The sequence below is a fragment of the Parasteatoda tepidariorum genome, chromosome 1, assembly GCF_982258835.1.
Source record: "Parasteatoda tepidariorum strain Cologne lab strain chromosome 1, Ptep-v5.0, whole genome shotgun sequence".
Lineage (NCBI taxonomy): Eukaryota > Metazoa > Arthropoda > Arachnida > Araneae > Theridiidae > Parasteatoda > Parasteatoda tepidariorum.
Genome location: NC_141755.1, coordinates 121,994,074 through 122,138,252, shown reverse-complemented (window position 1 = coordinate 122,138,252; position 144,179 = coordinate 121,994,074). Strand labels below are relative to the sequence as shown.

The window sequence follows — 144,179 nt, the reverse complement described above, 5'->3', positions numbered from 1 at the left end:
ATATTAAGGGGAGATTTAAGGCAATATATATATACAGGGCCGGGATAGCCTGGTCGGTAGGGCGCTGGGCCCATATCCAAGAGTTCGTGCGTTCGATCCCCGTCGACCGAAGACTCCCCGTGTAGTAAATGATGACTGATGCACGTTAAATCTGTCGAGTCTCAAAGTCCTCCATGTTCCCTCAACAAATCAATACCTCTGGGGGTACTGATCCAGGAGTTTCCTTGTCTTCTGGATTGGTTCAAAATTACAAGGCTACGGAGTTGAACGTAAGTAGTCGTAAACCCATGAAATTGGGTCGGTTGTTCAACGACGGTTATAAAATAAAATATATAATACAATATATGAGCAACAATTTTTCCATTTGATGCATTAAGAAATGTACACATACATTCTTACATATTACCCCATATTCTGCCCCCCCCCCAATTGGTTTGTAATTATTTCCTTTGGTATGCTATATTATAATTTAACACTTGACCTTGCAAAATAATCATAAGGGAAGATATAGAACCATTTATATATATATATATATATATATATATATATATATATATATATATATATATATATATATATATATATATATATATATATATATATATATATATATATATATATATATATATATATACTTTTAGGTATACGTTTCAATTCATAAAAATAAATACACAATTTTTTTTTTACTAAATATAGTTTTTTAATTGTGAACTCAGGACCTACGGAGTTTGTGGCTTCGCACCACTTAACCCTACCAGTCGTATCTGACAGTCTGATTTAGAACAAGTTGTGTATGTGGTATGTTATAACATAACTCTTGACCGAGGAAAAGCTATGGGTTAATAGAAATTATTATGGGCCATATACATTAACCCTAACAAAATAAAAGAGACGCTTTCCGGCATTTCTTTTAATTCCTCAAGAAATACTTAATAGAATATTTAGTTATTGTTTAGTTCATGCGATTTTTCATACTTAGCAATAAGATTTAAAGTATTCAAAAGTTAGGGAGACCCTGAAGCATTAAAAGTGTGAAGTTCCAACACATGCCATTTTAAATTTATGAATTTAGAATTACAAAAAACACTTAAAGATTAAATTTATAATGTGGCAATTTTAAAAATATATTAGTTTTAAAATTTATTTAATATCATTAAATTTTAAAGTGAAGGTTAAACTAAGGATATCTAGACTATCAACGGATGAACCAAACTTAGTTTGGCAATCTGACTGGTGTAGCATAAGGGGGAAGGGATAGGAAAATTATTTTGTCTTTTAGGACTGTCAAAATACTGATGGGTAATGGAATAACAATGCCCAATTTCTATTAAAATTATTTTGCATGGTAAGCTAAAACTTTAAATGCAAGTACGCTACATTAGAAACATGCATTCTGTTGAATTTCATGAATTTATCAATAAATCGTTTTTGAAAACTTATTTCATGTTCAATCAACCCCTTAACTTGTGCGCTCGTGTTAATTCGAGTGCGCTAAACAGGCCAAACTGTGCACACTCGCGATAATTCGAGCGGCTTTGTATTTTATGCTGCTATAATTTTTCACACTCGAATATAATCGAAAATTGAAAATAACAATGTGAAAGCTAAGAAAAATAATCCTTTAATTGATATTTAAAAAAAAATCTGTACGTTAACTACCATAAAAATAACTATATAGTAAGGTTTTTCCCCCTCCCGATTTTATAATGGTAACTCCCTAATTACCTGTATTGTTACGTAATTTATCCTCAGTGGTAGATGGATCATGGCTTAGAGTCCTCTTACCGTCAGGCTAACTATGGGAAGGTTTCCTCTGCATACAACGCAAATGCGGTTAGTTGCATCAAAAAGTCCTCCTCGAAACCAAATTTCTCCCAATGCTAGATCCAGGAGTTTCCTTGTCTTCTAGGTTGAGCTCTAAATTTCAAATTACGAAATTGAAGATTGGTAGCTGTAAACGGCTACCAATCTTCAGATCGGCTGTTCACCAACGGCTATAAAGTAAAATAACATGCAATGAGCCGTGGTGGCTCAGGGAATAGAGCGTTCACCTTCCAATGAAGTGAACCGGGAGCAAATTCCGCACCCTGTTCGCACCGACCATAGTGCTGACAATAGACAGTGGTAGGCGGATAAGAGGTTAGATTCCCCTTACTATCAGGCTAACCGTGGGAGGTTTTTCTCACCATGTAACGCAAATGCGGGTTGGTTTCGTCAAAAAGTCCTCCACGAAGGCAAATTTCTACCAAAGAAGATCGAAGAGTTCCCTTGTCTTCCGGATTGGAATCAAAATTTCAAGGCTGCGAAGTTGAACATTAGTAGTCGTAAACCCAAAAATTGGCTGTTCAACGACGGTTATAAAATAAAAATAATCTGTAGTTAGAGCAATGGTAGCAAAGGGAATAGAACACTCGCCTCCCAAAGAGATGCTCGGGATAAAAGGCTACGGAGTTGAACACGGTAGTCGTAAAGACAAAAATTGGGTCGGCAGTTCAACAATGGGCTATAATATAAAATAACCTATAATTGTCTTCGTTACTATTAATTCATTTTCGTGTCTGTGAGGATAGAATTTTGCATTCAAACTATTTAGGACTAGCTAAGAGACATAAATCTTTACAAGAAATCCTTTCCTGTTGATAATGCTATCAAGCAGAATTTATCATTGTTTTGCCTTTAAAACAACGATTTATTGCAGACCGAGTTGTTTTTTAAAAAAAAGCGGGTGTCTATTCCTTCTTATGAAACCAAATGAATCATGCGGTGACAAAAAATATACAATTTGTCCAGCAGATCATAAAAATTGAACAACCTCGGTGTTTTGTCTCTCGATAGCTCTCAATCTTTAAATACATCTCAAATTGTGAAACCACAGATGGACTGAATTTCTTTCACATTTTTATTTTACTCTCTCCTCCACAATTAACACTCTCGGTCTCCAACTCCCTTACTTTCTTTCTTGCGATTACAGCGCCGCTTTTACAGTGGTTAGACACAACATGCCACCCGCCTTGACAATTTCACAAAAATAAACAATTTTCAACAGATACAAACGCCAGACATAAACTACAGTACAATGTATAATACAAAAATCACTTAAAGTTGGTTAGAATTAAATGTATAATTTCACAATTTACAGGTCTTTTATCGATACCTTCATTTGTTTTTGATGTCACCACTCTAATTATATTATCATCGCCTGGGTGAACCTTAATTATTTTAGCAAGATTTCAATACCCTTGAATTCAGTACCCAATTCAGTACCCTTGAATTATCCTCACCTTTCACTAAAACCACTTCATTTTCTTTAAACTCTTCGCTTCCCTTATTCCATTTAGGTCTAGTCTGCAGACGATTTAAATGATCTGTTGAAATGAGCTGAATGTTCGACTCTTTTCTGATAATAGCTATCAAACTTTACTCTGCTAACAAATTATTTCTGTTCACTAAAATATAGTATTCATACATTTTCTGGGTATTCCTTACAGTTTTTTTTTTTAAATATTTTAAAGTTATAAAAATATCTCAATGGTTGCCGTTATCATTTTCAAATTTTAGTTTCCAACTTTTACTGTTAAATAAAAGAAAGCATATAAGAAAACTTTTATACTATCCTTTTGTCCGACATTAATCTGAACTATAAAAGTGTCCTTCTATTTTATTAATTGGAATGCCTAATTTTAATATAGTTTCTTATTGATAATTGCAATAGTAATTTTTTTTTGTATATATTATCACTAGGAAATAAAAATCTTCAATGCTAATTACTAAAATTAATCTTCGAGCATATAATAATGGAAATATTACACTCAATCATAAATACTTAAGGTTAGGGCGTTATAATTAAAACATAAATATTTTGAATAATGACATTAAAAAATATATTATTAAATTGGACAAATTTTTAAGCATTAATAACTTTTATTTTTAAAGTTCAGAATTTCATTTCTTTTTTTTCGGCCTTGTACATTTCTTTTCTTTTCTGTTTAAAGTTACAAGGCGGTATCGATTTCAATGGCAAAATTAAAAGTTCTTAAGCGTCTCAACAAAAAACACGAAACACAATGCTTTAATTCACCGCATTATAAATTCTTCCAGCACATTTTATTATTCTTTTGACGTCAACTTTATATTTTCGAAAATAAGACATGGAAAATCGCGTTTTCTCATTTTGTGTTTTATAAAAAATTCTTGCCGGTTGCTATCGCGCATATTTGACTACTACTGTAAAGTTTTTGCAATCAGATGAGAAGAAAATCACCTCAAATTAAACAAAAACTATAGAAAACAATGAATGCATTGAAATAAGTTTTTCAAAAAATGCTAAATACATGCGAAGCAATTTATTTTTAATGTTATAATATGACTCCAGAAATCAAGACATGATAGGTCGGGTGACCGAGGAGGCCATATAATTTTCTCAATGTATTATTATAGCGATTTTTCAATTAACGGACTCTTTTCTTTATGGTGCTTCTATGTACGTCACCGTTTCAGGAAAGCATTTCCGACCCCACATTGCTATATGATTTCGAGTCGTCAGGATGCCCCCTACCCTTCTTAGAAGTTCTGAAACGCTTAACTGAGACACCCTGTATATATAAAAATAATTATTTTTCTTCAGGAAAGAGGGAATAATAGCTGAAAAACGGATAAATTTCGACTCCGGAGCTACGCACACGACTCACTCCGTAACTCCCTTTAATATAAACTTATAATTTTAAATCTCGGCCAGATATTAGAGTTTTATATACCAAACAATCGTACCAAAGGGTATTTTTATACACTAATTAGGGGGCGTATAAAGGGCCAAAATAGATTTTGTTAATTAACCGGAAGGAAGTTCTTTAAGCTATATATTCGTGAAAGCAACGTGTGAGTCGTGGTGTGGTTGTTAGCGCCATGGCTAAAGAAGTTAGTTGCCTCGGTGGTCAGGGGTTCGGTGCTGGTCGCGGATTAATTTTTAATTTTTTTTTCTATTTACTGTATTTTATTTTTTTAAATTTATTTTTCGATATTTCACCGTGATTAAAGGGTTATATGTATTAAAATAATTATTTTTCTTTGGGAAAGAGGGAATAATGGCTGAAAAACGGATAAATTTCGACTCCGGAGCTACGCACACGACTCACTCCGTAACTCCCTTCAATATTAACTTATAATTTTCAAACTCTGCCAGAAATTAGAGTTTTATATACCAAACAATCGTACCAAAGAGAATTTTTATACGCTAATTAGGGGGCACATAATGAGCCAAAATAGATTTCGTTAATTAACCGGAAAGAAGCTCTTTTAGCTATATATTCGTGGAAGCAACGTGCGAGTCGTGGTGTGGTTGTTAACGCAAAGGGTAAAGAAGTTTGTAGACTGGGTGGTCAGGGGTTCGGTCCTGGTCATGGAGTATTTTTTAATTTTCTTTTCTATTTACGTAGTTTTATTTTTTAAAATTTATTTTTCGTTATTTCAACGTGATTAAAGCGCTGCATATATCAGAAAAATTATTTTTCTTCGGGAAAGAGGGAATAATAGCTGAAAAAGGGATAAATTTCGACTCCGGAGCTAAGCACACGACTCACTCCGTAACTCCCTTTAATACTAATTTATAATTTTCAAACTCTGAAAGAAATTAGAGATTTATATGCCAAACAATCGTACCAAAGGGAATATTTATACACTAATTAGGGGGCACATAAAGAGCCAAAATAGATTTTGTTAATTAACCGGAAAGAAGCTCTTTTAGCTATATATTCGTGGAAGCAACGTGCGAGTCGTGGTGTGGTTGTTAACGCAAAGGGTAAAGAAGTTTGTAGACTGGGTGGTCAGGGGTTCGGTCCTGGTCACGGAGTATTTTTTAATTTTTTTTCTGTTTTCTTCGTTTTATTTTTAAAAATTTATTTTTCTATATTTCAACGTGATTAAAGCGCTGTATATATCAGAAAAATTATTTTTCTTCGGGAAAGAGGGAAAAATAGCTGAAAAACGGATAAATTTCGACTCCGGAGCTAAGCACACGACTCACTCCGTAACTCCCTTTAATATTAACTTATAATTTTCAAACTCTGCCGGAAATTAGAGTTTTATATACCAAACAATCGTACCAAAAGGAATATTTATACACTAATTAGGGGGCACTTAAAGAGCCAAAATAGATTTTGTTAATTACCCGGAAATTAGCTCTTTTAGCTATATATTCGTGGAAGCAACGTGCGAGTCGTGGTGTGGTTGTTAACGCAAAGGGTAAAGAAGTTTGTAGACTGGGTGGTCAGGGGTTCGGTCCTGGTCACGGAGTATTTTTTAATCTTTTTTTCTATTTACGTCGTTTTACTTTTTAAAATTTATTTTTCGATATTTTAACGTGATTAAAGCTCTGTATATATCAGAAAAATTATTTTTCTTCGGGAAAGAGGGAATAATAGCTGAAAAACGGATAAATTTCGAATCCGGAGCTAAGCACACGACTCACTCCGTAACTCCCTTTAATATTAACTTATAGTTTTCAAACTCTGTCAAAAATTAGAGATTTATATACCAAACAATCGTACCAAAAGGAATATTTATACACTAATTAGGGGGCACTTAAAGAGCCAAAATAGATTTTGTTAATTACCCGGAAATTAGCTCTTTTAGCTATATATTCGTGGAAGCAACGTGCGAGTCGTGGTGTGGTTGTTAACGCAAAGGGTAAAGAAGTTTGTAGACTGGGCGGTCAGGGGTTCGGTCCTGGTCACGGAGTATTTTTTAATTTTTTTTCTATTTACTTCGTTTTATTTTTAAAAGTTTATTTTTCTATATTTCAACGTGATTAAAGCGCTGTATATATCAGAAAAATTATTTTTCTTCGGGAAAGAGGGAATAATAGCTGAAAAACGGATAAATTTCGAATCCGGAGCTAAGCACACGACTCACTCCGTAACTCCCTTTAATATTAACTTATAGTTTTCAAACTCTGTCAAAAATTAGAGATTTATATACCAAACAATCGTACCAAAAGGAATATTTATACACTAATTAGGGGGCACTTAAAGAGCCAAAATAGATTTTGTTAATTACCCGGAAATTAGCTCTTTTAGCTATATATTCGTGGAAGCAACGTGCGAGTCGTGGTGTGGTTGTTAACGCAAAGGGTAAAGAAGTTTGTAGACTGGGCGGTCAGGGGTTCGGTCCTGGTCACGGAGTATTTTTAAATTTTTTTTTTCTATTTACTTCGTTTTATTTTTAAAAATTTATTTTTCTATATTTCAACGTGATTAAAGCGCTGTATATATCAGAAAAATTATTTTTCTTCGGGAAAGAGGGAATAATAGCTGAAAAACGGATAAATTTCGAATCCGGAGCTAAGCACACGACTCACTCCGTAACTCCCTTTAATATTAACTTATAGTTTTCAAACTCTGTCAAAAATTAGAGATTTATATACCAAACAATCGTACCAAAAGGAATATTTATACACTAATTAGGGGGCACTTAAAGAGCCAAAATAGATTTTGTTAATTACCCGGAAATTAGCTCTTTTAGCTATATATTCGTGGAAGCAACGTGCGAGTCGTGGTGTGGTTGTTAACGCAAAGGGTAAAGAAGTTTGTAGACTGGGCGGTCAGGGGTTCGGTCCTGGTCACGGAGTATTTTTAAATTTTTTTTTTCTATTTACTTCGTTTTATTTTTAAAAATTTATTTTTCTATATTTCAACGTGATTAAAGCGCTGTATATATCAGAAAAATTATTTTTCTTCGGGAAAGAGGGAATAATAGCTGAAAAACGGATAAATTTCGAATCCGGAGCTAAGCACACGACTCACTCCGTAACTCCCTTTAATATTAACTTATAGTTTTCAAACTCTGTCAAAAATTAGAGATTTATATACCAAACAATCGTACCAAAAGGAATATTTATACACTAATTAGGGGGCACTTAAAGAGCCAAAATAGATTTTGTTAATTACCCGGAAATTAGCTCTTTTAGCTATATATTCGTGGAAGCAACGTGCGAGTCGTGGTGTGGTTGTTAACGCAAAGGGTAAAGAAGTTTGTAGACTGGGCGGTCAGGGGTTCGGTCCTGGTCACGGAGTATTTTTTAATTTTTTTTCTATTTACTTCGTTTTATTTTTAAAAGTTTATTTTTCTATATTTCAACGTGATTAAAGCGCTGTATATATCAGAAAAATTATTTTTCTTCGGGAAAGAGGGAATAATAGCTGAAAAACGGATAAATTTCGAATCCGGAGCTAAGCACACGACTCACTCCGTAACTCCCTTTAATATTAACTTATAGTTTTCAAACTCTGTCAAAAATTAGAGATTTATATACCAAACAATCGTACCAAAAGGAATATTTATACACTAATTAGGGGGCACTTAAAGAGCCAAAATAGATTTTGTTAATTACCCGGAAATTAGCTCTTTTAGCTATATATTCGTGGAAGCAACGTGCGAGTCGTGGTGTGGTTGTTAACGCAAAGGGTAAAGAAGTTTGTAGACTGGGCGGTCAGGGGTTCGGTCCTGGTCACGGAGTATTTTTAAATTTTTTTTTTCTATTTACTTCGTTTTATTTTTAAAAATTTATTTTTCTATATTTCAACGTGATTAAAGCGCTGTATATATCAGAAAAATTATTTTTCTTCGGGAAAGAGGGAATAATAGCTGAAAAACGGATAAATTTCGACTCCGGAGCTAAGCACACGACTCACTCCGTAACTCCCTTTAATATTAATTTATAATTTTCAAACTCTGCCAGAAATTAGAGTTTTATAAACCAAACAATCGTACCATAGGGAATATTTATACACTTATTAGGGGGTTCATAAGGAGCCAAAATAGATTTTGTTAATTAACCGGAAAGAAGCTCTTTTAGCTATATATTCGTGGAAGCAACGCGCGAGTCGTGGTGTGGTTGTTAACTTAAAGGGTAAAGAAGTTTGTAGACTGGGTGGTCAGGGGTTCGGTCCTGGTCGCGGTGTATTTTTTAATTTTTTTTCTATTTACTTCGTTTTATTTTTAAAAATCTATTTTTCTATATTTCAACGTGATTAAAGCGCTGTATATATCAGAAAAATTATTTTTCTTCGGGAAAGAGGGAAAAATAGCTGAAAAACGGATAAATTTCGACTCCGGAGCTAAGCACACGACTCACTCCGTAACTCCCTTTAATATTAACTTATAATTTTCAAACTCTGCCAGAAATTAGAGTTTTATATACCAAACAATCGTACCAAAGGGAATATTTATACACTAATTAGGGGGCACATAAAGTGTCGAAATAGATTTTGTTAATTAACAGGAAAGAAGCTCTTTTAGCTATATATTCGTGGAAGCAACGTGCGAGTCGTGGTGTGGTTGTTAACGCAAAGGGTAAAGAAGTTTGTAGACTGGGTGGTCAGGGGTTCGGTCCTGGTCACGGAGTATTTTTTAATTTTTTTTCTATTCACATCGTTTTATTTTTAAAAATTTATTTTTCTATATTTCAACGTGATTAAAGCGCTGTATATATCAGAAAAATTATTTTTCTTCAGGAAAGAGGGAATAATAGCTGAAAAACGGATAAATTTCGACTCCGGAGCTAAGCACACGACTCACACCGTAACTCCCATTAATATTAACTTATAATTTTCAAACTCTGCCAGAAATTAGAGTTTTATATACCAAACAATCGTGCCAAAGGGAATATTTATACACTAATTAGAGGGCTCATAAAGAGCCAAAATAGATTTTGTTAATTAACCGGAAAGAAGCTCTTTTAGCTATATATTCGTGGAAGCAACGTGCGAGTCGTGGTGTGGTTGTTAACGCAAAGGGTAAAGAAGTTTGTAGACTGGGTGGTCAGGGGTTCGGTCCTGGTCGCGGAGTATTTTTAAATTTTTTTTCTATTTACTTCGTTTTATTTTTAAAAATTTATTTTTCTATATTTCAACGTGATTAAAGCGCTGTATATATCAGAAAAATAATTTTTCTTCGGGAAAGAGGGAATAATAGCTGAAAAACGGATAAATTTCGACTCCGGAGCTAAGCACACGACTCACTCCGTAACTCCCTTTAATATTAACTTATAATTTTCAAACTCTGCCAGAAATTAGAGATTTATATACCAAACAATCGTACCAAAGGGAATATTTATACACTAATTAGGGGACACATAAAGAGCCAAAATAGATTTTGTTAATTAACCGGAAAGAAGCTCTTTTAGCTATATATTCGTGGAAGCAACGTGCGAGTCGTGGTGTGGTTGTTAACGCAAAGGGTGAAGAAGTTTGTAGACTGGGTGGTCAGGGGTTCGGTCCTGGTCACGGGGTATTTTTTAATTTTTTTTTCTATTTACTTCGTTTTATTTTTAAAAATTTATTTTTCTATATTTCAACGTGATTAAAGCGCTGTATATATCAGAAAAATTATTTTTCTTCGGGAAAGAGGGAATAATAGCTGAAAAACGGATAAATTTCGACTCCGGAACTAAGCACACGACTCACTCCGTAACTCCCTTTAATATTAACTTATAATTTTCAAACTCTGCCAGAAATTAGAGTTTTATATACCAAACAATCGTACCAAAGGGAATATTTATACACTAATTAGGGGGCACATAAAGAGCCAAAATAGATTTTGTTAATTATCCGGAAAGAAGCTCTTTTAGCTATATATTCGTGGAAGCAACGTGCGAGTCGTGGTGTTGTTGCTAACGCAAAGGGGAAAGAAGTTTGTAGACTGGGTGGTCAGGGGTTCGGTCCTGGTCACGGAGTATTTTTTAATTTTTTTTTCTATTTACTTCGTTTTATTTTTTAAAATTTATTTTTCGATATTTCAACGTGATTAAAGCGCTGTATATATCAGAAAAATTATTTTTCTTCGGGAAAGAGGGAATAATAGCTGAAAAACGGAAAAATTTCTACTCCGGAGCTAAGCACACGACTCACTCCGTAACTCCCTTTAATATTAACTTATAATTTTCAAACTCTGCCAGAAATTAGAGTTTTATATACCAAACAATCGTACCAAAGGGAATATTTATACACTAATTAGGGGGCACATAAAGAGCCAAAATAGATTTTGTTAATTATCCGGAAAGAAGCTCTTTTAGCTATATATTCGTGGAAGCAACGTGCGAGTCGTGGTGTGGTTGCTAACGCAAAGGGTAAAGAAGTTTGTAGACTGGGTGGTCAGGGGTTCGGTCCTGGTCACGGAGTATTTTTTAATTTTTTTTTTTATTTACTTCGTTTTATTTTTTAAAATTTATTTTTCGATATTTCAACGTGATTAAAACGCTGTATATATCAGAAAAATTATTTTTCTTCGGGAAAGAGGGAATAATAGCTGAAAAACGGATAAATTTCGACTCCGGAGCTAAGCACACGACTCACTCCGTAACTCCCTTTAATATTAACTTATAATTTTCAAACTCTGCCAGAAATTAGAGATTTATATACCAAACAATCGTACCTAAGGGAATATTTATACACTAATTAGGGGGCACATAAAGAGCCAAAATAGATTTTGTTAATTAACCGGAAAGAAGCTCTTTTAGCTATATATTCGTGGAAACAACGTGCGAGTCGTGGTGTGGTTGTTAACGCAAAGGGTAAAGAAGTTTGTTGACTGGGTGGTCAGGGGTTCGGTCCTGGTCACGGAGTATTTTTTAATTTTTTTTCTATTTACTTCGTTTTATTTTTAAAAATTTATTTTTCTATATTTCAACGTGATTAAAGCGCTGTATATATCAGAAAAATTATTTTTCTTCGGGAAAGAGGGAATAATAGCTGAAAAACGGATAAATTTCGACTCCGGAGCTAAGCACACGACTCACTCCGTAACTCCCTTTAATATTAACTTATAATTTTCAAACTCTGCCGGAAATTAGAGTTTTATATACCAAACAATCTTACCAAAGGGAATATTTATACACTAATTAGGGGGCACATAAAGAGCCAAAATAGATTTTGTTAATTAACCGGAAGGAAGCTCTTTTAGCTATATATTCGTGGAAGCAACGTGCAAGTCGTGGTGTGGTTGTTAACGCAAAGGGTAAAGAAGTTTGTAGACTGGGTGGTCAGGGGTTCGGTCCTGGTCACGGAGTATTTTTAAATTTTTTTTTTCTATTTACTTCGTTTTATTTTTAAAAATTTATTTTTCTATATTTCAACGTGATTAAAGCGCTGTATATATCAGAAAAATTATTTTTCTTCGGGAAAGAGGGAATAATAGCTGAAAAACGGATAAATTTCGACTCCGGAGCTAAGCACACGACTCACTCCGTAACTCCCTTTAATATTAATTTATAATTTTCAAACTCTGCCAGAAATTAGAGTTTTATATACCAAACAATCGTACCATAGGGAATATTTATACACTTATTAGGGGGCTCATAAGGAGCCAAAATAGATTTTGTTAATTAACCGGAAAGAAGCTCTTTTAGCTATATATTCGTGGAAGCAACGCGCGAGTCGTGGTGTGGTTGTTAACGCAAAGGGTAAAGAAGTTTGTAGACTGGGTGGTCAGGGGTTCGGTCCTGGTCGCGGTGTATTTTTTAATTTTTTTTCTATTTACTTCGTTTTATTTTTAAAAATCTATTTTTCTATATTTCAACGTGATTAAAGCGCTGTATATATCAGAAAAATTATTTTTCTTCGGGAAAGAGGGAAAAATAGCTGAAAAATGGATAAATTTCGACTCCGGAGCTAAGCACACGACTCACTCCGTAACTCCCTTTAATATTAACTTATAATTTTCAAACTCTGCCAGAAATTAGAGTTTTATATACCAAACAATCGTACCAAAGGGAATATTTATACACTTATTAGGGGGCTCATAAGGAGCCAAAATAGATTTTGTTAATTAACCGGAAAGAAGCTCTTTTAGCTATATATTCGTGGAAGCAACGCGCGAGTCGTGGTGTGGTTGTTAACGCAAAGGGTAAAGAAGTTTGTAGACTGGGTGGTCAGGGGTTCGGTCCTGGTCGCGGTGTATTTTTTAATTTTTTTTCTATTTACTTCGTTTTATTTTTAAAAATCTATTTTTCTATATTTCAACGTGATTAAAGCGCTGTATATATCAGAAAAATTATTTTTCTTCGGGAAAGAGGGAAAAATAGCTGAAAAACGGATAAATTTCGACTCCGGAGCTAAGCACACGACTCACTCCGTAACTCCCTTTAATATTAACTTATAATTTTCAAACTCTGCCAGAAATTAGAGTTTTATATACCAAACAATCGTACCAAAGGGAATATTTATACACTAATTAGGGGGCACATAAAGTGTCGAAATAGATTTTGTTAATTAACAGGAAAGAAGCTCTTTTAGCTATATATTCGTGGAAGCAACGTGCGAGTCGTGGTGTGGTTGTTAACGCAAAGGGTAAAGAAGTTTGTAGACTGGGTGGTCAGGGGTTCGGTCCTGGTCACGGAGTATTTTTTAATTTTTTTTCTATTCACATCGTTTTATTTTTAAAAATTTATTTTTCTATATTTCAACGTGATTAAAGCGCTGTATATATCAGAAAAATTATTTTTCTTCGGGAAAGAGGGAATAATAGCTGAAAAACGGATAAATTTCGACTCCGGAGCTAAGCACACGACTCACTCCGTAACTCCCTTTAATATTAATTTATAATTTTCAAACTCTGCCAGAAATTAGAGTTTTATATACCAAACAATCGTACCATAGGGAATATTTATACACTTATTAGGGGGCTCATAAGGAGCCAAAATAGATTTTGTTAATTAACCGGAAAGAAGCTCTTTTAGCTATATATTCGTGGAAGCAACGCGCGAGTCGTGGTGTGGTTGTTAACGCAAAGGGTAAAGAAGTTTGTAGACTGGGTGGTCAGGGGTTCGGTCCTGGTCGCGGTGTATTTTTTAATTTTTTTTCTATTTACTTCGTTTTATTTTTAAAAATCTATTTTTCTATATTTCAACGTGATTAAAGCGCTGTATATATCAGAAAAATTATTTTTCTTCGGGAAAGAGGGAAAAATAGCTGAAAAACGGATAAATTTCGACTCCGGAGCTAAGCACACGACTCACTCCGTAACTCCCTTTAATATTAACTTATAATTTTCAAACTCTGCCAGAAATTAGAGTTTTATATACCAAACAATCGTACCAAAGGGAATATTTATACACTAATTAGGGGGCACATAAAGTGTCGAAATAGATTTTGTTAATTAACAGGAAAGAAGCTCTTTTAGCTATATATTCGTGGAAGCAACGTGCGAGTCGTGGTGTGGTTGTTAACGCAAAGGGTAAAGAAGTTTGTAGACTGGGTGGTCAGGGGTTCGGTCCTGGTCACGGAGTATTTTTTAATTTTTTTTCTATTCACATCGTTTTATTTTTAAAAATTTATTTTTCTATATTTCAACGTGATTAAAGCGCTGTATATATCAGAAAAATTATTTTTCTTCGGGAAAGAGGGAATAATAGCTGAAAAACGGATAAATTTCGAATCCGGAGCTAAGCACACGACTCACTCCGTAACTCCCTTTAATATTAACTTATAGTTTTCAAACTCTGTCAGAAATTAGAGATTTATATACCAAACAATCGTACCAAAAGGAATATTTATACACTAATTAGGGGGCACTTAAAGAGCCAAAATAGATTTTGTTAATTACCCGGAAATTAGCTCTTTTAGCTATATATTCGTGGAAGCAACGTGCGAGTCGTGGTGTGGTTGTTAACGCAAAGGGTAAAGAAGTTTGTAGACTGGGCGGTCAGGGGTTCGGTCCTGGTCACGGAGTATTTTTTAATTTTTTTTCTATTTACTTCGTTTTATTTTTAAAAGTTTATTTTTCTATATTTCAACGTGATTAAAGCGCTGTATATATCAGAAAAATTATTTTTCTTCGGGAAAGAGGGAATAATAGCTGAAAAACGGATAAATTTCGACTTCGGAGCTAAGCACACGACTCACTCCGTAACTCCCTTTAATATTAACTTATAATTTTCAAACTCTGCCGGAAATTAGAGTTTTATATACCAAACAATCTTACCAAAGGGAATATTTATACACTAATTAGGGGGCACATAAAGAGCCAAAATAGATTTTGTTAATTAACCGGAAGGAAGCTCTTTTAGCTATATATTCGTGGAAGCAACGTGCAAGTCGTGGTGTGGTTGTTAACGCAAAGGGTAAAGAAGTTTGTAGACTGGGTGGTCAGGGGTTCGGTCCTGGTCACGGAGTATTTTTAAATTTTTTTTTTCTATTTACTTCGTTTTATTTTTAAAAATTTATTTTTCTATATTTCAACGTGATTAAAGCGCTGTATGTATCAGAAAAATTATTTTTCTTCGGGAAAGAGGGAATAATAGCTGAAAAACGGATAAATTTCGACTCCGGAGCTAAGCACACGACTCACTCCGTAACTCCCTTTAATATTAATTTATAATTTTCAAACTCTGCCAGAAATTAGAGTTTTATATACCAAACAATCGTACCATAGGGAATATTTATACACTTATTAGGGGGCTCATAAGGAGCCAAAATAGATTTTGTTAATTAACCGGAAAGAAGCTCTTTTAGCTATATATTCGTGGAAGCAACGCGCGAGTCGTGGTGTGGTTGTTAACGCAAAGGGTAAAGAAGTTTGTAGACTGGGTGGTCAGGGGTTCGGTCCTGGTCACGGAGTATTTTTTAATTTTTTTTCTATTCACATCGTTTTATTTTTAAAAATTTATTTTTCTATATTTCAACGTGATTAAAGCGCTGTATATATCAGAAAAATTATTTTTCTTCAGGAAAGAGGGAATAATAGCTGAAAAACGGATAAATTTCGACTCCGGAGCAAAGCACACGAGTCACACCGTAACTCCCATTAATATTAACTTATAATTTTCAAACTCTGCCAGAAATTAGAGTTTTATATACCAAACAATCGTGCCAAAGGGAATATTTATACACTAATTAGAGGGCTCATAAAGAGCCAAAATAGATTTTGTTAATTAACCGGAAAGAAGCTCTTTTAGCTATATATTCGTGGAAGCAACGTGCGAGTCGTGGTGTGGTTGTTAACGCAAAGGGTAAAGAAGTTTGTAGACTGGGTGGTCAGGGGTTCGGTGCTGGTCGCGGAGTATTTTTAAATTTTTTTTCTATTTACTTCGTTTTATTTTTAAAAATTTATTTTTCTATATTTCAACGTGATTAAAGCGCTGTATATATCAGAAAAATTATTTTTCTTCGCGAAAGAGGGAATAATAGCTGAAAAACGGATAAATTTCGACTCCGGAGCTAAGCACACGACTCACTCCGTAACTCCCTTTAATATTAACTTATAATTTTCAAACTCTGTCAGAAATTAGAGATTTATATACCAAACAATCTTACCAAAGGGAATATTTATACACTAATTAGGGGGCACATAAAGAGCCAAAATAGATTTTGTTAATTAACCGGAAGGAAGCTCTTTTAGCTATATATTCGTGGAAGCAACGTGCAAGTCGTGGTGTTGTTGTTAACGCAAAGGGTAAAGAAGTTTGTAGACTGGGTGGTCAGGGGTTCGGTCCTGGTCACGGAGTATTTTTTAATTTTTTTTCTATTTACTTCGTTTTCTTTTTAAAAATTTATTTTTCTATATTTCAGCGTGATTAAAGCGCTGTATATATCAGAAAAATTATTTTTCTTCGGGAAAGAGGGAATAATAGCTGAAAAACGGATAAATTTCGACTCCGGAGCTAAGCACACGACTCACTCCGTAACTCCCTTTAATATTAATTTATAATTTTCAAACTCTGCCAGAAATTAGAGTTTTATATACCAAACAATCGTACCATAGGGAATATTTATACACTTATTAGGGGGCTCATAAGGAGCCAAAATAGATTTTGTTAATTAACCGGAAAGAAGCTCTTTTAGCTATATATTCGTGGAAGCAACGCGCGAGTCGTGGTGTGGTTGTTAACGCAAAGGGTAAAGAAGTTTGTAGACTGGGTGCTCAGGGGTTCGGTCCTGGTCGCGGTGTATTTTTTAATTTTTTTTCTATTTACTTCGTTTTATTTTTAAAAATCTATTTTTCTATATTTCAACGTGATTAAAGCGCTGTATATATCAGAAAAATTATTTTTCTTCGGGAAAGAGGGAAAAATAGCTGAAAAACGGATAAATTTCGACTCCGGAGCTAAGCACACGACTCACTCCGTAACTCCCTTTAATATTAACTTATAATTTTCAAACTCTGCCAGAAATTAGAGTTTTATATACCAAACAATCGTACCAAAGGGAATATTTATACACTAATTAGGGGGCACATAAAGTGTCAAAATAGATTTTGTTAATTAACCGGAAAGAAGCTCTTTTAGCTATATATTCGTGGAAGCAACGTGCGAGTCGTGGTGTGGTTGTTAACGCAAAGGGTAAAGAAGTTTGTAGACTGGGTGGCCAGGGGTTCGGTCCTGGTCACGGAGTTTTTTTTAATTTTTTTTCTATTTACATCGTTTTATTTTTAAAAATTTATTTTTCTATATTTCAACGTGATTAAAGCGCTGTATATATCAGAAAAATTATTTTTCTTCAGGAAAGAGGGAATAATAGCTGAAAAACGGATAAATTTCGACTCCGGAGCTAAGCACACGACTCACACCGTAACTCCCATTAATATTAACTTATAATTTTCAAACTCTGCCAGAAATTAGAGTTTTATATACCAAACAATCGTGCCAAAGGGAATATTTATACACTAATTAGAGGGCTCATAAAGAGCCAAAATAGATTTTGTTAATTAACCGGAAAGAAGCTCTTTTAGCTATATATTCGTGGAAGCAACGTGCGAGTCGTGGTGTGGTTGTTAACGCAAAGGGTAAAGAAGTTTGTAGACTGGGTGGTCAGGGGTTCGGTCCTGGTCGCGGAGTATTCTTAAATTTTTTTTCTATTTACTTCGTTTTATTTTTAAAAATTTATTTTTCTATATTTCAACGTGATTAAAGCGCTGTATATATCAGAAAAATTATTTTTCTTCGCGAAAGAGGGAATAATAGCTGAAAAACGGATAAATTTCGACTCCGGAGCTAAGCACACGACTCACACCGTAACTCCCATTAATATTAACTTATAATTTTCAAACTCTGCCAGAAATTAGAGTTTTATATACCAAACAATCGTGCCAAAGGGAATATTTATACACTAATTAGAGGGCTCATAAAGAGCCAAAATAGATTTTGTTAATTAACCGGAAAGAAGCTCTTTTAGCTATATATTCGTGGAAGCAACGTGCGAGTCGTGGTGTGGTTGTTAACGCAAAGGGTAAAGAAGTTTGTAGACTGGGTGGTCAGGGGTTCGGTCCTGGTCGCGGAGTATTTTTAAATTTTTTTTCTATTTACTTCGTTTTATTTTTAAAAATTTATTTTTCTATATTTCAACGTGATTAAAGCGCTGTATATATCAGAAAAATTATTTTTCTTCGCGAAAGAGGGAATAATAGCTGAAAAACGGATAAATTTCGACTCCGGAGCTAAGCACACGACTCACTCCGTAACTCCCTTTAATATTAACTTATAATTTTCAAACTCTGTCAGAAATTAGAGATTTATATACCAAACAATCGTACCAAAAGGAATATTTATACACTAATTAGGGGGCACTTAAAGAGCCAAAATAGATTTTGTTAATTACCCGGAAATTAGCTATTTTAGCTATATATTCGTGGAAGCAACGTGCGAGTCGTGGTGTGGTTGTTAACGCAAAGGGTAAAGAAGTTTGTAGACTGGGCGGTCAGGGGTTCGGTCCTGGTCACGGAGTATTTTTTAATTTTTTTTCTATTTACTTCGTTTTATTTTTAAAAATTTATTTTTCTATATTTCAGCGTGATTAAAGCGCTGTATATATCAGAAAAATTTATTTTCTTCGGGAAAGAGGGAATAATAGCTGAAAAACGGATAAATTTCGACTCCGGAGCTAAGCACACGACTCACTCCGTAACTCCCTTTAATATTAATTTATAATTTTCAAACTCTGCCAGAAATTAGAGTTTTATATACCAAACAATCGTACCATAGGGAATATTTATACACTTATTAGGGGGCTCATAAGGAGCCAAAATAGATTTTGTTAATTAACCGGAAAGAAGCTCTTTTAGCTATATATTCGTGGAAGCAACGCGCGAGTCGTGGTGTGGTTGTTAACGCAAAGGGTAAAGAAGTTTGTAGACTGGGTGGTCAGGGGTTCGGTCCTGGTCGCGGTGTATTTTTTAATTTTTTTTCTATTTACTTCGTTTTATTTTTAAAAATCTATTTTTCTATATTTCAACGTGATTAAAGCGCTGTATATATCAGAAAAATTATTTTTCTTCGGGAAAGAGGGAAAAATAGCTGAAAAACGGATAAATTTCGACTCCGGAGCTAAGCACACGACTCACTCCGTAACTCCCTTTAATATTAACTTATAATTTTCAAACTCTGCCAGAAATTAGAGTTTTATATACCAAACAATCGTACCAAAGGGAATATTTATACACTAATTAGGGGGCACATAAAGTGTCAAAATAGATTTTGTTAATTAACCGGAAAGAAGCTCTTTTAGCTATATATTCGTGGAAGCAACGTGCGAGTCGTGGTGTGGTTGTTAACGCAAAGGGTAAAGAAGTTTGTAGACTGGGTGGCCAGGGGTTCGGTCCTGGTCACGGAGTTTTTTTTAATTTTTTTTCTATTTACATCGTTTTATTTTTAAAAATTTATTTTTCTATATTTCAACGTGATTAAAGCGCTGTATATATCAGAAAAATTATTTTTCTTCAGGAAAGAGGGAATAATAGCTGAAAAACGGATAAATTTCGACTCCGGAGCTAAGCACACGACTCACACCGTAACTCCCATTAATATTAACTTATAATTTTCAATCTCTGCCAGAAATTAGAGTTTTATATACCAAACAATCGTGCCAAAGGGAATATTTATACACTTATTAGGGGGCTCATAAGGAGCCAAAATAGATTTTGTTAATTAACCGGAAAGAAGCTCTTTTAGCTATATATTCGTGGAAGCAACGTGCGAGTCGTGGTGTGGTTGTTAACGCAAAGGGTAAAGAAGTTTGTAGACTGGGTGGTCAGGGGTTCGGTCCTGGTCGCGGAGTATTTTTAAATTTTTTTTCTATTTACTTCGTTTTATTTTTAAAAATTTATTTTTCTATATTTCAACGTGATTAAAGCGCTGTATATATCAGAAAAATTATTTTTCTTCGCGAATAAGGGAATAATAGCTGAAAAACGGATAAATTTCGACTCCGGAGCTAAGCACACGACTCACACCGTAACTCCCATTAATATTAACTTATAATTTTCAAACTCTGCCAGAAATTAGAGTTTTATATACCAAATAATCGTGCGAAAGGGAATATTTATACACTAATTAGAGGGCTCATAAAGAGCCAAAATAGATTTTGTTAATTAACCGGAAAGAAGCTCTTTTAGCTATATATTCGTGGAAGCAACGTGCGAGTCGTGGTGTGGTTGTTAACGCAAAGGGTAAAGAAGTTTGTAGACTGGGTGGTCAGGGGTTCGGTCCTGGTCGCGGAGTATTTTTAAATTTTTTTTCTATTTACTTCGTTTTATTTTTAAAAATTTATTTTTCTATATTTCAACGTGATTAAAGCGCTGTATATATCAGAAAAATTATTTTTCTTCGCGAAAGAGGGAATAATAGCTGAAAAACGGATAAATTTCGACTCCGGAGCTAAGCACACGACTCACACCGTAACTCCCATTAATATTAACTTATAATTTTCAAACTCTGCCAGAAATTAGAGTTTTATATACCAAACAATCGTGCCAAAGGGAATATTTATACACTAATTAGAGGGCTCATAAAGAGTCAAAATAGATTTTGTTAATTAACCGGAAAGAAGCTCTTTTAGCTATATATTCGTGGAAGCAACGTGCGAGTCGTGGTGTGGTTGTTAACGCAAAGGGTAAAGAAGTTTGTAGACTGGGTGGTCAGGGGTTCGGTCCTGGTCGCGGAGTATTTTTAAATTTTTTTTCTATTTACTTCGTTTTATTTTTAAAAATTTATTTTTCTATATTTCAACGTGATTAAAGCGCTGTATATATCAGAAAAATTATTTTTCTTCGCGAAAGAGGGAATAATAGCTGAAAAACGGATAAATTTCGACTCCGGAGCTAAGCACACGACTCACTCCGTAACTCCCTTTAATATTAACTTATAATTTTCAAACTCTGTCAGAAATTAGAGATTTATATACCAAACAATCGTACCAAAAGGAATATTTATACACTAATTAGGGGGCACTTAAAGAGCCAAAATAGATTTTGTTAATTACCCGGAAATTAGCTATTTTAGCTATATATTCGTGGAAGCAACGTGCGAGTCGTGGTGTGGTTGTTAACGCAAAGGGTAAAGAAGTTTGTAGACTGGGCGGTCAGGGGTTCGGTCATGGTCACGGAGTATTTTTTAATTTTTTTTCTATTTACTTCGTTTTATTTTTAAAAATTTATTTTTCTATATTTCAGCGTGATTAAAGCGCTGTATATATCAGAAAAATTTATTTTCTTCGGGAAAGAGGGAATAATAGCTGAAAAACGGATAAATTTCGACTCCGGAGCTAAGCACACGACTCACTCCGTAACTCCCTTTAATATTAATTTATAATTTTCAAACTCTGCCAGAAATTAGAGTTTTATATACCAAACAATCGTACCATAGGGAATATTTATACACTTATTAGGGGGCTCATAAGGAGCCAAAATAGATTTTGTTAATTAACCGGAAAGAAGCTCTTTTAGCTATATATTCGTGGAAGCAACGCGCGAGTCGTGGTGTGGTTGTTAACGCAAAGGGTAAAGAAGTTTGTAGACTGGGTGGTCAGGGGTTCGGTCCTGGTCGCGGTGTATTTTTTAATTTTTTTTCTATTTACTTCGTTTTATTTTTAAAAATCTATTTTTCTATATTTCAACGTGATTAAAGCGCTGTATATATCAGAAAAATTATTTTTCTTCGGGAAAGAGGGAAAAATAGCTGAAAAACGGATAAATTTCGACTCCGGAGCTAAGCACACGACTCACTCCGTAACTCCCTTTAATATTAACTTATAATTTTCAAACTCTGCCAGAAATTAGAGTTTTATATACCAAACAATCGTACCAAAGGGAATATTTATACACTAATTAGGGGGCACATAAAGTGTCAAAATAGATTTTGTTAATTAACCGGAAAGAAGCTCTTTTAGCTATATATTCGTGGAAGCAACGTGCGAGTCGTGGTGTGGTTGTTAACGCAAAGGGTAAAGAAGTTTGTAGACTGGGTGGTCAGGGGTTCGGTCCTGGTCACGGAGTATTTTTTAATTTTTTTTCTATTTACATCGTTTTATTTTTAAAAATTTATTTTTCTATATTTCAACGTGATTAAAGCGCTGTATATATCAGAAAAATTATTTTTCTTCAGGAAAGAGGGAATAATAGCTGAAAAACGGATAAATTTCGACTCCGGAGCTAAGCACACGACTCACACCGTAATTCCCATTAATATTAACTTATAATTTTCAAACTCTGCCAGAAATTAGAGTTTTATATACCAAACAATCGTGCCAAAGGGAATATTTATACACTAATTAGAGGGCTCATAAAGAGCCAAAATAGATTTTGTTAATTAACCGGAAAGAAGCTCTTTTAGCTATATATTCGTGGAAGCAACGTGCGAGTCGTGGTGTGGTTGTTAACGCAAAGGGTAAAGAAGTTTGTAGACTGGGTGGTCAGGGGTTCGGTCCTGGTCGCGGTGTATTTTTTAATTTTTTTTCTATTTACTTCGTTTTATTTTTAAAAATCTATTTTTCTATATTTCAACGTGATTAAAGCGCTGTATATATCAGAAAAATTATTTTTCTTCGGGAAAGAGGGAAAAATAGCTGAAAAACGGATAAATTTCGACTCCGGAGCTAAGCACACGACTCACTCCGTAACTCCCTTTAATATTAACTTATAATTTTCAAACTCTGCCAGAAATTAGAGTTTTATATACCAAACAATCGTACCAAAGGGAATATTTATACACTAATTAGGGGGCACATAAAGTGTCAAAATAGATTTTGTTAATTAACCGGAAAGAAGCTCTTTTAGCTATATATTCGTGGAAGCAACGTGCGAGTCGTGGTGTGGTTGTTAACGCAAAGGGTAAAGAAGTTTGTAGACTGGGTGGTCAGGGGTTCGGTCCTGGTCACGGAGTATTTTTTAATTTTTTTTTCTATTTACATCGTTTTATTTTTAAAAATTTATTTTTCTATATTTCAACGTGATTAAAGCGCTGTATATATCAGAAAAATTATTTTTCTTCAGGAAAGAGGGAATAATAGCTGAAAAACGGATAAATTTCGACTCCGGAGCTAAGCACACGACTCACACCGTAACTCCCATTAATATTAACTTATAATTTTCAAACTCTGCCAGAAATTAGAGTTTTATATACCAAACAATCGTGCCAAAGGGAATATTTATACACTAATTAGAGGGCTCATAAAGAGCCAAAATAGATTTTGTTAATTAACCGGAAAGAAGCACTTTTAGCTATATATTCGTGGAAGCAACGTGCGAGTCGTGGTGTGGTTGTTAACGCAAAGGGTAAAGAAGTTTGTAGACTGGGTGGTCAGGGGTTCGGTCCTGGTCGCGGAGTATTTTTAAATTTTTATTCTATTTACTTCGTTTTATTTTTAAAAATTTATTTTTCTATATTTCAACGTGATTAAAGCGCTGTATATATCAGAAAAATTATTTTTCTTCGCGAAAGAGGGAATAATAGCTGAAAAACGGATAAATTTCGACTCCGGAGCTAAGCACACGACTCACTCCGTAACTCCCTTTAATATTAACTTATAATTTTCAAACTCTGTCAGAAATTAGAGTTTTATATACCAAACAATCGTACCAAAAGGAATATTTATACACTAATTAGGGGGCACATAAAGAGCCAAAATAGATTTTGTTAATTACCCGGAAATTAGCTATTTTAGCTATATATTCGTGGAAGCAACGTGCGAGTCGTGGTGTGGTTGTTAACGCAAAGGGTAAAGAAGTTTGTAGACTGGGCGGTCAGGGGTTCGGTCCTGGTCACGGAGTATTTTTTAATTTTTTTTCTATTTACATCGTTTTATTTTTAAAAATTTATTTTTCTATATTTCAACGTGATTAAAGCGCTGTATATATCAGAAAAATTATTTTTCTTCAGGAAAGAGGGAATAATAGCTGAAAAACGGATAAATTTCGACTCCGGAGCTAAGCACACGACTCACACCGTAACTCCCATTAATATTAACTTATAGTTTTCAAACTCTGCCAGAAATTAGAGTTTTATATACCAAACAATCGTGTCAAAGGGAATATTTATACACTAATTAGGGGACACATAAAGTGTCAAAATAGATTTTGTTAATTAACCGGAAAGAAGCTCTTTTAGCTATATATTCGTGGAAGCAACGTGCGAGTCGTGGTGTGGTTGATAACGCAAAGGGTAAAGAAGTTTGTAGACTGGGTGGTCAGGGGTTCGGTCCTGGTCACGGAGTATTTTTTAATTTTTTTTCTATTTACTTCGTTTTATTTTTAAAAAATTATTTTTCTATATTTCAACTTGATTAAAGCGCTGTATATATCAGAAAAATTATTTTTCTTCAGGAAAGAGGGAATAATAGCTGAAAAACGGATAAATTTCGACTCCGGAGCTAAGCACACGACTCACACCGTAACTCCCTTTAATATTAACTTATAGTTTTCAAACTCTGCCAGAAATTAGAGATTTATATACCCAACAATTTAGCAAAGGGAATATTTATACACTAATTAGGGGGCACATAAAGAGCCAAAATAGATTTTGGTAATTAACCGGAAAGAAGCTCTTTTAGCTATATATTCGCGGAAGCAACGTGCGACTCGTGGTGTGGTTGTTAACGCAAAGGGTAAAGAAGTTTGTAGACTGGGTGGTCAGAGGTTCGGTCCTGGTCACGGAGTATTTTTTAATTTTTTTTTCTATTTACTTCGTTTTATTTTTAAAAATTTATTTTTCTATATTTCAACGTGATTAAAGCGCTGTATATATCAGAAAAATTATTTTTCTTCAGGAAAGAGGGAATAATAGCTGAAAAACTGATAAATTTCGACTCCGGAGCTAAGCACACGACTCACACCGTAACTCCCATTAATATTAACTTATAATTTTCAAACTCTGCCAGAAATTAGAGTTTTATATACCAAACAATCGTGCCAAAGGGAATATTTATACACTAATTAGAGGGCTCATAAAGAGCCAAAATAAATTTTGTTAATTAACCGGAAAGAAGCTCTTTTAGCTATATATTCGTGGAAGCAACGTGCGAGTCGTGGTGTGGTTGTTAACGCAAAGGGTAAAGAAGTTTGTAGACTGGGTGGTCAGGGGTTCGGTCCTGGTCGCGGAGTATTTTTTAATTTTTTTTCTATTTACTTCGTTTTATTTTTAAAAATTTATTTTTCTATATTTCAACGTGATTAAAGCGCTGTATATATCAGAAAAATTATTTTTCTTCGCGAAAGAGGGAATAATAGCTGAAAAACGGATAAATTTCGACTCCGGAGCTAAGCACACGACTCACTCCGTAACTCCCTTTAATATTAACTTATAATTTTCAAACTTTGCCAGAAATTAGAGTTTTATATACCAAACAATCGTACCAAAGGGAATATTTATACACTAATTAGGGGACACATAAAGTGTCAAAATAGATTTTGTTAATTAACCGGAAAGAAGCTCTTTTAGCTATATATTCGCGGAAGCAACGTGCGACTCGTGGTGTGGTTGTTAACGCAAAGGGAAAAGAAGTTTGTAGACTGGGTGGTCAGAGGTTCGGTCCTGGTCACGGAGTATTTTTTAATTTTTTTTCTATTTACTTCGTTTTATTTTTAAAAATTTATTTTTCTATATTTCAACGTGATTAAAGCGCTGTATATATCAGAAAAATTATTTTTCTTCGGGAAAGAGGGAATGATAGCTGAAAAACGGATAAATTTCGACTCCGGAGCTAAGCACACGACTCACTCCGTAACTCCCTTTAATATTAACTTATAATTTTCAAACTCTGCCAGAAATTAGAGTTTTATATACCAAACAATCGTACCAAAGGGAATATTTATACACTAATTAGGGGGCACATAAAGAGCCAAAATAGATTTTGTTAATTAACCGGAAAGAAGCTCTTTTACCTATATATTCGTGGAAGCAACGTGCAAGTCGTGGTGTGGTTGTTAACGCAAAGGGTAAAGATGTTTGTAGACTGGGTGGTCAGGGGTTCGGTCCAGGTCACGGAGTATTTTTTAATTTTTTTTCTATTTACTTCGTTTTATTTTTAAAAATTTATTTTTCTATATTTCAACGTGATTAAAGCGCTGTATATATCAGAAAAATTATTTTTCTTCGGGAAAGAGGGAATGATAGCTGAAAAACGGATAAATTTCGACTCCGGAGCTAAGCACACGACTCACTCCGTAACTCCCTTTAATATTAACTTATAATTTTCAAACTCTGCCAGAAATTAGAGTTTTATATACCAAACAATCGTACCAAAGGGAATATTTATACACTAATTAGGGGACACATAAAGAGACAAAATAGATTTTGTTAATTAACCGGAAAGAAGCTCTTTTACCTATATATTCGTGGAAGCAACGTGCAAGTCGTGGTGTGGTTGTTAACGCAAAGGGTAAAGATGTTTGTAGACTGGGTGGTCAGGGGTTCGGTCCTGGTCACGGAGTATTTTTTAATTTTTTTTCTATTTACTTCGTTTTATTTTTTAAAATTTATTTTTCGATATTTCAACGTGATTAAAGCGCTGTATATATCAGAAAAATTATTTTTCTTCGGGAAAGAGGGAATGATAGCTGAAAAACGGATAAATTTCGACTCCGGAGCTAAGCACACGACTCACTCCGTAACTCCCTTTAATATTAACTTATAATTTTCAAACTCTGCCAGAAATTAGAGTTTTATATACCAAACAATCGTACCAAAGGGAATATTTATACACTAATTAGGGGGCACATAAAGAGCCAAAATAGATTTTGTTAATTAACCGGAAAGAAGCTCTTTTAGCTATATATTCGTGGAAGCAACGTGCGATTCGTGGTGTGGTTGTTAACGCAAAGGGTAAAGAAGTTTGTAGACTGAGTGGTCAGGGGTTCGGTCCTGGTCACGGAGTATTTTTTAATTTTTTTCTTCTATTTACTTCGTTTTATTTTTAAAAATTTATTTTTCTATATTTCAACGTGATTAAAGCGCTGTATATATCAGAAAAATAATTTTTCTTCGGGAAAGAGGGAATAATAGCTGAAAAACGGATAAATTTCGACTCCGGAGCTAAGCACACGACTCACTCCGTAACTCCCTTTAATATTAACTTATAATTTTCAAACTCTGTCAGAAATTAGAGATTTATATACCAAACAATCGTACCAAAAGGAATATTTATACACTAATTAGGGGGCACATAAAGTGTCAAAATAGATTTTGTTAATTACCCGGAAATTAGCTATTTTAGCTATATATTCGTGGAAGCAACGTGCGAGTCGTGGTGTGGTTGTTAACGCAAAGGGTAAAGAAGTTTGTAGACTGGGTGGTCAGAGGTTCGGTCCTGGTCACGGAGTATTTTTTAATTTTTTTTCTATTTACTTCGTTTTATTTTTAAAAATTTATTTTTCTATATTTCAACGTGATTAAAGCGCTGTATATATCAGAAAAATTATTTTTCTTCAGGAAAGAGGGAATAATAGCTGAAAAACGGATAAATTTCGACTCCGGAGCTAAGCACACGACTCACTCCGTAACTCCCTTTAATATTAACTTATAATTTTCAAACTCTGCCAGAAATTAGAGTTTTATATACCAAACAATCGTACCAAAGGGAATATTTATACACTAATAAGGGGGCACATAAAGAGACAAAATAGATTTTGTTAATTAACCGGAAAGAAGTTCTTTTACCTATATATTCGTGGAAGCAACGTGCAAGTCGTGGTGTGGTTGTTAACGCAAAGGGTAAAGATGTTTGTAGACTGGGTGGTCAGGGGTTCGGTCCTGGTCACGGAGTATTTTTTAATTTTTTTTCTATTTACTTCGTTTTATTTTTTAAAATTTATTTTTCGATATTTCAACGTGATTAAAGCGCTGTATATATCAGAAAAATTATTTTTCTTCGGGAAAGAGGGAATGATAGCTGAAAAACGGATAAATTTCGACTCCGGAGCTAAGCACACGACTCACTCCGTAACTCCCTTTAATATTAACTTATAATTTTCAAACTCTGCCAGAAATTAGAGTTTTATATACCAAACAATCGTACCAAAGGGAATATCTATACACTAATTAGGGGGCACATAAAGAGCCAAAATAGATTTTGTTAATTAACCGGAAAGAAGCTCTTTTAGCTATATATTCGTGGAAGCAACGTGCGATTCGTGGTGTGGTTGTTAACGCAAAGAGTAAAGAAGTTTGTAGACTGAGTGGTCAGGGGTTCGGTCCTGGTCACGGAGTATTTTTTAATTTTTTTCTTCTATTTACTTCGTTTTATTTTTAAAAATTTATTTTTCTATATTTCAACGTGATTAAAGCGCTGTATATATCAGAAAAATAATTTTTCTTCGGGAAAGAGGGAATAATAGCTGAAAAACGGATAAATTTCGACTCCGGAGCTAAGCACACGACTCACTCCGTAACTCCCTTTAATATTAACTTATAATTTTCAAACTCTGCCAGAATTAGAGATTTATATACCAAACAATCGTACCAAAGGGAATATTTATACACTAATTAGGGGGCACATAAAGAGCCAAAATAGATTTTGTTAATTAACCGGAAAGAAGCACTTTTAGCTATATATTCGTGGAAGCAACGTGCGAGTCGTGGTGTGGTTGTTAACGCAAAGGGTGAAGAAGTTTGTAGACTGGGTGGTCAGGGGTTCGGTCCAGGTCACGGAGTATTTTTTAATTTTTTTTCTATTTACTTCGTTTTATTTTTAAAAATTTATTTTTCTATATTTCAACGTGATTAAAGCGCTGTATATATCAGAAAAATTATTTTTCTTCGGGAAAGAGGGAATAATAGCTGAAAAACGGATAAATTTCGACTCCGGAGCTAAGCACACGACTCACTCCGTAACTCCCTTTAATATTAACTTATAATTTTCAAACTCTGCCTGAAATTAGAGATTTATATACCAAACAATCGTACCTAAGGGAATATTTATACACTAATTAGGGGGCACATAAAGAGCCAAAATAGATTTTGTTAATTAACAGGAAAGAAGCTCTTTTAGCTATATATTCGTGGAAGCAACGAGCGAATCTTGGTGTGGTTGTTAAGGCAAAGGGTAAAGAAGTTTGTAGACTGGGTGGTCAGGGGTTCGGTCCTGGTCACGGAGTATTTTTTAATTTTTTTTCTATTTACTTCGTTTTATTTTTTAAAATTTATTTTTCGATATTTCAACGTGATTAAAGCGCTGTATATATCAGAAAAATTATTTTTCTTCGGGAAAGAGGGAATAATAGCTGAAAAACGGATAAATTTCGACTCCGGAGCTAAGCACACGACTCACTCCGTAACTCCCTTTAATGTTATCTTATAATTTTCAAACTCTGCCAGAAATTAGAGTTTTATATACCAAGCAATCGTACCAAAGGGAATATTTATACACTAATTAGGGGGCACATAAAGAGCCAAAATAGATTTTGTTAATTAACAGGAAAGAAGCTCTTTTAGCTATATATTCGTGGAAGCAACGTGCGAGTCGTGGTGTGGATGTTAACGCAAAGGGTGAAGAAGTTTGTAGACTGGGTGGTCAGGGGTTCGGTCCTGGTCACGGGGTATTTTTTAATTTTTTTTTCTATTTACTTCGTTTTATTTTTAAAAATTTATTTTTCTATATTTCAACGTGATTAAAGCGCTGTATATATCAGAAAAATTATTTTTCTTCGGGAAAGAGGGAATAATAGCTGAAAAACGGATAAATTTCGACTCCGGAGCTAAGCACACGACTCTCTCCGAAACTCCCTTTAATATTAACTTATAATTTTCAAACTCTGCCAGAAATTAGAGTTTTATATACCAAACAATCGTACCATAGGGAATATTTATACACTAATTAGGGGGCACATAAAGAGACAAAATAGATATTGTTAATTAACCGGAAAGAAGCTCTTTTAGCTATATATTCGTGGAAGCAACGTGCAAGTCGTGGTGTGGTTGTTTAACGCAAAGGGTAAAGATGTTTGTAGACTGGGTGGTCAGGGGTTCGGTCCTGGTCACGGAGTATTTTTTTAATTTTTTTTCTATTTACTTCGTTTTATTTTTTAAAATTTATTTTTCGATATTTCAACGTGATTAAAGCGCTGTATATATCAGAAAAATTATTTTTCTTCGGGAAAGAGGGAATGATAGCTGAAAAACGGATAAATTTCGACTCCGGAGCTAAGCACACGACACACTCCGTAACTCCCTTTAATATTAACTTATAATTTTCAAACTCTGCCAGAAATTAGAGTTTTATATACCAAACAATCGTACCAAAGGGAATATTTATACACTAATTAGGGGGCACATGAAGAGCCAAAATAGATTTTGTTAATTAACCGGAAAGAAGCTCTTTTAGCTATATATTCGTGGAAGCAACGTGCGAGTCGTGGTGTGGTTGTTAACGCAAAGGGTGAGGAAGTTTGTAGACTGGGTGGTCAGGGGTTCGGTCCAGGTCACGGAGTATTTTTTAATTTTTTTTCTATTTACTTCGTTTTATTTTTAAAAATTTATTTTTCTATATTTCAACGTGATTAAAGCGCTGTATATATCAGAAAAATTATTTTTCTTCGGGAAAGAGGGAATAATAGCTGAAAAACGGATAAATTTCGACTCCGGAGCTAAGCACACGACTCACTCCGTAACTCCCTTTAATATTAACTTATAATTTTCAAACTCTGCCTGAAATTAGAGATTTATATACCAAACAATCGTACCTAAGGGAATATTTATACACTAATTAGGGGGCACATAAAGAGCCAAAATAGATTTTGTTAATTAACAGGAAAGAAGCTCTTTTAGCTATATATTCGTGGAAGCAACGAGCGAATCTTGGTGTGGTTGTTAAGGCAAAGGGTAAAGAAGTTTGTAGACTGGGTGGTCAGGGGTTCGGTCCTGGTCACGGAGTATTTTTTAATTTTTTTTCTATTTACTTCGTTTTATTTTTTAAAATTTATTTTTCGATATTTCAACGTGATTAAAGCGCTGTATATATCAGAAAAATTATTTTTCTTCGGGAAAGAGGGAATAATAGCTGAAAAACGGATAAATTTCGACTCCGGAGCTAAGCACACGACTCACTCCGTAACTCCCTTTAATGTTATCTTATAATTTTCAAACTCTGCCAGAAATTAGAGTTTTATATACCAAGCAATCGTACCAAAGGGAATATTTATACACTAATTAGGGGGCACATAAAGAGCCAAAATAGATTTTGTTAATTAACAGGAAAGAAGCTCTTTTAGCTATATATTCGTGGAAGCAACGTGCGAGTCGTGGTGTGGATGTTAACGCAAAGGGTGAAGAAGTTTGTAGACTGGGTGGTCAGGGGTTCGGTCCTGGTCACGGGGTATTTTTTAATTTTTTTTTCTATTTACTTCGTTTTATTTTTAAAAATTTATTTTTCTATATTTCAACGTGATTAAAGCGCTGTATATATGAGAAAAATTATTTTTCTTCGGGAAAGAGGGAATAATAGCTGAAAAACGGATAAATTTCGACTCCGGAGCTAAGCACACGACTCTCTCCGAAACTCCCTTTAATATTAACTTATAATTTTCAAACTCTGCCAGAAATTAGAGTTTTATATACCAAACAATCGTACCATAGGGAATATTTATACACTAATTAGGGGGCACATAAAGAGACAAAATAGATATTGTTAATTAACCGGAAAGAAGCTCTTTTAGCTATATATTCGTGGAAGCAACGTGCTAGTCGTGGTGTGGTTGTTTAACGCAAAGGGTAAAGATGTTTGTAGACTGGGTGGTCAGGGGTTCGGTCCTGGTCACGGAGTAATTTTTTAATTTTTTTTCTATTTACTTCGTTTTATTTTTTAAAATTTATTTTTCGATATTTCAACGTGATTAAAGCGCTGTATATATCAGAAAAATTATTTTTCTTCGGGAAAGAGGGAATGATAGCTGAAAAACGGATAAATTTCGACTCCGGAGCTAAGCACACGACGCACTCCGTAACTCCCTTTAATATTAACTTATAATTTTCAAACTCTGCCAGAAATTAGAGTTTTATATACCAAACAATCGTACCAAAGGGAATATTTATACACTAATTAGGGGGCACATGAAGAGCCAAAATAGATTTTGTTAATTAACCGGAAAGAAGCTCTTTTAGCTATATATTCGTGGAAGCAACGTGCGAGTCGTGGTGTGGTTGTTAACGCAAAGGGTGAAGAAGTTTGTAGACTGGGTGGTCAGGGGTTCGGTCCAGGTCACGGAGTATTTTTTAATTTTTTTTCTATTTACTTCGTTTTATTTTTAAAAATTTATTTTTCTATATTTCAACGTGATTAAAGCGCTGTATATATCAGAAAAATTATTTTTCTTCGGGAAAGAGGGAATAATAGCTGAAAAACGGATAAATTTCGACTCCGGAGCTAAGCACACGACTCACTCCGTAACTCCCTTTAATATTAACTTATAATTTTCAAACTCTGCCTGAAATTAGAGATTTATATACCAAACAATCGTACCTAAGGGAATATTTATACACTAATTAGGGGGCACATAAAGAGCCAAAATAGATTTTGTTAATTAACAGGAAAGAAGCTCTTTTAGCTATATATTCGTGGAAGCAACGTGCGAGTCGTGGTGTGGATGTTAACGCAAAGGGTGAAGAAGTTTGTAGACTGGGTGGTCAGGGGTTCGGTCTTGGTCACGGGGTATTTTTTAATTTTTTTTTCTATTTACTTCGTTTTATTTTTAAAAATTTATTTTTCTATATTTCAACGTGATTAAAGCGCTGTATATATCAGAAAAATTATTTTTCTTCGGGAAAGAGGGAATAATAGCTGAAAAACGGATAAATTTCGACTCCGGAGCTAAGCACACGACTCTCTCCGAAACTCCCTTTAATATTAACTTATAATTTTCAAACTCTGCCAGAAATTAGAGTTTTATATACCAAACAATCGTACCATAGGGAATATTTATACACTAATTAGGGGGCACATAAAGAGACAAAATAGATATTGTTAATTAACCGGAAAGAAGCTCTTTTAGCTATATATTCGTGGAAGCAACGTGCAAGTCGTGGTGTGGTTGTTTAACGCAAAGGGTAAAGATGTTTGTAGACTGGGTGGTCAGGGGTTCGGTCCTGGTCACGGAGTATTTTTTTAATTTTTTTTCTATTTACTTCGTTTTATTTTTTAAAATTTATTTTTCGATATTTCAACGTGATTAAAGCGCTGTATATATCAGAAAAATTATTTTTCTTCGGGAAAGAGGGAATAATAGCTGAAAAACGGATAAATTTCGACTCCGGAGCTAAGCACACGACTCACTCCGTAACTCCCTTTAATATTAACTTATAATTTTCAAACTCTGCCAGAAATTAGAGTTTTATATACCAAAGAATCGTACCAAAGGGAATATTTATACACTAATAAGGGGGCACATAAAGAGACAAAATAGATTTTGTTAAGTAACCGGAAAGAAGCTCTTTTACCTATATATTCGTGGAAGCAACGTGCAAGTCGTGGTGTGGTTGTTAACGCAAAGGGTAAAGATGTTTGTAGACTGGGTGGTCAGGGGTTCAGTCCTGGTCACGGAGTATTTTTTAATTTTTTTTCTATTTACTTCGTTTTATTTTTTAAAATTTATTTTTCGATATTTCAACGTGATTAAAGCGCTGTATATATCAGAAAAATTATTTTTCTTCGGGAAAGAGGGAATGATAGCTGAAAAACGGATAAATTTCGACTCCGGAGCTAAGCACACGACTCACTCCGTAACTCCCTTTAATATTAACTTATAATTTTCAAACTCTGCCAGAAATTAGAGTTTTATATACCAAACAATCGTACCAAAGGGAATATTTATACACTAATTAGGGGGCACATAAAGAGCCAAAATAGATTTTGTTAATTAACCGGAAAGAAGCTCTTTTAGCTATATATTCGTGGAAGCAACGTGCGATTCGTGGTGTGGTTGTTAACGCAAAGGGTAAAGAAGTTTGTAGACTGAGTGGTCAGGGGTTCGGTCCTGGTCACGGAGTATTTTTTAATTTTTTTCTTCTATTTACTTCGTTTTATTTTTAAAAATTTATTTTTCTATATTTCAACGTGATTAAAGCGCTGTATATATCAGAAAAATAATTTTTCTTCGGGAAAGAGGGAATAATAGCTGAAAAACGGATAAATTTCGACTCCGGAGCTAAGAACACGACTCACTCCGTAACTCCCTTTAATATTAACTTATAATTTTCAAACTCTGCCAGAATTAGAGATTTATATACCAAACAATCGTACCAAAGGGAATATTTATACACTAATTAGGGGGCACATAAAGAGCCAAAATAGATTTTGTTAATTAACCGGAAAGAAGCACTTTTAGCTATATATTCGTGGAAGCAACGTGCGAGTCGTGGTGTGGTTGTTAACGCAAAGGGTGAAGAAGTTTGTAGACTGGGTGGTCAGGGGTTCGGTCCAGGTCACGGAGTATTTTTTAATTTTTTTTCTATTTACTTCGTTTTATTTTTAAAAATTTATTTTTCTATATTTCAACGTGATTAAAGCGCTGTATATATCAGAAAAATTATTTTTCTTCGGGAAAGAGGGAATAATAGCTGAAAAACGGATAAATTTCGACTCCGGAGCTAAGCACACGACTCACTCCGTAACTCCCTTTAATATTAACTTATAATTTTCAAACTCTGCCTGAAATTAGAGATTTATATACCAAACAATCGTACCTAAGGGAATATTTATACACTAATTAGGGGGCACATAAAGAGCCAAAATAGATTTTGTTAATTAACAGGAAAGAAGCTCTTTTAGCTATATATTCGTGGAAGCAACGAGCGAATCTTGGTGTGGTTGTTAAGGCAAAGGGTAAAGAAGTTTGTAGACTGGGTGGTCAGGGGTTCGGTCCTGGTCACGGAGTATTTTTTAATTTTTTTTGTATTTACTTCGTTTTATTTTTTAAAATTTATTTTTCGATATTTCAACGTGATTAAAGCACTGTATATATCAGAAAAATTATTTTTCTTCGGGAAAGAGGGAATAATAGCTGAAAAACGGATAAATTTCGACTCCGGAGCTAAGCACACGACTCACTCCGTAACTCCCTTTAATGTTATCTTATAATTTTCAAACTCTGCCAGAAATTAGAGTTTTATATACCAAGCAATCGTACCAAAGGGAATATTTATACACTAATTAGGGGGCACATAAAGAGCCAAAATAGATTTTGTTAATTAACAGGAAAGAAGCTCTTTTAGCTATATATTCGTGGAAGCAACGTGCGAGTCGTGGTGTGGATGTTAACGCAAAGGGTGAAGAAGTTTGTAGACTGGGTGGTCAGGGGTTCGGTCCTGGTCACGGGGTATTTTTTAATTTTTTTTTCTATTTACTTCGTTTTATTTTTAAAAATTTATTTTTCTATATTTCAACGTGATTAAAGCGCTGTATATATCAGAAAAATTATTTTTCTTCGGGAAAGAGGGAATAATAGCTGAAAAACGGATAAATTTCGACTCCGGAGCTAAGCACACGACTCTCTCCGAAACTCCCTTTAATATTAACTTATAATTTTCAAACTCTGCCAGAAATTAGAGTTTTATATACCAAACAATCGTACCATAGGGAATATTTATACACTAATTAGGGGGCACATAAAGAGACAAAATAGATATTGTTAATTAACCGGAAAGAAGCTCTTTTAGCTATATATTCGTGAAAGCAACGTGCAAGTCGTGGTGTGGTTGTTTAACGCAAAGGGTAAAGATGTTTGTAGACTGGGTGGTCAGGGGTTCGGTCCTGGTCACGGAGTATTTTTTTAATTTTTTTTCTATTTACTTCGTTTTATTTTTTAAAATTTATTTTTCGATATTTCAACGTGATTAAAGCGCTGTATATATCAGAAAAATTATTTTTCTTCGGGAAAGAGGGAATGATAGCTGAAAAACGGATAAATTTCGACTCCGGAGCTAAGCACACGACACACTCCGTAACTCCCTTTAATATTAACTTATAATTTTCAAACTCTGCCAGAAATTAGAGTTTTATATACCAAACAATCGTACCAAAGGGAATATTTATACACTAATTAGGGGGCACATGAAGAGCCAAAATAGATTTTGTTAATTAACCGGAAAGAAGCTCTTTTAGCTATATATTCGTGGAAGCAACGTGCGAGTCGTGGTGTGGTTGTTAACGCAAAGGGTGAAGAAGTTTGTAGACTGGGTGGTCAGGGGTTCGGACCAGGTCACGGAGTATTTTTTAATTTTTTTTCTATTTACTTCGTTTTATTTTTAAAAATTTATTTTTCTATATTTCAACGTGATTAAAGCGCTGTATATATCAGAAAAATTATTTTTCTTCGGGAAAGAGGGAATAATAGCTGAAAAACGGATAAATTTCGACTCCGGAGCTAAGCACACGACTCACTCCGTAACTCCCTTTAATATTAACTTATAATTTTCAAACTCTGCCTGAAATTAGAGATTTATATACCAAACAACCGTACCTAAGGGAATATTTATACACTAATTAGGGGGCACATAAAGAGCCAAAATAGATTTTGTTAATTAACAGGAAAGAAGCTCTTTTAGCTATATATTCGTGGAAGCAACGTGCGAGTCGTGGTGTGGATGTTAACGCAAAGGGTGAAGAAGTTTGTAGACTGGGTGGTCAGGGGTTCGGTCTTGGTCACGGGGTATTTTTTAATTTTTTTTTCTATTTACTTCGTTTTATTTTTAAAAATTTATTTTTCTATATTTCAACGTGATTAAAGCGCTGTATATATCAGAAAAATTATTTTTCTTCGGGAAAGAGGGAATAATAGCTGAAAAACGGATAAATTTCGACTCCGGAGCTAAGCACACGACTCTCTCCGAAACTCCCTTTAATATTAACTTATAATTTTCAAACTCTGCCAGAAATTAGAGTTTTATATACCAAACAATCGTACCATAGGGAATATTTATACACTAATTAGGGGGCACATAAAGAGACAAAATAGATATTGTTAATTAACCGGAAAGAAGCTCTTTTAGCTATATATTCGTGGAAGCAACGTGCAAGTCGTGGTGTGGTTGTTTAACGCAAAGGGTAAAAATGTTTGTAGACTGGGTGGTCAGGGGTTCGGTCCTGGTCACGGAGTATTTTTTTAATTTTTTTTCTATTTACTTCGTTTTATTTTTTAAAATTTATTTTTCGATATTTCAACGTGATTAAAGCGCTGTATATATCAGAAAAATTATTTTTCTTCGGGAAAGAGGGAATGATAGCTGAAAAACGGATAAATTTCGACTCCGGAGCTAAGCACACGACACACTCCGTAACTCCCTTTAATATTAACTTATAATTTTCAAACTCTGCCAGAAATTAGAGTTTTATATACCAAACAATCGTACCAAAGGGAATATTTATACACTAATTAGGGGGCACATGAAGAGCCAAAATAGATTTTGTTAATTAACCGGAAAGAAGCTCTTTTAGCTATATATTCGTGGAAGCAACGTGCGAGTCGTGGTGTGGTTGTTAACGCAAAGGGTTAAGAAGTTTGTAGACTGGGTGGTCAGGGGTTCGGTCCTGGTCACGGAGTATTTTTTAATTTTTTTCTTCTATTTACTTCGTTTTATTTTTAAAAATTGTTTTTTCTATATTTCAACGTGATTAAAGCGCTGTATATATCAGAAAAATAATTTTTCTTCGGGAAAGAGGGAATAATAGCTGAAAAACGGAAAAATTTCGACTCCGGAGCTAAGCACACGACTCACTCCGTAACTCCCTTTAATATTAACTTATAATTTTCAAACTCTGCCAGAAATTAGAGATTTATATACCAAACAATCGTACCAAAGGGAATATTTATACACTAATTAGGGGGCACATAAAGAGCCAAAATAGATTTTGTTAATTATCCGGAAAGAAGCTCCTTTAGCTATATATTCGTGGAAGCAACGTGCAAGTCGTGGTGTGGTTGCTAACGCAAAGGGTAAAGAAGTTTGTAGACTGGATGGTCAGGGGATCGGTTCTGGTCACGGAGTATTTTTTAATTTTTTTTTCTATTTACTTCGTTTTATTTTTAAAAATTTATTTTTCTATATTTCAACGTGATTAAAGCGTTGTATATATCAGAAAAATTATTTTTCTTCGGGAAAGAGGGAATAATAGCTGAAAAACGGATAAATTTCGACTCCGGAGCTAAGCACACAACTCACTCCGTAACTCCCTTTAATATTAACTTATAATTTTCAAACTCTGCCAGAAATTAGAGTTTTATATACCAAACAATCGTACCAAAGGGAATATTTATACACTAATTAGGGGGCACATAAAGAGCCAAAATAGATTTTGTTGATTAACCGGAAAGACGCTCTTTTAGCTATATATTCGTGGAAGCAACGTGCGAGTCGTGGTGTGGTTGTTACCGCAAAGGGTAAAGAAGTCTGTAGACTGGGTGGTCAGGGGTTCGGTCCTGGTCACGGAGTATTTTTTAATTTTTTTTTCTATTTACTTCGTTTTATTTTTTAAAATTTATTTTTCGATATTTCAACGTGATTAAAACGCTGTATATATCAGAAAAATTATTTTTCTTCGGGAAAGAGGGAATAATAGCTGAAAAACGGATAAATTTCGACTCCGGAGCTAAGCACACGACTCACTCCGTAACTCCCTTGAATATTAACTTATAATTTTCAAACTCTGCCTGAAATTAGAGATTTATATACCAAACAATCGTACCTAAGGGAATATTTATACACTAATTAGGGGGCACATAAAGAGCCAAAATAGATTTTGTTAATTAACAGGAAAGAAGCTCTTTTAGCTATATATTCGTGGTAGCAACGTGCGAGTCGTGGTGTGGTTGTTAACGCAAAGGGTAAAGAAGTTTGTTGACTGGGTGGTCAGGGGTTCGGTCCTGGTCACGGAGTATTTTTTAATTTTTTTTCTATTTACGTCGCTTTATTTTTTAAAATTTATTTTTTGATATTTCAACGAGATTAAAGCGCTGTATATATCAGAAAAATTATTTTTCTTCGCTAAAGAGGGAATAATAGCTGAAAAACGGATAAATTTCGACTCCGGAGCTAAGCACACGACTCACTCCGTAACTCCCTTTAATATTAACTTATAATTTTCAAACTCTGCCAGAAATTAGAGTTTTATATACCAAACAATCGTACCAAAGGGAATATTTATACACTAATTAGGGGGCACATAAAGAGCCCAAATAGATTTTGTTCATTAACCGGAAAGAAGCTCTTTTAGCTATATATTCGTGGTAGCAACGTGCGAGTCGTGGTGTTAACGCAAAGGGTAAAGAAGTTTGTTGACTGGGTGGTCAGGGGTTCGGTCCTGGTCACGGAGTATTTTTAAATTTTTTTTTCTATTTACTTCGTTTTATTTTTAAAAATTTATTTTTCTATATTTCAACGTGATTAAAGCGCTGTCTATATCAGAAAAATTATTTTTCTTCGGGAAAGAGCGAATAATAGCTGAAAAAAGGATAAATTTCGACTCCGGAGCGAAGCACACGACTCACTCCGTAACTACCTTTAATATTAACTTATAATTTTCAAACTCTGCCAGAAATTAGAGATTTATATACCAAAAAATCGTACCAAAGGGAATATTTATACACTAATTAGGGGGCACATAAAGAGCCAAAATAGATTTTGTTAATTAACCGGAGAGAAGCTCTTTTAGCTATATATTCGTGGAAGCAACGTGCGAGTCGTGGTGTGGTTGTTAACGCAAAGGGTAAAGAAGTTTGTAGACTGGGTGGTCAGGGGTTCGGTCCTGGTCACGGAGAATTTTTAAATTTTTTTTTCTATTTACGTCGCTTTATTTTTTAAAATTTATTTTTCGATATTTCAACGTGATTAAAGCGCTGTATATATCAGAAAAATTATTTTTCGTCGGGAAAGAGGGAATATTGGCTGAAAAACGGAAAAATTTCGACTCCGGAGCTAAGCACACGACTCACTCCGTAACTCCCTTTAATATTAACTTATAATTTTCAAACTCTGCCAGAAATTAGAGTTTTATATACCAAACAATCGTCCCAAAGGGAATATTTATACGCTAATTAGGGGGCACATAAAGAGCCAAAATAGATTTTGTTAATTAACCGGAAAGAAGCTCTTTCAGCTATATATTCGTGGAAGCAACGAGCGAATCTTGGTGTGGTTGTTAAGGCAAAGGGTAATGAATTTTGTAGACTGGGTGGTCAGGGGTTCGGTCCTGGTCACGGAGTATTTTTTAATTTTTTTTCTATTTACTTCGTTTTATTTTTTAAAATTTATTTTTCGATATTTCAACGTGATTAAAGCGCTGTATATATCAGAAAAATTATTTTTCTTCGGGAAAGAGGGAATAATAGCTGAAAAACGGATAAATTTCGACTCCGGAGCTAAGCACACGACTCACTCCGTAACTCCCTTTAATATTAACTTATAATTTTCAAACTCTGCCAGAAATTAGAATTTTATATACCAAACAATCGTACCAAAGGGAATATTTATACACTAATTAGGGGGCACATAAAGAGCCAAAATAGATTTTGTTAATTATCCGGAAAGAAGCTCTTTTAGCTATATATTCGTGAAAGCAACGTGCAAGTCGTGGTGTGGTTGCTAACGCAAAGGGTAAAGAAGTTTGTAGACTGGGTGGTCAGGGGTTCGGTCCTGGTCACGGAGTATTTTTTAATTTTTTTTTCTATTTACTTGGTTTATTTTTTAAAATTTATTTTTCGATATTTCAACGTGATTAAAACGCTGTATATATCAGAAAAATTATTTTTCTTCGGGAAAGAGGGAATAATAGCTGAAAAACGGATAAATTTCGACTCCGGAGCTAAGCACACGACTCACTCCGTAACTCCCTTTAATATTAACTTATAATTTTCAAACTCTGCCTGAAATTAGAGATTTATATACCAAACAATCGTACCTAAGGGAATATTTATACACTAATTAGGGGGCACATAAAGAGCCAAAATAGATTTTGTTAATTAACAGGAAAGAAGCTCTTTTAGCTATATATTCGTGGTAGCAACGTGCGAGTCGTGGTGTGGTTGTTAACTCAAAGGGTAAAGAAGTTTGTTGACTGGGTGGTCAGGGGTTCGGTCCTGGTCACGGAGTATTTTTTAATTTTTTTTCTATTTACGTCGCTTTATTTTTTAAAATTTATTTTTCGATATTTCAACGAGATTAAAGCGCTGTATATATCAGAAAAATTATTTTTCTTCGGGAAAGAGGGAATAATAGCTGAAAAACGGATAAATTTCGACTCCGGAGCTAAGCACACGACTCACTCCGTAACTCCCTTTAATATTAACTTATAATTTTCAAACTCTGCCAGAAATTAGAGTTTTATATACCAAACAATCGTACCGTAGGGAATATTTATACACTAATTAGGGGGCACATAAAGAGCCCAAATAGATTTTGTTCATTATCCGGAAAGAAGCTCTTTTAGCTATATATTCGTGGTAGCAACGTGCGAGTCGTGGTGTTAACGCAAAGGGTAAAGAAGTTTGTTGACTGGGTGGTCAGGGGTTCGGTCCTGGTCACGGAGTATTTTTAAATTTTTTTTTCTATTTACTTCGTTTTATTTTTAAAAATTTATTTTTCTATATTTCAACGTGATTAAAGCGCTGTCTATATCAGAAAAATTATTTTTCTTCGGGAAAGAGCGAATAATAGCTGAAAAACGGATAAATTTCGACTCTGGAGCGAAGCACACGACTCACTCCGTAACTACCTTTAATATTAACTTATAATTTTCAAACTCTGCCAGAAATTAGAGATTTATATACCAAAAAATCGTACCAAAGGGAATATTTATACACTAATTAGGGGGCACATAAAGAGCCAAAATAGATTTTGTTAATTAACCGGAAAGAAGCTCTTTTAGCTATGTATTCGTGGAAGCAACGAGCGAATCTTGGTGTGGTTGTTAAGGCAAAGGGTAAAGAATTTTGTAGACTGGGTGGTCAGGGGTTCGGTCCTGGTCACGGAGTATTTTTTAATTTTTTTTCTATTTACTTCGTTTTATTTTTTAAAATTTATTTTTCGATATTTCAACGTGATTAAAGCGCTGTATATATCAGAAAAATTATTTTTCTTCGGGAAAGAGGGAATAATAGCTGAAAAACGGATAAATTTCGACTCCGGAGCTAAGCACACGACTCACTCCTTAACTCCCTTTAATGTTATCTTATAATTTTCAAACTCTGCCAGAAATTAGAGTTTTATATACCAAGCAATCGTACCAAAGGGAATATTTATACACTAATTAGGGGGCACATAAAGAGCCAAAATAGATTTTGTTAATTAACAGGAAAGAAGCTCTTTTAGCTCTATATTCGTGGAAGCAACGTGCGAGTCGTGGTGTGGATGTTAACGCAAAGGGTGAAGAAGTTTGTAGACTGGGTGGTCAGGGGTTCGGTCCTGGTCACGGGGTATTTTTTAATTTTTTTTTCTATTTACTTCGTTTTATTTTTAAAAATTTATTTTTCTATATTTCAACGTGATTAAAGCGCTGTATATATCAGAAAAATTATTTTTCTTCGGGAAAAAGGGAATAATAGCTGAAAAACGGATAAATTTCGACTCCGGAGCTAAGCAAACGACTCTCTCCGAAACTCCCTTTAATATTAACTTATAATTTTCAAACTCTGCCAGAAATTAGAGTTTTATATACCAAACAATCGTACCATAGGGAATATTTATACACTAATTAGGGGGCACATAAAGAGACAAAATAGATATTGTTAATTAACCGGAAAGAAGCTCTTTTAGCTATATATTCGTGGAAGCAACGTGCAAGTCGTGGTGTGGTTGTTAACGCAAAGGGTAAAGATGTTTGTAGACTGGGTGGTCAGGGGTTCGGTCCTGGTCACGGAGTATTTTTTAATTTTTTTTCTATTTACTTCGTTTTATTTTTTAAAATTTATTTTTCGATATTTCAACGTGATTAAAGCGCTGTATATATCAGAAAAATTATTTTTCTTCGGGAAAGAGGGAATGATAGCTGAAAAACGGATAAATTTCGACTCCGGAGCTAAGCACACGACACACTCCGTAACTCCCTTTAATATTAACTTATAATTTTCAAACTCTGCCAGAAATTAGAGTTTTATATACCAAACAATCGTACCAAAGGGAATATTTATACACTAATTAGGGACACATAAAGAGCCAAAATAGATTTTGTTAATTAACCGGAAAGAAGCTGTTTTAGCTATATATTCGTGGAAGCAACGTGCGAGTCGTGGTGTGGTTGCAAACGCAAAGGGTAAAGAAGTTTGTAGACTGGGTGGTCAGGGGTTCGGTCCTGGTCACGGAGTATTTTTTAATTTTTTTTCTATTTACTTCGTTTTATTTTTTAAAATTTATTTTTCGATATTTCAACGTGATTAAAGCGCTGTATATATCAGAAAAATTATTTTTCTTCGGGAAAGAGGGAATAATAGCTGAAAAACGGATAAATTTCGACTCCGGAGCTAAGCTCACGACTCACTCCGTAACTCCCTTTAATGTTATCTTATAATTTTCAAACTCTGCCAGAAATTAGAGTTTTATATACCAAGCAATCGTACCAAAGGGAATACTTATACACTAATTAGGGGGCACATAAAGAGCCAAAATAGATTTTGTTAATTAACAGGAAAGAAGCTCTTTTAGCTATATATTCGTGGAAGCAACGTGCGAGTCGTGGTGTGGATGTTAACGCAAAGGGTGAAGAAGTTTGTAGACTGGGTGGTCAGGGGTTCGGTCCTGGTCACGGGGTATTTTTTAATTTTTTTTTCTATTTACTTCGTTTTATTTTTAAAAATTTATTTTTCTATATTTCAACGTGATTAAAGCGCTGTATATATCAGAAAAATTATTTTTCTTCGGGAAAAAGGGAATAATAGCTGAAAAACGGATAAATTTCGACTCCGGAGCTAAGCAAACGACTCTCTCCGAAACTCCCTTTAATATTAACTTATAATTTTCAAACTCTGCCAGAAATTAGAGTTTTATATACCAAACAATCGTACCAAAGGGAATATTTATACGCTAACTAGGGGGCACATAAAGAGACAAAATAGATTTTGTTAATTAACCGGAAAGAAGCTCTTTCAGCTATATATTCGTGGAAGCAACGTGCAAGTCGTGGTGTGGTTGTTAAGGCAAAGGGTAAAGAAGTTTGTAGACTGGGTGGTCAGGGGTTCGGTCCTGGTCACGGAGTATTTTTTAATTTTTTTTCTATTTACTTCGTTTTATTTTTTAAAATTTATTTTTCGATATTTCAACGTGATTAAAGCGCTGTATATATCAGAAAAATTATTTTTCTTCGGGAAAAAGGGAATAATAGCTGAAAAACGGATAAATTTCGACTCCGGAGCTAAGCAAACGACTCTCTCCGAAACTCCCTTTAATATTAACTTATAATTTTCAAACTCTGCCAGAAATTAGAGTTTTATATACCAAACAATCGTACCATAGGGAATATTTATACACTAATTAGGGGGCACATAAAGAGACAAAATAGATATTGTTAATTAACCGGAAAGAAGCTCTTTTAGCTATATATTCGTGGAAGCAACGTGCAAGTCGTGGTGTGGTTGTTAACGCAAAGGGTAAAGATGTTTGTAGACTGGGTGGTCAGGGGTTCGGTCCTGGTCACGGAGTATTTTTTAATTTTTTTTCTATTTACTTCGTTTTATTTTTTAAAATTTATTTTTCGATATTTCAACGTGATTAAAGCGCTGTATATATCAGAAAAATTATTTTTCTTCGGGAAAGAGGGAATGATAGCTGAAAAACGGATAAATTTCGACTCCGGAGCTAAGCACACGACACACTCCGTAACTCCCTTTAATATTAACTTATAATTTTCAAACTCTGCCAGAAATTAGAGTTTTATATACCAAACAATCGTACCAAAGGGAATATTTATACACTAATTAGGGGGCACATGAAGAGCCAAAATAGATTTTGTTAATTAACCGGAAAGAAGCTCTTTTAGCTATATATTCGTGGAAGCAACGTGCGAGTCGTGGTGTGGTTGTTAACGCAAAGGGTAAAGAAGTTTGTAGACTGGGTGGTTAGGGGTTCGGTCCTGGTCACGGAGAATTTTTAAATTTTTTTTCTATTTACTTCGTTTTATTTTTAAAAACTTATTTTTCTATATTTCAACGTGATTAAAGCGCTGTATATATCAGTAATATTATTTTTCTTCGGGAAAGAGGGAATAATAGCTGAAAAGCGGATAAATTTCGACTCCGGAACTAAGCACACGACTCACTCCGTAACTCCCTTTAATATTAACTTATAATTTTCAAACTCTGCCAGAAATTAGAGCTTTATATACCAAACAATCGTACCAAAGGGAATATTTATACACTAATTAGGGACACATAAAGAGCCAAAATAGATTTTGTTAATTAACCGGAAAGAAGCTGTTTTAGCTATATATTCGTGGAAGCAACGTGCGAGTCGTGGTGTGGTTGCAAACGCAAAGGGTAAAGAAGTTTGTAGACTGGGTGGTCAGGGGTTCGGTCCTGGTCACGGAGTATTTTTTAATTTTTTTTCTATTTACTTCGTTTTATTTTTTAAAATTTATTTTTCGATATTTCAACGTGATTAAAGCGCTGTATATATCAGAAAAATTATTTTTCTTCGGGAAAGAGGGAATAATAGCTGAAAAACGGATAAATTTCGACTCCGGAGCTAAGCACACGACTCACTCCGTAACTCCCTTTAATGTTATCTTATAATTTTCAAACTCTGCCAGAAATTAGAGTTTTATATACCAAGCAATCGTACCAAAGGGAATATTTATACACTAATTAGGGGGCACATAAAGAGCCAAAATAGATTTTGTTAATTAACAGGAAAGAAGCTCTTTTAGCTATATATTCGTGGAAGCAACGTGCGAGTCGTGGTGTGGATGTTAACGCAAAGGGTGAAGAAGTTTGTAGACTGGGTGGTCAGGGGTTCGGTCCTGGTCACGGGGTATTTTTTAATTTTTTTTTCTATTTACTTCGTTTTATTTTTAAAAATTTATTTTTCTATATTTCAACGTGATTAAAGCGCTGTATATATCAGAAAAATTATTTTTCTTCGGGAAAAAGGGAATAATAGCTGAAAAACGGATAAATTTCGACTCCGGAGCTAAGCAAACGACTCTCTCCGAAACTCCCTTTAATATTAACTTATAATTTTCAAACTCTGCCAGAAATTAGAGTTTTATATACCAAACAATCGTACCAAAGGGAATATTTATACGCTAACTAGGGGGCACATAAAGAGACAAAATAGATTTTGTTAATTAACCGGAAAGAAGCTCTTTCAGCTATATATTCGTGGAAGCAACGTGCAAGTCGTGGTGTGGTTGTTAAGGCAAAGGGTAAAGAAGTTTGTAGACTGGGTGGTCAGGGGTTCGGTCCTGGTCACGGAGTATTTTTTAATTTTTTTTCTATTTACTTCGTTTTATTTTTTAAAATTTATTTTTCGATATTTCAACGTGATTAAAGCGCTGTATATATCAGAAAAATTATTTTTCTTCGGGAAAGAGGGAATGATAGCTGAAAAACGGATAAATTTCGACTCCGGAGCTAAGCACACGACACACTCCGTAACTCCCTTTAATATTAACTTATAATTTTCAAACTCTGCCAGAAATTAGAGTTTTATATACCAAACAATCGTACCAAAGGGAATATTTATACACTAATTAGGGGGCACATGAAGAGCCAAAATAGATTTTGTTAATTAACCGGAAAGAAGCTCTTTTAGCTATATATTCGTGGAAGCAACGTGCGAGTCGTGGTGTGGTTGTTAACGCAAAGGGTAAAGATGTTTGTAGACTGGGTGGTCAGGGGTTCGGTCCTGGTCACGGAGTATTTTTTAATTTTTTTTCTATTTACTTCGTTTTATTTTTTAAAATTTATTTTTCGATATTTCAACGTGATTAAAGCGCTGTATATATCAGAAAAATTATTTTTCTTCGGGAAAGAGGGAATGATAGCTGAAAAACGGATAAATTTCGACTCCGGAGCTAAGCACACGACTCACTCCGTAACTCCCTTTAATATTAACTTATAATTTTCAAACTCTGCCAGAAATTAGAGTTTTATATACCAAACAATCGTACCAAAGGGAATATTTATACACTAATTAGGGGGCACATAAAGAGCCAAAATAGATTTTGTTAATTAACCGGAAAGAAGCTCTTTTAGCTATATATTCGTGGAAGCAACGTGCGAGTCGTGGTGTGGTTGTTAACGCAAAGGGTAAAGAAGTTTGTAGACTGGGTGGTCAGGGGTTCGGTCCTAGTCACGGAGTATTTTTTAATTTTTTTTTTCTATTTACTTCGTTTTATTTTTAAAAATTTATTTTTCTATATTTCAACGTGATTAAAGCGCTGTATATATCAGAAAAATTATTTTTCTTCGGGAAAGAGGGAATAATAGCTGAAAAACGGATAAATTTCGACTCTGGAGCTACGCACACGACTCACTTCGTAACTCCTGGGTTAGAGTCTCCCTGCCCACAGGATTACCGTGGTAGGTTTTCCTCTACATATAACGCAAATGATGGTTAGTTTCATTAAAAAGTCTGCGAAGGCAAATTTCTCCTGATACTTGATCTAGAAGTTCCCTTGTCTTCTGGATTGGGTTCAAAATTACACGGCTACGGAGTTAAACATTAGTAGTCATAAACCCAAATTTGGGTCAGCTGTTCAACGACGGTTATAAACTAAAGTAAAATTATAATCAAAAGTTAATTTTTTAAATAACTACGAATAGTAAGCAACCTGAAGCCTTATTTCAAAGTTCATCACACAGAAATTCGAATTTAGCTTAACTATGAAAAAAATACTTTAATTTATTTGACACAGTTAAAGAAGTTGTTGAGAATGACGTAAATTATGTAGTAAACAAGATATTTGTACTAAGTGCATATCAGAGTATCGATAGCATTCTGAAATATCATATGTAAAATTCAGTATTTTCTTCAAAAAGCACTTCGTATTGAATTAATTGGAGGTAATAATTTAATGAATCATAACTATCTCTCTCGTCTATATATCTCTAACACAATTCTTTGCAACTCACGTTAAATGTATTTATCATTTTAAAATAAAGTTGACAATATAATGTAAATAGCTTGAAAGTTAACTTTAATGGTTAATAGCATAATCATACACCGATTAAACTTAAAGAGAAAAATATTCCTTTTGAAAAACTCAATTCTCATTTTTAATTCTGGAACAAAACTTTTCTTACTAGCCCGAATAGGGGTTCTGAGAACGCCCATCGAATACACTCCTGTAAATCAGTTCCTGTTAATAATAATAAGCCAAATGGATTTTAAAAACCTCTTAACTTAGGTTGACTAAAAATGTGATAGTTTTAAATATGTATCACACTCTAAATTAAAAATGTGAAGTGAGTCACATTAAAAAAAAAGAAAAGAAGAAAAACGACGATGAGGTGATAGAAGCTTATCGCAAAAAACAATTTATATATCACAGTGATCAAAATTATTTCAAATCAAATTTAAAGCATTATTTGTGGTACAACTGAAACACATTTTAAAAACGTCATTCTCATCCTTGACGACTATTTTTTATTAAGCATCAAGTTTTGTTCCATTTCAAATCGACTTGTATTCTTGAATGAATCCAAAAGACAAGGAAACCCCTGGATTAGTACCCCCAGAGGCATTGATTTGCTTTGGGAGCAAGGACTTCGCGACCCGACAGATTTAACGTGCACCAGTCACCATTAACTACACGGGGAGTCTTCGGCAGACGGGGAATCGAACCCACGACCTCTTAGACATGGGCCCAGTGCCCTACCAATCAGGCTATCCCGGTCCCTTTATTTAATATTTTGGAATATTAATTGCTTATTCCATATGGTAGAGGGAGTAAAAAAAAGTTCTGATTTTTATAAAGTTTTAATAAATAACCCAAAAATGCAAATTTTTTTTTTCGTCTCTAGAGGGGGTTCCGGATTTGCATAAGTATAGGCCAACCTGATATTCTGGTTAGTATAAGAGACGATCAGAATAAATAATTGTAAGTAAAACGAATATTATTATAATTTACAATTAAAATTAAATCAAAGGTTAGAATTCCTTTGCCATTAAGGCTCCGTTAGAGATTCTCATGGTTTTTCTCTCCATATAAAATTCTATCAAAAATTTCTTCTAGTTTATCCCAATTTTCGATCTAGAAGTTTCTTTGTCTTCTGGGCTGGGTTCGAAATTAAAAAACAAGGAATAGAACATTGATAGACGTAAACCCAAACAAGGGGCGGCTTTTCAACACCGGACATAAAATAAAATCATATTCGTGATTTAAAGACACGATTAAAATTTTTATCGTAAATTATAATTACTTGCACTCGTTAAATTTTTAGTGGCGAAACAGGTTCAAACACTGCTCCTGAATGCAATGCGAGCTAAGTGCAATTAATATATGAACTTTCTTAATAGGTTGCATACAAATCATAGTTTAAATCCTTGGAACATTGAACTTAGTGGTCGGAATTAGAGCACTACAAGTTGTGAAACTACTGTTGTTACTACTTTTATTCGCAGTTTGAAGTGTCAAGTGCTACTTTGTTTTGTAAAATAAAAGTAGTATAGTAGTTTGTTACCTATAATGAGGTGAAAAACTAAATATCTCCATGAAGTTCGGTTCTTCATTACTGAAGTTGTAAAGCAAAAGGGGCCCCAGAAGAAGTTTTTGCCCCGGGCCCCAATTAAGTTAAGTTGGGCCCTGGAGCCACCTGCACACTAATCTCCCTGCTTTGCACTACTCTCCCATTGAATAACATGGGGGGGGGAGACAGTTTTTTGTTGGGGGAAAAAACTGACAGCTTAAAAGCTCATGCTCAGAGCATTAAGTATTATCAATTTCATTTTTATTAATTTCAAAAATTTTTTCTTTTTCATATGTCAATACACTGTAATTTCATGGTATAACAAATAAAAAAATAAACTTAACTATTTTCAAAAAACAATTTTATTAAAAAAATATTTACATGTCTGTGCATACAAAAAATACAAGTATAATTAAAACAAAGTATTCAAAAATATTTAAAAAAAATATATGTTTTTAACATTAAATGTCAACGCTACAGATCAAATTGAAAAATTTACAGATGAAACAAAGAACTTGAATGAATGGTGAACATACTTTTTTAATGGAGTTTAACATACTAAAACTTCGATATAAAAAGTATCTTACGAATTCAGAATGTCTTACAGCCTTCCCTTAAAAAAATTAAAAAGTTCAGTATCATATTTCAATATATCATTTTTTTCAAACTTACAGGTAATATTTGAAAATAATTAAATTAATATAAAGAAATTTTAATGTTATGTTAAATTGTACATTTTTGGAAATATATATACATATTGTATTACAATTTTTATTTAATTATACATACTTTTAAAAAAAATTTCTAACAAAAATGCACCAATATTTTCAAATATAATAATGTTCATAATATTTTTATTCAAGAATATATCTCAATATGATTGATTGAAAAGTAACAAATTCATGCCAATTTAGTTTCAGAATTGCCTATCAACATTGTAATTTTTCCAACAAAACTTTTAAAAAGTTTTAATAAATCACTTTTCTATAGATCCAAGAAATTCCGCTCTTTTGTCTAATCTATTAAGAATTAATAGACAATTTCAAATTGTAAAAATTTGTGATTTGTTGAAGTGTGGAACTATTCACAAATAATTCTACTAAATGATTGAAGTATCTTATAAATTCCACCCACTTTCTTATTTCAGAATTTTTAGGACTTTTAAATATTATAAAGACAAAAAACTTGATTGATTAATTCAATAACTGCAGAATTTTTAAAATGCTGAATTTAGGAGTTGTATTCAAATTAATATTATTTAAATGACATTTAGTTGCATTTAAAATTAGCGATACTTCAATCAAAAATATTAAAATCTAATTTTAAAAATATTTAATTTACAATTTTAAACTAAATTTTAAATTTTTTAATGGGCTCATAGTATGAAATTACTTCTTTTGGGAGTTAATAGCTAACCTAATTTTGAAACTAATAAAAGAATTTTTTTTTATTTAATGTATACTTCTTTTAAATTGTATTTTTTATTAAATTTTAATCCGTGATTTGAAAAATGTGTTTTTGAAGTTTTTTATGTTACAGGGTGAGTAGCCAGATTTTTCAACAAAAAATAAGCACCTTTTAAGTACTTTTTAAGCACCCAAAAAATATTTCTAATTACTCTCCAAAAAAAAAATCGTAAATAGGATCTATGCAATAATAAAAAACATTTTCTTCTATCGTTTAAAGTTCTTAATTTATAAACATAAAATCAATAAAATTTAGAAACATTGTCAAAAACTTTAAATAATCATGATAAAATAACTAGTTTCTGATAAATATAACAGAGAAAATTGGGAAAATCATGCATTTTCTGAAATTTAGAATGACAATCGATATGGCAAAGAAAAAATTTCTTTTTAAAAATTAGAAAATTAAGCACTTTTTACTAACCTCGAATACAAAAAGCACCTTTAAATGCTTTTAAAAAATGTAAATCAAAAACAAGCACCTTTAAGCCTTTCTTAAAAATGCTATGCATCCTGTGTTACTATGCAAAAAAACATTTTTTCCCCATAACTATTCCTTGATAAAAACAAAAATATTGAAAAAATGAGACTTGAATAAATGCATTGATATTATTTAACAGGAAATACTGTTTGGAAAGGAGGAAAAAATCTGAAATTATCAAACAAATAGTAAAAATATTATCAACAATTTCAAACACGTGATATAACTTGATATAAAGTCTCGAGTAAATGATATTCACGAGCACTTGCGTTTAAAATGCATAAAATAAATATTAACAAAATGTGGTTCAACAAAGAGTACAATAAATATTCATTTTTGATCTCCACTGATCACCATAAGGACAAAACCTCAACCAACGTCGATCCCAAACTCTTGTGGCAGCTGATCGTACTACAGCTTTTAATATGGAGGAACTGTAACATGTGTAAGAAACAGCATATTCTGTAACAATTGTAATCAAAGAATTACACAAAAGCCCTGCTAATCTGAATGAATTGGGACTGTTCACATTGTTAAAATCCATAATTCAATTTTTGCTGTCATAATCAAAGCTGTGTCCCACTCAAATTTAGATTCCCGTGCTTTTGCAGGGAAATTTTTCAAAATTCCAGAATATATTTCTTCAATATGAGGCAAGATCTCATCAGATATATAATTTTTTACATAATAAATTACAATTACTGTTTGATCAAACATACATCACATATTATTCTTGTAAAAAATGACATTTCAGTTGATGGTTTACCATGTAGATTTTAAAATACACAAGTATATCAATTGCAGATCAAAGCACGATTTTAAGCACAAAATCTGAAAAAATTAAAACTCAAAGTAACATAGTTCATCAATAAACCTATTATTAAAGATGTAAGTCATCTGCTTAAAAGCCAAATTTAACTTATGCAGAAAGCTTAAAAACATAGTATTAGAACTGAAAATATTGTTAGATTGAAGAAGAAATTTAAAACAAATTTTTAAACAAAAAGTAGTTTTTACAAATTAATGATATAATTTCAGTTATAATCTAAAAAAAGTTTAACCATGTAGCAACTAAGTTTTTACTAACTATTTACTTTTTTGTGAAAGTTATTCACTTTGAAACTCATTGGCTAGTTATTATTTTTAAGATTCGTTTAAGGCCAAAACTTGAAAAAAGCTTCAGACAAACCTGAAAAATAATCCATTTTAAAATTGATTATAACAATAACAATGAGGCTCAATGTCTAACATATATTTTTATTATTCTGTGTAAAAATTTTGCTATGATTAAATTTTTTTAGAAATATTAATATTGGAATACTAATTTGTGAAAAATATTTCTTGTTAAACAATTTCCTGTTTCAAATTAGTTAAAAATACTTTTATTTTTTACAATACTTAATATTTTGCAAATCTTCTATCAAGAAATAAGTTTCATTGCTAATTGAACAAAAGTATATTTTATTTCTGACAAAATATTGCTTTTTATAACAAAAGTGTAATACAGAATTTAATTGAAATTTTAATGAAAATTCTGGAAAAGTCAGGAGATTTTATTACTAAAATTGAGTGGAAAATTAAATTTATATTATATTCATTTTTAGCTTGTGCAGACATCAAAACAAAATCAGACCTAGACTAGATGTAATTCCAAACCAGTAAATTGAACTGTCTGTAACACTTAATTTGAAGACTGATGAAACAAGGAAAAAATTAATTATGTTCATCATGCTAAATATTTTCTAAATAAGTAGTTTTTCATTGCATACCTGCCAACATTGAAGAAATAAAATAACAGTGAATTTACAAACCGTTTCAATTTTGGGTTTACGACTACTCGTGTTCAGCTCTTGTAATTTTGAACCCAATCCAGAAGACAAGGGAACTGGATCAAGTATTGGGAGAAATTTGCTTTAAGGAGAACTTTTTGGTGGAACTAACCTGCATTTAATTTACATGTAGAGGAAAACCACGAAAACCTTCCATGGTTAGCCAGGCGACATAATTATACAATATTAAAAAACTATACAATGAAAACTTGTTATGTATATAATTATACAACAAACAAAAATTACGGTTGAATACTGGGAGCAATTAAAATAATTATTTTAATAATTCTTCTTCCCTGGTACATTGTCTTACAAGTGATGGATTGCGTCTTAAGCTAACATGCCTTACAATATCAGCCTTGTGAAATTGAGGAATGGTTCCTTCAATGGTGCGAACTTTACTGTTGTACCGTAAAAACTCAGGTTGGGAGTTGTACTCAAACTGTAAAGGTAAAGAGTTCATGAACAAGGTTAGTACTGAAATCTTAAAACAAAAAAATAAGCATCTTTTAAGCACTCAAAAAATATTTTCAAGCACTATACACATTAACAAAATGCAAAATAATTTTTATAAACTTTACTTGATCATGATAAAATAACTAGTTAATGACAATGAACTCTTTGATTAAGAGATTTTTCGGTTCAATATCAGGGAGTGGAAAATGAAGTCTGAATTTGAGAATATTTTGCAAATTGGAGCAGAGTTGTACGTGATAGAGCAATAATCTCACCAAACTCAGCTCAGTAGACACTCATATGGAGTCAGGAGTATTTCTTGAAACATGGACACTAATGACGGACGGTCGGATTGTGATTGATTGTTGAAATGGGTTGTGGTTAAATGAATTGTGAAAAAGTTGATTAGAACAATGTGAAAAGCATGCTTTTGCATAATTCGTGGCGAAAATCGACATGGCAACGAAAAAAATCTCTTGTTTGAAAATTAAGCACTTTTTAAAAACACACAATGAAAAAAGCACGTTTAAGGGCTTTTAAATAACGAAAATAAGCACCTTTAAGCACTTTTTAAAAACGCTACGCACCATGATGAACAGGGCTAGGCTAGCAACACCTAAAATTAACATATATTAAAGCATCATGATAAGAAAACAAATAATATAGTATTATTGTTTTCCAGTAGATTCCAATAGACTTTGGAAAATATTGATCTTCAGGAAACAATACATCCAAATTTCTTTACACTGGAAGTGGATTCCCTATTTTGAATGTGAAATCTTAAACTTTTTATTCGTCCATTAATATGCACAGTCATAACTATTCTCTCTAATGATAGACAAAACAAAGAAATTTAGAACTTGAATAATCAAGACACTTGTAACAAAGCAATGATGTAATTTGTACAATGATGTACTCAGATTTATTATAAATTATCTCCATAAGTTATTAAGAAAAATATTTTATATATACAGTAGGACCTTGATATGATGTGAGGTTGTCAGATTGGACAAAAACATCATAAATTACAAGATGTCATTATATCAAAGACATAAAAATTGCCATTATAACTGGAATTCCGCAGAACATTTTGGTTCCTAAATAAACAATCATTTTAGCTTTATGCAAGAACACTTGATAACATAACGAAATGGACGATCACTTGAATTTGTAAAATTATCCTTTCTTCTTCTTCTTGGGCACTACAGCCTATGACAGGCTAAGGACATTCCAATAAGTTTTTGCCATCTTGATCTATTCTGTGCCATGGCCTTCCAGTTAGTTATTCCTATTATCTTTAGGTCCCTCTCAACTGTGTCCAGTCACCTAGTCATTGGACAACCCCTGTTTCTTGTACCTACTAGTATAAAAAAGGTTAATTTTTTTAGGGGTTTTGGTCAACAGATGTCCCAGCCATCGAATGCGATTGGTGTTAATAACACAAACTAGGTTTGGTTGTTTACACTTTTTTTTCTTTTTTTTTTTTTTGAGAGAGAGAGAGAGGGGGATACTTAGAAGAATTTTTGGTGCAGTCTATGAGAATAACAAATGGCCCACCCTTTACAATCATGAGTTATATTATGTAAAATAACCCTTTGGACTTAGAGAAAGGTTATCAGGGGTCTGTCCAGACATTTTGGGAAAGGTCTTGTTTTTGTAAAATTGTGAAAAAACTACACACAATTTGTGAATATAAAACAAGAGGTAAGTCACACTCTTTCAAACAGGGTAGTAATTTTCTGAATTTGTGCAAATAGGGTCTTGTTATTGCAAACAGATACAAGATTCTGTTCAACAATTGCTGCTTCTAAATTAGAGATGCAGCATACAAATATTTGGTATTTAGCCTATACTGCTCAACACAGAATATTCATCTCAGACGAATAATGGAAACAAAATCACTCACATATTTAATAATTTCATTTGACATAGTTTAAATAATACAACTTAGTTATGTATCACTCTTAATGTGTTACGCATTAAGTAAACTTACAATTCTTAAACTTATAATATTTTATTTCAAAAATTGCTAGAAATTAATTTTTATTACATAATAATCTATTATGTAATGTTAAGAATAATTAATTGATTATGAATCATAAATTGATCAATTATTTATTTACAAAAAAAATATATAATTTAATATCAATAAGAATGTGCACATGATGCTTGTAAAAGTAGAAATATTTTCTTAGAATACTACATTTGGAATTTAAACATAGGGAAACTTGGAAAACTTAGTTCGTTTCGAATGGTCTTTCTTTTATTCCGGGGAAGGGTTTCTTCAATTAACAAAACAATAATGAAGATAAACAAATTTGTGAAGGGTCCAATTAAAAGATAAATTATTTTGTGAAGGGTCCGTTTTTATGGAAAGATATTTTGTGAAAGGTTCGTTAACGGATCCAAATTTCTTCTAAACCAGGGGTGTCAAACTAGCGGCCCGATATGAGCATTTTTGTGGCCCAGTCAATATAGCAGAAGCAAAGTAAAAATAAAATAGAAATGTGAATTAGAAATAAAATCAGCATATAAAATTATAATATACTTTATTTATAAACTATGCGGATCATTTTAAATTGTACGCACGAAAATGTAAAATTCTAATTGGCTGAAATGGAGTCCGTTTCACACTAAGATATCAATTAAATAGTACATAATCAGGTTTATCCTACTATAGCGAGGTAAGTTAGTTATCTTGCTTCAAGGTTCTCAAACAATTCTGGGATTTGAAAGAAAAAATATGTAAGTTTTTACAAATTATAAATCAAGATACAAGCTTGTTCTCCGATCAAATATGGTTGCAAGATTTATCTTTTATGGTTGATGTAACCAAACACTTATCTGATTTAAATTTCTTGTTACAAGGCGAAGATCAGATCATTACAAACATGTTTGATATAATTAAAGCATTCGTATGTAAACTATTTCTTTGGGAAAGGCAACTGAAAAATGAAGATTTAACGCACTTCCCAGTGCAACAAGAACAAATCTAGTTTAGATGATACTGCATTGTATCAAAAATACGCAAAAAAAAATTCAAATCTTGGAACAGAATTTGAAACAAGGTTTAAAGATTTTAATTCTTTGGAAGAGAAATTTTGTTTGTCTTCTTCGATTTTCTCAATAAATATAGACTCAGTACCCAGTTACATGCAAATGGAAGAGATTGAGATTCAGTGCGACTCAAATTTGAAGGCAAAACTCATTGAAATGAGTGTGCCTGAGTTTCACCAATATTTACCGGCAAGGTCTGAAAATACTCGAAAATTCGCATATGAAATTATTTCCATGTTTGGAAGTACTTATCAGTGAGAGAAATTATTTTCTGTTATGAATGGAAATAAATCTCCTGTCCGAAACCGTATTAATAACGCTCACGTTGGGTCAATTTTGAAAGTAGTCTCGGCCAATTAAATTTCTCCCGAAATAGAAAAGATAGTAGCAGAGAAGAGATGTCAAGTATCAGGACGTAAACAATAATTTAACTTTATATATGCTTATTACAATTCAAAATAAAAATATTTGTTTCTATGAACATTGATTTTTTTTGCGGCCCACCTAAAGTTAAGCATTGCTCATTTGGCCCAAGTTAGCTTTTCAGTTTGACACCCCTGTTCTAAACAGACCCCTGGTTATTAGCACTCTTTAAGTTTTATTTAATATTTTTAAAAACTTCACTGTAAATATTAAGATTTATATCTGACAACACATAATCTCTCTCTCTTTTGTAATGCTTGATTTATAACTACTCATACGTGAGTTAAGAAAAAACTAATAAAGATTTCGTGGGGAAAAATAAATTTTCTACAACAATAGATAATATTTAAAGTAAAAACTCTGAAAAAAATCACAAAAAGGCACTTTTATTTGCAATTATTCTATCAAACGAATGGGAATTTCGAAAAGAACTCTCGTTAAAATTATAAATGCTCGCTATCAGCACATTAAATTTTAACTCTGCGTTGCATTTAAACAGCTATTTTTTTTACTACAAGTTTAACAGCTGTTGAAGGTGTAGTAAATTCTTGAAATAACAATAGAATCATACTTTTTTTCCTTGTACACATTTCTACATACTTTCTTGATTTCAAGTCTAATACTTTTTGAGCAGAAAAAGCAAAATGTAATGCAAAGCAATAAAAAAAGGTACAAAAAATTCACACAAAAAGCTTTTAAAATTGTAAAAATTTGTGAACAAATTGAAATTTAAAAAAAAAATCTTGTAAAGTTTATAAGCAAACACGTGGAAACCTTTTTATCATGCCAAATTTTAACTCTGTAGTGGTATCCCTGTTGTCAGAAGCCAACAAGTTTAACAATTAATAACTTTCTAATGTTAATTTTTTTTATTTCATCATAATTCCTGAGCACTTTTCTACGTATCTTAGTAATTTCAAAGTTTAAAAGTGTCATAGTTCTCATGCAGCAAAACAAAATGTAACATTAAGATGAACACTCAAAAGAGCCGTAGTTCTTATGATTTTTTAATAAAGAGAGAGAGAGTACACGAAGAATTTTTCAACAATTCTAAAATACTTATTCTTTCTTGTAGAAAGATGACTCGAAATGTCAGTATTTCAGGGCAATAATATTAGAGGACCCTCTAATTACTGTGATTTTTTTACATTATCAATATAGAAGATTAAATAGAACCAAGCTGAAAAGACGTTAAAAGTGAGAAAGAAATCGTTATTCACAGGTATATATATATTTCAAACTGCACATGCATTTAAAATCTGTTTATAATTTTGCGACATAGATCTGCTGGCACGCTTATTTCCTTTATTTTTCTGAATTTGAGAATTACATGTTTAAGTGATGCACCATGATTACTTAATATTCCCATCCCCTCTACAACTTTGGCCACAAATGACGTATTATAGTGTGTAAGCAGATGACTACTGTTATTTACGATAATGACTAGATTTTAAATTTCAAATGAAATCATAAAAAAAGAAAAAGAAAAGTGATAAATAATTACACTGTTATTGATCACAAATGCAAGTGCAAAGTACACACCTAAAGCTTGTGTTCCTAATTCAATTATCGATACAAGCACTTGGTTCGGGAGAAGGCTATATTCATCTGCAATATAAATTTATATTAAGTATTAATTGCATAAACTATAATTTTAGTTTGTTTAAATTTTAAAATAAAACATCTAATGAAGTACCAAAAACTTTGAATGAGAACTAATTGGGTGCATTAATTTTCTGATTAATAAAAAATAAAATAAATCTTTATAAAAATATCCTTCATAAAAAAAGTAGGTCCAATTTAAATAAAATAGGATATTTAAAATGAAATCAAAGAATAATGAGTGTAATATGGAACATAATGTAAAAGCAGTGCGATTTCCATAATGATAAAAAAGAGTTTGAGTTCATTGCTTAGAAGTGATCTAATTATTTATACCTGTTACAAACATATTTATAATACATAAAGAGAAAAATAAATAAATAAACGTTAAATAAGCTAATGTTTGAACAAGAAAAACTTTTTTTTCCAATGCTTAACTTGTATAATTCTGATAGGATTTATATACAAAAATATTCAAAACATTTAATACTTTTTATTCATAAGCAGATAAAATAAAAACGGAATTGTTTATAATATGATAAAAAAAAGAATTTTTTTTCTGGCCCATACAAAACAAATCCAACATGACATGAAAAGTTAAGATTTTTCGCTCATACTACCCTGCATTAAATGTATTCTTAAAATTTTAAAAAATGCAGTAACAAAAAAAAAGAAGTAAATTCAATCTAGCCTGCCTTTAAAATCATATTTAAAAATATTTTTCCTTACAATCTTTTTGATCGTGAAAATGATATTTTTTTATTATTACAATATTATTATGATTTAACTTTTCAGATATTATAAAAAAAATGCATTTTAAATGTAGTAAATAAATAAAGTTTTACAGAATAAATATCGCTTCACAGATTAGTGGTCATTTTCCTAACGTCGAATTTTTTTTATTACTAATAAAACCTTCAAAAGGTTAAGATAAAATAAAAGAAAAAGTATATTTAGCAACTGAAACAAAGAATCAAGCATATATTTAAGGCTGGCTTCTCAATTTTTTAGGTGCTGAAAATCAGTTACAAATTACTTTAGATTAGCCTCATTTATTTAAGCTTATATGAAACATGATCTTATAATTTCTTTAAAATTATGCTATTACGTAGGTAAAACAAAAACATGAACGCCAACATTTTTATTTTGAACAGATTAAACAGTTAAAAATATTAGCCCCAAATAACCTAATATTAAAAACTTTAGATATATTTAATAAACTCCTTGTGAATTTTTCCACATTCCATTACAAAATTTACATGTGATCCAAAAATTAATTGGATGAAACAATTTATTCTGCTCTTTGTAACATAACACCTAGTTAGCTTTAGCACTGATTCAATTAATTTACTATTAAAGTATCATTAATATAAGTAGTTTGCATAAAATAACAAATAAAATTAATTAACATTCAAACCTAATAAAGTATCCTCAGGTTCTGAACCATGCGTAATCAGAGTTTTTGTCAACAATTAAAACAAACAAAAGTGACAGAACATCCAAATTATCTAAAATAATAATATAAAACACTTAAAATGCACATAGAATAAAAGATATAAATTTTTAGTGTGCTTGCTGTAATACAACAATTTCATTAATATGGGCAAATGTAATTTTTTTACTTTTTAATTGTTTATGCATAAATTTTTTTTCTTCTTCAAGTTATATAGCTGCAAGCATTAGAGAAGCAAAAATATGAAGATTTTGTGTATTTCTGTTTACAAATAAAAAGGAAATTTTAGAGTAGCTAGGGACTTTTTCTACTTGTTACAAAACAAGCCAGAAAAATAGGAAATTGGAGCTTACTGAAATTTTATAAACATGTGTATATGCAGAAATTTTTTTCTTCAAGCTAGAAGAAACAAATTTTTATTTGTGCAAGTAAAATATTTTAAATCTGTCGCTTCAAAAATGTATCCATCAGACTTAAGGCTTTATTGAATAAAAATTAAGTAAAATTGAAACACATAACAATTCATTTTTAATTAGAGAATTTTTTTCAAAAAAATACGCTATGACGATGGGGCACATTTTATAACTCATACTGCTTCCTTCCGTGGAAACTGAAAAAAGTTGATTTGGAAGATGTGATACAAAGATATTATGCTACTCACAAGACATAAGTTTCATCAAATATAGAGAAAGAAAATTTTTAAGAAATCAAAAAATTTTCTTAAGCACTAGATACATTAACAAAATGCAAAATAATTTTCAAAGACTCTACATGATCGTGATAAAATAACTAGTTTCTGACAAAGAACTCTTTTCTTGATTATATTAGCCATTATAAAATGATCGATAGATTTTTCAGCTTGATTTCAGAGGGAGGAAAATGAAGTCTGAAATGGAGAATATCTTGCAAAATGCAGCAGAGTTGCACATGCAAGTGCAATAATCTCACCGAACCCAGCTCACTATACGCACAGAGTTGGCAACTAAGGTAAACATGCTTGATATTTATATTTTTGTAATAACTAGATTTAAGTAGAAATAAAACATGAATATTCATAAAACTTGCTATGATTAATTTTTACTTTTTAGAAACAATTGCAAATAAGGTATTGCTCAAGAAATTAACAACGGAGTCCCAGATCTGCTTCTAATCAAAAATAAAACCAACTTTAAATGATTCATATTAACTTGATACATTTTTGACACTTTAATATCTTATCTAACAACTGAAGGTATGTAAAAAAGCAAGAACTAAGAAAGAAAGAAATACTACCTGACATTTTTGTAAACACAGGTAGACAGCTTTCATTCAAAAAGCTCTATATTCTTATTATGACGAGAAGCTCTTGTAAATTATTAAGTGACTTAGCAGTGAGATTAAACCTCCCTAAAAAAACATTAGAAAAGGAAAATTAATTTTACATTTTGTTATAAAACTCTTCAATATAAAACCACATTTTCAAAAATCCTAATAAAAACAGACACATTCTTTAACTGCTGTGTTTATCTAGTGACATACAATAATTATCCACAAGAAAATAAACAATAGAAATAATTTTGATACTATAATGACAAAAAACGGTTCCCATATATTTAAATACAGATTTTACTGCAGCAGCTTTACCTTAACTATATGGAAATAAAATATTTTATGACTGTGGTGCTAAATTCTAAATGGCAAAGATAAAGTACAACTTTTTAAAACTCTATAAATAACTAAGGTTTTCAGAATAAAAAATTTAAATTCTTAAAGAAACTGAATTTAGTTTACTATTGTTTACACAAACCAATTTTTATAAAACGAGTTTAAGAATCAACTAGGCTGGGATAGCCTGGTTGGCAGGAAGTTGGACTTCACATTTGTGAGAATGGGTGATATTAAAATCGGGTGAATAAGAATAGAGATATAAGCAGATTCCAGGCTTGGGACTTCCAAAAGGCTTGTTTGAAGCAGTGTCATTTGAATAACGAAAATACGAGCTGTCTATCTGGCGGGCAGGTAAAAATGCGGAAGATCTTATCTTTTGCACATAAAAGCGGAAAAAATAGCTAAAATAAGTAAAAATGAGGAAGGGTTGGTAGCTATGTAGTTGGAATTTTCTTTTTATCTTTGAAAATCGGAAATAAATATAATTATTAAGTTTCAATGGCTGAATTTTCTGAAACAGCGAAATATTTATAAAATAAGTGAAACTTTTAGAGAATCGGAGTTTTCGATAAAAAGGCTGAAATTCGAAAATTCGAGAGACAAAAGCGAAAATCCGCTAAAAAATCTCATCTCTGAGTTGTATATGTTCATTACACAGAGTTTTATAATAATGTTCATAATATTCATTATAAAACAAAGCACAACGAATGACCTGCAGGCCAAAAGTGGTCCTTTTAACTTGGCTCCTAAATTCTCTAAAATACTAACAAAACTTTGGAAAAATATTAAAAAAATGTAATAAAAAAAAATCCTTTAGTGGCTGCGCTTTGTACAATAAGTTACTGATTTATTTGGGTCTTTCTCAGAGCATCAGATTATAACAATTAAATTTTTCAAGTTTCGTCTATGGCAACGGCTCAGAGGTTAAAGTAAAAATTAATGTATTATGAATTTTTGCAAATAAATAAGAGAGATTTCTTCTCTGAAAAGTAAATATTAAAGTATATAATTGTAAATATTAAAATTCCAATTCCGTTAATCCGATATTACTACAAGAAACATAATAAATTTTGTTTTCTAGCTAACTAAAAGGTTAACTTTTGAGGTAAATGAAATTTTGTAGGTTTCTTTATTTTTATTTGTCATTAACTTATTTACTTTTTAATCATCCAACTATGTTTAAAGTAATTTAGATTAAATATATTTAGTTAGTTTATATGAAGAATTTAGTTATGTAATTCATATACAAATTTTCAACTAGAATCAAAATACTTGAGAAGTACAGATTTAAGTTAGTTTTGGCCCTCAACATAATGCTTCGTAATTTTTGTGACTGGCTAATCAAAAATGATTGGGCATCCCTGTAGTCGAGTATTACTTTTTAAGATGCAAGAAGAATTTTTTGTCATATAATAATTGTAAAATATTAGATAAATAAATTTGTCACAAAATTTTGCTGTATAAGGTATTATTATACAATTGCTTTATAATAGAGGTTATAATTATTATACAATTGCTTCATAATAATTATGTTCTGTCGTGATTTTGGGTTTTGTCCATAGAAATTCTTTACTTTTCACAGAATAACATCTAAATTTTAAATTTGTTTTTCCTTCATTATTAATTTGAAAAGAAATTATAAATAAAATAAATGACTATTAAAAATAGGGAAGTAATTGAAAACATTCGATTTTAATGAATTAATAGTCTATACAATAAGATTTTTATAAAAAAAAGAAAATTTCTTTGTATAACACTTCTTTCTCTTATACACAAAAAAAATCCATCGATGAAAAGTGCAGGGTAATTGATAAATTAAGCATTACCTGGAGGAGGTTGAAGTTAAAGCATTTGAATCAAAATTCCAAAAGGAAAAAGAAATCAGGTTGAAATTAGAATCAAGTTTTGAATCAAAAATTTGAATTGAGTTTTGCGTACTTTGTACTGCTTGTCTCTTGAAAAGCAATTATTTTGAGACTTAAATAATGTAGCAAAAATTAAATTTTCTTTCCTCCACTTTTTTTTAAAATTCGAAATTTTCGCAAGAATATTTACTTTTAAAACTTTTCTCCTTTTATAAATCTTTTAATAATTTACAACAAAACAACATTTCCCACAGATAGGCTCAGATTTTTTTTTCTATGTATAAAAGTGATTAATTCTACTATGACCTATAGTTGGGTTTTGATTAGGTGATTCAAAGTACTGAATAGATTCAGTTTTATAATTTACAATTTATTAACTGGTGTCAGTCATTGTAATGTGTCATTAAAACAAAAACTAGTTTTTAGATACTTAAATATTTTGATGTATTCCATTGACAGAATTGATTAACTTACACAAATATGTTATTTAAAATTTTTTTAATTCTGACCATAACTGATGGCCATTTCTACTTCATAAATATCAATTCCCAACATTTATAGAGCTATATGTTTGCTTATGAAATGTCTCAACTTAGTCTTTTTCTAAAACTATATCAAAATTTTAATACCTCATAAATTTATGAAAAAAATTGGCACATGAAAAATGATTCTAATCAGAAACAAGAAAATAATTGGAATCAGGAAATTAATAGCCGAATATAATAAGCCTTCAATTAGATGAAGAAGAGATGGAGTTACCAGAGGCAGCAACCCTCTGAGCGTCCACCAATTGGTAAGAAACTCACAACAAAAAACAAAAAAGAAACTTTGCTGAAAATGTGTGAAAAAAATCAAGGTAACACAAAATTGCACTAGTAAATTAAATTATTTCCACTATATTTTATTCTTATACATATGTATATTTCTTTCAAACATTTAGTACTCTTTTAAGAAATTTTTTAAAATTAAGAATTCTTTTAATGAACAACTGGCAGTGACGCTATAGGTCACCTGTGAGGGTATCCTTGATCTTCTTCACAAAGTGCAACTACCTAATTAAAAGAAGAGCTAACATAAATATTAAAACCCAGAACAAGGAAGAATATAATGAAATCAAGTGAACTAAAAAAAAATCTTTATCTTAAGACTCATGAAAAAGAAGAACTAATTTATTGAGTACAAATTTCTTGCATATGGAAAAAAGTCAGAAAAAGAAAAAAAAACTCAAAACATAGGTGGTAAAAGTGATGCACCACTTCTGAAAAGAGAAAGCCACAATCTGCTTCATAAAATAATAGTCTTTTAGTGATAAATAATTGTATGTTTAAGTAAAAACTATCTTCTTTTATTTGTTAAAGCAAACAATTTTTAACGAAAGCAGATGTGATTTCGCATCAAGCAAAACTTGCAAATGAGGAATCAGAATTGAACATGGCAGAAAATAAAAAATAAAACATTTTGTTCTTAATAATTAATTCATGATAATTAATTTATCTAACAACATAGCTGCCAACATAGATAAGTAAAAATCCAGTAGATTTTACAAAATACCACAAATTTCAGGATAATTGTTGCAAAATGTACTAAATATTTTGCACGTCATATTTTTTGCATTTTATATTCATCACAACTGAAAAAACTGCAATGTTTTCCAGTTATGATTAACATTAAATTAATTTGAAATGTTATGTATTATATTTACTCATAATTTTGAAAAGTAATAGGCATTTACTTCATCAAAGACAGTTAAAAGATTTTTTTAATTAATTTAAAAAGGAAATTCTACAAAGACTCAGAATTTTAGAACAAAAACATTTTTCAGACTGTTTTTTATAAATGAGACTCGCTTATGTATTAGTAACGCATATTTAAATATTCAAGCAAGCAATAATCTGTGCAAAAATTCTATTTCAATACGGATTTTTTTAGGAAACTTACTTTTAGGGAATTTTCAAAATTGATGAAAAACCAGGAGAATTTTAATTAAACCAGTAGACCCGGAGAAAATGACAAAAACTAGTAGTCTACTGGAAAATTCAGTAGAGTTGGCAGCTATGTAAAAATAATTTGTTTTAATAAATCAACCATGATGAAAATTGAAAAACAAAAGTAGATTTTAAAATAACCTAACATGTCAATACTTTCAAGTTCTAAACTAGAACAACCAACTGACAACAATCCAAAAAAATTACTTAGATTTGTGATGAAACTGATAGAGTAAAAGCGGAGCAATAATTGATGAAAGAATGATAAAGGAAAAAAAAATTAAGTTTTTGAACGTCTTATTAATATATATCGAAAATATCAGGATTTTCAGAGCCAAAAAGTGTGCAAAGAAAAAAAAAACGATAGAAAAATAAATTGAAGCATCGTAATTATGTCATAAATAAAAATATTAAAACTTTTAAGACTTGGGAAATTTAAAGCATTTACCAAAAAGAAAAAAATAAGCCATCAAAAAACTACATTAAATTAGATCATCAAAACCTCAAAGGCATAATTAAAAGACATAATATTTTCCTTCAAAAAATTATATTAGTTTTCTTTTGCTTAGGTGCTGCGTGGGTCACGAGACTTTAGGAGCCATATGTGGCCCACGGATCTCAGGTTGAGCATCCCTCATTTAGCAGTTCAAATGTTGCTAATTTTTCGAATATGATTAATACAAGTCTTACATAATACCCTCAGTAGAATATATTTTGCTCTACAACCCTTGATATAAAAGTACTTATATAGAAAATCAAAAAATTTGAATCCAAATATTTGGTAATTTTCTAGAATAAGGCAAAAGAAATTGAAATAAAAAATTAATTTTAAGAAAGGCAGAATAAGGCATCAAAGTTGAATATTGAAATAGAAATTTGTCAAAATGGTTTGGATTGTTTTCTAATTTAGAATGATAATATTGTTTTAGATTGTTTAAAAAAATGTCAAATTACCTCTAATCAAGAATTAAATATTTTTTTAAAAATTCCCATGTTTCAATAAGCTAGTTATTATTCTACACTATTTAAACTAATTTGTTTCTTCCTATCCGAATATTCTTTAAAATTTCGAATACAAGTGTAAATTGGATCTTCCAACAAAATCCATCCACTAAAAGGAAATAAAAAAGGATTTTATTACGAAAGTGGTTTGTAATCACTACATTAAAAAAAAAAAATAGTTGCAATGCAAATTAATTACATTTGTAAGAAGATAGTTGTAGTAACTACAAAAATCAATCAATCTTATTTATTACATAACCTTTTCTTTGAATTAGAGAGAAAGTGTTGGAAGCTACAGAACAGGAGGGCAATTTTTCTCATGCCTATTCGAAAATTCACAATTTGTTGATAATACATCAAATCTGGTCGCTTGTCAATAGCATTTTGAATTTAAGTAGATTTTTGTGTCAAGATTTCTTGTTATTTTCATATTTAGAAATAGCAAAGTATTTATATATTTTTGTTTATTCTAAGCTATAAATTTTACAGCATTAATAACAACATAAAGATCAGTAACTAAAAATATATTTTTCATTCAAATAATTGTTGATTTTAAATCATGAATTTGATAAATGTTTCCTCATGTTTTTAAAAAGTTTGAAAAACGAATTTTTGAGACAAAACGGTATATTTATTATCATATGATGAGGAAACTGGTTTTACCTAGATAATTAAAATAATTGGCAAATATTTTTGTTTCACAAAATAAAAATTAGTAGTTTCTGACGTTTTATGGTGTGAAAAATTTATCTTTACAGGTGAACTTCAACAGGTGTTCTAACCACAACAGTTCCACACTTTGTTAACTTTAATTTAATTTTCTTGGCAAAAACAAATTCGAACTATGAAAATATTCGTTTCCACTGAAAAATATGAAAGAAAAGAGAATGAAAATTCTGCACAACTTTTATAACATACCCTAAAATTGGAGTATTCTATTATAAAGTACCTTAAAATTGGAGTATTTTTAAAATATGTATTCCTTCATTTAGTTCATAGTAAAAAATTAGGTTTTTCCTATTTGTGTTGGCATGTAATTAATTGTAATTTTGGATGAATGAAGTTTAAATTCGAAACTTCTTTAGACAATCCTTACCCAGATAAAAGCCATTTTTATTAATTTCATATTAAAATAAACATTTATAAATTGTTTTGGAGAGAAAAAGTGAACCTCTATTCTTGAAGGATGAAACATTCTAAGGCTTTTAAATAAAAAAAACATACAGTAAACAGAAAAAAAATGAAATTGACATAATACTTCTCAGAATTTTTTCTTCAACACATATTAAAAAATCCCAAATCCTTATAGTGCCATCATCAGAGCAAGTGATGAATTTGGTATCAACAGGACAAAAACTAAAACACATAAAATAAATAATTAGTGTATTATTTATAAACATTGTAAGCAAATGGTTCTTTAAACTTGAAAAAAATGCAGATAGAATATATACTTTAAATATTGCATACCAATTAAAAAAATATATAAAACTGAACCACGCAAAAGTCTTAATTTTGAAACTGTTAGCAGCAAATTCATCGATAAATAATTAATACAGATAACTATTAATCCCACAATTACCTAATGCAAAAATTTAATATTAAAAACTTTTCACTAAATATTCACAGATGGTACAAATATAGAAAGATATATTAGTTAATTTTAATGTCTGAAAAATTACCAATAATAACCAATTAGCTGGAATCAGTGCTACAAAAAAAATTATTCAGGAATAATTTCAGGTAAAGAGAATAAAAATTTTAAAATATAGGAGTGAATTCACATATATTTTAAAATTCATTTCTCGAGTCACACAAACATATATAATTTATAATAAAAAGTGTACATATTTAAGCTTTTTTAATTTCAAAAATAGAAAAGAAACAAGATTAATAAATAACATTGTACTCAGAATTAACTTTTCAAATGCTATAAGTAATATACAGTGTTGGTTACTTCTTCAGATAAGAAATAATAAATGAAAGTGTTCAAATACAATGACTAAGGGATATTGGTGCTTTGCTTATTCTTACGATTCTTGAAAATACAAAACTACCTATGTATAAAAAAAAGGATGCTAATGAATCAGGGTTGGCAAGGTTTAGGACAGAATGGATTAATCTACGGTTAAAACCGTCCTGTCTAAAACCCCTTTGTCCAAAACCCTTTTACTCAAATTATGTCACAATTTTATCGGAACAATATTTAAAAGGTAAAATAAACATAGAACTAATAACATATCGATAATTAAATCTACTAGAGAATATTTGTTTTTAAAAGTGTAATGTCTTATTAATATTGTTTGACTCTTCAATTTAAACATTAAACAAAAGAAGATTAATTGGTCGTCTCATTCAATAGTACATAACTGAACTTTGATCTTCCCATACAGGCTAAGCTATTAGGGACTAAGCACTTGGTTAGTCATAAACAGGTTTATATATCTATAGTACTATTCAAGAATACTTTTATTTCATTCATGTTCGATTCTTTTAGCATAGTGGTGATACATCACCAGTGTCAGTAACTGAAACTGATGTTATGCCCTTCAAAAGTGTTAATACATTTTTCAGTTATTTTGTATTTCCAATGTAAGCTAATATATTTATGTTTAAAAACAATTTATTATTTTTTTTAAAAAAATGTCCTTTTTATCATTCTGTGATACAGAAATTATAATATTTTTTTAAAAAAATATTTTGAAAAATAAAAGGTTAATTTTTAAACAAATTTAGCATTTTAAAAAAAAAAAATTATAATTATAAAATTATAATTTTTAATATTGCATTATTTATCCTTATGCAAAAACATTATTTATCAGTTTTGTTGTTCAATGAATCGTGGAGCTTCAAAAATTATAAACCTTTTCCTGTTATATTATATTATTTTCCTTTAATAAGTTAAAGTAAATTATATAAAAAATATCAAATATTTATTGATACAGGTAATTATTATGTGTACAATGGTTACACATATAGAATTTTTACCTTTTACCTAAGTTCAAGGTTTTGGACACTTTAAGACAGTTTTATCCAGTTTAAGACAGTAAAACCCACTTGTCCTGTCCAAAGTATTGTCAGTATTGCTGATGCACTGATGAAGGTTGCCCTTTGAGCATCCGAAACAGCTGTCTGCCTTTAATAATATTTTTGCGCTCTTTAACGTTGTCTAACTTAGTTTGTATTTTAGCACAAAGGTCGCCCACTTGTGTATTTAGTAAATTATCTAGTTAGTTGGAATAAAAAGTGTTCTAGAATTTTAATCAGTAGCAAATTATTATATTTAAATTGTCCTTGCAATATACAGTAATGAATTCAAAAAGTTATATTAAAATAAATATTTAAAAATTGCAGAACCTGATTCCTCGTAAGGGTTCTTTATGTGCTTGGAATATTTTTACGTTGTTCATATTGCTTTGCCAATATTTTACTTATCCTACATGATCACCAGTTACCATCCAAAGATCATTGCGATTCCAAACCATACATTGAGCAGGAGAATCATGAGCCTAAACATAATTACAAGAAATTAAAATACATTCAACCTATTAGAAAAAATATATAGCAACAAGTAGGGTTAGGATATTGATAGCCTAAAAATTCTTAAAAAATGCCTTTTAAAAAGAAACCTTTGAAAATAACATTAAAAAACATCATAATGCCCTTATAAATGTTCGCTGACATGTTTTATATTAGCATTTTTAATTATAACTTGTAACTTCAGGGTTCATACAGAGATCAGAAGAAGAAATCCAAGGAATCCAAAATTTTAAGAACTTATCAAAAATTTAAAAACTTTAAAAAAAAAACTGTCTAGTTATGTTTTACACAAAGTTAAAAAGCAGTTAGTATAAAGAACTTGCAAAAATTTATATTTTGCATAAGATATTTTTCTCCAGCCTTTTTGAAATAAATTTTGACTTTGTCAAACTTCATCAAGAAAAATAAATAAAGTTATCACTTTCACACGTAAATACATTTTCTAGTTTCAAATATTTCAATAAATCTTGTTAATATACATAGTAGAGATGTTAAAGATTTAAATTTGAATACATAAGAAAATCTAAGGTATTTTCTACAAAAAAACAAAAAAAAAAATCACAGTAAATCATTAATTAAGTTTGCTTGTATCATGTAAAATTAAAATTACTTGTTGTTATTTTTCTTCTTCTAACTCTTGCAATTCAGTACTTTTTTTTCTTTTAAAGTTTTTCTTAAACTATTAGATTTTGACAGCTAAGTCATATAATTTTGTTTCCTTGCTTGGACAGCAAATTCAACCGCGAACTTAGTAAGTTCATCCATTCAATGCAATAATCTAAGGAGTTTCTAAGGACTAATTTGGAAATCTAAGTAGTTCCAAGTACTTTGTGGAGACTTTTTTTATTTCCAAGGAGTTTCAAAGGAGTATAAGGAAAGACAAAATACAGCATCTGCCTTTTATTCCTTTTTCAGCAAAGAAACCAAACCAAATATTAGCCTGGGCTTTGAGGAATTTACTTTTCGTCAATAATTATTTCTACTTTATAGCCTCAATAAAAAAAAATGTTAGTAACACCTGAAAAGATGCTATTACAAGTTGTGAACCAAAACAGGCAGAAAAATAATACTAATAGTATGAAAATTTTCTTGTCAAACAAAATATTGTTTGAATAATTCTTTGAAGAGAAAATTGTGAGTTTGGAAATACATTTAAAGTTTTAAAGAAAATGGTTCCAGATTTAAAAAAAATAGGCATGCTTTAAAGTTCAGGGTCAGCCCTAACCAGGTAAAAATCTTGAAATTACCAGGTCAGTGTATTTTTTTCATCTCATAAAGTGTAAGTTGAGTACAAGAAAAGTGTCAATATTATGAGTATTTTATTTAAAATGTTATTATTTTAACATATAATCCTGAAAAAATAAGTAGACTAAATTTATTTTAACAATTTGGCAAGGTTTCGTTTTTTCTTTTTAATGTTTTGGTACAACATTAATTTTTTAAAAATTTAAACATGTGGAGAAAATAATATGTTTAGTTTGTAAAATATGCTGTTTTTATTGAATGAATTTCTTTTAAAGGTGCTACGTTGAAAAGTTTTTGCTCAAAGTTTACCTACAAAATGGTAAAAACAGAATGACCAATAAAACCTTGGATAAGTACTGTTTAATATATTTTCATTAAGAAAAAGAAAACCATTCCAGATGATTATATATCAATAAATTTTTATCTTTACAGTGGCTCCCAAAAGTGTTCATTCACTTATAAATTCTGAAATACTCCTTTTAATTCTGAAATATTCCTTTTAATTCATTAATTAAAAGGAATATTTGAGATAAGGTATTTAATAATAAGATGTATAATCTATACTTTGCAAAACTGTATGGAATATTATAAAAACAAAGCAAAGGTTTATTTTTAAGAAATCAATAATCAAAAAGTAACAAAAATTTTACCCCACAAAAGTCATGGAAGTTTTTTGGATTTCAGAATTAAAATTATCGTCTGTTGCTTTAATTTGTTTATTTAATTATTTTTCATTAATTTTTTTTATTTATTTGCAACTTAGTATCAAACTTACAAAATAACAAAATTTAATTTGTACTAGTAAATTTCAATTCATTTTAATTTGTACTTGCTAACTCTATAATATTTTCTTTATCATTTAAAAATGGCTAGTAGTCATAATAAAACAATAAACAACATTAGAAACTAGATTATTTGTCATCATAAGACGTATAGTTTGTTCACCAGGAGTTGGCACTGAGCTCCGCCTCCATCATGTGGTATCTGACAATACTATTTCGCTATTTTTGGTAGAAGGATGGGGACAATCCTGAACACGGTTGTTATTCGGTGATCACATGAAAAAATATTTATTTCGCAATCTTTACATGCACTTTTTTAACATTAAATATTTCATACATTTGATGATATTTCTCTCCTTTGATTGAACAGTTTGTCCTTTTTAAGACATTTTGCTGGGAAAACAGCAGCTTTTAAATTTAAAATATATTTAATTAGCTAGAGTAATGAAAGGTACAATAGCAAATGATAAAGTGAAAAGAATTCACTGTTTGCATCTGGCGCACATTAAGGGTTGCCTAATTTTGAAGAGCGGAGATAATACAATAAATGAGTAATAATACAATAAATGAGTGATAAAACAATAAATGAGTGATTGTCTAAAAGAAAACATTAAATAACATAAATACTAGTTCTGCGATCAACTTTATTTTTGGAATATCATCAATTTGCTTTCGTTTCCTTCCTCTTCTCCTCGTATTTAGTTTCTTTTTTCTTTCATCTTTATCTGATGATACCTATAACATAAAAAGAATAATTTTAAAAAGTTTCATGTGATTATCACAGAATCTACATTCATTTAAAATCATATGCAACAAGCATACCTTGCTAGTCATCTCCTCTTCAAAGCTCATTGATTCAGATTGAATTTTTTAATTTTGCAACTAACATTTGTCTGACTTGTTACAAATTGGAAGAGACATTATTATAGCTGCCAACACGGATAGGAAAAAATCCAGTATATTTACGAAATATAAATTTCACGATAATTGTTGCATAATGTATTAAATTTTTTACACACACGGAATTTTAGGGACTTTTATAGTCATCAAAAAAGTAAAACTCTAATATTTTCCAGTTATGATTGACATTAAACATACTTGAAATCTTATGTACTATGTTTACTCATAATTTTGAATATTATTAGGCATTTAATTCATCAAGGATAGTAAATAAATTTTTTAAAATTAATTTAAAAAGAGAGTTCTAAATAAAAATAAAATGAACATTTTTGAAGAAAAAAAAAGTTTTGAACTAATCGTTATAAATGAAGTTTGCATCATTATGCATTTTAAATATTTATTTAAATATTCAAGCAAGCTATAATATGTACAAAAATTTTATTTAAATAAGGATTTTTTTTAAGGAAATTTACTCAATTTTAGGGAATTTTCTAAAATGTACAAAGACCAGGAGAATTTTAATTAAACCAGTAGACCAGGAGAAACTAGCCTAATCCAGTAGTTTACAGGAAAATCCAGTAGAGTTGGCAGCTATGCATTATACATTACAGCAGTGGTTCCAAATATTTCCGGTTGGAGGAAATCCTTTGACATATTTTTCCCCAATAGAACCCCAGTTTACTTGTAATTTTTACAGTTTAATTTTAAACGTACTTTAAGTTGCAGCAAAAGGAAATTTTTTTTACAATTACTTTAGTAATAAAACAGCTGTTATTGTACATTAAATACACCAAAAAATGAAAGTAGCATTTAATTAAAAAGGAAAAAAACTAGAAGATTTTTCTAGAAAAATAAAAAATGTTAAATGAATTCATGTATGTTGAAACATATTTAAAAATTGTTTTAACGAATATGAATTCATTTAAAATTTTTTTTATTTATTATTATTTAATATCAAACTCTAACTTAAGTCTCTCTTTTCAGATTTGTCTTACTTATTTATAATTATACAATTCTTTCAGCTTATCTTCCTTGTTTATAAAAATAAATTTCAAAAATATATAAAATATTGAATACTGATAGCAGTTGATCACTATTGGACTGCATATAAAATTAATTTATACTACAGTACAAAAATATAGAAAATTTAAAGTTGGTTTGGTAATTCTTCAAATAAATAAATTGAGAATTGGAACATTTCACTTTTATTCAAAATACTGGATTGAATTAGAATACTGAACTTGAGAGCATAGATTTTTCAAGAAACCCCTTTTTAGACATTTTTATGGAACCCTGGAAGTAGTGAAACTCATCATAATTGGGTTACTCTCGAGTGTAAAATGGCACAATCTAAGTCTCTTAAAGATTTAAGTTTCTTACAATCAAGAAATTTCTGAAATAGTTTTGCTGCATTAACCACCATAACATTCAAAAAAAAATTTATGCTTTCCGTAAATTTACAGTTACTTATTACACACTGAAATATTATACAAATTTATTTAATTCATTAAAATTTTAGGAAATAGTTTTCGCTACCGATTCTAGTTCAAAACTTTTTCTGATACTTCTTTTCTTAGCGTTTTACTTAATTCCTATAAGATCCATTACCCGTAGAACTGAATTTCTTGAATTCTGTCAATTTTGATGGTTAGTGTAGGTCTTCCACTTAGGTACCTTAAAGCCTCCTAAAAAAAGCACAATCTCTTCCATGTGCAGTATCCCCCTTGTCCACACTATTCTTTTCTTTTAGAATGTCACTCTCCTCATAGAGTATTATTCTAGGCAAAGGGCAGAATATATTAATGAAAGGACCTGCTTTCTTCCCCTTGCCTGTAGCCTCCCACACACATTAATTTTTGTCTCTCTAGAATGCTTCACCCTCGATGCATGGTCTAATTCTAGGTGATAAAAGAACGAAATTTTATTTTAAAGAATTGAACTGAAAAATTGTTCCTATCAACCATAGGGATGCTAAAAAATTAAGGACTTATAACAACCTTGAACCAAAATTAAGTACTTTTAAGGGCCCTTATTTTCCTAACAAGTTAAGCAGTTTTTACGGACCATGGGAGCCCTGTACTAACTATTTCAGTCTTATCAGTAATAGTTTTAAAATTACATTTCATGTTAGGCAGTAGAATTTTCAGTTCTGGAGCAGCATGAAGTCTAGCTAAAAATGAAAAAAAAAAAATAAATTAAATAAAAAAATATGATTTTTGGTAAACTGAAAATGAATTATGAACATTGTATGAACTAACACATATGTTGAGAATGGTAATTAAAGGATTTTGAATTTTGTTATTTTCTTTAAATTTTAAGGTTTGACCGGAAACACTAGTATAATATTTTTTTCATAATATTTTCAATACATTGTTGTTAGAAAAAATATATTTTTAAAATAACATCATATTTTTCACTGCCATCTCGCCAAAAGAATTTCATAAAAATGTACAAAATATTAAATATATAATTAATTATTTTGCTTGGATATAAATAAAATAACGAGTTTCAAAAGTTTCACAAATGTTCAAAGTCTGAATTCCGCATAACACCTTTTGGGAACCGATGCTCTGGACTATGAAACACATATCATTCCAAGATATAACTATTTAAGAAATAACCATAAAACTTACCATTTGCATTTGGTATTAAATCCTCTTCTTCAAGTTCAAAAGTCTTTCAAATAACATAAATTTTCTATCTCAGTTTCATCTACTTCCATGATTTTTCCTTCATCCTAGAAGTTAAAAATGTCATTCATTATCTTTACTGGTGACAAAAACATTAAAACGTATTTTGCGTTTTTTCTTGTTCAAGTTACATAGACTATAGTAAACATAAACAATTGATCAATGTGCAGGTTCCATCATCTGAGAATAATGTGAATAGTGAACATTCGTAAAAGATAAATTAAAATGGAATCCTCATAACCTGACACCCTCAGAACCAGCGGTTGGTTGGAAAATCAAAATAGTCAGATAATCAGAGGACTTTCTTAAGAAAATTTTTTAAATTTATAAACATTAAACTATGAGGAAAATTATTAAAATAGTGACATTAATGAAACTTCAAAAAGAAAATATATTTGTTCTAACGTTGTCTAAAAAATTGTTTATTGTTCTAACATATATAACTGTATAACAAAACAAAAAAATCAGTTATGCATTTTTCTTTCTAGTTTAACCGTCTTTTTTTGTTTGTTTCTTTAGCAGCCAGATTTTGGAGTCACTTTATTAATAACGATTGATTAACAACAGCTTCATCTTCATTTTGTTTTATAAACCACTTAACATATTTATTTAATGTTTAGTTAGAGCGCCAATAACATCACAGTACTAGCAGTTTTATATTAATATGATAATCTAATATGATAATTTTAAACTGATATAATTTAAAAATATAACAAAAAATTATCAAAGACAGCTTATTCTGAACATATGTATGTTTTAATTTGAATACATCAGTCAATTGAATAAATCATTTCAGAAAATACAACAGTGATGTGATGGAATATTCTTTTTAAAATTTTTTTAATGGATGTTAGAATTATCTACTTAGAATCTCAAGCTATTTATTGCTAATAGTGAACTTCAAGGTTGGTTATTATCTAGATTTGTAGCAAGATTTTACCAGGTTTTGGCTAAGAAATGCAGTATTCTCATAACGTTTTTTCTGCCAAAATCAAATCCCCTTAATGTTTATTTTACTTTTTGCTTGTTTCATCATATCTCGAAAAATTTTAAGGAAATTGAAGAATTTTCGCACACAATTATAAAATTCATTTATCCAAAGATAATTTCACGCATAAAATAATTTTCAGTGAAGATTTATTATTTTATAAATTAATAGTCAAAAAAAAAAACTGAAATGCAAAGTATAAAATTTTTCACACAATTTTCAAGTATGTAAATTCACATGGCAAAATACAAATTTGGAGTGAAAACGGTTAAATAGTTACTGAAAAATAAAATTTTACAGATTTCTCAGGAACTATTTGACCAATTCTGCTCCATTTTGTATATTACAATGTAAATTTACATATTTTATAATGGTGTAAAAAATTGTACAACTTACAATTCAAAACTTTTGAACTATTATTTTATAGAATAATAAAAAGCAATAAATATTTACTAAAAGTTATATTTTGCGTGTAACATTTATTCCAATATTTATTGCTTTGGATAAACAAATTTCATAACTGTGTGCAAAAGTTTTTTAATTCACTTAAAAATTTCTCAAGATATGGCAAAATACACAAAAAATAAAATTACTATTTAGGGGTCCAAATTTTTGATTGCTCTCCCCCACCAGACTATGGGGACCCTATTTTCCAGATTGCGACTACCCCATTTACTTAGGGGGGGGGGTCAGAAATTTGAATCCGTTGAAAAAAAATTATATTAATTCAGGGAAAGTATAATTTTGTGTCTGATTTTATAATTTAAAAAATTGTTTGCACTTATTAATTATCATAGTTGAGGTCACCTCCTCGAACCATTAAGATTGAATCCAAGGACATGAAGATAAGATCAAATCATTAGATCAAAAGTTATTCAGATTGGTCCACCTTTTCGGTGCACTGTACATCCCATACAGTAGCCATTAGTGTTTTAAATAATATAGGTCGATAAATAATATCTCCAGGTGCTGTAAAAATAGGGATGTTACGATAGGAATATGCGACCCATTTGTCAAACCTTCGGTAGGCCAAATGCTTGGCAAACTATTTTTTATATGTATTTTCCACAATTTTTTTCTCGGAATTTGAGGCAACTGTGAAGAATGCTTAGTGCGGGCCCTGCACCAGCAACTTACAATCAATATATAAACTGAAATGCAATGCAATAAAAAAATAATTGAAAAACAACCTTCGGCTGAAGACATTGTTCAACACAGCTTTCAATATTTGTCTCAAATACATCAGCTTCATTCAAATTAATCAGCTTTTTTATCCCAATGAGCAGCCAACCAGATACGAGCCAGGGGACCCTTCTTAGCTATTACAAAATGTGCATAAAACATAATTCAAGCCTGAAACAAAAAACGTTTAAAGATAAAATCACTTTTATTAATTATATCATCAATTGAACTCAAATTATGTAAAATATACAGAAACAAGGACACGAGATAATTAGTAAATATCGTTAGTAAAACCAGCAGTCTCCCTAAACGTTTTTAGGAGGGCGGTCCGCCCTGCTTGCCTTTTGATCTCTATAAATGCGACGGCACCCTCTTTGTAAAAATAAGTCACCCATCCCTTAATAACACTACCTTTTTATTCATACTCCACTTTTGAAAAAATTAGTTTACTGTTAAAACAATAATCACACACTGGTAAAATTATAAAATTATTTGTGTTTACAGGTTTAATTCTGATTACTATTACATATATTTACTTTGTTAGGATTATTCTCAACTCGATTAATTTTTATAAGTACCTCTATTTTTCGGGGGAGATCAATAAACTTTTTAATGGTTTCAATCTTATAAAAAAAAAAATGCAGCTTTAAAAATTAATTTTCTTATAGTTTTCAGTTTATATTATATAAAAATCTTTTACATTGTTTATCAATTAAAAATATTTTTTTTTTCAGTTGACTCTTTTGGAAAAAAAATGCATGCCCAAAGATTATCTATTAGCATGCCTTCAATTATTTTTATAAACGACAAATTTCTCTTATTCTGACAATAAGAGCTAATAATTTTTTGAAATATAGACAAAAAAAAAATAGTATAATAGGGTAACTTTTAACGATGTTAAACGAGTGCCTTTTTTTGAGCGCTCTTTTTAATTTCTAGGAAGAACTCAGGGTAGAACCCCAATTACGCGAACGAACTTGGATGTGGGGAAGTGTTATCAGGGGCCAAAGCAAAATTAACAGTAATCTGGGACCACCATTAAATAATATTGGTCTCCCTGGGCCAGAAATCAAAGTTATAATCTTTCGAGTTTGTTTTATGTTTCTAGTTTTGGTCTGTTATAAAATAGCATATATAGTTATCTGACAAGCAGCATGTATCTGGATGATCAGATCAATCTCCCAGACATTGGATAGCAGCCTGATACAGTAGAGAACTGATTATCCAGAACAATCGGGACCATCGCAATTCCGGATAACTGATTTTTCCGGTTTTCTGAATCGCTAAAAAACACCGTTTTTTTTTTCATTGTCAAATAAATTACAATGACTAAAAAAAATAATTATTTAGAAATAATTTTAAAAAGAAGGAAAAACGATAAAGTAATACACATAAGTTTAATAAGAGAAAAAAAATAATGAAATAAAAATATATACAGGTTTAATATAAAATGAACAAAAACGGTAAAATGGAAGAAAAAAAAGGGTGGGTGGGCTCCATCTTCCTCGTCGCTTTCTTCTACCTCGTCGTTGTCTGCGTCAGGACTCAAAACGACACCAACTCCAGTTTTTACTTCATTATAAACATATGAAAAAGGCAAAATAACGAGCATTTCTTTTCCCTCCTATACACGAGAAAGACAATCTTTGAATATAATTTTGGATGGAAAAAAAATTCTAGAGAAAAGAAAAACAAAATTTTTTAAACTTCATTATTCTCAAATGAGAAGAGAATAATCGCGAGCGTTTCTTTTCCCTCCTATGAGCGAGAGAGACATCGTTTAATATAATTCTGGATGGAGAAAAAAAAAAAGAATCCTTTGAAAACTTCTGGAGAAAAGAAAAATAAAATTTTTTAACTTCATTATTCTCAAATGAAAAGAGAAAATAGCGAGCATTTCCTTTACCTCCTCCTACTTCATAGAAAAACATTGTTTGAATATAATTCTGGATGAAAAAAAAATCTTTGGAAAATTTCTGCAGAAAAGAAATTTAAAATTTTTTACTTCCCAAAGGAAAAATATTTTTGGAAAAAACTCTCTAACGTTCTTCGACATTATCGCAGTGATTTTGGCACGCGATTACTATCTAGAAAAATTTAACTTGGGTTTCAGCATTTTGCTAAAACATTAATTTAAATCAGTAGGAAAAACACACGTATCAATCTTATTCCTCACTAAGCTGAGTTAAACCTAGGCTCTCCAGTTAAACCTAGGTTTGAAAAAATCCGGGGATTTTTGAAAAAATCCAACCCGCCCGGGTTTTATTGAAAAAATCCGGGGGAAAATTGGGTTTTATTTGAAAAAACCCGGGAATTTTCGATTTTCGTTTTTTAAAAGCCCTTAAAGGTGCTGTTTTCATTTAGTGTTTTTAAAAAGTGCTTAATTTTCCCTTTTTAAAACTGAGATTTTTCCTTTACTATGTTGATTTTCGCTTCGAATTATGCATAAAGACACAGTTCACATTGTTCTATTCAACGTTTTCACAATTAATTTAACCCCAATCTATTTCTGCGCATTGTCAGTCCGTAATGTATGAAAACGCCATTCGTTTCGCATGATTCAAAATTTCATGATTATGACGATTAAAACAATAAAACTATCAATCGTCAAAAACTTTCCAACCCTGCCTACTTATGATATTTTTCAAAGTGCTTAAAAATATTTTTTTAGTGCTTGAAAAGTGCTTAAAAGGTGCTTATTTTTTGCTGTATAATTTGGCTACACGCCCTGATATATATTACTTATTACAAATTTATAATGAGTCAAGACTAAAATGTCATCTGACTTGTACCTTTAATAAAATTAAACTGGAATACATATTTAATCATCTTCCATGTTTTTATAATACGATTAATAGAAAGTGAAATTAAAATTACATATAACTATAAAGAGTATCAGTAACTTGTCCCATTTTTCAAATATTTAACCTTAGGAAAAAGACTGCATTTTTAGATAAATTTTAACTTTATAATTTTAAAAAACAAATTAATATAAAAATTACAAAAAAGCATATATAAAAAGTTTTAGCTTATTTTTTTAAAACCAGAAAATAAAACTTTGAACTTGTTAATTGTTGTTTAATGTATCACTTAAGAGAAAATGTTTTTTCACTTGTTTTGTTTTCAATATTTTTAAACATGATTAAAAGAAACAAAATAAATTATATTCAAATAAAATCTTGAAAATAATATTTAAAAAATAATCTTAATTTAATTTTTAACGGTGAATCGTTAAAAATTAAAATAAAATAATTTTAATTTTTAACGGTGATGAACTTTCTCTAAATAGTTAAAAATTGTCAGCAGATGTTAAGAGTTAACTTTAAAAAAGATAAATTTTTTAATTTATCATTACTAGGAGGCTTCGGACCCTGCTCACTGGCACTCGCCAACCCCCGGAACTGCGAAAGCAGTTCCGGGGGTACACGATGATTTTTAGAAGAACAAAACAATTAATTTGGTCTAATTTTAGGTAATACACATTTTAATAGCAAGCGTGAAAAGAGAAAATTTCCTCTGATCTTAACTATGCTTAAAAGGAGTCTTATAAATCTACATAGAAAAACAGTTACCATTACTACAGCTTCGGCTACACTAGTCAAAACATCAGTCCCCGTGAATAGAAAAATATCTTTTGTTCAGTCAGGGCAAACAGTAGGACTTTAAAGCATTTGTCAGGTCTGACATTTTTCAGCAACTGAATAAAAGAAGCACCCTTAAAAAGAACAAAATTAAAAATGTGCAGATAAAAAGCTAAATATTTAGTAAGCCTAGAAGATACAAATAAATAACTAATAAAGTATGCAATTAAAATTATAATTGTTTTTATGATATTAAATTGAAGACATGCCAAATAATATTCTAAGTGAAATTTATTGAGTTAGAGAATTTAAGTACTTGGGTTCAGTTGTCACTGAAAGCAATGATATTATGCCAGAGATTAAGCAAAGACTAAATGCTAGAAATAGCAGTCATTTTGCACTTAAGAGATTGCTAGCATCAAAAGTAATAACGAGGCTTCAGGTTTATAAAACTATAATCAGACCAACCTTTATCTATGGATCAGAGACATGAACTCCAACCCAGAAACAAGAAAAAATGTTGATTACCTGGGAAAGAAAAATTCTTAGAACTATTTTTGGCCTGGTCAAAGAGGGTGATCTGTGGAGAAGGCGATACAATTTTGAAATTGCAAGACCATTTAAAGAAAAAGGTATAATAAATTATGTAAAAGCAAGGAGAAGTCAATGGCTAGGACACCTTGAAAGAATGGAGGAAAACAGAGGCATTAAGAAAATATTCAAGGGGCAGTGCCAGAGGAAAAGAGGAAGAGCGGCCAAGAGATGGTTACGAGGTAGAAAAAGACCTTAAGACTCTAAAAGTCCAAAACTGGAAACAAAGAGCTAAAGACAGGCAACTTTGGAGGAAAATTGTTAGTGAGACCATGGTCCAACATGGACTGTAATGAGAGGGTTATTGCAAAAGGATCTTTTACTTATTAACTTTTTCTCTTTTTATTATTTTAATTGATTTCTTTTGAAAAATCAATAAATGTAGGAATATCAGTGGATAAATGTACTAAGAGATAGTCCGAGTATTTCTGGAGTGGAAAAAGGCTCTAATTGAATTCAGAAAAAACTTTTTTTTTTCATTAAAAAAAAGATTTTTTTTTAAAGGAAAAAACTGGGACACTTACGAAGATGATTGTTTAATCAAATGTGCTTTCTTTACGAATATGTTCTCCAGTGAAAAAAAAATTAAAGCTTTTGGTTTGAAATAAAGGTGAGGCACTTCTTTTTTTCCACTTTAAATACTTCTTTTTTTTAAAAAAAACTTTTCTTTTACAAAGATAAGTTGTTTTTTTTACATACATTTAGAATAAATATATATTTTTTAAAATTTAAAATATCAAAAGAGATTACACTTAACAAATTTAATATATTTGGAGGCTTTGCTTTATTTGTGGACGAAATATATAAACACTAAAATTGGGAATAGAACTTATAACTATCTCTTAAGTTTTCTTTTTAAAAATTTTACTATAAATATTGAGATTTATAACTTATTAAATGGTAAGATTATGTTAGTCCAAGTATTTTTGGAGTGAAAACTGTCCATCAAATGACTATTTATGTGTGACATCGCGAGTGAACAATAAGAATTTACTAACTATATTGGACACAGGATTCAACATCACTATAATTCCGAAACATTTTATAGGACAATCAAAAAATCATTTGAACTCTACTAGGATTTTAATTTTGCAATTTCAGGGAAATATCAAGGGAAACCTCCAAAAGGTAAGTGTTAAAATAGGAAACATTACAAAAGTGATAACATGCGCTTTTATGGACACCCCTCGTAATTTTGCTATACTTGGTCTTAATGAAATAACATTATTTAAGTTACATATTGATTTTAAAAATTTTAGAGTTTTTCAAAAATTTAAAGATGTTACATATGATAAATTTTCTCAGTCTAATAATTATTATAGTGCTAAAAATAAATATCATGCTAATATATTTTACAACAATAAACAAAAAATTGATCTTAATAGTGTGAATTGTAATGTAAATGATTGTGTTAATAATAGATATATAGAAACTAATAATTTGTATGATGAAAGAAATGTCAATAGTTTAAATATTCATGAGCATAGGCTCAACCCACCTTCAGAATTTCAGGATAAAATACCTGTAACTTCTGAAGAGGATAGGGTAAAGTTAAATTATCTTTTATCTAGTTATGATCATGTATTTTCCAAAAATAATTTTGATATTGGCAACTTAAAACTTCAACCTATTAAAGTAAAGTTAACTTCTGAACTGCCCATATCATTGCGTCCATATCGAGCATCTGTTAAAGATAATGCAGAAATTAAAAATCAAATAGATAATTTATTAAAAGCTAACATAATTAAACCCTCCTATAGTGCATACTCCTCCCCAGTTACTCTTGTTTACGAAAAAGATACAGGAAAATGCAGGAATCATAATATAATTTTATTAAAGTAAGGGCCAGAGCCCCAGAATGACAACCTTACATGCTGGTGGATAGGTAGAGAATAGCACACTTGACCTTGGAAAGAGGGTTTTTATCTTTCTGGACAATATATTTAAATGTTAATAGGTCTCAGTAGCGTGGGACTGATCAATTTCCCAAGCTGCTAAAGCCACATCATCACATTTTTTGAGATAATTAGATCAATATTATTACTTTCTTGTGGGAAAGGTTTTTAAACGTTTGCGCGTTAGATAAATGCTCTATTTATGGATTATATTTAATATATAATTCTTTTAACATTACATATATATATATATTCCCAATTTTTCGAATGATAATAATACCTGGGACACTTACGAGGTTGATTGATTAATTAAAGATGACATAAAATGTGCTTTTTTTACAAATATGCTCTCCAGAAAAACAACGAAAGCTTTAGGTTTGAAATAAAGCTTTCTTCCCCCGTTAAATTAATACTTCTTTAAAAAAAACTTTTCCTTTAAAAAAAAAACTTTTCATTTACTAAGTCAGAGAAAAAGTGGAATTCTGCATATTTGTGGAAAACTCAAAAATCCTGTTTCTAGTTTTTAGAGCTAGGAGAACAATATGAAAAAAACCAATTTTAAGTTAAACAAATAATCAAAGAATTTGATATCCTGATGATTCACATAGTGATACATTTGATATCCTGATGATGACCCTTCAGGATATCAAGTCACATTTGATGAATCTCTCTTCCTTGAGATAGATTTTCACTAAAATGTGTGATAAAACTTGCAATGTATTATTTTGTGAATGCGAGACAGTTCACTAGGCAGAAAGTTGACAAAATTTTATGGAAATGCAATGAATCATATTGTTCAGTTAAAAAATGGTGCAAAATGGTACATGCTTGAAAATGGTGTGTCATGTAGATGGAAAAAAAATGGAATAAAATTAGAAGTTATGAAACTGATTGCTCTAGGCATAAATCAATTGCAACTTATGAGCTCTCATCAATATCATATAAAATCAGGATAAATGTTTTGATTAAAATAATATTGCTAAATAAACCTTATTTAATACAGTAGATTAAAAAACTTTTTTTGATATTATAATTATACTTAAACAAAATGCACTGGAACACATAAAATATGTTGAATGAAAAACCTCACTTCAGTTTTACAATCTGCAAAAAAAACATCTTATTCACAGAAAAAAATATTTGATCTGATTCATTTTAAACAGTCATGTGCAAGTTCTGTTTGGTGAATTCTACTAGTGTGGCACTAAAATACTAACTATAAATGAAAACTTACCAGGTGTATAACACTACAGATCTGGCCGATTCATGGATTTTTTATAGCATAAATGGATGCCTGAACCAAGCTATTAAAAAAAAAAGAATTGTATTATTTTGTATTAGTTTAAGGATAAAAAATTACACTTTACGAAATAATATCTACACACAAATATGAGAGTTAGTTTATTGAAAGAAATCTAAACTCAAAAGAGACAAAATGCCTCTTAGCATCAAATCTTCAATACTTCAAAAGTACTTTTATATATTAATACCATATATGTTTAAGCATTTAAATATAAAAAATCATATTTTCAGTCTAAATCAAAAGAGATTTTCAATAATAAAAAATCTCTGTCTCAATAACCTAAATAATAACTACTACAGTAGAGAACTAAATTATCCGGGATGTTCATAACCATCGCTATTCAGGATATCTGAATTTCCCGGTTTTCTGGATTGATCAAAAAGTGTCGTTCATCGATTTGTTATCGAATCCAAAGACAAGGAAAAAGTGTAACATATTTTAAAGTAAGAGAAAAAATAAAAGCTGTCCTAAAGTTAAAAAGAAAAAAAAATTCAAAGAATAAAAAAATTTGCAAGTTTAGACAAGAAAAACAAGTGCAAGAAATACAAAATTCTCATATTTTTTTTTTTAAATAATTAAAATTCCTAAATCAACTAATAAAAACAAAATCAATGATTAAAAAACGCAATATATTTCATATCTAATAATATGGGGGGGACAAAAATAAAATGAAAACTTTTTAATCTAAATAAAAACAACGCTTGAAAATTATCAAAACGAAACGATAATTAAAAAAGGCACTAACATAAATATTAAAACCTGGAACAAGGCAAGATCAATAAGATCAAAGGAATTTAAAAAATAACCTAATGATAAAATTTATGAATAAAAAGAATTAATTTATTGAGTACGAAATTTATCCTGAAGAGAAAGAAAAAACTCAAACGTAGTGGAATCAGAAAAAGAAAACTGCAATCTGCTTCATAAAATAATCGTATGTTTATATTAATAAACAATTCTCCTTTTATTTATTTTTTTTTATAAAAACACGATTTTTAATGAAAGCAGATGTGATTCCACATCAAGAAAAACTTGCAAATGATACCGCACTTCTAAAGAATCAGAATGTATTAAAAGAAAAATATTGTTTTGTTAATCTATCTTAAATAGATAAATAAATTCTTCCTTTTTTTTTCTCTTTCATCTTCTGTTCACTGATATGCATGTGCAATGCTTTTCCCCCACCCCTTCCTAATTCAAAGAGAAAACGAAATCAGCATACCACTCCTCTGAGTTTGATTGACAGCAGCTAATCAGAAGAAGGATTCTGAGAAAATAAAATGTTCCTCACTTCCCTGCCCCCTCTTGATCTAAAGATCTTCAAGGTCACAGAAGAAATGACATTTCTCTGGGCAAACAGGGAGAAAAATTCCCCCCTTCCCCACATTTTCCTCTACTCAACTTCAAGGATGAGCCAAATTTCCGCTTTTTTTCATTATCGTTCTAGTTTAAAATGGCGGGATAACCTAGCAAAATATATACAGAATCTTCTAGATTGTAGCACTTCACACATAAAACAGATCACACATAAAAAATAGTAGTGTGAACAATTTATGCTTAACTCACAAGCCATTAAGCTGTGATTAATTTATTAAGAAAGAACAGTAAAATGTAAAATATACAGAATCTTCTAGATTATAGCACTTCAGACATAAAACAGATCACACATAAAAAATAGTAGTGTGAACAATTTATGCTTAACTCACAAGCCATTAAATAAATGTGCAATAAAAATTTAGTATTTTGTGTTACAGTTTAAGAAAGTATTAATTAACACATATTTTATAGCTAAAAATAATAAATTGTTTACTATCTTAAAAGACCTAATACAGAATTCATATTTAACTTCAGAGAAAATATTCTCATTATCCAAATGCGCAATTCTAAAAAATAATGCACACGGCTATACAATGTGTTAGTTAAAAAAAATACTCGAGAATAATAACTGCAGATAAAAAAAGAAACAATGCCAATAAAATCTTTAAAGTATTGAAAATTTAAAGTTATATGCATCATTATCGATATAAAATCATTATCCATTACACATTCTATGATAGCATTATGCATCATTATGAAAAACATACATAAAACATCTTCAAATCACTCTCTTGGGTTTAAATAATTCTTAACATTTTATAGATTATTATGGCTAATCACCTTCAAACCTTTCGAAAAAATTCAGATCTTTACCAAAAATAAATCAAAATCCAAATTAAGTCATACTTCAAAAAAAAAATAATCTAAGTCTTCAATTTTTCTAGGTCAATAACTACTTTTTCAGGCTGATTTGAAATCTGAATCTTATCCCAGTCATGGGTGAAAGTTGGAAAAAAGGCCAAGACTGAAAATTTTTTGACTGAAATACCTAACATACACAATACCCCCTCGACATATACAAACTATCTAAGAAAGCTTTACCATAATACATCAAGTTTAGATACTGTACGTCCCGCAGTGGACTGATCGTTAAGACACGGTTCCCAGCAGATAACCGAAGTCAAGCATCACTGGCTACGGTCAGCGTGCGGGTGGGTGACCACTTGGATCAGTCTGCGTAGGGACCGAGGTATTGGTCCTCGTTAAACTGTGCTTCCGTAAAGTGCTCGACTTCGCACGCAGGTCGTCGGGCTACCGAAGCGGGGGTACCATCCCCTCCGCAGAGGATCAAAATTGTGATGGCATGTCTTCGGATCATCCTCTGGGATGTTTCCCAGACCGTCGCCAATAGCCCATTGTGCAGCTCTAGTGCGACGTAAATTAACAACAATAAATACTGCACAAAAAATATTTATTCATCTGTCTTTTGATAAAATAACAACAGGACATAAGAAAGTAGACCAATAGCGTAGACCTAAAAAATATTTTTAAGGACAGAAAAAAAAATTTCCAATTTCCGTCCGCGGACTTTTTTGAAAGACGGAAATCCATCCTGGGGACGGAAGACTTGCACCCATGATCCCAATTCCCCGTAACTTTTAGCAAAATACAATACTTCAGAGCAGTTAGTAAGATAACTTACGAAAAATACTGAGTGATTTCACACAAAACAGTTATACTTTTCTCCATTTAAAAATAAGCTGGATCTTTAAAACATATTGATGAAAATACTTAACAGAAAAAAATATTCATTGATTTAAAATCATAGGATCTTAACTATTTTAATTGTAATATTGATATTTTTAAACAAAAATAAAGATAAGACATTTCATCAAAATGTTTAATTAAGTTTCAATTAACTGCAAAATAAGAATTTAATTAAGAATTAGAATTTAATCAACAAACCAAAGCAATCTGCAAAACGATCAAAGAATTTCACCTCTACATATTTTGTACAGTTGAAACATTTTATTTGTAAATAGCGTTGTATTTTTAAACATAAATTATTTAAACAAGTACTTTCATGAATTCAGAAGAAAAAAAAATCTCTACTAGGTTAAATTTCTTAAAAATATAATGAGAATTTGAAAATGGTATTTGCTATTGTAATGGACTCTTTCTATCCAAAAACAACATAGAAGGAGAAAACATATGAAAAATAATTATAAATATGAACTAATTGAATGTTTCAGTTTTATAACATGCATATTATTTAAAGTCAGCTATAAATTGTGCTGAGTACCAACATCACAGCTATACGTTGTGCTAACTGAGCAAGCAGGGTTAACACTCAAATCTGGAAGGAAAAACAGAATTCCCAGTGTTTTCTCTGCACATATTATACACAATATATTAAGAAGCAACACAACAATTATTGTGCTCTTGTGTGAGCTACTTTGGGCTATTACAGTGTTAATTGCTAAAAAACTTAAGGAAAAAAATGAACAGATGAACATACTTAAATAATGCTATAAGAAATTTAAATAGTTTAGCATAGTTAAAATATCATCCTTAAATATCTCATAAATCACTTTTGAGTGGTTGAAATTTTTCAAAAGACAAAAATAAGAAACAAAATTCTGAGTTTGTAAAAAAAAATTAAAAAACACCTGCATTTTCCCCATTAATTTAGATGATTTTTAAATTCCCTGTATTTTCCAGGCTTTCTTTATTTTCAACATGGAGTCGCAATCCTGGCAAGGTAACAAAACAAAAACAAACAACAAAAAAGGATCTTATAAATTATGTTAAAAAGGAAGGGAAAAAAAAGAAATAAACTAAATAAAAAAATGACAAATATGCTTTAGGGTCATGTCAGCTCAAGAAAGCAAATATTCTGAAAGGTAAGTTATGAAGATAATTTCAATCACAAGTCACTAAAAAGTAATAACTTATTAAAAGTAGTAGTTAACATATATCGTATAGTATTTCACACCATTGGAGAAAAACAAAGATACTTACCACTCCTTTATTTAAATTTCTGTTGATTTTACAAAATGCATGAGGTGGATTTTCATTCTAAAAAATAATTTAATTTTTAATAATTTTTTTAATGTTAAACATACAAATTTAGGGGGGGGGGGGAAATAAAAAATTTATCCTTTTACAACATTAATGTTCTCATGGCAATAAAACATAGATAATTCAAATTTACTTCAATTTAAATTATGGAAATTCTGATAAAATGTACTAATTTCAATTTATAATTATACACACATTAATATTCACAACATGGTTTCTTAGTATGTTTTTTTAATACAGGTTGAGTCTAAATGGTTTGGTGGATGGTTAAGAAATAAAGTAAAGCAACATAACTTAAGATGCAGGATTATATTCGTGGGGATGGCTAAAAGCAAAGATTAGATTAGCCTGACAGGAGTGGTTGACCTGCTTGTTCGAGAAATCTAACATAAAATTGAAATTAACAGTGGATAAATATGAAAACATTTATTGGCTAACAGCCTCAGAAAATGTAGATTATGCAATGTTGGTTCAGGTGCACCAAAATGATGTCTAATAATAGAAAAATTGTTTTTAATTGGTTTAAATGTTTACAGGGAGGGAAATAAACCATGCTAGGATTATGACAAAGGAAATTCGATTTGGCAATAAACATGTGTGGCATACCATTATATATAAAGCATATGTGACAATCATTAATATCAAGCATTAGCGACTGATGCTGTTGAACGACTGCCTATGAGAAGATTCAGAATTAACAATGGCAGTTCATTTACAAAGATTTTGGTAAGCAAAGGATCTGTCCAAATTTTATCCAACACAAGGAAAGAGGAGAGGCATCAGTGCCTCAATCAAACCAAAAAGAGGTACACACAGACCTATTATAGCAACTTATTCAAAGATTTTAATTTAAATTTATAACCGTTGATGAATAGTCAACCCAATTTTTAGGTTTACGGCTACTAATATTCAACTAAGTATCATTGTAATTTTGAACCCAGTCCAGAAGACAAGGGGACCAGGATTGGGAGAAATTTGCCTTTGTGGAGGACTTTTAGATGAAACTAACTTTTTCTTCATTTTAAGGATTTGCCTGCTTTGAAAAGGCAAACAAAAACACAAACAAACAAAAACAAAATAATCTAATTTTAAGAAACTCCTTAAAACCAAATAGTAAATTAAAATCAAAGGAAATAAAACAAGAAAATAAATTATTTTACCAATCATTTTTCTTAATCATTGTATTTACATCTGTCTCATAATCATATAGCAACTTTACAATTTCCCAATCATTAGCTAATACTGCCCAATGCAGAGGTAATTTACCCTTGAAAAATTTAATATGTACAATAAAAAACAAATCATACAATAATAAAAATAATAATAATAAAATTTTATATTGATGAATAATTTCAAAGAAACATGCAAAACATGAAATAATTTATGAATCAATTCATAAATAGGGTGTAAAATGCAAAAAAAAAGCTGCTATTTGATTGCTGTACAATAATAGAAGTTCAAAAATGTTAAGTGCAAAACACATTTAGGTTATTGTAAAAATACAAGAACTTTTAGTGAGGAAAGCGTGCACATGTGAAGTATGTATGCGTATAATTAATATTATAAATGTTTTAATAAAAAATATCGATGTGCAGTATTTATTTATTTTTAAACTGTGATCAATGACTGTAACAGCAAGAAAAAAAATAGTGAAGCCAATTTGAAAAAAATTGAGTTACTTAAAATTAAGATGATAAAAATTTAAGTCCTGTCTTAATCATCATTATTTATTAGTTTAAATAAAATAAATAAATAAAATTAAAATATCCTATTCTGGCATGATTTAGCATTGGAGCACTACTATTTTGAAATTTAAAAAAAACCCCACAAAGTTAATGTAAATACATAGAAAATCATTTTCGTTAAATGATGAAAATGAAATGGATGGACAGACATGTGACCTGTTTAGGATTAAAAAAAAAAACACTTGAACAACATGATGTGGCAAAAAACAGGCAAATACCATAAAAACTACTAAAAAAAGCTATACTAAACACAAATACTGTGATCGGTATTCAGGAGATATGATCTTACCAGTTTATATTACTGAAAAAGTTTTTGTTAAAAGTTATTTTTTTATTTCATTGCTTTACACGTTACTATACATTACTAGACAATTTGACACACCAAATTAAGCTAATTTAGAAAAAAATAAGCTCACATTTTGCTCTTTTTTTTAATCAGTTATACAATGTAAAAATATGAGGTCTCAAATTAAGATTGAAAAATTCTAGTCGTACAAAATTTAGACAAACAAAAAACTAATTGAACTATTCTAAAGAAAACGAAAATATTAACCAAATCAACAAAGCTATCAATAAAACCTACTTAAAAGGATGCATTCAAAACAGTTACAGCTATTATACAGATTCAGATCTATAGTCAGAAATATACAAATCTAACGTAATAACAAGGATAGATTTCACAACTAATTAAAAGAAAAGCATTAAAAAAATTTTAACAATGAATTTTAATTCAAGGGGTGGATAATACTCAAAATTGAACAAATTGAAAAAGACAAAGAGTTATAAAACTAATAAAAAGAATAAAACTAATCAATTTTATAGTAAATGACTGAGAGAAAAAAGCATGGAATCACAAAATCAGTTTAAAAAGAATTGAGCTACTCAACATCAAGATAAAATCTTAGAACCAATAATAATGATTATTTCTATTTATTCACTTACAAAATAAAAAATAATTAATATCATCTGGCATGATTTAGTGCGGACATAAAATAAATTTTTAAAAAATATCTACAAAGTTTATGTAAATACATAAAGACAAATTTCCTTAAGACACAATCCTTAATTTCCTTAAATGGAATTGGGTAAAAAAAAAATTATTATTATTTTTTTCAAAGTAAACAATGTTAGTGAAAAATGACAATGAAGCAAATGCAAATACATAGACATTCATATCTATAAAAAAATTCACTTGATTTTTTTTTCACATTAAGCAATGTACTATGTGAAAAATGACATTAGAGCTAATTTGAATACACAAACATTAATTTCTATTAAAAGATTAAATTGAAAAAGCTCTTTTTTTCAAATTGAACATTGGAAAATAACATTACTTAGAACTTATGCTTTATAAAATGATATTAATATAAAAAATCAACACATTTCTTTAAAATATATAGTGAGATTTTTACCCAAAAGAATCCTGAATGTTTGCAGGCGTTTCTTTGTGGAGTAACATTTGAAATAAATATGCATGTCCTCCTAAGGCACACCTAAATAAAATCATTTATATTATAAACAATTATTTACATATGGACATTTTGGTCAATTCTTGGTTTATTCCTGTTATAAATTTGATTAGTCTATTTTGATTTAGACATTCCATCCCATTTCTTACTTTTTGTTATTACAGGAGTAGCTATGTTTCAATAGCCTTAAATATAATTTAGCTTTGTTTATTAAACTATTTATTATTTCCAGTGACTGAAAATCAAGAATTTTAAATCCTTTTAAAATTCCTTCACATAAAACATACCATAACCAGTCAAATGACCGTTTAATCGAAAATGTGCTTATTATCCTATTGTTTTTGCACATTTGACTACATGACTTTTTCTAACAATTACATACGGTTAATATTCTATTATTGTTTTTTTTTTTTTTTTTTGTATTTTGTCTGTTTCAAATAATACTTGTCATATACCAATTTCTACCACTATCAGTCATTTGACTGGGAGAACAACTTATTGCTTTATAAGGTTATCGAATCAGAAATTACAATGTAATGTCTGTTCAAAGTATTGCATTGGATGAGTTGCACATTTCTGCAGACTGTTACTCAGTTATTTCAATCAGAATAACTGTGACTTCAAATGTCGAGAAAGTACCAAAAATTTTAGATTGGCATTTTTGTGTCAGAAAAAGTGACCAAAACTAAATGTTTTGGTGAGTAGCTTATATTTTATTCTGATAGCTTTCCTTAATTTCTAACTAACTGTTAGTTTTTACCTAGAAAAATGTCGAAACAATCAAGACAGCAAAAGTTTTTAGAAGAAATAATACTAACTATAAGAATAATTATAAGCTATCATTATAATTCTTATAATTATAGAAATAATAGTATTTAGAAGAAATATGTTTGCGGAAAATGTACAATAGAAACACCCTGTTTATGCAAAGAATGAGTTAAGCAATGATTTAAAAATTCTTTTTCTTTCTGTTTGTAATACATAAAAATTGGCAATATACAAATTTGTTTAATTATAATAAAGTTTTTTTAGTTTTATTTCCTTCCTAACATCCATATTTGATACATTCAATCAAGAAACATAAAGTCTGGACATTTGACAGGCTATGGTAGAAATAAGTATGTATTAAGTGTTGGTATGTTTAGTGTAGGATAAAGGCAAATTCTATTGCAAAAAAATAATGCACGATTTTTAAATTCAGAATTATTTAGTTCAGAACAGAAAGTAAGATAATTTTATTTTGTTGCATAAATGAACAAATAATGTGAGTCTAAGATTAGTATATAAAATTTTGTTACAGTACTGTCGCCTTAAAAAAATAACAACGTTTCAATTAGTTAATCTTTCTTCATACCAATATTTAGTTCAAACTTGAAAAATTTAATTAATCCAATATTTTTAAAATCACTGCAAATATGCCACTAATATATTTTTAAAAAATTTAATTTAGAGGATGATAACTCAATTCAAAATTAAAAAATTCTATGATAAGAGTAATGTATTGATAATAATAGATTATCTTTAAAATCAAATGAAAGAGACAAATCAATAATTGTGAATCTCTAATCTATAAGAATTTGTAACTACATTTGCTAAAAATAATAAATAAGGGTACGATCCCTTAACTCACAGGCTTTCAGCAATGGCGTCATTCCACATTTGTCTTTCTTATTGATAGGCATGCCATGCTTTACCAATAACTTAATTGTAGATAGATGACCCTTCACAGAAGCATAATGAAGACCTACAAGATAATTATTTAGATAAAATTGACTACTTAACGGTAATTAGATAAAAGGCAGTTTAAATATTGCATAAGCACCCAGCAGGAGAGAGGGAGTTTGCCATCTACTTATTTTTGCTGCCAAGGGAGGAGGGGAGTTAAGACCAATGCGTGTGATATTAAAATCATCTTAACACAATACAGAGTTTTGATCTTCCTGAATTAAATGTAATTATCAGGGGCTCACAGAAAAACACAAAATTATTACATGTTCAGCTGGGCATGCGCGCAGAATATGTTACATTGATCGAATGAGGCTTGGGGAAAATGCAGGTAATTTTTTATCTAATTAACAAAAAATATTGCTAGAAAATTTTGTGAGGATAAAAAATGTGTTACAAAACGAAACGCAAAAAAATTGTTACAAAATTTTTCTCTGTAAAAATAATCAATATATACATTTTTAAATTTTGTTTTAATATATTAACTTAATATGGCAGTTTTTTTATTTGTTATTTTTAATTCCTAAATTTTATACAGAGTTCCCATTCAATTTCAGAAGAAAAAAATTCCCTGACTTTTACAGGTATATCAGGCAAATTTCAATGAAAATCTAAACCAAATTTAATCTGTACCATGCAATTTTACATCAAAAAATTTAATTTTCTTATTTGTGATGTCAAATATAAGATTTTGTGAGCAGACACATATAGTACAAGGAGAAAGAAACATGGAAAAAATTTCACTAAAAAGTGGAATTTTATAAAATAATTGTAATAGATGTTAGAATTATTTAACGAGAATCTCAATAATTGATTACTGTTACTAACAATTTTAAGACTGCTTATTTTCTAGGTATTATATAGGAATTTACCAAGCTTTTTGTAAAAAATTGAAATTTTCCCTGACTATCCCCTGCTTTTTAGAGTTAAAATAAAATTCCCTGACAATTCCAGGTTTTAAATATCCATGGGTTTATAAGGAGACCTTGAATTTTAAATAATTGTTTTAAATTAAATAATTATTGCCCTTCGTTAAAAAAATATTATTACAAATTTTAACAATATACAAACTTTACTTTCTAAATATAGTTTGAAAAGATAATTGTAACATGAGTATTATAATTATAAATTTAGAATTAGATTTATAATTATAAATTAACAATAAATTTAGGAGAAATTTCAAACCAAAACAAAAAAAGAAAAACTTTTCTGGAGAAATATTATGGGAAATATAAAATGATCTGATAATTTTCTGCTCTCCTGGGCAGGTCTACAAAATATACCAATATATATATATATATATATATATATATATATATATATATATATATATATATATATATATATAAATATATATATAAATATATATATATATATATGTATAAATATATATATAAATATATATATATATGTAAAATATGTATATAAAATGTATATATATATGTATAAAAGAAAGAAACTTAATACCTGTCAAACCATTTTTGTCAGAATAGTCCAGTACAACTCCATTCGTTGCCATAATTTCAATGACGTCATTAGCATTGTTTGCAGCAGCCCATAAAATTGCATTCCTTCCACTGGCATCAGCATTGTAATAAATGAAAGATCTCGATAATAATGTTTCCACAACTTTCTAACAAAATATACAAAACAATTCTTAAAAATTTCAGTAGCTTCAAAAACAAGGTGTTGAAAAGAGATTTAACTTGAACTTTAAATGCATCGTAAATATTTAATAACTTTAAATACACTGAGGAAAATTCACAAAAATTAAAATTTCTCAGCTGTATCTACAACATGTTAATTAAAAGACAGTTGTTACACTTAAACTTTTAAAGTTAGTGAGAAGGAAACTTACCATAATTATACATCTGATTCATTGCAAATGCTTCTTTTAAATTTTTTTTATACACTAAATCATGAAAAACATTATTTTTAATTGTTATTACACTAAATTTTTATTTTTAAGAAGGGTGAAAATAATTAGAAATTATTATTTTAAGAAATAATACTTAAAGTTTTTTTTTTCATTATGCCTACCATTTTTATTATCCATATACAAAGGACTCACTTAAGTCCATACTTACCCTCTTAACTTTTGCCTGGATGCAGCAAGTTATAAAAGCAGTGTCTAGGTATAATAAAGTGGTTATGCTCTACAAAACCAGAGCTTGTAATTAACATATTTAGCTTGTTTGACAAAATAACATATTTAGCTTTCTTAAGAGTTTTGATTAGGGAAGCATATAATTTAGTTTTACTTGATCCATTATATTTATAATCTCATCAATAAATATGATTAGAAATATATAAATTTAAAATATGATTGCCTAATTTGAATAAACATAAAATGATATGTATACCTGATTATGTTTTACTGAGTAACATGTATAGCTGCCAACATGAATAGGAAAAAAATCCAGTAGATTTCATCAAATTAAATAAATTTCGAGATAATGTACTAATATTTTATACATATGGAATTTTAGAAGTTTTTATAGTCATCAAAATAGAAAAACTGCTATGTGTTGCAGTTATGATTGACATTAAATGAACTTCTTTGAAACTAATTATTATAAGTGAGGCTCGCATCCATATTTATTAGTAATATTTATTTAAATATTTAAGCAAGTAATAATCTGTGCAAAATTTTAATTTTCATAGGGAACCTACTCAATTTTAGGAATTTTCTAAAATGTATAAAAACCATCAGAATTTTTATTAAACCAGTAGACCAGGGGAGACTTGCAAAATCGAGTAATCTCCTGGAAAATCCAGTAGAGTTGGAAACTATGAATATGGTAGGTAATTGTTGTAACTCTAAAAAAATTAATTTAATAATGTTTAAAACTAAAATAATCTGTAAAATGTTTACAAAAATAAGGGTTAAGTTTTAAATTCTTTATTGGTCCGTAATTACATATCTTCGTTTTTTAAAACAGAGAAAAATATTTTTTTTAAACAGACATTCATTAACATACAAATAAAACACGCAAATTGAAAATTTATTTTTCTTCAGAAAAAGTATTAATTTATTTTAAAACTAGAACTCTACTTTGCATTAATTTAAGTAAGAATTTCATCTAGAGAAATATAATTGCTCTTTTTGACAAATTTCAAATATATTTCTGTACTGAGAAAGTTTTAATTTAAAATACAAGTTCAAAAATCCAAACAGGGTTAAATATGTTTAAAAAATATAACCATATCAAATTATGAGGAAAACTTAGCATTTATACTATATATTTACTACTTGGCATTTATACCATCATCATACTATACTATATATAAGGCATTCATACTTAATATTGGTATTTATACCAAAAATACTATATCTAAGTATGAGGGGAAAAAATTGAGTTAATTGTAAAAAAATAGCTTAATAAATAAAAAAAACCTACATAAATTATAAAAATAATACCAAATGCAAGAGCAAAAATTTAAGAATTTCTAAACTTTAGTTAATTAAAATGAAATGATGAAATAAGTAAAGAAAGATGAAATAAGTAAAGAACTTATAAATGAACAAAGAAATATGTTTCAAAAATGCCATCATGCTGATAATGAGAAAAACTGATATTTTGAATTCAGTTAAAATGTTTTAGCCTTATATAGATATAAGAAAATCACAGCACAAATGACAAAGATAACCCTCAGAACCCAAAATAGCATTCAGCATTTCTTAGTTTTAATTATTACGTAAATTTATGGAGAAAAAATATGCTAAAGTAAGCAAGTAACATATCTATGAACATTGTGAATATGTAGAAATACAATAAATAAAATGTAAATGAATTTCTTACAGCATAATTATGAAAAGCAGCATAAGGTAAAGGAGTTGCACCAGAGTCATCAGCACTAGTGTAAAGGCTATTTTTCAATAAAATATCAGCCTTATCAGCAAAGCCTAATGCACAAAAATATGCATCATCAACTATAATGACATAAAAAGATGCCAAATAATAATGCCAAAGACTTAACTAGTTAGTGAAAACTTGAGATAGAAAAATTTATCTATCCAAAGTTGATCAAGATTTGGCAAAATGATTTTCGAAAAAAATCAGTTATCAATCAAAGTCCTGTAATCACATTGCTTAATATCAAATAAAAACCATTTTTTAAGTAAAATGCTTAGATTTCTAGCTAAAATGGATAAGACTATTATACGATTATTACAAACTAATCCTTGATTGAAAACAACCATAGTTATTTTTATTCAAGCTCAACATCTTCATGAATTTATATGTGCAAAGACTTACAATTTGTTAGTTAGATTTCAAATCAAGAAAAAATTATTTAAAATCAGGAAATATAAAAAATAAACTCTTCCAATTTTCACATGACAGAGCAAATCAATCTTCCTTATTTACATATTTACATGGATGTAACTGAAATATGTATAAGTATTAAACAGCAAATTATTACATATATATATATAATCAACAAACTGCAAAAAACTTTTTTTAAACTTGAATTTAACTTCTTGCCTCTGGAATATATTTGGGAAAAATGCGCCAAAAAAGAAAAAAATGTCTCTTTAATTTTGCTTCCTAATATCATCAAAATGTAGGAAATAGATAATTTTTTATAAAAACAAAATTTTAAATGAAATAACTACCATATTCAATATTTTCACATGAATGGGAAATGTTAATGTACAGTAATTTTTCTCAATTGTCTCATTTTGAAAAAAAATGTCTCTTTAATTTTGCTTCCTAATATCATCAACATGTTAGAAATCAATCATTTTTTTATAAAAACAAAATTTTAAGTGAAATAACTACCATGTTCAATATTTTCATATGAATGGGAAATGTTAATGTACAGTAATTTTTTTCAAATTACAGCAAAATAAATCGAATGCCATAAATTTCAAGATAAATATAATAAACTAATAGAAAAATATTATTATTTATATCAACTGTCATGAATTCCATCCAAGAGAAGAACAGCAGAATTTGAAAAAAAATCTGACAAATGGCTGAAAACAACAGAATCTTTCTCAGGAAAATTCAAAAACAAGTATCACCATCCAATGGTAAAATGGTAAATTACATATTATGCATTGGAATTGAAACACCGATTTTTCTCTTGCACGAACTCAGGCCAGCATTCTAAAATTGGCGCATTTGCCTTACCCGAATAGAGTTCAGGCATTACAGGCAAAGGGTTAAGTTATCAAGTGAATATTTTAGATTTAAATAAAAAAATTTTATAAATGTTTTTGTATAAAAACATTTATAAGATTAATATTATTGATCATATAAAGATGTGTAGATATTTGAACAAATTAAGAAAACACTAATAAATTCACATTACAATTACTGAATGGCCTATGTTCAATTTTTATTAAAATCTGTAATTTGGTCAATATTTCTTCAATGAAAAAAAATTCATTATTTTTGAAATGAAAATACAACAAGTATTGAAACTAAACATTTTTGTTAAAAGTAAAATGTCCTATCAAAATCCTATTTTATAATTCAAAAATTATTAAATGTTTAAATTCAATTACTTTTTTATATAAAATGGACAAAAACATAAATTGCATAATTTAGAATTGAAAAATCTGTAACATAAGGTTTCTTCCTGTATTTGCTAAATGTTAAAAGATTGGAAGCTCCTCAATTCATTCTTTTTTTAAGATCTTGCCATTAAAAGATATTCAGGTTTTTTTTCTTTCCATAAAACAATTTAAGAGTGCAGCAAATTTCCATGAAGAATGTGGTAAAGTCATGATACAATAAAAAGTCTCAAATTTTTTACTTCATTATATAGGGCAGTTAATCAGGCATCTCAACTCTCATAATTAAAAAGAAAATCTCAATTAGTCTTTATTAAATCAAATTATTCAAAGGGAGACTAAAATTTCAAAGTGCTGCTTGTTGACTGCTCTATGAGTGCAAGAATCCAGCACAGTATAAGCGCATGCAGATCCACGAGTCATTGAAATGATTGGTGCTTCTACACGATAAGTATAATGGTACACAAGAACAGACTATGGCTCAATGAGTTGTGAAAATCATTAGTAAAACATTGTGAAAACCACGCTTTTTGTTACCTGTAGTGACAATCAATGTGGCAAAGAAAAAATTTAATTTAGGAAAAGAAAAAATTAAGCAATTTTTACAAACACCCAATCTAAAAAGCATCTTTAAGTACTTTTTAAAAACGTTCTGTCCCCTGTCTTTATTCATCGATCAATATGCCCATTGAAATTCTTCTTTATGTTCGTAGAAAAAACAAAAAAATTCAGAACAAAAAGAGTTTTGGACAATTAAGGTTTTGAAGTAGAACTGGTCAAATGCCTGCATTAGGTAAAAGCAAGAATGTAATTTGATACAATAGAAATGAGATTAATAAGAAAAAGACTTTTGTTCATACATATTTAAAGTTTGGTTATAATTTTGCTTACATACATCCGCTGACGAGATTTTATTCATGTTGGATATTCCCATGCTTCAAAGAATGCATAATACCTTCTTTTCGTGTTCCCTTTGTGATTTATTGTGTTTTTGAAACAACATAAATTGCGTATTTGGAAATGTTATAAAGCTTAAGCTAAATTACTGGACAAGTGAATTTTGTTATTTTAGTAATTAGTTATAGGATGCACTCTATTCAATGAGGAAAACAAAAAGTCCAACTAAACACGTTAATTTATATATAGGTAAAAAACGAAAATTGTGGTTGCTTCTTTGGAGAGACAAAACTGATTTTTGAAGACAAATTTAGCACCAAATTGGGTTAAAGCTACACTTTTTGCTCAATGAACAAAGCTCATTGAGCAATGGTCATTAGTTCATTGAACATTAGCAATTTTGAAGAAATACATATATTTTTTTTCATTTTTGAGCAGAAAGAGCCAAAATTTTGTTTTAAAGCATTTTGAGCAGCTGTTCCAATTCAAAAAAGAAAACTTACACGAAAAAGTACTATGCAAATGCTGTTATAATATACATGCTGCTGTGCTGGAGATTTTTTGCTACTGGTATAAAGGTAAGTGAGCTATTGTAGAGTCCCTTACTAAAGACATATAAGTCATACTACAAATGTGCCTAATCATCATAAAAAAATTTTCCTGTGTTTATTTGTGCAACTTAGATTAGTTTAAAAGTTTTCTTTGAACTGTGTCCCCTCACAGTACATAAACAAATTACACGATATAAAATTCTTTTAACATTGTTAACAATTGTTTGACATGAGTTTTAATTATTAAAATGTAAATTGAGCAACAAACGCAATGCATGAAAACAATAATAGTAAATAACTCACAAGACGGAAATACAGTTTAAATTCATTTTTAAATCAATTTTTACCTTTCTTAGCAGCTCAATGTAGAGGTGTGCAAATACATTATCTAATATATCTGTGTTGCATGTTTCCTTTGAAACCTAAAAAGGGAAAAAATTGAAAGAAATTTAAAAATAACAGTCAACTATATATTGGCAATTGGTTCAAAGAAAATATGAAACTATTGTCAACTTAGTAAACTAATAAATTAAAACAACTTTTCTCAGAAAAATTCTTATGAATTGTTAGAAATTACAGAAGAGGATCACATTTTTCAAAAAAATTAGACATACTTTTTTGCTAATACTCCTAAAAGAACAGCTAAGCATGAATCTTTAAAGCTTGTTTTTGTTGTTTGCAATAATGGATACAATGTGAGAATAGCACAGTTTTGTGTGGCAAACAATATTAATATCTAAAATATCATCAGAAAGTTGTGATTAAAACTTTATTTAAATTAATTTCTATCAGCAATTTTTATAAATAATTCAGGGCAATATCTTTTTGTCTCTGTTTCAGTGTTGTTGATTAATTTCCTAATTTAATCCTCTATAATTAAATAATAAATTTTCTATCAGATATTAAAAAATTTAGATGTTGTTATTCCAATACAGAAATTATAAAGAATTTTTTTTTTTACTTTTATGTTTCTGTATTTTAATTTAATCTAATCTTTTTAATAAAAAAAAATCTAAAGTTTTTGTTGACATCACATATCTAGGGGTCTGTCCAGGCCTAATTTACTACCTCTTAGCGGTACCTTCACAAATTCAACTTCAGAAAAAATGGTAGTTTCACGCAATACTTTTTCTTAATTGTATTTTTGTATCCCGTGAGAAACGATAAATCCATATTTTCATCACATTTTTGTGTTAATTTTTCAACATAATTTTTACGAATTATGTCTAAATTTTTACAAAATAGGTATCTCACAGAAAAACCTAGACAGATTCCTGATATCAGTCTATATTAGTAGCTCCTGGACAGGTATTATTCACAATCTGTACAAAAAATTAAAGATAAAAAACAGCCTTAATTAAAATTTTTTTAAATGTTTTAAAATTACCAGAAAGCGAACTATTCAATGTTTCCAGCACCTACAGCAAGATGTAATGCTGATCTACCCTCATAATCTTGCCAATTTATAAGACTTTCTTCCTTCTAAATTAATTCATAAAGCAAATATGTAATTTTAGAAGAACACAGGAGAAAGTAAACATCAACAAAAATAAATAAGACTCTCTCATAATTTTGCCAATTTATAAGATTCGCTTATTTCTCCTAAAGAAAAAATATGTACTTTTTTTTAAAAAAAATAGATCTAAGTGAAATAAGTATTTTTTAAAGTTGTTCATAAAGTCATTAGATATTTCTAAATGAACACAGAACAAAGTGAACATATACAGAAATAAACAGAATTCTCAAAATAAATAAAAATATCTCCTCAGAATCTTGCCAATTTATCGACTGCCGCCTTTCTCCTAAATTAATTAAGTTAATACATATTTTTTAAATGAACATAGAACAAAGAGAATGCTAGGAAAAAAAACTGAATTTGCTAAATTAATAGAATTGTCTCTCAATCTTGTCAACATATATACATATATGAATATAGGTTATAGTTATATATATATATATATATATGAATATAGGTTATAGGAAGTTAAAAGGCACATAAAAGGGAATATATATCTTTTAAACACAAGGAAGTGAAAAAAGAATCTCAAAATAGATTTTTTTTTTTTCTGCTTCATAATAATTATTAATCACAAACTTTAAGAAAAGTGAGACTGGAACAGTAGGCCTTGGCCCTCCAGGGGCTGTCATGTCACTAAGTTCAGTTTAATCATTATTTATAAGAAATCCCCCCTTTCTTAAATTTATTCATGAAGTGAAAAAAATATCTATTTTTTAGGAAAACACTAAATATAAAAAATATAACAAAGTTCACAAATATTAATTTTTGATTACACATCGCTGGCACCAAAATCACAAATTCCTCAATTATTAACACAGCAGATTTGTATTTTAACCACGGCGCAAAAGATATATTGTTAACATTTACAACAAATGACAAATTAAATCAAGGACTTTTTTCTTTCTTTTAAATTAGTGAATTTATTCATAAAGGGAAAATTAATTCCGTTTATATGTTAAGAATAAATTGAGTATTAATAACAATAAATAGAGTCTAATTATCCATTTTGTTTATGTAGGATTTTCAAATTATCAGTCATGCGGGGATAACATCTCTGTTAAATTTTGAGAAACAAGGAAAACAACTTACCAAGAGAATTTCAACACAATCCAATGCTCTAGAAGTAGGATTTGTAGCGGCCCAATGAAGAGGTGTTTTACCCTGATCATGCATAGATTAGCATCCTACAAAAAAAGTATTTTAAAAGTAATAAACAAGTAATAAAGTTTATAGTGAGATTAATAAAATCAAAGATACTCAAATTTCAAACAGAATAGAAATTTACCATAATTTCCTGTTTTATCCACGAAGGTGGACAATCTGTAAGGGCAGAAATTTCAGTTAATAAATTACTATTTCAGTTAATAAATTACTACTAAATACTAATTTCAGTTAATTAATAACTGTTAATAAACACCACTGCAATATAATCTGTGGATTATATGGCAGTTTGTTTATTGCACCAATCTACTTTTAATTATGTAAATAAAAAAATATACAATGTAACTTTAATAAAAAATGTGAAAAAATTGAGTATGTGAATTCGGAGATGAGAACCAGAGCCTGATTGAAGAGTTTTTCGAGGGAAAATATATTTTACCAATGTTCTTCTTCGCAACTCCAAACTTGCATATGGGTGATTCTTTCTAAACATGACAATTCCGACCAAATTTTTTTTTCAAATTTAAAGTCTTCAAAATTATCTAAAATTTTTTTTGTATGCTTCTTTAGTTACACTTATAAGGTAACACAGGGCTATCATTTTTAACTTTTTTGATTTTTAACCTATTTATATGAAATTTTCACTATAGTTTAATCTTATTATTCTAAAAATAATCAGCAAGTGTCATTTAAATATCTTGGTAAATTTAAATTTTTTTTAAATTTTAAATTTTTTAAAAATTCTATTTTTTGAATTATGAGACCCGTTTTAATTTTGCCCCAAATCATTAAAATATAATTTTAAAATATTGCTTAGACTAATATTAAAAGTTTGTTGGGAACAAAAAATGAATTTTGGCAAAATCGTTTGAAGCAATTAAAAAAATTCAATCTTATGCTGATTTTTGAGGAAAAAATGTCCCATATCGCAAAACTTAATTCGTTATAACCAAACAGCAAATTTCTTAAATGAAAAAATGTTCCCAACAAATTGTTTTTTACCTATATGGGATGCTGCAGAACTATTTTCAGGTAGATCAGTTAAAAACCAATGCGCACACTCACAAAATGCTGTATGTGAAACGTTGAAAAATCATGTTTTGAGAAAATCAACATTTTTAATTTAAATACTGTAAATTAGCTTAAAAGCAATAATTTATGATAAAACTTATAAAAGTTGATATAATAATGCATTACACGAAGTTTCAGTGTAAAAACCACCAGTTTTTTTTTTTTTTTTATCTCTTTTATGTGAAAATTTTTCGAAACAATTTTTACTTTCCAATATTTTAATAACTAGAGTAGATTTTTGAACTGTATTTAATACTAAGGTATTAATTTTATTCACCAAGTAATATACTTTACTAAACAATTTAAAAAAAATTTTACATTTAAAAATTTTCTTTAAACTACAATTACCTTGAAAACTTTGTCAAATTAAAATTTTTGTCAAAAAAAATTTTATCTTTCAATATTTTAAATAACTAGACTTTTTTTGTACTGCATTTTTACTAAAGGAATTAGTTTTACTGACAAAATAGTACAATAACTAGAAAGAACTAAATTTTCACAAAAAAAAAACAATAAGAATTTATACACTAAAAAAGTATGCATTTATATAATTACATGCCTTTACGAAAACTATTGTCTAGTGCTTTGATAATTTTAAAATTTTTTTATAAGAATAAATGAAATATAAATAATGAAGCACTTTTAAAATAAAAAAGTCTGTATTCCTGTAAATCTGTATATTTTCTGTATTTTGCACTTGCAGTGATGTTGATTGACATTCTTTGCAAGGAACAGTACTCAGTAAGGCATTCAAACATGACAAATCAACAATCTTATAGTTAGGAGTAACTGTTTTTGTAGAGGTCATTTTATTAGAAAGAATCTCTTCATGAAAATCAGAAATGACAGAAACATTTGAATTCGTTTCATCAGCCAAAGGTGCTTCTTTTTTTTTCAAATTCTTGAGTAAAGTCCTCTTCCGTTTATAAGAATAACCTTTTGGTTTGCGCCAACGACAGCTTATGCTGTGCATTTTTTGCACAAAAATAGCAAATAAAAATGTAAATAAAAAACTTAAATAGTAATAAAAATAATTAACAAAAACAAATATTTAACGAAAACAAAAATTTAACGACAATGAAATTAATATAGCAACAAATAATAGTGAAAATCGTAAGATACTAATCGCTGGTTACCGCTCGCAAAAATAGCTTGTAAACAAACAATCTATCAATTCAAGAACACAGTTATAGTTATTAATTGATGTTGTCAGCAGTTTTAATTCAAAATGAAGTTTAATAAAATTAAATATTTTCAAAGTGAACGCAAAACAATACAAAAATCATGTCAACTTACGGTAATAGAAACGAAACTATATTTGACATTTACTCGACGCTTCAAAAAACGTAAACAAGTGGACGTGGCATTTTACAAAAATTAGCATAACTTCGCTAATTTATCACCGATTGACAAAATTTTTTTACCAAAATTTTCAGAAAAATATTTAACATTGAAATATTAAAAAAATGAAAAATCGAATTTTTCACTCATATTTGCATTTTTGATAGCCTTGTGTTACCTTTATCTTACAGGCAGCAGTGTAGTTTATTGACATTTGCTTGAGAAACAAAATACAATAGAAATTCATCATATCTTGAATGCCAGGAAAATGACAGATTAGTTTTGAAGTTTAAAAAACAGTAATTTTAAGTTAATAGTAAGTAACTCATCTTAGGCCTTTATGTTAGATGAACCTTAAATTGTTTAAATTAATTATTTTTATCCACCGTAGGAAGAATCAAAAAAATTTTTTGTTGTTGCTGATATGTACAGTCCGCAAAAAAAAAAAAGATATCACCCTGAATAACTTTCGTTCTAATGATCCGATTTTCACGAACTAAGTGTCAATCTTAATGGTTCCTGGGGGTGACCTCAAATATGCTAATTAATTAGTGCTAACTATTAATTAAGTTACGAAATCAGACACAAAAACGTACTTTCTCTGAACAAACATATATTTTTTTTTACATATTTGGAATCTAGACACTTGAATTAGGGGGGGTAGACAAAATTTTAAAACAATTGGGTCGTAAATTGGGTTGCAATAAAGGTTTATATATTTGGCGATAGTCCAGAAAACCGCCAAAAAAAGTCGCCTGCGCAAATAAATATTTTAAGATAACCCTTGACTGATTCAAAAGAGAAACGCTTAATTTTACTAGGTTGCTAGGCAACCAATTTCTGACTGTAAAAAAATTGAAATAATGTTTTGTGATTGCTCTGAGAGGTTTAATTAATAGTTAATAGAAAACACCTCGAAGTTTCTAGGCAATAGACAATTTTTAAGTTCATTTATGTCCAAAAAGCAAAAAAAATAAATAAATAAATAAAATAAAAAATTATTTTAATCTCTTTTGAAAAGAAAATTTGAATGGATTTATAAGTTTTCAGAATTTAAATACATGAACTTTTTATCTGATATTATTTAGATTATGCTATTTTTGCTATGTTTATTCGAGGATTTCATACTAAAATCAAATTAACATAACTTATAATAGCTATATACAAAATTTTAGGGATAATGATTTTTACAGCTTTAATCAAGTCTTCTAGGCATGAAAGTTTGAAGGAAAAAAAAGTGCATGAAAAATAAAATGTAGATTGTATAGTAATTCTAATGCACATTCACAAGGTTTTCTGTAATTTACGATTTCTTTTTTCTATAACTCAATGAATTGCTGAATGTTTAGTGGCATTTTAAAAACATTGAAATATGTTATGTTTAAGAATAAGATATAGAAATAATATGTTGCATATTGTATGATTCATTGTTTAAAAAATTGCTTTATTTTGCTAGATATTTACGTTACATGGTTTTCTTTGGATAAAGATGATTAGCAAATAGCATCCACATGTTTCGATACATTCTGAAACTTACGTTCGCAAATTCACCATAAAATGTCGCACAGCATATTCTTCAATTACGATAAGCTACATTTACCACCAAATACTGCTACTATGATTATTTTTGTTATATATATATATATATATATATATATATATATATATATATATATATATATATATATATATATATATATATATATATATATAACGTCGTTGCCGAGTGGAAGGATTAAAACAGGTCATAGGTCGGGAAGGCGGGTACAAAATTTATTTATTAATTATTAGACAAGAGCAGTCATGAGAATGAGTGAAAGTGCACATGAAAAGTTGCGCTCCTTGGTTATATGTTAGGGAAAATCTTGCAAAGTAAAATCCGTAATATGTCTTAATTTAGGGAAAGAGGGAACTCTTAGTAGTTGCTATTGGTTTATGAAATAGATCGAACGTTTCCCACACAAGAGCAAAGGGAAAAATGTCCTGCTCTTAATTAAATGCATACTTGAGCGAAAAATAGATTTAAGAACAGGATGTGGTTTTTAAAAGTGTGAGAAAGTATTTCGTTTAGAATAATTAATTAGGATGAAGTTTTATAGCAAAGAAACTAACATAAAAAGATTAATTGAAGCTTTTTATGTTACATATATATATACATATATATATATATATATTATATATATATGATATATATATATATATATGAATATATATATATATATATGTATATATATATATATATATATATATATATATATATATATTATATATATATATTATATATATATATATATATATATTAGTGTTTATATATATTAGTGTTATAGTATATATATATTAGTGTTTATTCAATTTAAGAACTGTTCCTTCACTTGGTTATCTTACTACTTATTATTTAAACCACCAAAAGCTTAAAACAATATTATGTAAGTTATCTAAATTTTTTTTTACATAATTTGCATTTAATAACAAATATGTCGACATGCATTTAATAACAAATACGTCATTTAGCTAAAATTACAAATTTTGAAATTTTCATGATTTTTTTTTAAAGACAAGCTAAGCTTAAGTATTCCTTCACTGGTTAGTTTACCCTATAAGATTTTGAGAAATTTGCGATGTTGTGAGAGATGCTTAAAAATGTTGACTGCGTATTTTTATTAATATTTATAAAATATATATTCAAGAAATTGATGAATATTTTATTCCAAATTTATTCATTCGTATGTATATTATTGAAATTTTATCAGTTATTGAGAAAATAAAAATAAAAAAAAATCACATTAAAGAAGCACAATCTGTTGTATAATCATATTCTATCAGAAGCATGCTTTTATAAAACTCCACATTCTCTGAATAAAATGTATTTTATTCAATAAAATGTTTTATTCAAATTTCTTTACTAAATTGCAAATAGAATTTTAGACGACTAAAGAAGAAACATCGTATTTTATAGCTTAAAAAAATAAAAATGAAAAGATAAGCAAACGATTATTAGCGAAAAAAATATGAATGAAATTTTATGCTAAGCGCGCGAAGTCAAGTTCCTCGCAAGTTTATCACATTTTAATATTAATCGCTCCATTTAATCATTTCTTCATTGTCGCCAAATTATTTTTTTAAAAATAATTAATTTTAATTTTTCTCAGCTTCTAATAAATAAAAACAGTTGAAACTTTAGATTTTTCAATTGAAAAATATGTAGATTAATATGGTATAAAAAAATTCATACCTTATAATTCAAAAATTTTTCATCCTTAATTTAATTAAATAATAAAAAATAATTAACAATTATTAAAAATTATTTTTTTCGTGAAATTATCTTTGGGTAAATGAGTTTTATGACTGGGTGAAATTTTCTTCGAATTGCTTTATTAGTTTTTAAAATATGACTAAAAACGTAAAAAGTGAAATTAACATTAAGGGGTACGAACTTTGAATAGCTCTCCTGACCAAACTATGGGGACCATATTTCCCAGATTGCGGCTACCCCCTATATTTTGAAGGTTAAGAATCCAAATATGTAAGAAAAAATATATGTTTATTCAGAGAAAGTACGTTTTTGTGTCTGATTTCGTAACTTAATTAATAGTTCGCACTAATTAATTAGCATATTTGAGGTCACCCCCAGGAACCATTAAGATTAACACTTAGTTCGTGAAAATCCGATCATTAGAACGAAAATTATTCAGGGTGATATCTTTTTTTTTTTGCCGACTGTACAGAAAAAAATTGTGTATAATAATCAATTATTAGATAAATAAATAACTTTGATTACACTCAAGCATATTACAATCATACATAAGCTTGGTATTAGGTTAATATTTGCTTTCCCTCCTTACTGTATTAGCAGTTAAAAAAAAATTCTGGTATCACTTTAATGTTCTGGCATTCATAAGCCAGGATAATGACAAATCCACCATTTTATAGCATATAACTTTACTTTAATTTAATATTTTGGGTTAAGACGTTTATATTCTGCTGAAAACAGGATTTCTTAAAATAACTCACATAAATCTATGTAGTTTATGTTATTAATGATTTCAAAAAGCCAAGAAAATGACAACACAAAATCCTACTCACCTTGAAATTTTTTTTTAAATAGATTTCGAAGCAGAAAATTGGTTCCTTAGTCATGCAACAAGACATGTTCATATAGGAATCTATAGGAGACTAATCAATCCATTAACATAAGATATTGATTGCTGGCTCTATCTATTTTGGTTATAAACCACTAACTAAAAGTAGCCAAGAAAATGACAGATGTTCTTGGGACAAACAAATTATTGACAGAAAAAGTTATTTTAAACCAAGTTTTTGTAAATAACACCCTCTGCGTATATTCTAGAAATGCTTACACTGGTTGAGATTAAAAAAATTAGATATTGAGAAATTTATGGGAAGTTTTGAAGCTAGTTATTATTGGAAACATTGTTTAGGACATACCAGGAAAATGACATTTTGAAGTTCAATTAAATTTTTTAACTTTACAAAACAGTCAATGCTAGTGCAAAGTCATTTTAAAATGCTAACAGCATCGATAAAGAGATCGATCAATCTCTTTAGAAAATTTTTATTACTAGAAGAGCTTGCTATATGTATGGGCAATGGCATCCTTGCTAATAATCAAAATAATTGTAAGCAGTATAAAGCAATGGTAGGAGCTAAAAAATTTGACAAAGTAATTCCCCAAACCAATGAGTAAAGGGCCATGATAACCTGGTTGGTAGGGCACATGTCCTATGTCCAAGAGTTTGTGTGCTCGATCCCAGGCAGGCCGAAGATGTCCTGAGTAGTAAATGGAGACAGATGCAGGTTAAATCTGTCGAGTCGCAAAGTCCTCCATGTTTCCAAAACAAATCAATACCTCTGGGGGTACTGATCCAGGAGTTTCCTTCTTAAGGATTGGTTTCAAAATTACAAGGCTATGGAGTTGAACATAGGTAGTCATAAATAAACAATGAGTATGATCCGTGGTGGCTCAGGGGGTAGAGCTCTAGCCTTCTAATGAGATGAACCGGGTTTGAATCTCAGCGATGGCTCGTCGATACGAATTCCGCATCTGGCTCATACTCAACACAATGTTGATGTGAAATATCCTAGGTGATAAGACAGATCACAGGTTAGAGTCTCCTAGCTATCAAGCTAACCGTGGGAGGTTTTCCTCTCCATGTATCCCGAATGTATGTATTACCAGTAGTATCGATTATCTGTAGTACCAAATCCCCACGAATTACAGGAGGAAGTAGCTTGATTGTGGTAAATTTTAAATATTACGAGTTGCCTCGAGCAACAGCATTCTGCCAGATGATAATGAAAACAGTTATTCTTTATTTTGATGGGATAACATGTTTTGCTTAATCTAATAATGTAAGGTAATCCAGAAGCAGAACAAATAATAAATAAACAATTTTAGTGTTATTGTGTTAAAATTTGTGATAAAGTTTTGAGTAGGATTTTGTACAGTTGTTCAGTATTAATTAATTGCAGCTGATCTCTCCCCATACGTAGAACGGGTATTTAGCTAGTAAATTAATACAAAAACAATGATTTTAGTGAATACTTTCTTAAAGGGGAGACGTCATATGACATCTGGAATATTCAGCCAGTAAAGATGTTTGTGTTTTAACATACTTAGTATGTAATCATTGTTACCAGTATACCATTACAGTTAACAAATAATATTGTGATAAAATAAATGTCACAAAAAATGTTTTTTTCATTTGATTCTAAGAGTTAGCAGTACAAAACATCCGTATCCGGCTCTTACTGAATAAAATGAAGATAACAATATAATGTAATGTAATGAATAACAATATAATATAATGAATATTTAGATGAAGATAAAATTTAAGAAAAGATTAAAAAGTTTTATTCCTCTTACTAGAGTTTGTTTTCCTTTAACTGCTCAGATCTTTTCATCAATTCTTTAAGAGTGTTCATTGAAGCAATGTAAATGTAGGAACCACTACATGTTTGTTTTTAAATTTTCAAGTCAAAAAACCCTTTTGCACCTAAGCGATGATTGTTGATATGCACAGGTCCCACTGTATTCTCAGGGCACTAGTATCAGAAATATACATGTGATTATTTATTTATTTTTTAACTACATCTGCAACAAACAACAGAATAACACATCTAAAACATCGAAACAAACAAAAATTGGCTCACCAAAAATTTAAAAATTAATATTTAACAACGCATTTAATCTTAAACAGTGTCTGAAGTTCATTTTTGCTTAAAAACTTCATTAAGAAAAGCTATTTTCCTTAACAAAGCTGAGCGAATTTTAAGCACATGTCGTTTAAAACAATATTTCAAAGAAATATAAAGAAAACACAAGAATTATTGAAGGAAATTAATTATTTTAAGTTAGTTTTTTGGTGATCCTATCTAACGTACATGGTATCTCTTTCTAGACCTTAAAAGCTCAAATAAATATGAAAAATACTCAATTATTGCAGTAAATTTTTACAATCCAGTTGTGCTATAACCATTTTTAATACTTATTAGTAGTTTGAATTAATCTTAATAATGTTCTCGTGAATACCAATGAGTGATGTTGACTGACGGACTTTTTTGGAACTCTCTGCAGTATGCAGTATTTTGCTTATAGCTCACTTATCGTAGAGTGAGAATTTTAATCCCCTGAAGAGGGGGGATGGCTCAGGGCCCTGGATGGCTTCCCCTGCTTTAGCAGCTCGATGACCTGAGCGCAGTATCATCAAAAGTTAATTTTTAATTTTTTTAAAAATTTTTTTTATTTAATTTTTTTATTTCCCTTTCATTACTTTAGTTGTTGTGGTAGTTCATTTACGTCGCACTAGAGCTGCACAATGAGCTATTGGTGACGGTCTCGGAAACATCCCTGAGGATGATCCGAAGACATGCCATCACAATTTTGATCCTCTGAGGAGGGGATGGCACCTCCGCTTCGGTAGCCCGACGACCTGCGCGCGAAGTCGAGCACTTTACGGTAGCACAGTTTAACGAGGACCAATACCGCACACGCTCGGTCCCTACGCAGACTGATCCAAGTGGTCCACGCGCACACTGACCGCAGCCAGTGATGCTTGACTTCGGTGATCTGATGGGAAGCGTGTCTTAACGATCAGTCTACTGCGGGACTTCATTACTTTAACGTGAATAAAGTTTCCTTTACCAAAAAATTATTCGTAATTTTTAAACAGCGTTTAATATTTAATTAAAAGAAATAATTTTAAAGTTTTTATTTCATATTTTTCTAAAATTTCTTTTCCAATATTTTAACGTGAATAAAGTGTTCTTTACCAAAAAATTTTTCTTTTTCTTTTGAAAAGAGCGAATAATAGCTAAGAAGCGGATAAATTTCGGTTCCGATGCTACGCATTTAAATGACCCTATATCTCCCCTAAATATTAAAATATAATTTTCAAATTCGTCCAGAAATTATTTTGTTTAATTTTATTCTTTTCTTTTTCAATATTTTAACGTGAATAAAGTGTTCTTTATCCGTAAATTATTATTTTTCTTTTAAAAAGAGCGTACAATAGCCAAAAAACGGATAAATTTCTGCTCCGACGCTACGCATACAAATGATCAAATATTTGTACTTATCATAAGCTTATGATTTTTGAACTCGGCCAGAAATTATAGTTTATTATACTACGCAATCGTACCAAAGGAATTTTTATAGAAAATTAGGGGGCCCACTATAGGCTAAAATAGATTCCTTTAAAAAAAAAAAAACGCAAAGAAGCTCTTTTGGCATAATAATCAGGGCAACAGCTTGTGAGGCGTAAAAGGGTCAGAAGCACCACAGGCTAGTTAGCCGAATTAGTAAGTTGTAGAAGTTGTAATTAGAAATATGTGGACCGACGGGTTCGGGGTTCGATCCCGGTCAATGGGAAATTTTTAATTTTCTTGATTTATTTTTATTTATTTTCAATATTTTCAATATTATAACGTGAACAAAGTGTTCCTTATCCAAAACTTCTTATTTTTCTTTTGAAAAGAAGGAATAATTCGCGATCGCAACGCTGGAATATGCCATCAGGGGAAACGACAGGCTCCATGCTTTTGGCCCTACACCTTTACCTCTCCTCCTCTTTTCAGTTGTATAGGATTGTTCTATGATATTTTCCTTCTTCTTAATATTTTTCGTATTTAATTGTCACAAATATTTTCGTAAAATTTCTAAACCGCTTTCTATTAGAGTTATATTCTATGTAGTTTTCAGTTGCCAATAGTTTCCGAATTCGAAAGTTTTTAATCTATTATTAAAAAAAATATTTCCTATATGTAGGACCCACTAAAATATGAAAAAACACATTGAAAAAATAATATAATGCAAAATAAGCGAAAGAAAAAAAAAGAAAATTTTTTTGAAAAGTTGATAAAGCTGGGGTTCGAACCTGTTCCCCCTCGCCCCAGCCGTCAATTTCTAGTTCGGTGGCTTGACCACCAGACCACTCGAACACTAGAAGCCAGTAGAGATTTCGCTTCAAAAGCCCTCTCACGTTCAGCTATGCCGTAGACCTTTGAGGGGCCCCCAGCACCCCCTAATTAATCTATAAAAATTTGCTCCAGCGGACATGTTAAGACCATTGACCCCTACTTAGGGACCGAGTTTGAAAATTATAACTTAATATTAAAGAGAGTTATACTGCTTCGAAATTCGAACCCCATCCCGACATTTTACTTTATTTTTTATTCTTTTATTATTGTTACATTATGCGTTCCTTAACAAAGAAAGATGCACACTTTTACTCAAAGAACACCTTACTCATGAGAAACTGACGAATATATTGTAAAAATAATTTAAAACAATGGAAATAAACCAATTTTCCTGCATTTTTCCAGTTTTTACCCATTATTCGCCTTTTTACCGAATTAAAAAAATTATTTCCTATTTGTAGGACCCACTAAAATATGGAAAAACACATTAAAAAAATAATATAATGCAAAATAATCGGAAGAAAAAAAAAAGAAATTTTGAAAAGTTTATAAAGCTGGAATTCGAGCCTGCCCCCCTCGCCCCCGCCGTCAGTTACTAATCCGGTGTCTTGACCACCATACCACTCGTACACTAGAAGACAGTCACGATTTCGCTTCAAAAGCCCTCTGACGGTCAGATATGCAATAGACCTTTGAGGGGTCCCCTGCACTCCCTAATTAACCTATAAAAATTTTCTGCAAGCAGATATGTTTGGACCATAGACCCCTACTTAGGGTCCGAGTTTGAAAATTATAACGTATTATTAAAGGGAGTTAGACGGCTTCGAAATTCGAACCCCAACCCGCCATTTTATTTTATTTTTTATTTTTTTATTATTATTCCTTTATGCGTTCTTTAACAAAGAAAGATGCACTATTCTACTCAGAGAAAACCTTACACATGATAAATTGTCGAATATATTGTAAAAATAATTTAAAACAGTGGAAATAAACCAATTTTCCTGGATTTTTCCAGTTTTTCCCCATTATTCGCTATTTTCCCAAATTAAGAAAAATTATTTCCTATATGTAGGATCCTCTAAAATATAGAAAAACACATTGAAAAAATAATATAATGCAAAATAAGCGGAAAAAAAAAAAATTTTTTTTTAGAAAACTTGCTGAGGCGGGGATTCGAGCCTGCAAACCCCTCGCCACAGACGTGAGTTACTAGTCCGGTGTCTTGACCACCATACCACTCAAGTACGAAAAGCCCGCCACAATTTCGCCTCAAAAGTCCTCTCATGGTCAGTTATGCAATAGATCTTTGAGTGCCCCCCTGCACCCCCTAATTCACCTACAAAAAGTTAATCCAGCCATTATGTTTGGACCATAGACACCTACTTAGGGCCCGAGTATTAAAATTATAACTTAATATTAAAGGGAGTTAGACGGCTTCGAAATTCGAACCCCAACCCGCCATTTTGTTTTAATTTTTTTTTAATATTATTATTATTCCTTTATGCGTTCAAGATGCACTATTCTACTCATAGAAAACCTTAAACATGATAAACTGTCGAATATATTGTAAAAATAATTTAAAACAGTGGAAATAAACCAATTTTCCTGGATTTTTCCTGTTTTTCCCCATTATTCGCTATATTCCCAAATTAAGAAAAATTATTTCCTACATGTAGGATCCTCTAAAATATAGAGAAACACACTGAAAAAATAATATAATGCAAAATAAGCGGAAGATGAAAAAATAGAAATTTTTTAGAAAAGTTGCTGAGGCTGGGATTCGAACTTGCGAACCCCTCGTCACAGACGTCAGTTACTAGTCCGGTGTCTTGACCACCATACCACTCAAATACGAAAAGCCTGCCACAATTTCGCTTAAAAAGTCCTCTCATGGTCAGTTATGCAATAGATCTTTGAGTGCCCCCCTGCACCCCCTAATTCACCTATAAAAATTTAATCCAGCCATTATGCTTGGACCATAGACACCTACTTAGGGTCCGAGTTTTAAAATTATAACTTAATATTAAAGGGAGTTAGACGGCTTCGAAATTCGAGCCCCAACCCGCCATTTTATTTTATTTTTTATTTTTTCATTATTATTCATTTATGCGTTCTTTAACAAAGAAAGATGCACTATTCTACTCATAGAAAACCTTACGCATGATAAATTGTCAACTATATATTGTAAAAATAATTTAAAACAGTGCAAATAAACCAATTTTCCTGGATTTTTCCATTTTTTCCCCATTATTCGCTACTTTCCCAAATTAAGAAAAATTATTTCCTATATGTAGGATCCTCTAAAATATAGAAAAACACATTGAAAAAATAATATAATGCAAAATAAGCGAAAGAAAAAAAAAAGAATTTTTTTTAGAAAAGTTCCTGAGGTTGGGATTCGAACCTGCGAACCCCTCGCCACAGATGTCAGTTACTAGTCCGGTGTCTTTACCTCCATACCACTCAAATACAAAAAACTCGCCACAATTTCGCTTCAAAAGTCCTCTCATGGTCAGTTATGCAATAGATCTTTGAGTGCCCCCCTGCACCCCCTAATTCACCTATAAAAATTTAATCCAGCCATTATGTTTGGACCATAGACACCTACTTAGGGTCAGAGTTTTAAAATTATAACTTAATATTAAAGGGAGTTAGACGGCTTCGAAATTCGAGCCCCTACCCGCCATTTTATTTTATTTTTTATTTTTTCATTATTATTCATTTATGCGTTCTTTAACAAAGAAAGATGCACTATTCTACTCATAGAAAACCTTATGCATAATAAATTGTCAACTATATATTGTAAAAATAATTTAAAACCGTGCAAATAAACCAATTTTCCTGGATTTTTCCATTTTTTCCCCATTATTCGCTACTTTCCCAAATAAAGAAAAATTATTTCCTATATGTAGGATCCTCCCAAATATAGAAAAACACATTGAAAAAATAATATAATGCAAAATAAGCGAAAGAAAAAAAAAAGAAATTTTTTTAGAAAAGTTCCTGAGGTTGGGATTCGAACCTGCGAACCCCTCGCCACAGATGTCAGTAACTAGTCCGGTGTCTTTACCACCATACCACTCAAACACAAAAATCTCGCCACAATTTCGCTTCAAAAGTCCTCTCATGGTCAGTTATGCAATAGATCTTTGAGTGCCCCCCTGCACCCCCTAATTCACCTATAAAAATTTAATCCAGCCATTATGTTTAATTAAGTTTCAAAAGAAAATTAAGTTAAGAAATTAAGTTTTTTCTTTAAATAACTTCCAAATTGAAAAAAAAAAAAGTTTTTATTTTCTAAAATTACCAATTTTACGTGACTTTATTTTAGCGGCGAATGTTTACATTTCAGGAGGGGCAAAACATATTCTTCGCCCCCTCGCTTAAATTTCAGAGTTCGACGGTTCCCTCCGCCCCCCCCCTACTCGGTTGGCACGCCAGGAAGTGGAGGCTATAGCAGACAAGTATAAACTGAATAATAGCTTTTATTCTCTTTCTAATAATGATTGTCAGCGCCAGGAACGTAGGTAAGAGGGGTGTTCAGGGTGTTCAAACACCCCCCCCCCCATTGTACAGAGAAATGTTTCTTTTTTTTTAATACTATAAATAATTTTTCCTTAATTTTACAAAATTTTTAAATATTTTATTTGCTGGGAAAAAAATGGAGAATTCCCATGACATTTTATTTCGAGGCTTTTATTAGTCAGTAACAGAAATAAAATAATCACTGCTACCTCTTTGCTACCCATTCATCAAGAGAGCAACAAACGCTTATCTTCAGTGATTAAATTAGATGGCATCCCTTTCCTCTTGATTTACCACCCACAAAACTTCTCCCCTCAGAAAAGTAGCCAGCCCAGCTCATATTACTCTAATGTTCTTCCAATGGGTTCTATCTTATCTCATCTACCTTTTAAAATATCTGATGTACACAAACCCTGTTTACGATCATAAAATGCATGCCTCAAACAAAGAATTCTCTTGGATTTCTAGGACTGCATGTATATGTTAACCTTTTCAGGACATAAAAACTTCCTTGGCAATTTTTTCTGTCATTCTGTCTGGGAACTTTGTCTTAGACACTCATCCTAAAAGCTCTTAGTTTTAAATTTTTCCTTTTGTTTAATATAGCATTTTATTTAAAATTTCGTTTTATATTTTCTTTCTGATTAATTTTTATTTGTTAATTTCGTCTGTTAATTTTTAATTTGTATTGTGTAATTCCGTTTCTGTAAATAAGAATGTGATCTTTCATTGGCTATATAAAGAACTTGAATCAAAAATATTGGAGGTAAGCAAATATTTGTATTAAATCAATCTTTCCGCATATATGTAACATTCATAATGTTTTTATATTTCCGCATATATGTAACTGTACAACAAATAGATTTATTTTGTAAATTTGATTATTCATGCATATTTTTATTTTTAATTCACAATTTTTGTTCTTATTTTATGATTATGAAATCGGACTTAAAAATTTCTGAAATTTTAAACTGAAAATTAAAACAAAATTATTATAATTCAGTCAGAATTGAAATATCTATGTTACATTTAATTTTATAATAAAACACAAAAATTTCATAAATGAATAGCTTAGAGTAATTAATCATTTAAACTATCTTAGTATAAATGTTTGAGTGTAACTTAAAGTTTAACTATTTTTCAGAAAATTAAAAAAACTTTCTATTACTAACTTTCCCTTCTTGGGATCTTATTGCAAGGGAAGTTACTTATAATATTGAAAAATTTTAAACGATAAAGCTTCATTGCATAATCAAAAGTAGCGATATATATAACAGCTTTATAAAATTAAAACAAATGTCAACAAACCTTCAAATTATCATAAAAATTACTGAAATTGTTAATTAAAAAAACAATTCAGTACTTTCTAAGAATGATTTAAATCAGCTCAAATAGATTTTTTTTTTTGTCTACTTAATTTCAAATATATTTATGGCAGAGTCGAGACCCCTTTTTCTTTAGCTATTATATGAATAGACCTTGTGAAGAAATCTTTAAAAAAATATACGCCAACTGAAATTTAGTAAATAATGAATATTTTACTCTAACACTACAGATTAACATGAAACCTTTACACCCACTTATTAAATAATATGAGTTGAAATTACAAAATATCAGAATAGTATCGAAGAGTTTCTAACCTGTAATGAAAAAAATTATTAGCCAATAATACATTTTTCGTAATAATATATTTTTCACAATTAAAAATTTTCCGTATAATTAAGATTGTGACAACATGTTCTGAACTAAATAAAAATTATGCATTTAATGTTTATTTTTAGTGATTATACATGCAGTAATATATATATATATATATATATATATATATATGAGCAATTCTACAAATAAAAGCCAATTAGGCGGCCAAAGAAAAATTAAAAATTTTTGGGGGGGCACACTATTTCTACATAATTTTTTTTCTTTTTTACACCCTAAAAAGGCAAGAAAAAATCGTGAACATGGAAATTTTTCTTTGTGACATACTTTAAATGTGACATACTCTTTCTGACATACTCAGATAAATCTGAGCCATTTATTCAGATAAAACGATTTTTACATAAATATAATATTATTATAATGTCTCTCTAACATGTATTTATAGAGATTTCGTACTGTAAGATTATATTTTAGTATAAAAAACAAAAATAAAAAAATTTAATCAAAGTTCCAAAATTGAAAAAATCGGATAAAATTTAAAATTGGTATTTTGTCATTTAAAGTATGTCACAAAGAAAAAATTTCATGTTTAATATTTTTCTTGCCTTTTTAGGGTGTAAAAAAGAAGAAAATTCATGCAGAAATAGCATGCCCCCCCCCCCCAAAAAAAAAACATTAAATTTTTGCTTGGCCGCCTAATTTGCGTTTATTTGCAGAATTGCTCATATCGTCGCTTTGAAACTAACCGTAGTAAATCGAAAAATGAGATATTTGGGTCATTTTGTGTAAAAAAAAAAATCACCCTTTTAGAGAAATAAAGTGTTATCTTCATAGTTCCATAAAATTAATTTAGAGAGCAGATAAATCGTTATCGCATTGGCGCGATTAGCATTAGCGCGGAAAGTTAGAAATTGCTCTCCTGAAAAACTTGCTTTTTTGAGTTACCACGGTTTAGTTTCAAAGTGAAGATATGAGCAATTCTACAAATAAACGCCAATTTTTATGCTAAAATATAATATTATAGTATGAAATCTCTATAAATACATTTTAGAGAGTATAATAATATTATATTTATGTAACAATCGTTTTATCTGAATAAATGGTTCAGATTTATCTGAGTATGTTAGAAGGAGTATGTCACATTTAAAGTATGTCACAAAGAAAAAATATCATGTTCGCGATTTTTTCTTGCCTTTTTAGGGTGTAAAAAAGAAAAAAATTCATTTGGAAATAGTGTGCCCCCCAAAAAAATTTTTATTTTTTTTTGGCCGCCTAATTGGCGTTTACTTGTAGAATTGCTCATATATATTCATGAGTATGTTATTGCTTAGTAATTCTTTATAATGTATGCTGGTTTTCTTTAATTTTAAATGAATAATTTCATGTTTAACTTAGGAAAATTCTATTGAAATTCAGATCACTTAAAAACGAATCACAAAACAGATATGAAAAATTTATCATTGCAACTGCATTCAATTTTTCATAAATGATCTCAAATTTTTTATTTGTTAACCACAATCTTGTGCAAACAGTGTAAGCAAATAAAATTAACAATAATTACGCTGCACTAAACTAAGTCTGACACTGAATAAAAAAAGAAATCAAGTTAAATAAAAGAGTAAACTACCTTAAAAATAATACTTTAATTCTAAGAGTTTGAAGTTATTTTATGCTTTGACTTGAAGTATCCAACGCCTTAATTATGATTTATCGTCAACACAAACTAATGAAAAAAAAATCTTTGTTTAGCAAAATGTTTTAAGATTATTAAAACTGTAAGGGGTAACATCTATATCTCTTTAAAAATAAAATTTAAGTAGAAATTGCTTTAAAAAATATCATCAAGTCATTATTGTCATACATGATACAAAAATTTAAGACCAGAATGGTAAGAATATTAATTATATTCCATTCTATGGTGAAGCTTAGACAGGAGTTGAAATATATATATATTTCAACCCTGCTTAACTATAATATATATATTATGTGTGTGTGCGCGTATAAAACATTTAAACACATAATGCATTATACTGATTAAGTAACGAAAACTTGTTTTTAAAGTCAACAAACTTAAAATAATTAATCGTTTCTCTGACATTTAAAATTTAATTTAGTTTGATAAGTAATTCTTTAAATGTTGAAATGCCAGCGGCCACTCCATCAAAATCCAAATTTGATAGTCCGCGACCTTGCGAAACACGGATTTTTTCATTCAATTTATTTACGAAATATTTTGAGGCTTTGTATCTAATCTTTTGTATTTATTAACAATTTTTTGTTATATTATTAAAGTTTTACACCTTCTATTTAATAACGTAGTTTAACAGGATATTATTGAAATAAACAAAAAGAAAAATTTGTGCGAAGATTATTCATTTACCGACTTCTGCGAATATATCATATATCTACGAGTTATTGCGACAATTTAATGTAACTGCTATTGAAATCTGATATCATAGAATAAAATGACAATTTTTTTAAAGTTTATTTAACACCATTATTATTAGCTTTTTGGAATGATTTTACACATTGTCATTTTCCTGCGTTCTCTAAATAATTAATATAAACTATATTATTCTATCTGAGCTGTTTAATAAAGTCTTGTGATTAATAGCACAAAGACTAACTAAAAAGAAATGGAACATGGAAGTAAAAGCTATAAAATTACAAATTGTAATTTTTCTGGTACTTGAATGCCAAGGAATAATTGCAAACTGCTAAATGCTTGTTAACTATTGTACATTGCTCTCTATAAGGTATTAATTAGAGTTACCTTAATAAACTAGTATTTTTTTTTAAAAAAAAATATAGTATTCCAATCCAAAAGGTTAAAAAAATTTAAAAAAAATTCCTATGTGTCCTATTTTCTGAAAATTACCCATATATTCTACTTCATAAAGAATTCATTTTTTATATATTATTTTGGCTGCTTAAACGCATTATAATTTGCGGTGAACAGATGAATTTTTATAGATATTTTATACGTGAATTTTTGACAATAACGGTGATTTTGTTTTAATGTTCTTTTTATTTGAATGTCGCTTATCTCCCAATCAAATGGAAGCGACGTCTTTATTTTGATCTCATTCAGATCATTGGTTGTGATTTTTAGTTTTAAAGGAAGCTTACAGTGAAAATTTCTGTATTAGATTATTTTATCAAAACCAAAATGAGTTCACTTCTATGTATGTAACTGGTTTAATTAAGTTACATCTAGTTAATAAATTCCTCAATCACAAAACTATACCTACGTGCTTGGTCAGCGCATAACTGGGCATGCATTAAGGCAGTGGTAACAGACTCGGGGCGATTGCCCAACAGGACGATTTCTACTTTCAATGGGGTAATGAGCATTAACAAGGAAATTAATTAAAATTATGATAAAAAACCAGCGAATATTGAAATAAAAAATTTATACGAAACCAGTCGTTCAGATAAAAAATTATGAATTTGAAAAAATTAAAATTTTTGAACTTTCTCGTCATAATTTGGGTAAAACGAAGATCTGTCTGCCAGATCCCTCCAGAACAATGAAATATGTTGAATAGTTTCTGAAAAGTGAACCTCTGACGAAAATTCATGTTTTAACTGAAACCACAAAGAATTCATTGTTAAGACAATAGTTTTCAAATTTTAATTATCAACGCATTCAATTAAAGAAACATATGTACTTCCTTTAAAAAAAATTATATATATATATATATATATATATATATATATATATATATATATATATATATATATATATATATATATATATATATATATATATATATATATATATATATATATATATATATATATATATATAAAGAAAATAGAGAGAGCAATAAGGACTATAGATGGAGACGATCAACATCTAGAGGGGGCCAAAAAATGCAGGTGTTATTTGGAAAACATCATGGATTAGGATCCACAAGACAGCTAGGTGGGATTTTTGTCATAATGGAAAAATAGAAATGATCGGGCCGGGATAGCCTGGTCGGTAGGGAGCTGGACCCATATCCGAGAGCCCCGTTCGAACCCCGCCGGCCGAAGCCTTCCCGTGTAAAGTGACTGACGCACGTTAAATCTGTCGAGTCGCAAAAGTCCTCTATGTTCCCATAACAAATCACTACCTCTGGGGGTACTGGATTGGAGATCGATCGTTCTCTAATTCAGGTCAAAATTACGATCTGTGGATGAATGAATGGATGTATGAATGGGTCCGCCCTATAAACGGGTGCGACGTATGGTGCGGCAGAAGTCGAATTATTGGCCATAGATGGCGCCACTGAAAAACAAGAAACGTACACTCTGCCTTAAATTTGCTCGGTTTCACCAAGCAGGCTTGCCCGTGTGGCAAGTGGCATTAGAACCAACCAACCAAATGCTCTGTATCGACTTTTCGAACATAGTGTAAACTTTCACGTTCAGGAAAAACTTTTATCAAAAAGTAGTTTTTATCAAATGTTAATAATTTTTATTACTAAAAAATTTGAGCGAAATGGTTAAAAAATTTTCTGAAATATCAAATTTTAGAAAAATTCGCATTTTTAAAATTTGATTTCAGAAGAATTATTTGATACATTTCGCTCTGAGAGATTCCAGTCACTCAACTGACTAATATATTCAGACCATATTTCCTTGATTGCAGCTACTCCCTAGATTTGAGTGTCAGGAATCCGAATGCTTCGAAAAAAGTGTTATGTTTATTCAGAGACAACGCGTTTTCTCGTCTAATTTCGTAACTTAAAAAAATTGATAAGAGTTAATATTATAAGAAAAGACATTTTACTCGACTTTTCATCACGGAAACTGCGGTTTTTTTAAGAGTATATAGAACCCAATAAAAACTCCAAAATTTAAAAAAGAAAAAAATAGAATAACCAACAACTTTTTTGATCTAAAGATTAGCCCATGGTGCTATCTTAATATTTCGAGCGAATTACAAATAATTTATTAAACGCTGCAGGTGCCATAAAGGATATAAAATCATAAGAAAACATATTTTTCCTAGCGCAGCGTTTCCCAATTTTTTCAGGCTACGGAACTCTAAATGACAGATGTGACTGAACACCAATTTAATAAACAAAGAAAGACTACCAATAATTTTGAAGTGAAGAATTAATTCTTGTTACCTTTTTAACAACAATAGTTTTAAAATTAGGTGTTGTGTCAGTTGGTTGAATTATCCTGGATGTGTTCTGAATTTGTATTTAGAATAAGTGAATAAAATGAGCAATGAAAATGAATAAAATAAGAAAAACCAAATAATACAAACATTGAAAGTGGCTATTATAGAAACACTTTTTTTAACAGTTAAATTTGTTTTTTTTTAGTATTAAAAGTTTATTGGAAAATATGAGTGGATTTATTTAAAAAAAAAACGAGACTGAAGTGGTAGGATATTTTAACGCTGTACTGATTGAAAATAAGAATCAATATGTTTCACGCGCTCAAAAAGAGCTCTCATTTTCAAGACTTGCCAGACCCAAATGATACGAAACAAAGGCTATTTTAATTATAAAACGCGAAGTTGCAAACGTGAAATGGAAAAAATAAAGGTGAGAAACAAAACTAAAAGAATTGCAAAAGTTGAGTTACTTTTTAAAAACTGTTAACTTTTCCAGTGATATTTTGCTTGAATAATTTAGCAGAAATAATCGAAATATTAAATAAATAATGATTAGATATAAATGTAATTGTATGTTTCAAAAATTGTTACTAATTTAATTGAATTTTCTTTCATGACCGATCCATTTGTTAGGGTTAACGATTTCTAATGTTTAACTCCTTAGCCTTGTAAATTTGAACCCAATCCAGAAGACAAGAGAACTCCTGGATCAAGCATTGGGAAAAATTTGCCTTCATGGAGAACTTTTTGATGGAACAAACCCGAATTTGCGTTACATGAAGAGGAAAATCTCCCTCAGTTAGCCTGACTGCAAGGGGACTCTAACCCATGATCCGTTTACCACTGAGGATAATTTATGCTAGAAAGCCGCATGCGGAATTCGTATCGACCAGCCACTGATGGGATTTGAACCCGGTTCACCTCACTGAAAGGCTTTATCCCCTGACCCATCACGGCACAATTTAATTGAATTGTCTCAACTCTTGGCCATCCGCGGAACACATTTTGGGAACCGGCGTTCTAGAGAAACACGTCCTTTTTACGACGGATTCAAATTATAAGGAATAACCAGACTTTGAAAATACGGTCCAACAATTTTGAGCCACTTACTGTGAATTTTATTTTTCGCATCGAATAAGAACATATTTTTAAAGAATAAAAAAGTAGTTTTAGTTATTCAGTAAATTTAACATTAATTTAAACGTTTTTGTCTTGTGACATAAACAAATTTTTACATTGAAATTTTCACCTAGCGTTTTACATTGCAAGATGATTCTTGCTTTGTTAAAAGCCTTTTCAAATAATTTCAGAAAAATATTTTACTATTTAATTACTTTTGAAATTTTAACCACACCCGAATTGGATTTTTTGTCATACCCTTGTGAGGGAAATGTAATAATTTTATCATTTGCACTGCTTTTAACTCCGATAGTTCAAATATTAATAGTTTTTCAGTGTTAACTTTTTAAATTTTACACATTGTTTTTTATTGTCTTTTAAATACATCGTTCATTGAAATTCCTAAGATCGCTGGTGGCAGCGTTGTATTAAAAATAAAACAGTGGTAAAGTAAAGAGTTCCCGCAACAGCCCGTAGGATAAGGCTGCACCATTTCGTGACCAATGGCATGATTGTAGCAATGTGGTTAGCACTGTGCACAGACCACCTTTACTTCACACACCAACTGATACCCCATCGATCTGAAGTCTCAATTATATTATTCTCGTGTTCGACTGCTCTGGTGGTCAAGACACCGGAGTTGTAACTGACATGTGGAGCAAGGGAGCGCAGGTTCAAATCCCAGCAGCGTTAACTTTTCCAAAAAATGTTTTTTTTTCTTCCGCTTATTCTGCATTATATTATTTTTTCAATGCGTTTTTCTATGTTTTAGAGGGTCTTACATATAGGAAATATTTTTTTAAATTGGATAAATGGCGATTAATGGATAAAAACTGGAAAAATCCAGGAAAAATTGACTTATTTCCATTGTTTCAAAATTTTTTCGGCAGTTTATCATGCTTAAGTTGTTCTATGAGTAGAATCGTGCATATTTCTTTGTTAAAGAGCGCATAACGGAATAATAATAAAAATGTAAATAAATAATAAAATGACGGGGTGGGGTTCGAAATTCGAAGCCGTCTAACTCCCTTAAATATTAAGTTATAATTTTCAAACTCGAACCTTTAGAAGGGGTCTATGGTCCACACACGTCTGCTGAAGGAAAAATTTATAGGTGAATTAGGGGATGCAGGGGGCCCCTCAAAGGTCTAATGCACAGCTGATCGTGAGAGGGCTTTTGAAACGAAATTGTGACAGGCTTCTCGTGTTCGACTGGTCTGGTGGTCAAGACACCGGAGTAGTAACTGACATGTGGAGCAAGGAAGCGCAGGTTCAAATCCCAGCAGCGATAACTTTTCCAAAAAATGTTTTTTTTTCGTCCGCTTATTCAGCATTATATTATTTTTTCAATGTGTTTTTCTATGTTTTAGAGGGTCTTACATATAGGAAATATTTTTTTAAATAGGATAAAGGGCGAATAATGGATAAAAATTGGAAAAATCCAGGAAAAATTGGTTTATTTCCATTGTTTCAAATTGTTTTTATAATATATTCGACAGTTTATCATGCGTAAGTTGATCTATGAGAAGAATCGTGCATATTTCTTTGTTAAAGAGCGCATAACGGTATAATAATAAAAATGTAAATAAATAATAAAATGACGGGGTGGGGTTCGAAAATCGAAGCCGTCTAACTCCCTTAAATAATAAGTTATAATTTTCAAACTCGAACCTTTTGAAGGGGTTTATGGTCCACACACGTCTACTGAAGGAAAAATTTATAGGTGAATTAGGGGATGCAGGGGGGCCCTCAAAGGTCTAATGCACAGCTGATCGTGAGAGGGCTTTTGAAGCGAAATTGTGACAGGTTTCTCGTGTTCGACTGGTCTGGTAGTCAAGACACCGGAGTAGTAACTGACATGTGGAGCAAGGGAGCGCAGGTTCAAATCCCAGCAGCGATAACTTTTCCAAAAAATGTTTTTTTTTCTTCCGCTTATTCTGCATTATATTATTTTTTCAATGTGTTTTTCTATGTTTTAGAGGGTCTTACATATAGGAAATATTTTTTTAAATAGGATAAATGGCGAATAATGGATAAAAACTGGAAAAATCCAGGAAAAATTGACTTATTTCCATTGTTTCAAATTGTTTTCGGCAGTTTATCATGCTTAAGTTGTTCTATGAGTAGAATCGTGCATATTTCTTTGTTAAAGAGCGCATAACGGAATAATAATAAAAATGTAAATAAATAATAAAATGACGGGGTGGGGTTCGAAATTCGAAGCCGTCTAACTCCCTTAAATATTAAGTTATAATTTTCAAACTCGAACCTTTAGAAGGGGTCTATGGTCCACAGACGTCTTCTGAAGGAAAAATTTATAGGTGAATTAGGGGATGCAGGGGGCCACTCAAAGGTCTAATGCACAGCTGATCGTGAGAGGGCTTTTGAAACGAAATTGTGACAGGCTTCTCGTGTTCGACTGGTCTGGTGGTCAAGACACCGGAGTAGTAACTGACATGTGGAGCAAGGGAGCGCAGGTTCAAATCCCAGCAGCGATAACTTTTCCAAAAAATGTTTTTTTTCTTCCGCTTATTCTGCATTATATTATTTTTTCAATGTGTTTTTCTATGTTTTAGAGGGTCTTACATATAGGAAATATTTTTTTAAATAGGATAAATGGCGAATAATGGATAAAAACTGGAAAAATCCAGGAAAAATTGGCTTATTTCCATTGTTTCAAATTGTTTTCGGCAGTTTATCATGCTTAAGTTGTTCTATGAGTAGAATCGTGCATATTTCTTTGTTAAAGAGCGCATAACGGAATAATAATAAAAATGTAAATAAATAATAAAATGACGGGGTGGGGTTCGAAATTCGAAGCCGTCTAACTCCCTTAAATATTAAGTTATAATTTTCAAACTCGAACCTTTAGAAGGGGTCTATGGTCCACACACGTCTGCTGAAGGAAAAATTTATAGGTGAATTAGGGGATGCAGGGGGCCCCTCAAAGGTCTAATGCACAGCTGATCGTGAGAGGGCTTTTGAAGCGAAATTGTGACAGGCTTCTCGTGTTCGACTGGTCTGGTGGTCAAGACACCGGAGTAGTAACTGACATGTGGAGCAAGGGAGCGCAGGTTCAAATCCCAGCAGCGATAACTTTTCCAAAAAATGTTTTTTTTTCTTCCGCTTATTCTGCATTATATTATTTTTTCAATGTGTTTTTCTATGTTTTAGAGGGTCTTACATATAGGAAATATTTTTTTAAATAGGATAAATGGCGAATAATGGATAAAAACTGGAAAAATCCAGGAAAAATTGGCTTATTTCCATTGTTTCAAATTGTTTTTGGCAGTTTATCATGCTTAAGTTGTTCTATGAGTAGAATCGTGCATATTTCTTTGTTAAAGAGCGCATAACGGAATAATAATAAAAATGTAAATAAATAATAAAATGACGGGGTGGGGTTCAAAATTCGAAGCCGTCTAACTCCCTTAAATATTAAGTTATAATTTTCAAACTCGAACCTTTAGAAGGGGTCTATGGTCCACACACGTCTGCTGAAGGAAAAATTTATAGGTGAATTAGGGGATGCAGGGAGCCCCTCAAAGGTCTAAGGCACAGCTGATCGTGAGAGGGCTTTTGAAGCGAAATTGTGACAGGCTTCTCGTGTTCGACTGGTCTGGTGGTCAAGACACCGGAGTAGTAACAGACATGTGGAGCAAGGGAGCGCAGGTTCAAATCCCAGCAGCGATAACTTTTCCAAAAAATGTTTTTTTTTCTTCCGCTTATTCTGCATTATATTATTTTTTCAATGTGTTTTTCTATGTTTTAGAGGGTCTTACATATAGGAAATATTTTTTTAAATAGGATAAATGGCGAATAATGGATAAAAACTGGAAAAATGCAGAAAAAATTGGTTTATTTCCATTGTTTCAAATTATTTTTATAATATATTCGACAGTTTATCATGCGTAAGTTGATCTATGAGAAGAATCGTGCATATTTCTTTGTTAAAGAGCGCATAACGGTATAATAATAAAAATGTAAATAAATAATAAAATGACGGGGTGGGGTTCGAAATTCGAAGCCGTCTAACTCCCTTAAATATTAAGTTATAATTTTCAAACTCGAACCTTTAGAAGGGGTCTATGGTCCACACACGTCTGCTGAAGGAAAAATTTATAGGTGAATTAGGGGATGCAGGGAGCCCCTCAAAGGTCTAATGCACAGCTGATCGTGAGAGGGCTTTTGAAGCGAAATTGTGACAGGCTTCTCGTGTTCGACTGGTCTGGTGGTCAAGACACCGGAGTAGTAACTGACATGTGTAGCAAGGGAGCGCAGGTTCAAATCCCAGCAGCGATAACTTTTCCAGAAAATGTTTTTTTTTCTTCCGCTTATTCTGCATTATATTATTTTTTCAATGTGTTTTTTATGTTTTAGAGGGTCTTACATATAGGAAATATTTTTTTAAATAGGATAAATGGCGAATAATGGATAAAAACTGGAATAATCCAGGAAACATTGGTTTATTTCCATTGTTTCAAATTGTTTTTATAATATATTCGACAGTTTATCATGCGTAAGTTGATCTATGAGAAAAATCGTGCATATTTCTTTGTTAAAGAGCTCATAACGGTATAATAATAAAAATGTAAATAAATAATAAAATGACGGGTTGGGTTCGAAATTCGAAGCCGTCTAACTCCCTTAAATATTAAGTTATAATTTTCAAACTCGAACCTTTAGAAGGGGTCTATGGTTCACTCACGTCTGCTGAAGGAAAAATTTATAGGTGAATTAGGGGATGCAGGGGGCCCCTCAAAGGTCTAATGCACAGCTGATCGTGAGAGGGCTTTTGAAGCGAAATTGTGACAGGATTCTCGTGTTCGACTGGTCTGGTGGTCAAGACAACGGAGTAGTAACTGACATGTGGAGCAAGGAAGCGCAGGTTCAAATCCCAGCAGAGATAACTTTTCCAAAAAATGTTTTTTTTTTCTTCCGCTTATTCTGCATTATATTATTTTTTCAATGTGTTTTTCTATGTTTTAGAGGGTCTTACATATAGGAAATATTTTTTTAAGTAGGATAAATGGCGAATAATGGATAAAAACTGGAAAAATCCAGGAAAAATTGGTTTATTTCCATTGTTTCAAATTGTTTTTATAATATATTCGACAGTTTATCATGCGTAAGCTGATCTATGAGAAGAATCGTGCATATTTCTATGTTAAAGAGCGCATAACGGAATAATAATAAAAATGAAAATAAATAATAAAATGACGGGGTGGGGTTCGAAATTCGAAGCCGTCTAACTCCCTTAAATATTAAGTTATAATTTTCAAACTCGAACCTTTAGAAGGGGTCTATGGTCCACACACGTCTGCTGAAGGAAAAATTTATAGGTGAATTAGGGGATGCAGGGGGCCCCTCAAAGGTCTAATGCACAGCTGATCGTGAGAGGGCTTTTGAAGCGAAATTGTGACAGGCTTCTCGTGTTCGACTGGTCTGGTGGTCAAGACAACGGAGTAGTAACTGACATGTGGAGCAAGGAAGCGCAGGTTCAAATCCCAGCAGCGATAACTTTTCCAAAAAATGTTTTTTTTTCTTCCGCTTATTCTGCATTATATTATTTTTTCAATGTGTTTTTCTATGTTTTAGAGGGTCTTACATATAGGAAATATTTTTTTAAGTAGGATAAATGGCGAATAATGGATAAAAACTGGAAAAATCCAGGAAAAATTGGTTTATTTCCATTGTTTCAAATTGTTTTTATAATATATTCGACAGTTTATCATGCGTAAGCTGATCTATGAGAAGAATCGTGCATATTTCTATGTTAAAGAGCGCATAACGGAATAATAATAAAAATGAAAATAAATAATAAAATGACGGGGTGGGGTTCGAAATTCGAAGCCGTCTAACTCCCTTAAATATTAAGTTATAATTTTCAAACTCGAACCTTTAGAAGGGGTCTATGGTCCACTCACGTCTGCTGAAGGAAAAATTTATAGGTGAATTAGGGGATGCAGGGGGCCCCTCAAAGGTCTAATGCACAGCTGATCGTGAGAGGGCTTTTGAAGCGAAATTGTGACAGGCTTCTCGTGTTCGACTGGTCTGGTGGTCAAGACACCGGAGTAGTAACTGACATGTGCAGCAAGGGAGCGCAGGTTCAAATCCCAGCAGCGATAACTTTTCCAAAAAATGTTTTTTTTTTCTTCCGCTTATTCTGCATTATATTATTTTTTCAGTGTGTTTTTCTATGTTTTAGAGGGTCTTACATATAGAAAATATTTTTTTAAATAGGATAAATGGCGAATAATGGATAAAAACTGGAAAAATCCAGGAAAAATTGGTTTATTTCCATTGTTTCAAATTGTTTTTATAATATATTCGACAGTTTATCATGCGTAAGTTGTTCTATGAGAAGAATCGTGCATATTTCTTTGTTAAAGAGCGCATAATGGAATAATAATAAAAATTTAAATAAATAATAAAATGACGGGGTGGGGTTCGAAATTCGAAGCCGTCTAACTCCCTTAAATATTAAGTTATAATTTTCAAACTCGAACCTTTAGAAGGGGTCTATGGTCCACACACGTCTGCTGAATGAAAAATTTATAGGTGAATTAGGGGATGCAGGGGGCCCCTCAAAGGTCTAATGCTCAGCTGATCGTGAGAGGGCTTTTGAGGCGAAATTGTGACAGGCTTCTCGTGTTCGACTGGTCTGGTGGTCAAGACACCGGAGTAGTAACTGACATGTGGAGCAAGGGAGCGCAGGTTCAAATCCCAGCAGCGATAACTTTTCCAAAAAATGTTTTTTTTTTCTTCCGCTTATTCTGCATTATATTATTTTTTCAATGTGTTTTTCTATGTTTTAGAGGGTCTTACATATAGGAAATATTTTTTTAAATAGGATAAATGGCGAATAATGGATAAAAACTGGAAAAATCCAGGAAAAATTGGCTTATTTCCATTGTTTCAAATTGTTTTCGGCAGTTTATCATGCTTAAGTTGTTCTATGAGTAGAATCGTGCATATTTCTTTGTTAAAGAGCGCATAACGGAATAATAATAAAACTGTAAATACATAATAAAATGACGGGGTGGGGTTCGAAATTCGAAGCCGTCTAACTCCCTAAAATATTAAGTTATAATTTTCAAACTCGAACCTTTAGAAGGGGTCTATGGTCCACACACGTCTGCTGAAGGAAAAATTTATAGGGAAATTAGGGGATGCAGGGGGCCCCTCAAAGGTCTAATGCACAGCTGATCGTGAGAGGGCTGTTGAAGCGAAATTGTGACAGGCTTCTCGTGTTCGACTGGTCTGGTGGTCAAGACACCGGAGTTGTAACTGACATGTGGAGCAAGGGAGCGCAGGTTCAAATCCCAGCAGCGTTAACTTTTCCAAAAAATGTTTTTTTTTCTTCCGCTTATTCTGCATTATATTATTTTTTCAATGTGTTTTTCTATGTTTTAGAGGGTCTTACATATAAGAAATATTTTTTTAAATAGGATAAATGGCGAATAATGGATAAAAACTGGAAAAATCCAGGAAAAACTGACTTATTTCCATTGTTTCAAAATTTTTTCGGCAGTTTATCATGCTTAAGTTGTTCTATGAGTAGAATCGTGCATATTTCTTTGTTAAAGAGCGCATAACGGAATAATAATAAAAATGTAAATAAATTATAAAATGTCGGGGTGGGGTTCGAAATTCGAAGCCGTCTAACTCCCTTAAATATTAAGTTATAATTTTCAAACTCGAACCTTTAGAAGGGGTCTATGGTCCACACACGTCTGCTGAAGGAAAAATTTATAGGTGAATTAGGGGATGCAGGGGGCCCCTTAAAGGTCTAATGCACAGCTTATCGTGAGAGGGCTTTTGAAGCGAAATTGTGACAGGCTTCTCGTGTTCGACTGGTCTGGTGGTCAAGACACCGGAGTAGTAACTGACATGTGGAGCAAGGGAGCGCAGGTTCAAATCCCAGCAGCGATAACTTTTCCAAAAAATGTTTTTTTTTTCTTCCGCTTATTCTGCATTATATTATTTTTTCAATGTGTTTTTCTATGTTTTAGAGGGTCTTACATATAGGAAATATTTTTTTAAGTAGGATAAATGGCGAATAATGGATAAAAACTGGAAAAATCCAGGAAAAATTGGTTTATTTCCATTGTTTCAAATTGTTTTCGGCAGTTTATCATGCTTAAGTTGTTCTATGAGTAGAATCGTGCATATTTCTTTGTTAAAGAGCGCATAACGGAATAATAATAAAAATGTAAATAAATAATAAAATGACGGGGTGGGGTTCGAAATTCGAAGCCGTCTAACTCCCTTAAATATTAAGTTATAATTTTCAAACTCGAACCTTTAGAAGGGGTCTATGGTCCACACACGTCTGCTGAAGGAAAAATTTATAGGTGAATTAGGGGATGCAGGGGGCCCCTCAAAGGTCTAATGCACAGCTGATCGTGAGAGGGCTTTTGAAGCGAAATTGTGACAGGCTTCTCGTGTTCGACTGGTCTGGTGGTCAAGACACCGGAGTAGTAACTGACATGTGGAGCAAGGAAGCGCAGGTTCAAATCCCAGCAGCGATAACTTTTCCAAAAAATGTTTTTTTTTCGTCCGCTTATTCAGCATTATATTATTTTTTCAATGTGTTTTTCTATGTTTTAGAGGGTCTTACATATAGGAAATATTTTTTTAAATAGGATAAAGGGCGAATAATGGATAAAAATTGAAAAAATCCAGGAAAAATTGGTTTATTTCCATTGTTTCAAATTGTTTTTATAATATATTCGACAGTTTATCATGCGTAAGTTGATCTATGAGAAGAATCGTGCATATTTCTTTGTTAAAGAGCGCATAACGGTATAATAATAAAAATGTAAATAAATAATAAAATGACGGGGTGGGGTTCGAAAATCGAAGCCGTCTAACTCCCTTAAATATTAAGTTATAATTTTCAAACTCGCACCTTTTGAAGGGGTTTATGGTCCACACACGTCTACTGAAGGAAAAATTTATAGGTGAATTAGGGGATGCAGGGGGCCCCTCAAAGGTCTAATGCACAGCTGATCGTGAGAGGGCTTTTGAAGCGAAATTGTGACAGGTTTCTCGTGTTCGACTGGTCTGGTGGTCAAGACACCGGAGTAGTAACTGACATGTGGAGCAAGGGAGCGCAGGTTCAAATCCCAGCAGCGATAACTTTTCCAAAAAAATTTTTTTTTCTTCCGCTTATTCTGCATTATATTATTTTTTCAATGTGTTTTTCTATGTTTTAGAGGGTCTTACATATAGGAAATATTTTTTTAAATAGGATAAATGGCGAATAATGGATAAAAACTGGAAAAATCCAGGAAAAATTGGCTTATTTCCATTGTTTCAAATTGTTTTCGGCAGTTTATCATGCTTAAGTTGTTCTATGAGTAGAATCGTGCATATTTCTTTGTTAAAGAGCGCATAACGGAATAATAATAAAAATGTAAATAAATAATAAAATGACGGGGTGGGGTTCGAAATTCGAAGCCGTCTAACTCCCTTAAATATTAAGTTATAATTTTCAAACTCGAACCTTTAGAAGGGGTCTATGGTCCACACACGTCTGCTGAAGGAAAAATTTATAGGTGAATTAGGGGATGCAGGGGGCCCCTCAAAGGTCTAATGCACAGCTGATCGTGAGAGGGCTTTTGAAGCGAAATTGTGACAGGCTTCTCGTGTTCGACTGGTCTGGTGGTCAAGACACCGGAGTAGTAACTGACATGTGGAGCAAGGGAGCGCAGGTTCAAATCCCAGCAGCGATAACTTTTCCAAAAAATGTTTTTTTTTCTTCCGCTTATTCTGCATTATATTATTTTTTCAATGTGTTTTTCTATATTTTAGAGGGTCTTACATATAGGAAATATTTTTTTAAATAGGATAAATGGCGAAGAATGGATAAAAACTGGAAAAATCCAGGAAAAATTGGTTTATTTCCATTGTTTCAAATTGTTTTTATAATATATTCGACAGTTTATCATGCGTAAGTTGTTCTATGAGAAGAATCGTGCATATTTCTTTGTTAAAGAGCGCATAATGGAATAATAATAAAAATTTAAATAAATAATAAAATGACGGGGTGGGGTTCGAAATTCGAAGCCGTCTAACTCCCTTAAATATTAAGTTATAATTTTCAAACTCGAACCTTTAGAAGGGGTCTATGGTCCACACAGGTCTGCTGAAGGAAAAATTTATAGGTGAATTAGGGGATGCAGGGGGCCCCTCAAAGGTCTAATGCTCAGCTGATCGTGAGAGGGCTTTTGAGGCGAAATTGTGACAGGCTTCTCGTGTTCGACTGGTCTGGTGGTCAAGACACCGGAGTAGTAACTGACATGTGGAGCAAGGGAGCGCAGGTTCAAATCCCAGCAGCGATAACTTTTCCAAAAAATGTTTTTTTTTTCTTCCGCTTATTCTGCATTATATTATTTTTTCAATGTGTTTTTCTATGTTTTAGAGGGTCTTACATATAGGAAATATTTTTTTAAATAGGATAAATGGCGAATAATGGATAAAAACTGGAAAAATCCAGGAAAAATTGGCTTATTTCCATTGTTTCAAATTGTTTTCGGCAGTTTATCATGCTTAAGTTGTTCTATGAGTAGAATCGTGCATATTTCTTTGTTAAAGAGCGCATAACGGAATAATAATAAAACTGTAAATACATAATAAAATGACGGGGTAGGGTTCGAAATTCGAAGCCGTCTAACTCCCTAAAATATTAAGTTATAATTTTCAAACTCGAACCTTTAGAAGGGGTCTATGGTCCACACACGTCTGCTGAAGGAAAAATTTATAGGGAAATTAGGGGATGCAGGGGGCCCCTCAAAGGTCTAATGCACAGCTGATCGTGAGAGGGCTGTTGAAGCGAAATTGTGACAGGCTTCTCGTGTTCGACTGGTCTGGTGGTCAAGACACCGGAGTTGTAACTGACATGTGGAGCAAGGGAGCGCAGGTTCAAATCCCAGCAGCGTTAACTTTTCCAAAAAATGTTTTTTTTTCTTCCGCTTATTCTGCATTATATTATTTTTTCAATGTGTTTTTCTATGTTTTAGAGGGTCTTACATATAGGAAATATTTTTTTAAATAGGATAAATGGCGAATAATGGATAAAAACTGGAAAAATCCAGGAAAAATTGGCTTATTTCCATTGTTTCAAATTGTTTTCGGCAGTTTATCATGCTTAAGTTGTTCTATGAATAGAATCGTGCATATTTCTTTGTTAAAGAGCGCATAACGGAATAATAATAAAAATGTAAATAAATAATAAAATGACGGGGTGGGGTTCGAAATTCGAAGCCGTCTAACTCCCTTAAATATTAAGTTATAATTTTCAAACTCGAACCTTTAGAAGGGGTCTATGGTCCACACACGTCTTCTGAAGGAAAAATTTATAGGTGAATTAGGGGATGCAGGGGGCCCCTCAAAGGTCTAATGCACAGCTGATCGTGAGAGGGCTTTTGAAGCGAAATTGTGACAGGCTTCTCGTGTTCGACTGGTCTGGTGGTCAAGACACCGGAGTAGTAACTGACATGTGGAGCAAGGGAGCGCAGGTTCAAATCCCAGCAGCGATAACTTTTCCAAAAAATGTTTTTTTTCTTCCGCTTATTCTGCATTATATTATTTTTTCAATGTGTTTTTCTATGTTTTAGAGGGTCTTACATATAGGAAATATTTTTTTAAATAGGATAAATGGCGAATAATGGATAAAAACTGGAAAAATCCAGGAAAAATTGGCTTATTTCCATTGTTTCAAATTGTTTTCGGCAGTTTATCATGCTTAAGTTGTTCTATGAGTAGAATCGTGCATATTTCTTTGTTAAAGAGCGCATAACGGAATAATAATAAAAATGTAAATAAATAATAAATTGACGGGGTGGGGTTCAAAATTCGAAGCCGTCTAACTCCCTTAAATATTAAGTTATAATTTTCAAACTCGAACCTTTAGAAGGGGTCTATGGTCCACACACGTCTGCTGAAGGAAAAATTTATAGGTGAATTAGGGGATGCAGGGAGCCCCTCAAAGGTCTAAGGCACAGCTGATCGTGAGAGGGCTTTTGAAGCGAAATTGTGACAGGCTTCTCGTGTTCGACTGGTCTGGTGGTCAAGACACCGGAAAAGTAACTGACATGTGGAGCAAGGGAGCGCAGGTTCAAATCCCAGCAGCGATAACTTTTCCAAAAAATGTTTTTTTTTCTTCCGCTTATTCTGCATTATATTATTTTTTCAATGTGTTTTTCTATGTTTTAGAGGGTCTTACATATAGGAAATATTTTTTTAAGTAGGATAAATGGCGAATAATGGATAAAAACTGGAAAAATCCAGGAAAAATTGGTTTATTTCCATTGTTTCAAATTATTTTTATAATATATTCGACAGTTTATCATGCGTAAGTTGATCTATGAGAAGAATCGTGCATATTTCTTTGTTAAAGAGCGCATAACGGTATAATAATAAAAATGTAAATAAATAATAAAATGACGGGGTGGGGTTCGAAATTCGAAGCCGTCTAACTCCCTTAAATATTAAGTTATAATTTTCAAACTCGAACCTTTAGAAGGGGTCTATGGTCCACACACGTCTGCTGAAGGAAAAATTTATAGGTGAATTAGGGGATGCAGGGGGCCCCTCAAAGGTCTAATGCACAGCTGATCGTGAGAGGGCTTTTGAAGCGAAATTGTGACAGGCTTCTCGTGTTCGACTGGTCTGGTGGTCAAGACACCGGAGTAGTAACTGACATGTGGAGCAAGGGAGCGCAGGTTCAAATCCCAGCAGCGATAACTTTTCCAAAAAATGTTTTTTTTTTCTTCCGCTTATTCTGCATTATATTATTTTTTCAATGTGTTTTTCTATGTTTTAGAGGGTCTTACATATAGGAAATATTTTTTTAAATAGGATAAATGGCGAATAATGGATAAAAACTGGAAAAATCCAGGAAAAATTATCTTATTTCCATTGTTTCAAATTGTTTTCGGCAGTTTATCATGCTTAAGTTGTTCTATGAGTAGAATCGTGCATATTTCTTTGTTAAAGAGCGCATAACGGAATAATAATAAAAATGTAAATAAATAATAAAATGACGGGGTGGGGTTCGAAATTCGAAGCCGTCTAACTCCCTTAAATATTAAGTTATAATTTTCAAACTCGAACCTTTAGAAGGGGTCTATGGTCCACACACGTCTGCTGAAGGAAAAATTTATAGGTGAATTAGGGGATGCAGGGAGCCCCTCAAAGGTCTAATGCACAGCTGATCGTGAGAGGGCTTTTGAAGTGAAATTGTGACAGGCTTCTCGTGTTCGACTGGTCTGGTGGTCAAGACACCGGAGTAGTAACTGACATGTGGAGCAAGGGAGCGCAGGTTCAAATCCCAGCAGCGATAACTTTTCCAAAAAATGTTTTTTTTTCTTCCGCTTATTCTGCATTATATTATTTTTTCAATGTGTTTTTCTATGTTTTAGAGGGTCTTACATATAGGAAATATTTTTTTAAATAGGATAAATGGCGAATAATGGATAAAAACTGGAAAAATCCAGGAAAAATTGGTTTATTTCCATTGTTTCAAATTGTTTTTTTAATATATTCGACAGTTTATCATGCGTAAGTTGATCTATGAGAAGAATCGTGCATATTTCTTTGTTAAAGAGCGCATAACGGTATAATAATAAAAATGTAAATAAATAATAAATGACGGGGTGGGGCTCGAAATTCGAAGCCGTCTAACTCCCTTAAATATTAAGTTATAATTTTCAAACTCGAACCTTTAGAAGGGGTCTATGGTCCACACACGTCTGCTGAAGGAAAAATTTATAGGTGAATTAGGGGATGCAGGGGGCCCCTCAAAGGTCTAATGCACAGCTGATCGTGAGAGGGCTTTTGAAGCGAAATTGTGACTGGCTTCTCCTGTTCGACTGGTCTGGTGGTCAAGACACCGGAGTAGTAACTGACATGTGGAGCAAGGGAGCGCAGGTTCAAATCCCAGCAGCGATAACTTTTCCAAAAAATGTTTTTTTTTTCTTCCGCTTATTCTGCATTATATTATTTTTTCAATGTGTTTTTCTATGTTTTAGAGGGTCTTACATATAAGAAATATTTTTTTAAATAGGATAAATGGCGAATAATGGATAAAAACTGGAAAAATCCAGGAAAAATTGGTTTATTTCCATTGTTCCAAATTGTTTTTATAATATATTCGACAGTTTATCATGCGTAAGGTGCTGTATGAGAAGAACCATGCATCTTTCTTTGTTAAAGAACGCATAATGGAATAATAATAAAAAAATTAAAAAAATTAAAATGGCGGCGTTGGGTTCGAATTTCGAAGCCGTCTAACTCCCTTAATTATTAAGTTATAATTTTCAAACTCGGATTTTACGTAGGGATCTATGGTCAAAACATAGCTGCAGAAGAAAATTTTCATAGGCCCATTAGGGAGGTCTCAGTGGGCCCTTAAATGTATATTGCGAAGATGAGAGGAGAGAGCTTTTGAAGTGAAGCTGTGGAAAGGCTTCACGTATCACCGTGGACTGGATGGTAGGCCACCAGGCAAGCAAGTTCGCTGCTGTGGGAGGGGTCCTGGGTTCAAATCCCAGGGATGGACACTTTTTCAATTTTTTTTTATTTTTTATTTTAAATTATATTATTTTTTTTAATGTGTTTTTCGATATTCCGGATGGTTCAAAGAAGTTTCTTGTTGTCTGGAGTAGGTTCAAAATTGCAAGGCTACGAAGTTGGCGACGGCGTTTATAAAATAAAATTCAATTAGTAATAATTTTTGAACGCTACAATTGTATTTATACCTAATCATTATTTATTTAATATTTTGATTATTTCTACTAAATTTTTCAAGCAAAATGTCACTGAAATAGTTCGCTGTTTATAAAAAATATTTCGGTTTTTGTAGTTTTATTTCTTCACTTTATTTTTTATTTTATGTTGGCAACTTAATGTTAATTGAAATCAGCTTCGTTTCTTTTCATTCCTGTCTGGCAAGTCTTGCAAATGAGCGCCTATTTTTGAGCGCATGAAATATGTCGACTGTTATTTCCAATCAGTATAGTTTTAAAGCAAATAAAGTGTTTAATTAAGTAATATCATACAACTTGTTTCTTACGATTTCTGTATTTTAATTAAATGCACTATTGATGATATAAGGAAACTAAACTTCTAAAAAGAAAAAAAATATTTTGAAATATGACAAGAATTCTCACACAGACAGGGTCATTATAAAGAAAAGTACGTTCTAATTCTGTAACCTGATTCTAAAACTAAAGGCAAGCATTCATTTATGATAATGCAAAAAAATGGTTAAAGAATATTGACATCTACAAGTCTACAGAAGTTATTGCATCTCGAAATTCGTCAATTACCTCGAATTTCACTAACGGTTTAAGAGAATAAGTAAAAATGATGATGAAAATATAATCTTTAATCGCCAAAAAAAAAAGTATAAGGATCGTTAAAACTTAAGTTAATTATTGTTAAACTAGAAAATTAAAAAAAAGTTTAAATATTATTGAAGAAGGGCTCTGTGAATTATTTCACTCCAAATTATTTTTATTTCAGTGTAATAGGATTTTTGTTGTTGTTATTTCTTTAGTCCTCTGGTTTGTTTTAAACATTGTTTATTTAATTGTAAAAAGTATGTTGTGAAGTTTTGTACAGTTTATTTTTATTTTCTTATTTATATGAATGATTTACTTTGAAAAAAAAAGGACAAAATTAATTCTTTCAGAGATTAGTTTACTATTGAAGTTTGTGAAATTTAACCAGCCTAAAGAAAGTTTAAAATGATTATACTTAATCATTAATGATTATATTTTGAGAAAGCTTAAAATGATTATACTTAATGAAACATCGGTGTCAAATGAGTTTGATTGTAGAGAAAACTGTTACTGTTCCTAAACTATTTTATTTTCTTAATTATGTATCTAAATATTAATAAAATTGAGTTTCGATCGATTTATGTGAAGTTAAAAAGTCTTAAATATATTGTTTGGATTTGAAACTGGTGGCATCAAGCTAAAAATAAGCACTTTGATAAAAAATAAAAAAAAAAGATTTTGGTTAGCTTCAGTTTTTAGATATTGTAAATGTAAATTGTTATATTTCTTTGTATTTATTTTAAGTGAAGGTAAATTATAGTATTCATTTACGTTCCAATTATATTTCGACGAGGTGAGGCGAAAGAAAGTTCATTGTGGCGGTGTACGATGGTGTCCCACCTCAGTAGAGGTAGGAATGAGACTTTCAAAGTATCAGGCAGTACAAACCTCTCTTCTGTGTGCTATTATTTAAGATCTAACGTTTCCTCATTTTTTTAAAAATATTTTTTTCTAATGTGGAACTTATACCTTATTTGTTCCTTCTTTACTCACCTTTTTTTATTTTTTATTTCAATGTTTTTTTTTCTTCTAACTAATATCCACTTTGTTTTGCCTGCAATGCTTTTGTCTGGGTGGGGCGAAAAAAATTCATTGTGGTGGTGTACGATGGTGTCCCACCTCGGTAGAGGTAGGAATGAGACTTTCAAAGTATCAGGCAGTACAAACCTCTCTTCTGTGTGCTATTATTTAAGATCTAACGTTTCCTCATTTTTTTAAAAATATTTTTTTCTAATGTGGAACTTATACCTTATTTGTTCCTTCTTTACTCACCTTTTTTTATTTTTTATTTCAATGTTTTTTTTTCTTCTAACTAATATCCACTTTGTTTTGCCTGCAATGCTTTTGTCTGGGTGGGGCGAAAAAAATTCATTGTGGTGGTGTACGATGGTGTCCCACCTCGGTAGAGGTAGGAATGAGACTTTCAAAGTATCAGGCAGTACAAACCTCTCTTCTGTGTGCTATTATTTAAGATCTAACGTTTCCTCATTTTTTTAAAAATATTTTTTTCTAATGTGGAACTTATACCTTATTTGTTCCTTCTTTACTCACCTTTTTTTATTTCAATGTTTTTTTTTCTTCTAACTAATATCCACTTTGTTTTGCCTGCAATGCTTTTGTCTGGGTGGGGCGAAAAAAATTCATTGTGGTGGTGTACGATGGTGTCCCACCTCGGTAGAGGTAGGAATGAGACTTTCAAAGTATCAGGCAGTACAAACCTCTCTTCTGTGTGCTATTATTTAAGATTTAACGTTTCCTCATTTTT

At 30.9% G+C, this 144,179-nt stretch overlaps 1 protein-coding gene across 27 annotated transcripts; it reads right to left on the bottom strand.

Annotated features, from left to right (window-relative positions):
• Positions 1-50,192: 50,192 nt before the first annotated feature.
• LOC147816847 (uncharacterized) lies at positions 50,193-113,772 on the bottom strand. 27 transcript variants are annotated; one of them, XM_087151891.1, is made up of 20 exons: positions 113,612-113,772; positions 113,094-113,272; positions 104,898-104,956; positions 104,726-104,820; positions 102,465-102,539; positions 96,613-96,778; positions 95,051-95,164; positions 93,364-93,444; positions 90,147-90,203; positions 85,740-85,809; positions 82,011-82,153; positions 78,447-78,609; positions 76,212-76,315; positions 73,306-73,413; positions 70,469-70,620; positions 67,842-68,470; positions 61,888-62,001; positions 60,580-60,670; positions 59,103-59,168; positions 50,193-54,066 (listed from the first exon to the last, which is right to left on the bottom strand). In XM_087151891.1, the coding sequence occupies exons 4-8, from the start codon at positions 104,807-104,809 to the stop codon at positions 93,434-93,436; spliced, it is 450 nt and encodes a 149-aa protein (XP_087008017.1). In that variant the 5' UTR covers positions 104,810-104,820; positions 104,898-104,956; positions 113,094-113,272; positions 113,612-113,772; the 3' UTR covers positions 50,193-54,066; positions 59,103-59,168; positions 60,580-60,670; positions 61,888-62,001; positions 67,842-68,470; positions 70,469-70,620; positions 73,306-73,413; positions 76,212-76,315; positions 78,447-78,609; positions 82,011-82,153; positions 85,740-85,809; positions 90,147-90,203; positions 93,364-93,433. The 27 variants fall into 27 exon arrangements, with proteins under 27 accessions (XP_087008017.1, XP_087008012.1, XP_087008021.1 ...); XM_087151886.1 differs by having other exon boundaries at positions 104,922-104,956; XM_087151895.1 differs by lacking the exon at positions 104,898-104,956 and adding an exon at positions 75,698-75,748 and having other exon boundaries at positions 113,612-113,771.
• Positions 113,773-144,179: the final 30,407 nt, after the last annotated feature.

Coding starts and splice junctions, on each gene's coding strand:
- LOC147816847 (XM_087151891.1), bottom strand. CDS start 104,809: ATGCATGATCAGGGTAAAACACCTCTTCATTGGGCCGCTACAAATCCT. Junction 102,540..104,725: donor ATTGTGTTGAAATTCTCTTG/GTAAGTTGTTTT, acceptor TTCCCTTTTTAG/GTTTCAAAGGAAACATGCAA. Junction 95,165..96,612: donor TGACAAAAATGGTTTGACAG/GTATTAAGTTTC, acceptor ATTATCTTGTAG/GTCTTCATTATGCTTCTGTG.